This window comes from Coregonus lavaretus, assembly GCF_964263955.1.
Source record: "Coregonus lavaretus genome assembly, chromosome: 13".
Classification (NCBI taxonomy): domain Eukaryota; kingdom Metazoa; phylum Chordata; class Actinopteri; order Salmoniformes; family Salmonidae; genus Coregonus; species Coregonus lavaretus.
This window is the reverse complement of record NC_140000.1, coordinates 43,891,454-44,033,638: the sequence shown is the minus strand read 5'-3', so window position 1 is coordinate 44,033,638 and position 142,185 is coordinate 43,891,454. Positions and strand designations below refer to the sequence as shown.

The following is a 142,185-nucleotide window of genomic DNA, read 5'->3' as shown; positions in this document are numbered from 1 at the left end:
CCCTCTCTAATGCTGGTTTGTCTCTCCCTCTCTAAGGCTGGTTTCTCTCTCCCTCTCTAATGCTGGTGTCTCTCTCCCTCTCTAATGCTGTTGTCTCTCTCCCTCTCTAATGCTGGTTTCTCTCTCTCTCTCCCTCTCTAAGGCTGGTGTCTCTCTCCCTCTCTAATGCTGGTTTCTCTCTCTCTCCCTCTCTAATGCTGGTGTCTCTCTCCCTCTCTAATGCTGGTGTCTCTCTCCCTCTCTAATAGTGGTTTCTCTCTCCCTCTCTAATGCTGGTGTCTCTCTCCCTCTCTAATGCTGGCTTCGCTCTCCCTCTCTAATGGTGGTTTCTCTCTCCCTCTCTAAGGCTGGTTTCTCTCTCCCTCTCTAATGCTGGTGTCTCTCTCCCTCTCTAATGCTGGTGTCTCTCTCCCTCTCTAATGCTGGTTTCTCTCTCTCTCCCTCTCTAATGCTGGTGTCTCTCTCCCTCTCTAATGCTGGTTTCTCTCTCTCTCCCTCTCTAATGCTGGTTTCTCTCTCCCTCTCTAATGCTGATTTCTCTCTCCCTCTCTAATGCAGGTTTCTCTCTCTCTCCCTCTCTAATGCTGGTGTCTCTCTCCCTCTCTAATGCTGGTTTCTCTCTGGTTTCTCTCTCCCTCTCTAATGCTGGTGTCTCTCTCCCTCTCTAATGCTGGTGTCTCTCTCCCTCTCTAATGCTGGTTTCTCTCTCTCTCCCTCTCTAATGCTGGTGTCTCTCTCCCTCTCTAATGCTGGTTTCTCTCTCTCTCCCTCTCTAATGCTGGTTTCTCTATCCCTCTCTAATGCTGATTTCTCTCTCCCTCTATAATGCAGGTTTCTCTCTCTCTCCCTCTCTAATGCTGGTGTCTCTCTCCCTCTCTAATGCTGGTTTCTCTCTGGTTTCTCTCTCCCTCTCTAATGCTGGTTTCTCTCTCTCTCTAATGCTGGTTTCTCTCTCCCCCTCTAATGCTGATATCTCTCTCTCTCTCTAATGCTGGTGTCTCTCTCCCTCTCTAATGCTGGTGTCTCTCTCCCTCTCTAATGCTGGTTTCTCTCTGGTTTCTCTCTCCCTCTCTAATGCTGGTTTCTCTCTCTCTCTAATGCTGGTTTCTCTCTCCCCCTCTAATGCTGATATCTCTCTCTCTCTCTAATGCTGGTTTCTCTCCCCCCCTCTAATGCTGATATCTCTCTCTCTCTCTAATGCTGGTTTCTCTCTCCCTCTCTAATGCTGGTTTCTCTCTCCCTCTCTAATGCTGGTTTTTCTCTCCCTCTCTAATGCTGGTGTCTCTCTCCCTCTCTAATGCGGGTTTCTCTCTCCCTCTCTAATGCTGGTGTCTCTCTCCCTCTCTAATGCTGGTTTCTCTCTCCCTTCTAATGCTGGTTTCTCTCTCCCTCTCTAATGCTGGTGTCTCTCTCCCTCTCTAATGCTGGTTTCTCTCTCCCACTTTAATGCTGGTTTCTCTCTCCCTCTTTAATGCTGGTGTCTCTCTCCCTCTCTAATGCTGGTTTCTCCCTCCCTCTCTAATGCTGGTTTCTCTCTCCCTCTTTAATGCTGGTTTCTCTCTCCCTCTTTAATGCTGGTTTCTCTCTCCCTCTCTAATGCTGGTTTCTCTCTCCCTTTCTAATGCTGGTGTCTCTCTCCCTCTCTAATGCTGGTGTCTCTCTCCCTCTCTAATGCTGGTTTCTCTCTCCCTCTCTAATGCTGGTTTCTCTCTCCCTCTTTAATGCTGGTTTCTCTCTCCCTTCTAATGCTGGTTTCTCTCTGGTTTCTCTCTCCCTCTCTAATGCTGGTTTCTCTCTCCCTCTCTAATGCTGGTGTCTCTCTCCCTCTTTAATGCTGGTTTCTCTCTCCCTCTCTAATGCTGGTTTCTCTCTCCCTCTTTAATGCTGGTGTCTCTCTCCCTCTCTAATGCTGGTTTCTCTCTCCCTCTTTAATGCTGGTGTCTCTCTCCCTCTCTAATGCTGGTTTCTCTCTCCCTCTCTAATGCTGGTTTCTCTCTCCCTCTTTAATGCTGGTGTCTCTCTCCCTCTCTAATGCTGGTTTCTCTCTCTGCCTTATTCCCTCCTTTTATCTATTTATTTACTCAGTAAATGTCCCACTTTTTCTTCCCTCCATACCAAACGCACTGTTCTTCCCATCACACATGATGATCCCATCACTGGCTGATAACAATAACACAGGCCTCATTGCTCCGACTCTCATTCCCCTTTTCAGACTGAGGTGTGATGTCCTGATCATGGACGGCCCGCGGGCCTTGTGTTTTGCCACCCCTGCTCTAGGCCATTCACAATACAAACTATACCCTTCATTTTACATACAGTAACAACTTGAGAGAAAATAGTTGAAGGCCAGAGCCAAACCACAAGTTAAATATGGCTTTAGAGATTAAGCAGCTTTACATTGTGGATTCCAGTAGTGGGATGCAGGGTGCCCCAGAGAGAGGCATGTTACTGCACTTGTTGCCGTGATGACCCTCACTGCTTCCACACAGTCTGGGTCAGAGGTCAACGACATGATATGACATGTCAGACATCCCAGACAGGATGCACGCATCACATTTTGTGTATTGAGAGTTTGTGTATTGAGCTTGTGGAAGTGTAAAGTGTATTATTTTTAGAAAGATGGCCTGTGTATGTGTAGCCTCCTGGTCTGGCTGTGTGTATCTGACTCTGTGCGTATTTTAGTCTGTGTGTATTTGAGTCTGTGTGTATTTGAGTGTGCGTATTTGAGTCTGTGTGTATTTGAGTCTGTGTATTGTGGGCATGAGTTTGCTCAGGATCCTTACAGGACAAAAAACAACCAATGTTTTTCCCGTCCGTCCATCCTCCTCCTAAATCATTAACTCCCTCTGTCACCCCATATGGGGCCAGCATCAGGGCCAGGACCCTTGCCTGCAATTCAGATGTCAACAGCCATCCATAGTCCAAACACAATATTTACCCCACAGGCACATTGCATCATCATCCACCACTCAGAGGACATACTGTTGTCTTCTGAGGAATATATATCAGATGCTCTTTGCAACCATTAGATGGTGATAGATTTTATAACTCTATATACAGTAACTTTATATAGATTTATAGACATGTTTATACAATATCATAGACATAACATGAACATTACCTTGACTAATATGGCTCATAAATACTTAAACTTTACGTGAGTTATCTCTTTTATGTACTTGAATACACTTTGCATGCTTCACAGTCTGATATAACCCCTTTTATGTACTTGAATACACTTTGCATGCTTCACAGTCTGATATAACCCCGTAGATCGCTATGTGAGAGGCAGTATGTATGGCTCTGAGGTTAGACCTCTGCTCTGAGGACGTATGGCTGCTCTGATGTGGGCCACACTGTAAACAGAGGCCTGGACTGCCGATGTATGGAGATATGCTGTATCTACCACATAAACACTGCCATGCCCCTCCCTCTCTCTCTCCCACTCTCTCGCTCTCTCTCTTTCTCCTTCTCTCTCTCTGTGCTCCGTGGGGGTCATTACGACCAGGCCTAAAGAGAAGAGAGAACTAGTCTCCCGCCAGGCAGCTCAGAATTCCACAGTGGATTAGTGTCTAAGACCTAAATTCCACCGTCCACATCCATGAAGAACATGCTTCCACTCTGCACTGAAAGCCTGAACATGGGGAAAAGCTTGTGTGTGTGTGTGTGTGTGTGTGTGTGTGTGTGTGTGTGTGTGTGTGTGTGTGTGTGTGTGTGTGTAGCTTGCAAAATAAACAAATGTGACTCTCGGTGACAACATAATGCTGTTTGATTCTAATATTATGACTGTTTTCCTCAAGAAATTAAATCCGCTTCGTGTTTTGTTTCCTTGCCATGATACTTCTGACTATCGCGATACTGGAATCGTGACGAACCTTGTACAGTATGTCTGTCTGTCTGTCTGTGTGTGTGTGTGTATACTGTAAGTGTTAAAGAAAGAACACAGGATAAAGGCTGAAGAATGAACACAGATGGAGCTCTGAGGTCTGAGGAGAGAAGGACTAAGCTCTTGTTTCATGTTCTATCGGTGGTTGAGAACAATTTAGGTGCTATACTAGCTAAGTACAGTCATTTGTGGCGTAGATGGATACCTACATTACCGATGGAGAGCAGGCCTCAATCAGGAGTCAGCACTGCAGCTGCGAGTGACTGCCTCAGTCCAATTGGAACTTGGAACTGCAACCACTGTGTGGTTTGAAGTCCGTCTCCCAATTCCTTAACCACTACACACTTAAGTCTCCTGCGGGGAACAAGAGAGAATAGAGAGAAAGTGATGAGTCTCCTTTCGGTTTCTGGATACGTGGCAGTCATTCTTTCAAGCCATGGACTTTAGCAACCATGTACACTTTCACCCAATCCAGTGCATGATGAGGAAAGTGCTAAATCACCCCTCTTAGCACATACTTATCATCAACACAAGAGGTTATAAAAACACCAACGCATGGAGAACAAGCGGCAGCAATGGTTCATTCACAAATAAATCGCCTTTCGCTTATTTCTGTCTCCTTACTGAAAACACAATCTGTCCTCTGTTAGCTGCATGGGGACTGGCGAGGATTATGTATGAATGTGCCACATTTACTGCTGATTACGACAGCCCATGGTAGGCCCCAGCCCCCTGGGTATAAGCATGTATGAAGGACCTGGTACTGGCCAAGGCTTACCCCTCTCTGAGGGGGCCTTACTGGGGCAGAGGAGGGCATCAGGCTGGGGCTGGTGGGACAATGGGCGATTCCACACCAGTGGGAGTGTAACATATTTTTGGTATCTCAGATTGTTTTGACAATTCTCACATTGAAACTTCATTGGGGCAAGGATGTTTGATATGCTTTTTACATTTGTATCTCAAACAATGTTTGAGAAAATCATGATGAAAGTAGCCATTTTAGGCCCTTTTTAGACCTATATATGCCTCCTATAAGACCCTATGATCCGTGAACCGTACATGATACAGACAACATGTGTCATTATACTCCTTATAGTGTTCTCTAAACCTGGGGTATATCTTAATTCTGAAATAAAAAATGTCATATTAATTTATTCAACATTAAAATATGAATATGAATATCTCAAAACTACCCTTTTTGATTTTGTTCATTTTAAGACATTGTTTGGAACAATATACTCTATAAGTGCATAACATTTCCAGTGTGGGCTCTCTGCTAATTCTGAAGGTACGATACATTTTATGAGCACCACCAACACAGTGAATGGGAAAATGGATTCAAAGGGAACTCCCTCTGCTGGTGACTTGCTGAATGTGCAATCCTACAGGAGGCTGTGATTGGTTAATGACCTATCATGTCAATTTATATGTATAGAATGGGTCATATCATTAAAAGTACCAGAGAGCCCACTCTGGAAATGTTACGTGTTTGAAGAGAATGTCTAAAAAGGATAGTTTTGAGATTCATATTAATATTTGTAATGTTGAATAAATGAATGTGAAAATGTGTATTTCAGAGAGAACACTATAAGGAGTATAATGACATCAATATGTTGTCTGTATTATGAACAGTTCACAGATCATAGGGTCTTACAGGAGGCATGTATACTAAAAAGGGTATAAAATGGCCAATTTCATCATGACTTTCAAAAAAATGGCTTGTGATAGAAATGTTACAAACATGTTAAACATATTTCCTCCCAATCAAATGTATGTGTGAGAATTGCCAGAACATTCTGAGATACCTAATTGCTCCAGTAAGTAACTCTGGATAAGAGCGTCCGCTAAAGGAATAAAATGTAAATGTAAATACCACAAAATAAATCTGCTCCCGCTGGCGTGGAATCACCCTATTGTTGTGGTTCCACTGGTGGATCTCAGTTGTGATTCCAGACCTTAACCTCAGTCTAAACTGTGGGAGTAATACGAAATAATAACCCCACACTGCAGCACAAAGAAGTTGGGATCAGCTTACCCTTTTATCGAACCCTCAAATCCCTCATCCCTCCGCCCCTTCCCCAGGCTGACTTTTAGCTTAATGCCCTCTGATGAAAATGTGACTTTTACAGAACAAGTAGGTGGATTTGTTACCAATATATGAAAAAAAAAAATCTTCCACATATCAGATGGTGCTGAAAACGAATGTTGAGTGAGTGAATGTTTCCAAGAATGTGAAGCTCTGATATCTTTGATCCCCTGCCAATCACAAAGACCTCCATTACTGTCAATTTGCAGGATTACTTTCTCAATAGCCAAATTAGACGGGCTGTCAGATCAGATGTGATCCAGTGAGAGAGTTCCCACGTTGGGCCGGCCTACAGTACATGGTGCTGTTGCCTTCTCCTGGCTGTGGGCTAGAGCACGGTGGCCAAAAGGCTTATTGTGGGATCAGAAGAACATCCCAACGAAACTGGATAGGAGCATGTGCACTGGGCACACTCACTTACAGTCACACCTCCGGTCCAAAGTCTTTGGCCAAAACGCCTCCGGTCAGATCCATCCGATACCTCCGGAACAAATTAGTCCTTGCTGTACCTAGGGACAAAACAGCAAGTTCACATTTGCTTGTGAAGCCATTATATAAAAGCTATATAAAATTCAAAGGGCATCAGCGTCAGGTGAAGGTAAAGCGGTCAGGTCAGAGGGTGTAACAGAGAAGAGAGGAGGACAAAAGGACATGGCAAGAACTCGCTGGGTGGGAGGCGAACCCCACAGAAACCCAAACACGTTTAACCTCCTTTAAACAGCAGACTCGCTCTTTCTTTCTTTTTTCTCCTTCTCCGCCTCCCTCCAGTTACTAATTCGCCAAGAAAATTGTTTTTTAACTACATCACAGGGTCTTTATGGCTGTCTGCCAGCCCAGAATAGCCTGACTAGCGAAGCGGCCATCGTCTGACTGCGTTGGGTCGGGCTCGGGGTGACATGGTGTGTTATGGGAGATTCCAGTGCTGAGTGAGCCACAAAGTCCACTACTGCTCCACCAGGGGTGGATGAGGGCATGTTAAATGGGCATTAAAACACACACAAAGACACACACACACAAACGACTTGGTCGATGGGGTGGATTGGGACTGACACAATGTCTTAGAGCGGCAGGGAGACTAGAGTGTTGCAAGGTCAAACATTTGTCGATGTGCCCTTGAGCAAGGCACTTAACCCTAATTTGCTCCAGGGGTACCGTACTACTATGGCTGACCCTGTAAATCAACACATTTGACTGCACTTATCCGGTGTACAATAAAACATATATCAATTGTTTTTTACAGATGTGAAGCTGGGTACAGCACACCCACTGGGCACAGATGTCAATTCAACATCTATTCCACTTTGGTTCAACGTCATTTCATTGAATTGATGTGGATACAACGTTGATTCAACCAGTGTGTGCCCAGTGGGCATTGTTTGGCGCTGGCAGTCTGCACACCGCATCAGACCTGTTTTTGTCCCCTGATCCAGGGATTAAATTAAGCTGTTCTGTAGCGGTTTCACCTTTGTTTAGTTTATTCATCATCTCTTCTTTCCTAACGGATTAAGTTTCCTCCTTCCTCGTGTGAGAAACACATTTTCCACCATGGATTCGAAACACAAAAGAAGAATGAGCCTGTACAGAAGCTTGTATTTCAGCCTTTTTGTGTAAAGAAAGGTCAACTAAATACAAATTTACTGTCATGAATATAGACTATCCAAATCTATATAACAACCCCATTGCAGTATTAATGCGGTATATAAATGTAGCTTTTTCGACGCAGTCAAATACAATTTGTGCCTGTCTGGCCGCCTGGTGTTTGGCACAGAAGGTGGGTGTGACTTTGCGAGGCCATGGCCACAGGACAGAGCTGAATGACTAGGTGCTCCTGGAAATAGTGTTCCCTCTATACTACCACAGTGGTTACCAGTGACACCCACCATCACCAGGCACCAGGGCCCTGCCCTGTACGGGCAAACAGGCTGGATGGCAGGGAGACACAGGTGGTGACAAAGCTCTTTCAGTGTTTTCTTTGTGGTGGAACTGCTGGAATAGCATTATATTTTAGCTTGTAAAGTAGCTAGATTGGCTAGTTACATTGGGCTGCAAGCCCGCAACACACCGGAAAACTCCCTTTGAGGTTAAATTGGTTGAACAAACCCATACAGGCTCATTGTCATGTTTGTAGGGTCTTTTCAAGAGAATAATGTTTAACTGCAGAATTTTGACCACAAACAACATGTTAGGCAGCAGCATACCACCCTGCATACCCTGCTGACTTGCCTCTGAAGCTAAGCAGGGTTGGTCCCTGGATGGGAGACCAGATGCTGCTGGAAGTGGTGTTGGAGGGCCAGTAGGAGGCACTCTTTCCTCTGGTCTAAAAAAATATTCCAATGCCCCAGGGCAGTGATTGGGGACATTGCCCTGTGTAGGGTGCTGGCTTTTGGATGGAACGTTAAACAGGTCACTTGACTCTTTGTGGTCACCAAAGATCCCATGTCACTTATCGTAAGAGTAGGGGTGTTAACCCTGGTGTCCTGGCTACATTCCCAACCTGACCATCATGGCCACCTAATCATCACCAGCTTCCAATTGGCTCATTCATCCCCCCTCCTCTCCCCTGTAACTATTCCCCAGATCGTTGATGTAAATGAGAATGTGTGATCTCAGTCAACTTACCTGATAAAATAAGGAATAAATAAAGGCAAGATCCTGGCCAAGGCACTGAACACATTAACTAAGAGACCGTCTTTAGGAGGCAGAGAAGGTTTTGGAACCCTGTTCATTAATATGGCCACTTCTCACTGTGTCTGTACAGAGATTGGTTGGTTACCTCTGGCATAGTGGCATTCTACAGTAGGCCTACACTGTTATTTCTCACATTCCAGTCAGCGTTTCACAAGGAGAACGCTGCTTTTTTTTATAATTACGCTGTATGCCAACTATCATTACTGCTTCTCCTAAAGAGCAGTTGGAAGCCGGTCAGAACCGGATGCTGTGGAAATGTTTCTATGCTCTTTAAAATAGAGAAAGGATACAAAAGGGACATTTTCTCTTCCTTGTTCTAACTTTATCATGGGAGGACATTTAGCACACAAAGGTCATACTTAATACTTCAAAGAATTGAGGCTTGATATACCTACACCCACTGGCGCCATTTTGAGAATCGAATTCCCTGACTCACTGCGGCCAGTGCTTCGCCAATATGACTTCCGCCAGGTGCATGAGCCTCTACCTCTTTAGAGCATCTGTAACGAACTAAGACACAGACACACAAATTAGAGCCCTCTGAGCAAACACACCCACAACAGTTCAGAGAAAAGCGTCCCCAGTGCCAAGTTTAAGTTGAGCAGCCGGTGTCATCGTCAAAAAGAGAACAGATGGCAGGGTCTCCTCATTCTCAGCACTAAAGCCAGAGTCAATCTGAGCTGTGTTTGCTAAACATGCTGTTCCTGAAACTTAGTGATGCTTCCGTCCTGTGGACACTGGCCACAGTTTGCTCTGTACATTAGCCTTCCCTCTCTTGAGTGGGTAGTCAGTAAATCTCCTGAGCCACTGTCTGTTTGCTTTAGCTAAGGTGGACATGGAGTCTCAATAGTTGTGACGTCCAGTATGTTACCATGTAATAAATGGGCAGCAGCCAGGTCCCCATGCTGTTTTGTTCCTGTGCTGAAAGGCCATTAGTCTTCTAAAATGCAATAAGACAGGATGGTGACACATCAACACTCACCATGCCCATTCCATGTGGGTAACGTTTACTGTCAGTGTGTGTCGACATAAAATGCTGTTGGAAGTGTGCTTAACAACGGTCTGATAACAACTAGGCCAGTTCTAAAATTAGTTCTCTGATTCAATGGTCAGCATTGACCCAGAGTGGAAATATACAGACATCAATCTTGACGTATCAAGATCTGAACTTTGTCTTATTTTTTCCTGTGTTCCCAGGTTGGAGCTGCTTAAGAAGCTTCATGCGCTGAGAGAGGAGGAGATCTTCACTCCAAAAACTGGCACCAAACTCGCCAGCCCAACAGACTCCAGCCCTTCATCAGACCTCCAGCCCTCCATCAAATGGCTACCTGGCTACCTCCTCAGAGACACACCACCCACTGTCATGAACACAGCCCATCTTGAAGCTCTGGTATGGGCGAGGGGTGAGGATGGCATGGAGCCCCAACGGACGGGGTCAAGAGGTCGTCGCCATGCCCACTCAGGGTTGCGGGGGGGTTCCCACCGCCCACAGCTGATGAGAGTGGGGTGCGCCCTGGGAACCTGCCAGGTTCAGAACCTCAGCCACCGGCTCTATCAGCTGATTGGCCAGAGTGGACGGGAAGACTCCTCCCCCATTAACCCCCGGAGTCCGCATAGTTACGGATGAGCGACGGACGGATACTTTTCCCTCTCTTCTCTGAAAACATAAACACCCCAGCAAACATATATCTATAGACATGTATCTCTATTTTACGTATCACAGATAGCCTTTGCATTAGTGTTAGATGTAGTCCACACATTCTTTAGATCCTGAAATGTCAATTTCTGTACTTTTTGAATGACATTTGCCTTACTCCTCTGTACACCTCAAAAACACATCATGCTGTTTAAGAAGAAGGAATCTGACATGAATGAAAGCCTCTTAGTCGACGCTTCCCACCACCAACCACCCCTGGGAACGAATACCTGTCACCCAGAGATCCTCTGGACATTTCTTTGTGTTTTCCTCGTCAAAGTCTTTGTGTTTCTCCCGGCCTCCTGAATAGCCAAAGAGCTGCAAGGGGCTCAGTTTGACGTTCTAATCCTGTTAATGTAAGAATAAATGCCCCCGTCCACCAGTCTTTCTCCTTAACACAAGCCAGCGCAACTGGACGTGTCTGTATAATGCCTGATGACCTCCACAGCAGCAGTTAGCTCTGGCCCCATTGATCAAACACTTAAGCCTCTAATGTGGATTTCTACCAGGGCTAGGATCGGATCCCTGTCAGAGCGAATATATTCCTGAAGACCCGTCATAACGACCCGATGAACCCTTTTACCCCAGAGCCCCCTAACACCCTAAACCCTGCCCCCTTAGATCTGCCAGGACAATTTGAGGGACCATGTTTGACATATCTGGGGTAAGCCTCTGATTTACAGATCACCAGCAACCATTTGTGGGCAGACACAGACACTGACCTTACAGACAAGAACCTACTGTAAGTTCTCTCTCATCTGCAGCCAATGGTGTTCCCGACAGCAGCAGTCTGTGGTTCTGTGAAGGAGATGTTTCAGCAGACCACAGCCTTGACAGCCGCATTCAGCCATAATAGTCAAGTTCTGTTCAGCAGTGGCTGGATGGAGTTCTGCTTCTGGACTCGTCTAGTAGAGACTGTTTATAGAAAGAGAAAGATGAGGGTCAACATTTCAATGACTCAGTTCCTGTACAAGATGGAGGTTTTCAATGTTTTTATTATTAATCATTGTGGATCTATTTCAGCGTTGAGATCTATTGGTTGGCTCGTGAACACAGTGAACACTCCTGCTGCCCTTATCCCAAGTGTGAAATATTATCCCCTCCACGTGATTCTTAAGTTCTCCCTCTAAGTCTCGACTTTAAGTTTACGGCAATTTAATCAATCAGACCTAATCTCTTTAGTTGTACCGCCATGGTGGTGAGGCGGCAAACACACCAACTCTACCAGACTTAGGCCATCGTCTGCTGTATTTATAAACAAAAGAATCCTTGACCGTGCCTTGCCCAGGGGACCATATAATTACTAGCTAAACCATCACAACTTGCCAACCCAAACCCAAAATCTGCCACTAACAGTACTGCCTAGGAATATTTAGAGGCTACCTTGTCGTTATTAATAATAATCAGGTCAGTTATGAATACTTAGATCCTAAAAATGCTAGTAGTTTAGTGTGTATAAAACAACACTTTACGCTGTATGCTTGTAGTTTGTCAAATGAGTCTAAATTAGCACAGTCAACAGCAAAGTGCTGTACTGTTATGTTGTGGCTTTGTAATGACAGACCACGGAGACCAAGTTAGGGAGACAGAGTGCCACATTTTAAATCTGTATACGAAATACCATAAAAAATATATATGTCCTGAGATCCCCTTTTTCCCTTGTTGTAACTGATTCTGAAATGGTGGGCGGATGCCCTCACTAAAAATAACTAAAAACAACCTCAACTCAGCAAGCATACAAAAAACTAGACCAACCTTCAAAAGGTGCAGAGTCTGTCGATCTGAAAAATCAAGCCACAACATTTCCATGACATAATACCCATAATAATCATGCGGCCTGGCTCTTTGAAACACATAAAAATGTTTCATATTCTCAATATCAGAGGATTAGAATAGTTGAAACAATCCTCAACGTTCAGACTATTCATTTTCTAATATCTTTGATCTAAACTCGCTGATGTTGTTATTATTGCAGTTAGAAACCAGGTCAGCAATTATTCATACATTCATGTATTTATGCTCACAATGACTATGAAACTATTAGGTTACTGTGTCATACTTATACAATCACAGGAGTACCCAAAATTAGCTTAAGAGTCTTTTAGGGTCCAAGTTTTTACTGTTTTGTTTTGACTACAGCGTTGCCTCAATCAAATAATTATACAACTAATTAAGTTATATTTCTACAACTAATTAAGTTAGTTGGGCAAGTGGTTTAAATTCACCAAAAATCTGACAATACTTGACAGTCATTTTCTTTTTTTGTGATCTACATCATACTTTAATGTGCTGTTATATTCCTCTATCCATATTCCCCTTACATTTTGTCTTGCTTCTTTTTGTATTTTTGGACTGAATCATCTTAATCGAAAGTGGGACTTTAGTTTATTTTAGATTTCGCTCATTTAATCGTAGAGTGATTCTCTGTCTCACTCTCTCTATCTCTCCATCTCTCCCTCTACCACTCTCTCTCTCCTTCTATCTCAGTAATTATGGCGACGCCAGGTCGCAGGTCATAATCAGAGATTCATTGGTTCTTTAAGTCTAATCTGTTCAAAGGCTTTGTGAAACACACATGCCATTCTCTGCTGTAATGGAGCTAATCAGTGTCTCGTGACAGATCATTAAAAGGCTTTTCAAACGCTAAGAACACTGGTGAATCTCTCAACTTTTTACCCACCACTGTCACAGGTGTGTGTTTGTGTCTGACCTGCCACATATAGTATCAGGAACCAACCTTGTGTTTGTTGGATTTTTGTTGTAGCCATTTTGTTTTTGCTATACTTTATCTTTGTGTTGTGAATCTTATGTGATGGTAATTACACGTCAGCGTTGTGTCACTGGCAGGTCCGTAACCTTTCCTAGCAGCATAGCTGAGGGTTTTGTCTGGGTAAACTGCGTAGCACCAGATCATTTCCGACCTTTGAACACTAATACCTCCCCTTGTGTGCTGCGAGAAACACTCTCCATCAGTCTTACATCAAAACTAACACTGCCATCGCCTGCCATTGTTAACTTAACCTACGTTGTAAAGAAATGCAGGAGTGTGTTGTGTGCTCTGAGTGGAAGTGCTCAAATCTGTATGTGAGTGTGTATGTGTAGGTATGTGTAGGTACTTATAGTATAATCCTAGCCAGGGATCTAACACATCACAATCCCAGTCTGTTTTTCCTCATTCAATATTTAATTATACTTAAGGTCAGAAGCCTCTTTTAGGGTCACAGTAAACTGAGCAAAGCACTTTAAGGTTGTTAGTTCCTCACAACTTGAATTTCAAATGTTGCAATTATATTTTTTATGACAGAGGAGAGTTTTATTGTATATATTGCATTTGATAAAGATCTGTATGAATGTCTTTGAAGAGTTGTCAGTGGAGTGAAGATGATCGAAAATATAATGCGCACTTGTGCATATTATATATTATTAGTGGTACTATTTAAGAAAAGTAATGTATTTAAGTTATCTTTGTATGTTTATATAAGTATGTCACCAAAGACACTATTTATCTCGTATTTTCCACGCTCCTAAAAGGTGACCTTATGTTAGGAAAGAAACGTAAATCCTAACTGTAGTTAAATGTTCATGTCAGACAATGTCTTTCATTCTCTGTAAATAAAGAACTACACTGTAGTGAGATAAAGTCTAGTGTATGCCTCTAATTTGTGAAAGTGTGTGTGTGCATGCGTGCGTGTGTATGCATGTTTACCTTCACGTGTGTGTGAGGACAGTATGAGCAACTCTTCACAACAGTTATTGTTAACAACATTGATGCCATTGTCAAAATGAATTAAGTCTACTCTCTGCAGAATTATACAAACATTAGAAAACCTGACAGTTGCCAGCGCTCTTCAATATTACTACATCTTAAAATAAATATAACTTGAGGTACCAAGAACATACATATTACTCAATATTTCCTTCAAGAAACAGAAATATCTGAAGAAAAAAAAAACTTCCTGGAATCTGGTAAACCTGGGCAAAGGTGGCATCATAGTGGAAACGTGACCATGTCCTTCACCATGTCCTTCACTCTACTACTACTAGCAGCTAGTTAATCATTATTAATGGAGCAAAATCCATACTGTACAACACATGATTCAGATTCATGTAATACCGGGAAGGTTGTGCCTACCACGGAGAGTTAATGAGTAACTAGAGGGCTCATGCAGAGTCAGACACATTACTGGACTGTCCGCACACCTAGAGGCAGCTGGTTGGTGGTCAAGGAGGGTGTGGAGAAAAGGGGAAGAGGGGGACTAGTTCTACCACTGAACCAGAGAAATCCAAACCTTTACAGAGTGCAGGACACCCGACCACGCCCACAGACTATTCAGAGTATGTGTGACATCCAAGGAGTACTTACAGTATTTTACAGTCGTCTTTCCTGATATGAGTTCCCATGTCAGCTTAGGTGCCTAGGCCACTCCAGGACCTTAATGTGCTTCTTCTTGAGCCACTCCTTTGTTGCCTTGGCCGTGTGTTTTGGTTCATTGTCATGCTGGAATACCCATCCACGACCCATTTTCAATGCCCTGGCTGAGGGAAGGAGGTTCTCACCCAAGATTTGACGGTACATGGCCCCGTCCATCGTCCCTTTGATGCGGTGAAGTTGTCCTGTCCCCTTAGCTGAAAAACACCCCCAAAGCATAATGTTTCCACCTCCATGTTTGACGGTGGGGATGGTGTTCTTGGGGTCATAGGCAGCATTCCTCCTCCTCCAAACACGGCGAGTTGAGTTGATGCCAAAGAGCTCGATTCTGGTCTCATCTGACCACAACACTTTCACCCAGTTCTCCTCTGAATCATTCAGATGTTCATTGGCAAACTTCAGACGGGCCTGAATATGTGCTTTCTTGAGCAGGGGGACCTTGCGGGCGCTGCAGGATTTCAGTCCTTCACGGCGTAGTGTGTTACCAATTGTTTTCTTGGTGACTATGGTCCCAGCTGCCTTGAGATCATTGACAAGATCCTCCCTTGTAGTTCTGGGCTGATTCCTCACCATTCTCATGATCATTGCAACTCCACGAGGTGAGTTCTTGCGTGGAGCCCCAGGCCGAGGGAGATTTTGTCAATGATCTCAAGGAGGGAGTTGAAAGTCCGTGTTGCCCAGCGACAGCCCCAAAACATCACTGCTCTAGAGGAGATCTGCATGGAGGAATGGGCCAAAATACCAGCAACAGTGTGTGAAAACCTTGTGAAGACTTACAGAAAACATTTGACCTATGTCATTGCCAACAACGGGTATATAACAAAGTATTGAGAAACTTTTGTTATTGACCAAATACTTATTTTCCACCATAATTTGCAAATAAATTCATTAAAAATCCTACAATGTGATTTTCTGGATTTATTTTTCTCAATTTGTCTGTCATAGTTGACGTGTACCTATGATGAAAATTACAGGCCTCTCTCATCTTTTTAAGTGGGAGAACTTGCACAATTGGTGGCTGACTAAATACTTTTTTTCCCCACTGTATATACTTTGTGTAAATCAGCTATGGGTCAACCACTAACACGAGAGAGGTGGAACAAGAGAGATGGAGAGAGGAGGAGGGTTTGGAAGATCGAAGAGAGGAGGGACTAAGAGAGGGAGCTGGAAAGCGATAGGAAGACGTGGAAAGATGTACCTATAGAGAGTATAGATCCCTTTCTGTGTTTGCAAACATTGCCACACGAGGGCGATGCATGCAAAAAAAGCCTCCATTTACAGTGGGGGAAAAAAGTATTTAGTCAGCCACCAATTGTGCAAGTTCTCCCACTTAAAAAGATGAGAGAGGCCTGTAATTTTCATCATAGGTACACGTCAACTATGACAGACAAATTGAGAAAAATAAATCCAGAAAATCACATTGTAGGATTTTTAATGAATTTATTTGCAAATTATGGTGGAAAATAAGTATTTGGTCAATAACAAAAGTTTCTCAATACTTTGTTATATACCCTTTGTTGGCAATGACACAGGTCAAATGTTTTCTGTAAGTCTTCACAAGGTTTTCACACACTGTTGCTGGTATTTTGGCCCATTCCTCCATGCAGATCTCCTCTAGAGCAGTGATGTTTTGGGGCTGTCGCTGGGCAACACAGACTTTCAACTCCCTCCAAAGATTTTCTATGGGGTTGAGATCTGGAGACTGGCTAGGCCACTCCAGGACCTTGAAATGCTTCTTACGAAGCCACTCCTTCGTTGCCCGGGCGGTGTGTTTGGGATCATTGTCATGCTGAAAGACCCAGCCACGTTTCATCTTCAATGCCCTTGCTGATGGAAGGAGGTTTTCACTCAAAATCTCACGATACATGGCCCCATTCATTCTTTCCTTTACACGGATCAGTCGTCCTGGTCCCTTTGCAGAAAAACAGCCCCAAAGCATGATGTTTCCACCCCCATGCTTCACAGTAGGTATGGTGTTCTTTGGATGCAACTCAGCATTCTTTGTCCTCCAAACACGACGAGTTGAGTTTTTACCAAAAAGTTATATTTTGGTTTCATCTGACCATATGACATTCTCCCAATCCTCTTCTGGATCATCCAAATGCACTCTAGCAAACTTCAGACGGGCCTGGACATGTACTGGCTTAAGCAGGGGGACACGTCTGGCACTGCAGGATTTGAGTCCCTGGCGGCGTAGTGTGTTACTGATGGTAGGCTTTGTTACTTTGGTCCCAGCTCTCTGCAGGTCATTCACTAGGTCCCCCCGTGTGGTTCTGGGATTTTTGCTCACCGTTCTTGTGATCATTTTGACCCCACGGGGTGAGATCTTGCGTGGAGCCCCAGATCGAGGGAGATTATCAGTGGTCTTGTATGTCTTCCATTTCCTAATAATTGCTCCCACAGTTGATTTCTTCAAACCAAGCTGCTTACCTATTGCAGATTCAGTCTTCCCAGCCTGGTGCAGGTCTACAATTTTGTTTCTGGTGTCCTTTGACAGCTCTTTGGCCTTGGCCATAGTGGAGTTTGGAGTGTGACTGTTTGAGGTTGTGGACAGGTGTCTTTTATACTGATAACAAGTTCAAACAGGTGCCATTAATACAGGTAACGAGTGGAGGACAGAGGAGCCTCTTAAAGAAGAAGTTACAGGTCTGTGAGCGCCAGAAATCTTGCTTGTTTGTAGGTGACCAAATACTTATTTTCCACCATAATTTGCAAATAAATTCATTAAAAATCCTACAATGTGATTTTCTGGAAAAAATTTCTCAATTTGTCTGTCATAGTTGACGTGTACCTATGATGAAAATTACAGGCCTCTCTCAACTTTTTAAGTGGGAGAACTTGCACAATTGGTGGCTGACTAAATACTTTTTTTCCTCACTGTACATGTTGCTTATGAGTACATTTCACACTTTTTTAGGATTATTATAGGATTTTAAGGCTCGTATGAATGTCCTGCTTAATTTAATGTTTGTGTCATCATCACAAATCAACTGCATTATACTTAAAAAACACCTAAACCAGTAAAATGGCTCTTTGGCTAGCGTTTGCTACAGCGTATGTCAATGAGCATTATCATTCTAGCTAACAACTGTTATTTTGCAAAGATCACTAACAAATAATTTTAGCGACTGTTCAAGCAATAACCAAAACATAATTGTAAGTGTATGAGAACCCCCCAAAATTATTTTATTTAGAAGTAATAAAAACGTAAATCTAGGCTATGTTGAATGAGCGCAGATGGCGATTACTTTCTTACTGCTGCCAAAAGTCGCTTGCATTGATGTCAGTGTGTCTTGTAGTGAAACGGGGTCTGTAGGAGATTGTGGGAAAGAGACAAGAAAAAGAGGAGAGAGATAGACAGAAATGGGGAGGAAGGTCGTGATTGAGTGAGACAGTTAAAGATAATTATAGATACAAATCGTAATGATCTATAGTATGTCAAACACTGCTGGTCAGGTGATAAACTGACAGAACCCAGAACTCTTCTTTCCTCACACACCTGACCAGAACCTCACATGTCAGGACTCACCCTCTTCCCCTGTCATAACATTTACATTCCATCACATAGGAGTTGCATAGCAACACACACACACACACACACACACATACTATCAGGCTGAAAAGTAATGAGAAAGTGTATAGGTTTGCACATGAAAGATAATTCATGCATTCTAATTATTTGTAGGACTCTGTCAGCAACTTTCATTGGGGTTTCTCCATGTACATTTATGTGTGTTTTTTTTCTTCCAATAAAATGCTTGTTGAGAAAATGAAGAAATGTTAAGTAAATCCTAAAATCTGTAGAATCATGCAACCCAGATACAGTGCCTTAAGAAAGTATTCACAACCCTTTACAGCCTGAATTTAAAATGTGTTGAATTGAGATTTTGTGTCACTGATCTACACACAACACCTCATAATGTCAAAGTGGAGTTTTGTTTGTAGAACACTTTAGAAATTAATTAAAAATGTAAAGCTGAAATGTCTTGAGTCAATAAGTATTCAACCCCTTTGGTATGGCAAGCATAAATAAATTCAAGAGTAAAAATGTGCTTAACAAATCGCATAATAAGTTGCATGGACTCATTACGTTTTCAATAATAATGGTTAACATGATTTTTGAATGACTAACCCATCTCTGTACCCCAAACATACAATTATCTGTAAGGTCCCTCAATCGAGTAGTGAATTCCAAGCACAGATTGAACCACAAAGACCAGGCAGGTTTTTCAATGCCTCACAAAGAAGGGCACCGGTTGGTAGATGTGTAAAAAAAAAAAAAGCATATCCCTTTGAGCATGGTGAATTATTAATTAGGCTTTGGATGGTGTATCAATAAACCCAGTCACTACAAAGTTACAGGCGTCCTTCCTAACTCAGTTGCCGGAGAGGAAGGAAACTGCTCAGGGATTTCACCATAAGGCCAACGGTGATTTTAAAACAGTTACAGTTTAATGGTTGTGAAATGAGAAAACTGAGGATGGATCAACAACATTGTAGTTAATTCACAATACTAACCTAAATGACAGCGTGAAAAGAAAGAAGACTGTACATAAAAAAAATATTTTCCAAAACATGCATCCTGTTTGCAACAAAGCACTTAAGTAGTACTGCAAAAAATGTGGCAAAGAATATTTTTTTTTTGTACTGAATACAAAGTGTTATGTTTGGGGCAAATCCAACACAAGACATCCTGAGCACCACTCTTCATATTTTCAAGCATGGTGGTGGCTGCCTCATGTTATGGGTATGTTTGTCATCGGCAAGGACTAGGGAGTTTTTTCAGATAAAAAATAAACGGAATACAGCTATACTTAACAAAAATATCAATGTGACATGCAACAATTTCAAAGATTTTACTGAGTTACAGTTCCAAGAAGGAAATCAGTCAATTGAAATAAATTCATTAGGACCTAATCTATGGATTTCACATGACTGGGCAGGGGCTCAGCCATGGGTGGGCCTGGGAGGGCATAGGCTGACCCACTTGGGAGCCAGGCCTACCCACTGGGGAGCCAGGTCCAGCCAATCAGAATTTCCCCACAAAAGGGCTTTATTACAGACAGAAATACTTGTCGATTATTGTCCCATGTATGTTGGTCTTTTGAATACCATGTATTGTGCTCTTGTTTTTACGGGTCTCGTCTCGTGTATTGTTTAGAGGTTTACACCTCGCTCTTTCGTTTGGGTTACATCCCTGCGTAATATATACTGTATATATATACATATATACTTGTTTGTTTTTGGCTTCGTCCCCGTCATTGTTCATGACGTACCTTGTGTTGGGTGGAGAAAATAAAACCCCTATTATGTATTCCTGCGCCTGTCTTCAAATCCTTATACAACATGACAGGTAAATAATTATTATCCATGGACACAGCAACTTTAGATATAGACTCAAGGTTTAATTAGAGCAACCACACAACTTCAGGGGACAAATAAAGGATTAAATCCTATGAACAGAGAGCTGGTACCTGCTAAGGCATCAAAATCTAAATATTTACACCCCAGAGCCCCAGCATCCGGTATCAAAATATAGGTCCCACACTATCACAGTACTGCAATGGTTTATTATAGCGTGTGTCTATGTCTGTGTCTGTGGGTGTAAGCACACTGGCTTCTTCCCACACTGACTTCATTGATATACAGTAGACGTTGACAGTTCTAATTGGTCAGCTGGCAGTAGAGTTTGGTTTCTAACCTTGGTTTCAAGTTCTATATGAACTCAGCACTACAGATAACCAAGGAACAGTGATTGGTCTCAAGGGTGAAAGTAGTGCTTAATTGCCAACCCAATGCAACTTTGTAACGTTAGTGTTTAAACCTTGTGATTCACTCACAGAGGAGGTGTCATGGGTTCTTTTCTGGGCAGACTCGGTACCGTGCAAGGATCACGTAGATCTCTGTGGTAAAGCATTCTTTCACAGTGATGAGAGACAAGCCATCGTCTGAGAGGGCAGGGAGGTTCAGAATCTGTTAAAGAGAGAGAGAAGGAGAGAGGTTGAATGAGATGGTAACTCTGGTCAGCTGAGATGAAATTGTTACATACACAACACATACACACACATACAGTAGCTCAGTGTAACTCACTTTATCATGCTTGAAGATTACTACAGATTGTGATTTGAAGTGCCACTGACATGCGTTCAACAACTTTGTTACAGTGGTTAGTTGAAGAAAGTGTAACAAGTACAGCGCATGCACACACACATCAAGACTCATGGTGTCAGATCTCGTTTGTCTGAATCTTTCTGACGGGAAGCAGGCTATGACTATCAAAATAAGCACTCATGGGTGGGAGGTGGATAAATGGCCTGCTTTAAGCCTTAAGTAAAACATAATTGAACTCCTGTAATCACACATAAATCCCTGGACTCTAGTGTGGAAACAAATGTGAGAGACCTAGAGGCTCAAAGGCCCTGGAAAATCAGCAGCTTTTCTCACTTGTGGGAAAACTGAAGTATGGTTTACTGTATTGGGGAACTTCAGAATCAATAGTGCTGTGAAGTCATGCCTCATGTGATTGGGAAACACACTTGCATCTCTCTCTGAATGTCTGAAAGCTACAGTTCCATGATGCCACATACCTCATGTGTCTGGCCATGTTCACTAACTGCTGTAACACCCTCTGAGTACCATGGGGTACCACACCCTCTTACGCACCAGCCACGTTTCTGGGAGAGCGCACTGGTTCTCTTTTGATTACCATGGAGGTAACTCACTAGATCATAGTTGCCTCAGATTCCTGCAGGACAGGAAGATGATTGACTGTAATGTGTGGGTGGTGTCAATTTAGACGTACTGTCTCGGCCGCTTCAATACATTTAAAACAGAGCAGGCCACATTGAAGTTTACGTTACATGTATGGGGTCATTCGAATCTGGTGTAATATTTTAATGTAAGTGTTGCCATTTTAGGACGATTGCATAACACACAATAGGTTGGGAGTAAACGGGTGAGAAGGTTCATGCTAGCAGCCCTGGGGAATAATATTCTTGGCATGTACTGTGCATTACACTTAACACTTTTAAGCTATACTAGGAGTGACATTCAAAGTAATCGCCATTTCATTATTAATGGATAAACAGTAGTGTGTGTGTAGTAAAAAGCAGCTGTTAAGCATTAAGACGTGTGTCATCTATTATACTAGTGGGGTTATTTTAGCCTCAGTCATAGAGAGGAAATAGAGAGGTATGGAGAAGAGCTCAGCTGGTCTGTGAGGTCATTCACTCCCCAGGCATCAGCAGCCACAGTGGAGTGTGACTCCGCACCATGCCTCACATTTACAGCTCTCTCTCTCACTCTCGTTCTAACACACACACACACATATGCATGCACAAACACACACTTGCACGTGCAGACACACACACACTCTCTCTCTTTGTCTGTGCTTCAGACCTTACCTCAAAGTGACACAGCATTCACTATTCTAAAACCACACTGGCTACTCACACAGACACACACTCAGTTCCTCTACCCTCCCTTGAACCCGTGATCTCCAAACCTGGGTGTAGTAGTATACGTGCCGTCTCACACATAGTATCTCTCCTCAAGCAACCTCTTCACCCACTGAAAATGGAAAAGATTACCAGAATAATTATAGGCAATGCTATTACTACCCTGCCGCACAAGATTATCTGGGTTTGGCATCGTAAATAGAGGATATGCTAATTATCTATCCAGATTTTATTTTATGTCACATGAACCTCTGGCATAACTGATGAGAAATGATTTATGTCCTTTTCTGTTTAAACATTTAAAATGCTGGGAATGTACGTGCTTCAACATCATATTGCTCAAATGATTGCAGGAAACATTTGTCATGTTGTCGTTGGCATTATACCAAATTGATGTAACAGTTCAACAATCTAACTACAAATGACTTACTCAAGGACACACAATTCACCATTGACACGTTCAAGGCAGTGGAGGCTCCTCAGAGGAATAAGGGGAGGACAATCCTCCTCAGTGAATTTCATAAAAATAAAAATAGTGAAATATTTATCCTTTTTAGATAAAACTATACTAAATATATTCACTTCACCAAATAATTGATTAAAACAGTAGCCTCAGCAGCACTCTGCAAGTTAGCACTATGGTGTATCCTCTGGGTACATTGACTTCAATACAAAACCTAGGAGGCTCATGGTTCTCACCCCCTTCCATAGACTTACACAATAATTATGACAACTTCCGGAGGACATCCTCCAACCTATCAGAGCTCTTGCAGCATGAACTGACATGTTGTCCATCCAATCAAAATATCAGAGAATTAATCTAGTACTGAAAGCATAAGCTACAGCTAGCTAGCACTGCAGTGCATAAAATGTAGTAGTTGACTAGCACTACAGTGCATAAAATGGAGTAGTTGACACAAAGAAAGAGAAAGACAATAGTCGACCAGTTTTGAACAAATTAATTTCTTCCAAAATTAAGGAGAAGCAAGAGAGAGAGGGGGAGAGAGAGAGAGCTAGCTATATTTGGTTGTATTTTTTAAAAATTTAACTTTCACTTAGCTACAGAATGCAGCTAGCTAGTTTAGCCTACTCAAACACCCGGCTCAAACAGAGAGGGATGCTATGTTAGCTAGCTGACTATGGCTATCCAACACAGGAACTCTTCCAAGTCAAGGTAAGCTTTTGGTTGTATTAATTTATTGCCACCGGGTCCCACCGGTGTAACTGCTAAACTGCTTTCTGACTGTACTGCATGAGTGTGGCTAGTGGGTTTACTAATGCGATAGTTCTGGTAGCTATGTTGACTATGACGTGACAACGATGAAGGCTGTGTGTAGTGGTTATAGCGGTCATGATACACTACATGACCAAATGTATGTGGACACCTGCTCCTCGAACATGAGGGAGGAGGATTCTTTTTTTATGAGCATGGCCTTATTTCTATTACAGCATATTGGATGACTGTCATTCATATTCCATTCACCCAGCTCAATGTAACATCGATAGGTTTAGGCTACTACATCAAAATCATGAGCATTAATATGGAATTGGTCCCCCCTTTGCTGCTATAACAGCCTCCACTCTTCTGGGAAGGCTTTCCGCTAGATGTTGGAACATTGCTGCAGGGACTTGCTTCCATTCAGCCACAAGGGCATTAGTGAGGTCGGGCACTGGTGTTGGCCGATTAGGCCTGGCTCGCAGTCACCGTTCCAATTCATCCCAAAGGTGTTCGATGGGGTTGAGGTTATGTGCAGGCCAGTCAAGTTCTTCCACACCGATCTCGACAAACCATTTCTGTATAAACCGCGCTTTGTGCATGGGGGAATTGTCATGCAGAAACAGGAAAGAGCCTTCCCCAAACTGTTGCCACAAAGTTGGAAGCACAGAATCGTCTAGAATGTCATTGTAAGCTGTAGCGTTAAGATTTCCCTTCACTGGAACTAAGGAGCCTAGCCTGAACCATGAAAAACAGCCCCAGACCATTATTCCTCCTCCACCAAACTTTACAGTTGGCACTATGCTTTGGGGCAGGTAGCGTTCTCCAGGCATCCGCCAAACCCAGTTTTGTCAGTCGGACTGGTGATTCATCACTCCAGAGAACGCACTTCCACTGCTCCAGAGTCCAATGGCGGCGAGCTTTACACCACTCCAGCCAACGCTTGCCATTGCGCATGGTGATCTTAGGCTTGTGTGTGGCTGCTCGGCCATGGAAACCCATTTCAGGAAGCTCCCAACGAACAGTTATTGCGCTGACATTGCTTCCAGAGGCAGTTTGGAACTTGGTAGTGAGTGTTGCAACCGAGGACAGATGATTTTTACGAGCTACGCGCTTCAGCACTCTGTAGTACTGTTCTGTGAGCTTGTGTGGCCTACAACTTCGCAGCTGAGCCGTTGTTGCTCCTAAACGTTTCCACTTCACAATAACAGCACTTACAGTTGACCAGGGCAGCTCTAGCAGGGCAGACATTTGACAAACTGACTTGTTGGAAAGGTGGCATCCTATTGAAAGTCACTGAGCTCTTCAGTAAGGACATTCTACTGCCAATGTTTGTCTATGGAGATTGCATAGCTGTGTGCTCGATTTTATACACCTGTCAGCAACGGGTGTGGCTGAAATAGCCAAATCCATTAATTTGAAGGGGTGTCCACATACTTTTGTATATACACACCTGTTCTGAAAGGCCCCAAAGTCTGCAACACCACTAAGCAAGGGGCACCGCCAACCAAGCGGCACCATGAAGACCAAGGAGCTCTCCAAACAGGTCAGGGACAAAGTTGTGGAGAAATACAGATCAGGGTTGGGTTATAAAAAAATATCTGAAACTTTGAACATCCCACGGAGCACCATTAAATCCATTATTAAAAAATTGAAAGAATATAGCACCACAACAAACCTGCCAAGAGAGGGCCACCCACCAAAACTCACGGACCAGGCAAGGAGGGCATTAATCAGAGAGGCAACAAAGAGACCAAAGATAACCCTGAAGGAGCTGCAAAGCTCCACAGCAGAGATTGGAGTATCTGTCCATAGGACCACTTTAAGCTGTACACTCCACAGAGCTGGGCTTTACGGAAGAGTGGCCAGAAGAAAGCCATTGCTTAAAGAAAAAAATAAGGAAACACGTTTGGTGTTCGCCAAAAGCCATGAGGGAGACTCCCCAAACATATGTAAGACGGTACTCTGGTCAGATGAGACTAAAATGTAGCTTTTTGGCCATCAAGGAAAGCGCTATGTCTGGCTCAAACCCAACACCTCTCATCACTCCGAGAACACCAGCATAGTGGTGGCAGCATCATGCTGTGGGGATGTTTTTCATCGGCAGGGACTGGGAAACTGGTCAGAATTGAAGGAATGATACAGGGAAATTCTTGAGGGAAACCTGTTTCAGTCCTCCTGAGATTCCAGCAGGACAATGACCCTAAGCATACTGCTAAAGCAAAACTTGAGTGGTTTAAGGGGAAACATTTAAATGTCTTGGAATGGCCTAATCAAAGCCCAGACCTCAATCCAATTGAGAATATGTGGTATGACTTAAAGATTGCTGTACACCAGCGGAATCCATCCAATTTGAAGGAGCTGGAGCAGTTTTGCCTTGAAGAATGGGCAAAAATCCCAGTGGCTAGATGTGCCAAGCTTATAGAGACATACCCCAAGAGACTTGCAGCTGTAATTGCTGCAAAAGGTGGCTCTACAAAGTATTGACTTTGGGGGGGTGAATAGTTATGCACGCTGAAGTCTTCTGTTTTTTTGTCTTATTTCTTGTTTGTTTCACAGTAAATAATATTTTGCATCTTCAAAGTGGTAGGCATGTTGTGTAAATCAAATGATACAACCCCCCCAAGAATCAATTTTAATTTCAGGTTGTAAGGCAACAAAATTGGAAAAATGCCAAGGGGGGTGAATACTTTTGCAAGCCACTGTAGTGTATGAAGGTTTGGCTTAGAAAGGCTTTTTCGCCTTGTCACAGACAGCTGATGTGTTGTCCACTGAAGTCCACAAGCGAAGGGAAAAGGTGAGAGGAGGAGAGCGCATAGATAGTTGCGAGAAATAATTATATATACAACGAGGAAAGTGATCACGCTGTTTTTATGTGGCTGCTATGAAAGTGAACTGTGTTTGCGTGTGATCAGGGGTGCATTCATTCCGTCGATTCTGTTGAAAACATTTCTTAAATGGAAGCAAAAGGAACGAAACGGGGATCAAAATACCAGAATTTGTCCAATATAAATGTACATTTACAATTGTTGGACTAATGATTACTCCCTAAATCAGCTAGATGCAGGCAAGAGTGTGCAAGGCAGTATTCAATGTGTCACTGTCTTTCACCTTGATTACTCTAAATTCTCTATGTTGTAAACTTTCATTCAAAGGTTGTAGAAACCTCATGATGGGTAAAGGGGAAATTCGAGTATCATGTCGTAGCCTAAACCTATCGATGTTACATTGAGCTGGGTGAATGGAATATGAATGACAGTCATCCAATATGCTGTAATAGAAATAAGGCCATGCTCATAAAAAAATAATCATCCTCCCTCATCTTTAACGGCACAGACTGCCACTGGTTCAAAGTCACCTGGGTTGAACTTCAAAACAGGCAGTGGTTGAAAAAGTAACCAATTGTCATACAGTACTTGAGTAAAAGTAAAGATAACTTAATAGAAAATGACTCAAGTGAAAGTCGGCCAGTAAAATACTACTTGAGTAAAAGTCTAAAAGTATTTGGTTTTAAATATACACTACCAATCAAAAGTTTGGACACACCAACTCATTCAAGGGTTTTTCTTTATTTTTTAAAACTATTTTTTACATTGTAGAATAGTAGTGAAGACATCAAAACTATTAAATAACATATATGGAATCATGTAGTAAACAAAAAAGTGTTAAACAAATCAAAATATATTTTATATTTGAGATTCTTCAAAGTAGCCACCCTTTGCCTTGATGACAGCTTTGCACACTCTTGGCATAGTTTCGATGTCTTCACTATTATTCTACAATGTAGAAAATAGTAAAAATAAAGAAAAATCCTGGAATGAGTAGGTGTGTCCAAATTTTTGACTGGTACTGTACTTAAGTATCAAAAGTAAATGTAATTGCTAAATTATACTTAAGTATCAAATTCCTTATATTAAGCAAACCAGACAGCACCATTTTATTTTATTTATTTATGGATAGCCAGGGGGCACACTCCAACACTCAGACATCATTTACAAACGAAGCATGTATGTTTAGTTAGTCTGCCAGATCAGAGGCAGTAGGGATGACCAGGGATGTTCTCTTGATAAGTGCATGAATTTGACCATTTTCCTGTCCTGCTAAGCATTCAAACTGTAACAAATACTTTGGGGTGTCAGCGAAAAAGTCAAAAGAGTCAAAAGTACATAATTTTCCTTAGGAATGTAGTGAAGTAAAAGTAAAAGTTGTCAAAAATAGAAATAGTAAAGAGAAGTACAGATTCCCCAAAAAGCTACTTAAGTAGTACTTTAAAGTATTTTTACTTAAGTACATCCAATGAGGGGTCACAGAAACAAACAGGCCTACGCACAAATTCAAGGATATGCAAACATAAATACAGACCTCAGAACTCATTACCTAAATCTACATTACACCACATGATAAAGTCCAAACCAGCTTACTTAGGGGGAAAGTCCTACTTCACAGCATCTGTAACATGTTGCTCAATTAATGCTTTCACTCACATCATTGTGTGTGGAGAATTGACAGATATCTATTTACTAGTGCTTACAATGGTTGATAACATCACCCTCTTTGGTTACTAAAAGTACTAATAAGTACTGTCTTCTAGTAGGATCTGATCTACGTCTTTCACAACATACATTTTACCAAAGTTTTGATCCAACTATACAGAAAAGAAAGGATTGATTCGTTTGATAACTTGAAGTAGAGTTAAATTAATCAATTGTCCGTATAGGGACATTTATCAGAAGAATGTATTGCAAAACATTAATATTTTAATAGATCTCAAACAAAAAGAGGGTTGGTATCAAAAGTGGTTAAACAATAGCAGTTCAAAAACTACATGAAAACTATGTGCTCTTCTTCTCTCTGACTCTTTCTCTTCTCTCTAACACCACCTGGTGGAATAAGACTGTCTCTCCTCCCTGTCCTTGGCCTGTCAGTCTGACCATTTACATTTACATTTACATCATTTAGCAGACGCTCTTATCCAGAGCGACTTACAGTGGTGTGCTTCTCTGCATGTGCAGAGGGGATCCAATCTCTCTTTTCAATGTTATGACTATCCGTTCCTCCAGAACGTACCTGCCTGGTCGGTGGCACCAGCCTGCCCTATACAGCACCAGGGTCCTGTCTATGGAACGGAAGCCCGGTGCTGAAGCAGGTCTGGGTTTGAGTTCTGAGATCAGGTTTCTGATGTCACTCTGTAGCCCAAACACTGTGGTCTGGAAGGCAGGCCAGGGTCAGTGGTTTTAGTTCTGGTTCTTGACTGGTTCCTGATCTGGTTCTGGCTGTGTGGGGGGTCTTGTTGGATGGGGCTGATAGGGATCTCTTTCCGGAGGGGTACAGAGGGGTGTGTGTGGTGCCCCTGTCCCAGGCCAGGTGGGAGTGAAGGGGTGCGGCTGTGTTGGGTCTGGTCCCACTGCTTAGCCTCCTAGTGGGGAGGTGGAAGAGAGGTCTGGACCTGGTGAGCCGAGGGGTCAGAGGTCTCCTGGATTCTGTGTTTAAAACCCTAAAAGGACAAAGTTCAACTCCGTTAGTTTAAGATTCTTTACTTGAGGTCCTGGGACACAACAAGCAACTCCAGTCTAGACCCCATGTTTTGCAGTTTGCTGTAGTTTTTGTTCAATATGCACAGAGTGTTTATCATTTGGCGAGCGATTGCATCGGTCAAATATTCCCTTACCAACCCAGTTGCTGTTTGTGGTGTGGCTGATTTTGTGTCCAACTTTCAATCCTGTACTGGGTCTTACTGTTGTAAGTCTCTGGTCAGAGTGTGATCAGACCCCAGGAAGCAGATGTACAGGTCCAGAGCTCTCTGCAGCAGTTCAACAGCCTCTCTACTCTCGGTCTTACTGGGGTCCTGACACAGAAGCCTGCCTCCCATGGGAAATTTAAATAGACACAATCACACACATACAACACACCGAAAGTCCGCAGCACAGAGCAAAAACCACAACACACAGCAAAGGCAGACACAGATGTACAAACAACCTAAAATGAATGGCTCATGAGTAGTGATTTTATCCTGTGGATTAATGCTGAGGGACAAATAACATTCAGAAGTGTGAAAGGGGGTTGTAGCACTCCTAATTAGAAGCTGAGATAATTACCAAGTTTGTCCAAGGTGAGTGCGAGACTGCATCCCTTTGTCTGAAGAAGTGGCAATGTGGGGGTACGAATCTTCATGTCCTGATCTTTCACGTGCACCTTGTGCCGAATCAGCTCCATCGCCTGCCTTTGCCTCAACCTGAACACATCACATCTTTACCACACAGATAATCTTCACAACACAGGTAATCTTCACTATATTTTGGCAGCTAGAGTAAAGATAACTGCCAAAATAAAGCAAACACCAACATAAAGTGTCTTAATAGGGCGTTGGGCCACCACGAGCCATAGCAGCTTCAATGCACCTAGGTATATATTGTATTCTACAAGTGTCTGGAACTCTATTGGAGGGATGTGACGTTTGCTATATTTCAGAGGTAAAAAGTTGGATATTAAATGAGTTGTTGTCTGTCGCGCAGTCATATTTTACAATATACAGCGTGTCCCACAAAATGTGTCTGTATATAACTTTTTTGAAAACTCTCAAAACCTAACTTAACTTACAAAAATTGCAATGAAAATATGAAGAAAATAAAAGTATGAAAAAAGTATGAAAAATGTATGCACTCACTAACTGTAAGTCGCTCTGGATAAGAGCGTCTGCTAAATGACTCAAATGTAAATGTAAATGTAATGTGACACCATTCTTCCACGAGAAATTCCATCAATTGGTGTTTTGTTGATGTTGGTGGAAAACGCTGTCTCAGGCGCCGCTCCTGAATCTCCCATAAGTGTTCAATTGGGTTGAAATCTGGTGAATGAGACGGCTATGGCATATGGTTTACATCGTTTTCATGCTCATCAAACCATTCAGTGACAACTCATGCCCTGTGGATGGGGCCAGTGTTATTAAAAGTCTTATTGAAACGTTCTCAGAACTTTAATTAATTATCATCAAATGGCAATGTGGGGGTGGTCTAAGTGGCGCAGTGGTCTAAGGCACTGCATCGCAGTGCTAGCTGTGCCACTAGAGATCCTGGTTCGAATCCAGGCTCTGTCGTAGCCGGCCGCGACCAGGAGACCCATGGGGCGGCGCACAATTGGCCCAGCGTCGTCCAGGGTAGGGGAGGGAATGGCCGGCAGGGATGTAGCTCAGTTGGTAGAGCATTGCGTTTGCAATGCCAGGGTTGTGGGTTCGATTCCCACGGGGGGCCAGTATAAAAAATAATGTATGCACTCACTAACTGTAAGTCGCTCTGGATAAGAGTGTCTGCTAAATGACTAAAATGTAATGTAAATAACCTATAATTTACGTTCTCTGAACATGAATAAAACCTCCTAGGAAAACAATCAGGGAACCATTTACATTTACGTCATTTAGCAGACGCTCTTATCCAGAGCGACTTACAGTTAGTGAGTGCATACATTTTTCATACTGGCCCCCCGTGGGAAACGAACCCACAACCCTGGCGTTGCAAGCGCCATGCTCTACCAACTCAGCTACAGGGAACCATAGTAAAACGTTCTAAGAACCTCCCTGCAACCTAAAAATTAAGTTCCTAGAACAGGCGAAATGTTCACTTCTGTTCTCAGAATGTTTAAAAAACATTCCTTTTTACCAGTCAGGAAACGTTGTTCCCAGAACCAATGGTAAACCAAAAACATATGTTCCCACAACTTCCAAGGAACCAAATGTGCTAGCTGGGTAACTACTATAACACACTCTGGGCACTAACTACTGTAACAGCCTCTGGGTAGCAGTGAGGTAACTTATGAGACTAGATCATAGTTGCCTCAGATTCCTGCAGGACGGAACGAGGATTGACTGTATTGTGTGGGTGGTGTCAATTTAGATGTACAGTGTCGGCCGCACTGAGGTTTTCAATCATTTAAAACACATAGGTCCGGCCACATTGAAGTTGTTATTACATGTAAGTATGGGGTCATTGGAATCTGGTGTCATATTTTAACTTAAAGGGAAAATCCACTCAATATTGTGGTATTTTTTTCATTAGTCCACTGTTGATACAGTACCAAAATGTTTTGCAAGACAAGTTTTCAAGATATAGGATTTTCAAGAACCAAAGTGTCACTTGCCACATCATCATGATGATGATACGTTTTGCATCATATGATGCATTTCACTCTTGCGTTCAAATACACACACACAGCGCATTTGGAAAGTATTCAGACCCCTTGACTTTTTCCACATTTTGTTATGTTACAGCCTTATTCTAAAATGGATGAAATGTTTTTTCCCCCTCAGTCAATACAAAAACAGGTTTGTAGAAATTGTTGCTAATTTATAAAAAATAAAAAAACTGAAATATAACATTTACATAAGTATTCAGACCCTTTACTCAGTACTTTGTTGAAGCACCTTTGGCAGCGATTACAGCCTCGAGTCTTCTTGGGTGTGACACTACAAGCTTGGCACACCTGGATTTGGGGAGTTTCTCCCATTCTTCTCTGCAGATCCTCTCAAGCTCTGTTAGGTTGGATGGGGAGCGTTGCTGCACAGCTATTTTCAGGTCTCTCCAGAGATGTTCGATCAGGTTCAAGTCCGATCAGGTTAAAGTCCGGGCTCTGGCTGGGCCACTCAAGGACATTCAGAGACTTGTCCCGAAGCCACTCCTGCGTTGTCTTGGCTGTGTGCTTAGGGTAGTCCTGTTGGAAGGTGAACCTTCGCCCCAGTCTGAGGTCCTGAGCGCTCTGGAGCAAGTTTTCATCAAGGATCTCTCTATACTTTGCTCCTTTCATCTTTGCCTCGATCCAGATGGTGCCAGGTTTCCTCCAGATGTGACGCTTGGTGTTCAGGCCAAAGAGTTGACGCTTGGTTTAATTAGACCAGAGAATCTTGTTTCTCGAGCCGACTCTATTCTCTGTGTATATCAATGATGTTGCTCTTGCTGCTGGTGACGCTTGGATCCACCTCTATGCGGACGACACCATTTTGTATACATCTGGCCCTTCATTGGACACCGTGTTAACAAACCTCCAAACGAGCTTCAACGCCATACAATACTCCTTCCGTAGCCTCCAACTGCTCTTAAACACTAGTAAAACTAAATGCATGCTCTTCAACCGAACGCTGCTTGCACCCGCCCACCCGACTAGAATCACTACTCTCGGCGGGTCTGACCTAGAGTATGTGGACAACTACAAATACCTAGGTGTCTAGTTAGACTGTAAACTCTCCTTCCAGACTCACATTAAGCATCTTCAATCAAAAGTTAGATCTAGAATCGGCTTCCTATTTCGCAACAAAGCCTCCTTCACTCATGCTGCCAAACATGCCCTCGTAAAACTGACTATCCTACCGATCCTTGACTGTCATTTACAAAATAGCCTCCAACACTCTACTCAGCAAATTGGATGTAGTCTATCACAGTGCCATCCGTTTTGTCACCAAAGCCCCATATTCTACCCACCATTGTGACCTGTACGCTCTTGTTGGCTGGCCCTCACTACATATTCGTCGCCAAACCCACTGGCTCCAGGTCATCTATAAATCACTGCTAGGCAAATCCCAGTCTTATCTTAGCTCACTGGTCACCATAGTAACACCCACCCGTAGTCTGTGCTCCAGCAGGTATATCTCACTGGTCATCCCCAAAGCCAACACCTCCTTTGGCCACCATTCCTTCCAGTTCTCTGCTGCCAATGACTAGAACAACTGCAAAAATCTCTGAAGCTGGAGACTCTTATCTCCCTCACTAACTTTAGGCGTCAGTTGTCAGAGCAGCTTACCGATCACTGCACCTGTACACAGCCCATCTGTAATTAGCCCATCCAACTACCTCATCCCCATATTGTTATTTATTTTGCTAATTTGCACTCCAGTATTTCTATTTGCACATCATCTTTTGCACACCTAACATTCCAGTGTTAATACGAAATTGTAACTATTTTGCAGTATGGCCTTACCTCCATAATTTACTACATTCGCACACACTGTATATATAGTTTCTGTTGTATTTTTGACTTTATGTTTTGTTTACCCCATATGTAACTCTGTGTTGTTGTTTTTATCGCACTGCTTTGCTTTATCTTGGCCAGGTCGCAGTTGTAAATGAGAACTTGTTCTCAACTGGCTTACCTGGTTAAATAAAGGTGAAATAAAAAAATAAAAAAATAAATGGTCTGAGTCTTTATGTGCCTTTTGGCAAACTCCAAGCGGGCTTTCATACAGTGGGGAAAAAAAGTATTTAGTCAGCCACCAATTGTGCAAGTTCTCCCACTTAAAAAGATGAGAGAGGCCTGTAATTTTCATCATAGGTACACGTCAACTATGACAGACAAAATGAGAAAAAAAAATCCGGAAAATCACATTGTAGGATTTTTAATGAATTTATTTGCAAATTATGGTGGAAAATAAGTATTTGGTCAATAACAAAAGTTTCTCAATACTTTGTTATATACCATTTGTTGGCAATGACACAGGTCAAACGTTTTCTGTAAGTCTTCACAAGGTTTTCACACACTGTTGCTGGTATTTTGGCCCATTCCTCCATGCAGATCTCCTCTAGAGCAGTGATGTTTTGGGGCTGTCGCTGGGCAACACAGACTTTCAACTCCCTCCAAAGATTTTCTATGGGGTTGAGATCTGGAGACTGGCTAGGCCACTCCAGGACCTTGAAATGCTTCTTACGAAGCCACTCCTTCGTTGCCCGGGCGGTGTGTTTGGGATCATTGTCATGCTGAAAGACCCAGCCACGTTTCATCTTCAATGCCCTTGCTGATGGAAGGAGGTTTTCACTCAAAATCTCACGTTACATGGCCCCATTCATTCTTTCCTTTACACGGATCAGTCGTCCTGGTCCCCTTGCAGAAAAACAGCCCCAAAGCATGATGTTTTCACCCCCCCTCAGTAGGTATGGTGTTCTTTGGATGCAACTCAGCATTCTTTGTCCTCCAAACACGACGAGTTGAGTTTTTACCAAAAAGTTATATTTTGGTTTCATCTGACCATATGACATTTTCCCAATCCTCTTCTGGATGCACTCTAGCAAACTTCAGACGGGCCTGGACATGTACTGGCTTAAGCAGGGGGACACGTCTAGCACTGCAGGATTTGAGTCCCTGGCGGCGTAGTGTGTTACTGATGGTAGGCTTTGTTACTTTGGTCCCAGCTCTCTGCAGGTCATTCACTAGGTCCCCCCGTGTGATTTTGGGATTTCTGCTCACCGTTCTTGTGATCATTTTGACCCCACGGGGAGAGATCTTGCATGGAGCCCCAGATCGAGGGATATTATCAGTGGTCTTGTATGTCTTCCATTTCCTAATAATTGCTCCCACAGTTGATTTCTTCAAACCAAGCTGCTTACCTATTGCAGATTCAGTCTTCCCAGCCTGGTGCAGGTCTACAATTTTGTTTCTGGTGTCCTTTGACAGCTCTTTGGTCTTGGCCATAGTGGAGTTTGGAGTGTGACTGTTTGAGGTTGTGGACAGGTGTCTTTTATACTGATAACAAGTTCAAACAGGTGCCATTAATACAGGTAACAAGTGGAGGACAGAGGAGCCTCTTAAAGAAGAAGTTACAGGTCTGTGAGAGCCAGAAATCTTGCTTGTTTGTAGGTGACCAAATACTTATTTTCCACCATAATTTGCAAATAAATTCATTACAATCCTACAATGTGATTTTCTGGAAAAGAAATTCTCAATTTGTCTGTCATAGTTGACGTGTACCTATGATGAAAATTACAGGCCTCTCTCATCTTTTTAAGTGGGAGAACTTGCACAATTGGAGGCTGACTAAATACTTTTTTCCCCCACTGTATGTCTTTTACTGAGGAGTGGCTTCCTTCTGCCCACTCTACCATATAGGCCTGATTGGTGAAGTGCTGTAGAGATGGTTGTCCTTCTGGAAGGTTCACCAATCCCCACAGAGGAACTCTGGAGCTCTGTCAGAGTGACCATTGGGTTCTTGGTCGCCTCCCTGGCCATGGCCCTTCTCCCCCGATTGATCAGTTTGGAAGAGTCTTGGTGGTTCCAAACTTCTTCCATTTAAGAATGATAGAGGCCACTGTGTTCTTGGGGAAATGTTTTGGTACCCTTCCCAAGATCTGTGCCTCGACACAAACCTGTCTCGGAGCTCTACGGACAATTCCTTCAACCTCACGGCTTGGTTTTTGCTCTGACATGCACTGTCAACTGTGGGACCTTATACAGACAGGTGTGTGCCTTTCCAAATCATGTCCAATCAATTGAATTTACCACAGATGGACTCCAATAAAGTTGTAGAAACATCTCAAGGATGATTTTGAGTCTCATAGCAAAGGGTCTGAATTCTTACAGTACCGGTCAAAAGTTTGGACACACCTACTCTTTCACCCGACCTCAACCCAATTGAGATGGTTTTGGATGAGTTGGACTGCAGAGTGAAGGAAAAGCAGCCAACAAGTGCTCATCATATGTGGGAACTCCTTCAAGACTGTTGGAAAAGCATTCCAGGTGAAGCTGGTTGAGAGAATGCCAAGAGTGTGCAAAGCTGTCATCAAGGCAAAGGGTGGCTACTTTGAAGAATCTCAAATATAAAATATATTTTGATTTGTTTAACACTTTTTGGGTTACTACATGATTCCATATGTGTTATTTCATAGTTTTGATGTCTTCACTATTATTCTACAATGTAGAAAATACTACAAATAAAGAAAAACCCTTGAATGAGTAGCTGTAGTGGTGTATTTCATTTTTTTTATTTTTAATACATTATGGGGTATTGTGTGAAGATTGCTGAGGAAAATTTTTTATTTCATCCATTTTAGAATAAGGCTGTAACACTGTACAGTTGTGGTCAAAAGTTTTGAGAATGACACAAATATTAATTTTCACAAAGTCTGCTGCCTCAGTTTTTATGATGGCAATTTGCATATACTCCAGAATGTTATGAAGAGTGATCAGCTGAATTGCAATTAATTGCAAAGTCCCTCTTTGCCATGAAAATGAACTTAATCCCCCAAAAACATTTCCACTGCATTTCAGCCCTGCCACAAAAGGACCAGCTGACATCATGTCAGTGATTCTCTCGTTAACACAGGTGAGAGTGTTGACGAGGACAAGGCTGGAGATCACTCTGTCATGCTGATTGAGTTAGAATAACAGACTGGAAGCTTTAAAAGGAGGGTGGTGCTTGAAATCATTGTTCTTCCTCTGTTAACCATGGTTACCTGCAAGGAAACACGTGCCATCATCATTGCTTTGCACAAAAAGGGCTTCACAGGCAAGGATATTGCTGCTAGTAAGAGTGCACCTAAATCAACCATTTATCTGATCATCTAGAACTTCAAGGAGAGAGGTTCAATTGTTGTGAAGAAGGCTTCAGGGCATCCAAGAAGGTCCAGCAAGCGCCAGGACCGTCTCCTAAAGTTCATTCAGCTGCGTGATCAGGGCACCACCAGTGCAGAGCTTGCTCAGAAATGGCAGTAGGCAGGTGTGAGTGCATCTGCACGCACAGTGAGGCAAAGACTTTTGGAGGATGGCCTAGTGTCAAGAAGGGCAGCGAGGAAGCCACCTCTCTCCAGGAAAAACATCAGGGACAAACTGATATTCTGCAAAAGGTACAGGGATTGGACTGCTGAGGACTGAGGTAAAGTCATTTTCTCTGATGAATCCCCTTTCCGTTTGTTTGGGGCAACCGGAAAAAAGCTTGTCCGGAGAAGACAAGGTGAGCGCTACCATCAGTCCTGTGTCATGCCAACAGTAAAGCATCCTGAGACCATTCATGTGTGGGGTTGCTTCTCAGCCAAGGGAGTGTGCTCACTCACAATTTTGCCTAAGAACACAGCCATGAATAAAGAATGGTACCAACACATCCTCCGAGAGCAACTTCTCCCAACCATCCAAGAACAGTTTGGTGACGAACAATGCCTTTTCCAGCATGATGGAGCACCTTGCCATAAGGAAAAAGTCATAACTAAGTGGCTCGGGGAACAAAACATCGAAATTTTGGGTCCATGGCCAGGAAACTCCCCAGACCTTTATCCCATTGAGAACTTGTGGTCAATCCTCAAGACGCGGGTGGACAAACAAAAACCCACAAATTCTGACAAACTCCAAGCATTGATTATGCAAGAATGGGCTGCCATCAGTCAGGATGTGGCCCAGAAGTTAATTGACAGCATGCCAGGGCGGATTGCAGAGGTCTTGAAAAAGAAGGGTCAACACTGCAAATATTGACTCTTTGCATAAACTTAATGTAATTGTCAATAAAAGCATTTGACACTTATGGAATGCTTGTAATTATACTTCAGTATACCATAGTAACATCTGACAAAAATATCTAAAAACACTGAAGCAGCAAACTTTGTGAAGACCAATACTTGTGTCATTCTCAAAACTTTTGACCACGACTGTACATGCACATACACACACACACACACACTCACACTCACACTCACACTCCACACTCTGTGCTTCAGATCTTAACGCAAAGTGACACAGCATTCACTATTCTAAACCACACTGGCTACACACACACACACTCAGTTCCTCTACCATATCCTGAAGAGGTCTTCATGGGTACGGGTGGGACCCGATTACCGGGTGGGGTCCAAAATTCTTAGTAGACCACGGATCCCGATTGGGGTCGGGTCAGAAATTCTTAGTTGACCCTCGGATCCCGATCGATCTGGTCGGTCTGAAAGTCTTAGTTGACCCTTGGATCCTGGGTCGGATCCTGCTCTGTTAGTTGACCCTTGGATCCCGGGTCGGATCCTACTCTGTGGCCACGCACCTCGGGTCTGTGTGAAAATGTGACATACTGACCAGTTTTGAAATTATATTTGAAGAATTTAGTTCGTTAACAACATAAATGTTTTATTTCACATATTTACATTTTATTCTCTTAAATGATTGTCAGGGGGTCCCCTTCGCCATATTTGCTATATGAGCACGAGCCACTGCGCACTGCACATGACGCAGATTAAAATAGGCTACTTGTTGCATTAGTGTGCAACTGCAGCCCGCAATTCGGGGCATTCCTGCATGTGGGCATTCCTGCATCTACCTTCTACCAGTCATCCCTGCCTCACGCTAGCACAGCAGGCGGGAGGCTGGGGCGACACTGGGGTACTGGCTAGCTTGATAGTTAACGACATCGTGTGCTTGCTAGTTAGCTAGTTTGCACCCGGTGTCGCCTTCCGCCTGCTGTGTAACTGAGTCCTCCTTAGGACTAGCCGGCTCCCTTACAAAAAATATTGCAGTTTTAAAACTGCTGTAAAAATGCAGTAACTGCAGTCGACTGTGTTATTTTGGACGCAGTAATTGCAGAATAACTGCAGTGTACTGCAGTTGAACTACAGTTATACTGCACTGTAACTGCAGTTACACTGCATAATCACTGCAGTAAAAAAAACGGTATTATTTTGGACGCAGTATTTGCAGCATACTGCACTCTGAATGCATTCTTTTTTTGTAAGGGAAAAGTTAGCACACAGTGTCCTTCGCTCCCGCCTACCGAACACCTGCCCTCGCCATCGTTAACAGAACAGTAGGAAAACAGTGCCCGACAGGCAGGCGCGAGGGACACTGTCTACCGGTGTACAGCTAGCTAGCTACCATTGTCCCCCCACCCCTTCTTCTGTGGGGTTTATAGGCTGTTGGCATCCAACATCCAACATTATGTTAGGACAGGCCTCCCGCCTGTCCTAACTTAAAAATGGACCAATAGAAGTATAAAGAGTGGATCCTGCAGATGCAGGAATGCCCACATGCAGGAACGCCCCGAATTGCAGGCTGCGATTGCACCCTTCTCACTTGTTGTAGGAGAAGAGGAGGATGCAGCAGAAAAGAGTGATAGTAAGCTTTGTAACGTCTGTTTCTGAAACATGGAGTCCTTATTTGCCTATGTGAAGAATAAACTGAATGAAAGAGAGTACAGGGAGGAAAAACCGACATGCAAATCGCCTATATGGGTCTCCCCAGTGAGCAAAAAAACATTATTTTTTTTAACCTCCATCAGCATCGGACGGTGCTCACTGGGTAATTTATGCACATTTGATGAGCCAAGAGCAGGTCGGTGCTGCTCTTGGCTATTAATGATTATTATTTGAGTCAAGTGTGATAGTGTGACTCACTCATACACTAGTTTCGTGGCTTTCGTTCAAAAATAAATATGTTATACTATAATGCAGAGTTACCGACACATACTTTGTGATCATCTTTAATAAATAACATTTTTGACCAAGTTAAACTGCTCATGTTGTGTGTGTATGTAAGGTAGACTGATAGCCTATCTAGTAGGGGTGTAACGATTCGTTTTAACAACGATTCGATTTGTATCACGATTCGTGGTTGTCGATACGATTCAAGGACGATATTGGTTCATTTAGAACGATACGATCCGAAACGATTCAGTGACTTGAAATCGATTCAGTAACCTTTTAGCCAAAAATTCAACCAGTGTGACTGAAATAAATACCTGGATATTGGACAGTGCAGGTGAAGTTTCCTAGATTCCTGTTTCTTGTAAGGACCGCAATGGTGGCTTGATAATTTCTCGCTCGTCGGCTTCTCCTCTGTCGTCCGCCATGCTATGTTTTGTTGTCTTGGCGCCTTTGCGCTGCTGCTGGCACGATGACGTCACGGATAGGCAGACTGAATCGAGTAATGTTTAAAGCCTTTATCATTAAAAGTGCTAAGAAAAAACATCCATATAAACAGGGGTGCACATAACTTTTTCAGTGAGTTACTCAGGTGAGTACCAGCAGATGGTGTTTGGTACTCACCATATATGTAGCGTGGTCTTAATAAGTGCAGTCTTCTTCACTGTCCTCCTCAGTGCCGCCACCACTGTCCTCCTCAGTGCTGCCATCACTGTCCTCCTCAGTGCTGCCACCACTGTCCTCCTCAGTGCCACCACCACTGTCCTCCTCAGTGCTGCCATCACTGTCCTCCTCAGTGCTGCCACCACTGTCCTCCTCAGTGCCACCACCACTGTCCTCTGCTTCAGCTTCCTGCATGGTAGATGATGAAGATGCTGCAGATGCACCTCCCTGTCCTTGGTTGAGCCTTCGATTAGCTGTCTCCATCCACAGGTCAACAGCAGGCTTTGGGTCAAATGTCTCTGTGGTCTGCTTTTGACAGGTGAATGTGCATCAGTGCTGAGAGACGAGCATGTGACAGACAAGATCTGTACTTGGTTTTTATAATGTTGAGATGTGAGAATCCCCTCTCACAAGCTGCACTGCTTAAATGCAGTGTAATAGACAGCTTAACCACCTTGTTGATGTTGGAATAAGCATCTGGGTTACTTGTACTTACTATTTGGACCAAGTCATACACAGAAGAGGCTCCCAGGCGTTTTCCTGCCTGCTTTAAGCGCATCCATTCTGTCACAGTGGTATCTTTGTCAAGTTGCAAGGTGGCCTCATATTTCTTGAGAATGCTGCAAACTGTTGTGTTTCCAAAACTGTGGAGGTCTTGCATTTCCTGAGGCCATGTTGAAGGATCAAATACTAAGAAATGATCACATGACTTGAGGGAGTCATATCTGATTTCAAACTCTTCAATTAACCCCCTGAGTATTGTCTCTGTCAGCATCAGCATTGGAAACAGTGTGTGCCCTATGGCTTTCACCATCAAGCAGAAGTGTGAACTGTCCAATGGCCACCATGAGTTCATCCTTACATTCTCCAATGGTCAGCTTTTCCTTCTGAAACCTAATGGATGTGGTATTCAAAATGTTGCAAATGTCAAGCATGTTTGACAGAAAGCACTGAAAACGCTCTGTGCAGATATGCTGCAAGTCACTGTTATCACTCGTAACCAGTTGCATTTTAATGGCTGGCAATAGTCTTGATATTTTTAACAGTGTTTCATGCCTCCATGCAGACCATCTGATATTATGAAACTTACCCAGTTTCACAAAGGAGATCCCATTTTCTTCACATAGCTTATTCAGTGCAGCAGTTTTTTTTGCTCCACCTTTTTGTAAATAAAACTGCAGCAGCTTGACCACAGAGCGATTACATGTCTCACAGTAAGGAACGTTGCGATCAGCTGATTTCGCGCAATTCTCCAGTGTGTGTGCGGAGTTTTGTCACAACGCCGTTGTAGATACCCACGTTGACAGCAGCAGTCTGTGCACACAGCGACCAACTTTGTTGTCCAGTCATCCAAGCCTGTGTCCTGGAAAAGTCTCACAAGTCCGTCTGTTATGGCCTGTGCGGTTCGGTCAGCACCCAATTCAATCAGTCCAATAAAGTCCGAAGTAAACTCTCCGTTGCTGGACACAGACACACTGTAAACGATTTCCTGCTCAGTTTTTGTGATGTCCTCAGATCCATCAAAAAGCAGCCCCCAAAATTCAGCAGACTGCAACTTGGCTCGTAACTCCCCGCTGATGGTGTGAGCGATGCTCTGCATGATCCGTGTGCACTCTTCACGTGAATGATATGCACCTCCGACATTTACTTCTAGCCGCTTCAGTAAAGGAACATCCTCAGAATAGGAAGACATGGGACGTGCGTGTTTAGCTTTATGGAAGGCGAGGAGAAAAATATTAAACAGAGCTTGCCGCTGTTCTTCATTCAGCTTGTCTCGCCATCTGGCAAGTGGGCGACTGGACATTTATTCTCGGCTAGCTTGTTTAGCAATGGCTTGCGCTACATTCGTGTGCTCCTTGCTCTTTTCATGTTTGTCAAATAAAGGATGGTTGAAATTCTTTGAGCCTTTATAAAATGCACCTGTTTTGTCTGCTAGATGTGGATTTGAGTGGCAAATCTTGCACCACATTTCAGTGCGCTCATCGTTAGCTTCAAGCCACTGCACATCTTGGAGCCACTTTTCCGAAAAAAGTATTTTCTTCGGCTCTGGCTCCAGTTGGCGTTTCTTTGTAGGTGGCGAAACGCCAAAGAAGCTGCTTAATGTCTGTTGCTTTTTGGACATCCCTGACAGTAGTTGACAAGCAACATGTCATGTGTAAGGTTAAATGAGAAGATCGGTCAAGTACGCAAAGGCGCGTAGTAACACAAGTGGCATTACGCATTCCTGATTTTTGTCGCGCTTGCGTACCTGCGTACCAGTTATGTGCACCCCTGCATATAAAGTCTGACGTGCTTAAATCCAATGGGTTATTTCCTAGTATCGATACAATCGATTTATTACATTTTAAAACGATGTTAGATCGATATATGTTGTCCAAAAGGCCAACTCGCCGAGCACAGATCGATGTAGTTGGATCATAGAAATATAAATCCATACATCGATGTAGTAGATGGATCGTTACACCCCTACTATCTAGGCTACAGAACATATTATATCCTAATGTTGAAAGGCTGCCGATGTATTGATTGTGTAAGTCATGGTGGATAGGTATAAGAAATATCAGGATAACTTCTCTCTTCAATTATGAATCATTAATTAACTCTCCAGATGGTAGGCTACATGTTCTCTTGTATTCAGACCGGACATCAGACCGAGCACTGGGCGCCGTGGTATGGATGACTTTCAGCAAACCAATCCAAACCAATCTCATGCTGTGTAGACTAATACTGTAAAGGATATATAGCTACATTTACTTTAGAACAAAAATATAGGCTATTATAATGAGTTAGACCTGAGTTAGGCCTATAGAAATTGCATCCCCAAATCTATATCTGTCTATAACACACAGCATTCATCGCTGGCCATTGCTGACTGTATTTAGCGTCCTAAAATCACCACATAAAATCACCACATAGAAAACCCCTAATCTCAAAAGTTTTATCAACAGAAGCACAATTAACAGATCTCTGAAAACGTCCAAATATTATCTGCCCAACTATAGTGTTGTCATGACTGTTAGTCGCTTTGGATAAAAGCGTCGCTAAATGGCATATTATATATAGCGGGAATACTAATCTAGACCTATAAATCCTAATTGTTGGAAATGACACGGGAATGCAGAAGAATACCAGGCAGGCAGCCATTCCAGTCAAATTGGCAGTGTTAGAGGTTCCAAGCTCGTCCTATTCATTCTATTGCTATAGTACATCTACCACCACAGAGTGGCAGTAGCTAGCTTTGGTCATAGTCACACACACACATACATTGTTAACACCAAAGAGATTTAAATTTCCGGATTTCCGTCGACGTCACTTTTGTCACCAAATAAGTTACGGTTTCACTTTCACCACTTGTTCAACCATATGCATTTGAGTTTTTTAAAGAGTTTTATCATATTTGATTTACGTAGCTAGCTACCTGGGCTAGACTATTTGGATGAACTATCACATGTTATGTAGCCACTAGCTAGCTAGTTATCCGAACAATGATCACACGTGTGCATCATATGCACGTATTTTGCTAATATAATTATGGTAGCTAGTTAACGTTACCTAGCTGCTAAAGTTAATGCCTATCCATGCTTTCACATTTAGGAAACAATGGATAAACGTTAATATTGTCTTTCTGTTACAGATAGAGATAATAGGTTATGCTGCAGCCACCATGCTGGGGACTTCGACATCCACTAAACAGGGGGCAAGTGAGAATTTCTTATTGATTGAGTTGTCTCGAACATCCCTTCTTTTGTTTGAAGAAACTCCTGAAATCTCATCAGTGGCACCTGATACAGTCGAGGGATGTAAAAAAGACAAAAAGAAGAAGAAGAAAAAGAAGAAGAAAAAGACTAAAGCACTATCTGAACGGCGACCAGAAGAACCGGCAATTGATCATAATCAAAAGGAGGTTCACCAATTGACAGTAGTGAAAAGGGGTAAAGAACCTAAACATAAAGAGCAAACAGTGACCGAGCTGGAAGTGGTGGAGAAAGAGAGGAAGAAACGTAAAAAGGGAAAGGAAGAGAATCAACTAAATGTTGTTCAAAATGAAATGGAGGTACCAGATCCTGAGGAACAAACTGGAGGGAAAACGAAGAAAAAGCCAAAGAATCTTCAAACACAACAGGTGGGAGAGGATGGAGTGACTGCTGATGAGGAGAATATGAGTAGCAGGAAGAAAAAGAGAAAACATAATAAAGTTGAGACAGAAGGGGGGATAGACCGTGTCTTCTCAAAGCCTGCAGTAGATGTTTCAGCAGTAACAGCGCCAGATGAGGCCAGAAAGAGTAAGAAGAAGCACAAGAACAGACAAACAGATCTTGAAGAGGGAGCGGTAAGCTGTCAGACAGTTTCAAGAACAGCAGATGATGCAGAAATCATAGAACTGCACACTGAAACGGTCAAGAGAGGTAAAGATGTGGTAACTGAGGTAGAGGAGAATGTAAAAGAGAAGAGGAAACGGAAGAAGAAAAAACACAGAGAGAGTCAACTGAACGATTGTCCAGATAAAGCAGACCTTCCAGGTATAAAAGAACAAACTGAAAGAAAATTGAAGTCAAAGAGGCCGAAAACGGATGGCGGGTTTGCAGCTGTGCAGGGCAGCGGGAGAAAAAGAAAACACAACAGAGAGTCAGACAAGGGAATGGACAGTGTCCACTCTCAGTCTGCAGTAGATGTTTTGGATTTAATCGTTCCAAATGACAACAGGACTCATGATGCTGGAACAAACGGTGAGACAGAGGAGGGCGCCCATTCAACCATGGTTGATACAGGGACCCAACACAACAGACCCAGCCTAAAGGAAGAAACTCTAAGGTGAGTAGAAAGAAACCTGGTTCACTCGTATTGAAGTGTGAATCTAGCGTATTTGTAATGAGTGATTTCCCTAGTGAACACAACCATTGACAGTAGGGCAATTCCACAGTAAGAGTGATGCTGAGACTCTGATTTTCCATTTTAAGGTATGCCCAACAGAAACCAATGATTGAAAAGTTTAACAAACCATACAACTCTATGCACAAGGATGACTTTTAACCATTTCCACTGAACATTTTACAAACATACATTTAGGCTACTTGTAGAACAGTGCCAATGCAAAGTTTGGTAACAGAATGACTGCACCAACACCCCATACGTCATTCTGTTACCAAAATGTGCATCTGAACTGTTCTTCCAGTAAATGTCTTTGTAACATTTTCTGTGGAACTTGTTAAAAGTAGTTATTGTGCATAGTTGTATGGTTTGTGTAACTTTGCAATCATTGGTTTTTGTTCAACATGCATTTTAAAGTGAAAAATCTGTCTCTGCATCACTCTGTTTCTGTGGAATTGCCTAGTAGCATTTGCTGGTGAAAACCAGACCTTTTGTGAATGCTGTGTACCAGAATTTCATCCTTCCTGTGCAGAGAGGAAGGCAAGTCTCTCTTGCTCTATCAACTCAGAGGTTTCAAAACAGATGTTTAGACATCACGTTAATGATTTTCTCCCCTCTCTATTCTACAGTGAGGACGACTGGCAGGCTCTGAATGATCTCAAAGAGTTCATTCCCAATATAGAGGCAAAGTCTGTTGACGTGATCCATAAGATGATAAAGTATGATCTTGATCGATTCAAGGAATTCCGAAGACAAGGTATTTTTATTCTTCAGCCACTCATGGTTCAATATTTTTGAGTGTTTATCACGGCATTATGTAACATGTAAGCAATGATATGTAAGATGTTAGTTGTGTTTAGAGATGTGGCTGAATGTATTATCATGTTTTATCATTTCGAACCAATCGGTTAAGCCCCTGTGGAATCTTCTGTTGTTCCCAGGCCTTTCCCTGCGAAGTGGAAGGTACAATGCACAGGAGAACAAACGACTCGTGAGTAACGTCTATGACTTCCTGGCTCTCACTGGAATTCAGAGTGCCTCTAAGCTCTTCCATCCACAGCGCTTCAAAAAGGAAGAAGCAAATATCAAGAAGTTGAAGAGGCAGCACAGATTCCATGAAAGAATAGGTACGTCGTCTTGTAGCCAGGTTAATTCGATTAGAGAACTTTATCCACATTACATCCCTGTTCTTCAGCATTGTCTACAATGGTCAAAAAAGTATGCTAAGGAATTTCCCAGAAAACTGATCTTACATCTCCCTAACCTGTTGTTCCAGCTGAAGGAATACCCAGGCCTTGGCATCAAGTCTATATACGTGGGAGGAAAATGTTTGATTGCAGCAACTACAAGGGCAGGTGAGACGGGGCTAGTTACTATAAGGAAATGACCCTAACGGTCATAAACGTCTATGGCGGCTTACATTATGTTGCCTCTATATACAGTGTTCGAAAGTATAGTAATATTTTATTTACATTTTCTTTAATTACACAGTGTTCACAACTGTGCTATTGTTCTGATATAACCACTTTACGGTTTGCTAACATTTGCAGACATATTGCGCCACTTTGAAAGCTTATTTCCTTGATTTCCTTACCGAAGGTTCACCAAAAAAGAACTTCACTCTTTGAAAAAACTGCAGACGTTGCACGGCAACAAGTGGGCGAAGATCTCGCAGTTGACTGGCCGAAGCGAAACGGCCCTTGAGAAACGTTTTTCTCAGATGTGTAAGTCATTGGGCACTTTGGGAATTTAAAGCTGGAATCTGCATAAGGTGACACATTGCCGCTGTTCGCCCCAGCGCCTTAGGTATTGTTTTTGTCTTGTTGATGAAACAGAAGAGAGGATGTCCAGCATCATGGTAAAAAAAAATATTCCGCAGATCTATCACGCATGCAATGATGGCCGAAGGGCGAAAAAAACGTGGCGTGTTTGAAGTAACTTCTTTATAATATCCCAAACAAATGTGGCAGTTTAACTGATTACAGCTTTAATATATTGACTCTGACATCCTTGCCGGACATCCTGCTCCACATATCTTTTTGTGAAAATGGTTGTTAGCATTGTATGACCTGGGGCAATGCTCTCGCTTTGTCTGGTGTGTATTTCTCAGCTGCAAACAGAGGTGCGTGGACTGAGGAAGAACTGAAAAGACTAATGGAAGCTGTGCGGAAGCACCTGGTGGGACAGGCATTGCCTGGCAGTGGACCGGCCACCATTAGGAAAGACAAGCTGTACAACAACATCCCCTGGACAGATGTGTGCCAGACGGTTGAAACGCGCCACTGGTCCCAGTGTCGAACAAAATGGTGGGTCGGGGGTTTCAGGGGTAGCTGTTACAAAACAAACCGTTCTCATTGAATTGTTTACACAAGCGTTCAGATTCAGAACTTTTGAGGCTGTATCTTTGATCCTTCTTTTCCAGGTTGGGTGTTTTGAAGCACAAAATGGCAAATGGACAACCAGTATTCAGTGGAGGCACGAAATCCTTACAGGGCAAAGTGGATTTGATCAAAGCGTAAGTGTGTTGATTTCCATTCAATCTATGCAATGGTGAATCAGTTTTTTGATACTTTAAGATTTATTAGCCCAGTCTAGTGACGTTGACTTGGACCTTTCTGCACTGTCGTGATACACAGGACAAAAGGTAGACTTTTGGTCCTGATATCTTCATGTGAAACTGTTGCATGGTGAATTTTTACATTTTACATTACATTTACGTCATTTAGCATTCATGTAATTTTTGACCTTTCAGGTTGAATGCAATTCAGGTGGAAGATGCTGCAGATATCAACTGGGAAGAAATTGCTCACACAATTGGGTAAGAGGTTGTTATTAAACTCAGATGATACGTCATTTTAGACAATGTGTCATGTTAGGTTTATAATTTGACATATTCACTGATTTAAGGTTTTGTATTGTTAGTATTAACTTTTAGATTGTCAAGTCTCAATACAACGCTGAGATGTCATTGAATTAGATCAATGCATGACAAAGCTCTTACAAACGTTTTCTATCTTCTAGGAGTGTGGAATGCAACAGTGCATGTCAGTGTGATGTATGTGTGTTGTAATGCAGTGCTATGTGCTAACATTTGTATTTGATCTTATCCTTTAAGGGATGTTACTCCTCGCTACGTACAGACACATTACTACAGGCTAAAAGTAGCCAAAGTTCCGTTGTGGGAGAGAATGTCCTTCTGTGGTAGGTGTAAGCTACTGTTATATACACACTAGCCTCTCTTATTATTTTTAAAGGAGTAGGGCAGACCCACTCCTTTTGTCATTCTTGTGTTTATTGGACAGGATAGAAAGAGAGCTGTAGATGGGAGGAGAGAGCACTAGAGCAGTGGGTCAGATTCAAACCCATGCTCACAGCAGTAGTACACAGTACCTGTGAGCCCGAGGAAGCAGCTTAGACCACTGTACCACCCCAGGCGACCACACAATATTCTCTATCACTAGGTTTTTAGCATTTCATTAGAATAGTTACATGTGAATCACTATAATCAGTGACGACATAAAGGGAGAGGAAATGTCGCTAGGTCCCCCTTGACCGTACTGTTTAAATATAATGATGCTTTGGGGAAGAGCATCATTAAATATAATGATGCTTTGGGGAAGAGCATCATTACAGTAACCGAAAGCTTTGGGGAAGAGCATCATTACAGTAACCGAAAGGTCGCTGGTTCTAATCCCCGAGCCGACTAGGTGAAAAATCTGTCGATATGCCCTTAAGCAAGGCACTTAACCCTAATTGCTCCTGTAAGTCGCTCTGGATAAGAGCGTCTGCTAAATGACGTAAATGTAAAAAATGTAAATGTAAGAGCGCTTTGATCTTGTCCCAAATCACACCTATTCCCTATAAAGCGCACTCCATTTGACCATGGGCCCTGGTAAAAAATAGTACACTATATAGGGACTAGGGTGCCATTTGGCATGCACCTTGTTTGCTGGAACCATTTACCGATTTTAATTTCTGTATTTTCTTTTCAGAGATCATTGACTTCCTCAACAGTAGAGTTCTCCCCAATTTTGAAGAGCAACTGAATGTTCTGATAAAATCAGGAGAAGTGGTGCCCAGAAACGATCCACAAGAGCTCTTCCTACTCTCTGAGATCTTTGATAATGAGGAGGACAGCGACGACTACAGCGAGGTTCAGAACAGTTGATGAATACACAAAGCACACATGGATCTGCCTCAAGGAGGCTCAATGCCCCACGGGGGGGGGACGTGGGGGGGGGGGGGGGGTAGCAGTGTGCCCCTCTCTGTCCCACAGGTCACACAATTAAGGATTCAGCTCATAGATGGAGGTGGTTATTGACGATTAACTTTTGGTTTTCTGTAACATATTACAATGTCGTCACCCCCATAATGATTCACTTTGATTTCATGCATTCTAGGGGATTTGGTGAATACTCAGGTAACCAGCTGTATAATTGTTTTGTTCTGTATTGTGTGTTTGCAAAATCTCTGACAGGTTACATTTTTATAGAATCCCTTTTAATTTTTTTTGAATAAATGTCTCATTGGTTCTAGTTGCTCTGTCATGATTGGCTGGTCTTCATCCAGTGCGAGCATATTTTTATGTACAGTGGGGACTCGTCGTGTTTGGAGGACAAAGAATGCTGAGTTGCATCCAAAGAACACCATACCTACTGTGAAGCATGGGGGTGGAAACATCATGCTTTGGGGCTGTTTTTCTGCAAAGGGACCAGGACGACTGATCCGTGTAAAGGAAATAATGAATGGGGCCATGTATCGTGAGAAAACCTCCTTCCATCAGCAAGGGCAGCTGGGTCTTTCAGCATGACAATGATCCCAAACACACCGCCCGGGCAACGAAGGAGTGGCTTCGTAAGAAGCATTTCAAGGTCTTGGAGTGGCCTAGCCAGTCTCCAGATCTCAACCCTATAGAAAATCTTTGGAGGGAGTTGAAAGTCCGTGTTGCCCAGCGACAGCCCCAAAACATCACTGCTCTAGAGGAGATCTGCATGGAGGAATGGGCCAAAATACCAGCAACAGTGTGTGAAGACTTACAGAAAACGTTTGACCTGTGTCATTGCCAACAAAGGGTATATAACAAAGTATTGAGAAACTTTTGTTATTGACCAAATACTTATTTTCCACCATAATTTGCAAATAAATTCATTAAAAATCCTACAATGTGATTTTCTGGATTATTTTTTTCTCATTTTGTCTGTCATAGTTGATGTGTACCTATGATGAAAATTACAGGCCTCTCTCATCTTTTTAAGTGGGAGAACTTGCACAATTGGTGGCTGACTAAATACTTTTTCCCCCCACTGTAGATCACTAAATCAAAGCCTCTTAGCTATTGACTGCTATTAACAGAGCTGACAACTGGTGTAGAGCATCATTTTATTTCGTTTTGTGAATATATTTGACTGCTTCCAGTTGTGCTTTGTTGATGTTTTTCTGTTTCCGTCCACTGTCAGCATGACAGGAATATCTGAACTCGGCATGCTACAGAAGTGAAGAAGCCCTTGTCCCATTTATTACAGATGTAGTAACGTACTGCTAAAGATACATGGGCTAACAGTATTAGCGTAGAAGGAAATAACTCAACTGTGTAGTGTGGATTACATGAAGATTTTCTCTCTCCAAGAAAACCCTAAGATCAAAACAGCAATAGTGTCAAGAGAGTATATTATCCATCACAAATTGGTACCCAGTCTAACAGTTGAAAGGGGATACCTAGTTAGTTGCACAAATGAGTCAAGTAGAAGCTTTGGGTGAAGTTGCCCCTAGGGGAAACCTCACCCTGGATGGGTTCAGACACACAGACCAGCCATGGCCCGTTCAAGGGGATCACTGCTCCAGTACCCATGGTCCCAGCCCAAGAACCAGCCAGTGAACGTGGGAGGCTCATGCCCTTGCTTTAACTTCACTATGGGCGTACTGCTGTCCCGCTTGGTAGGGTCTGTCTCTATGTAACGAACGGCTGACCACAGAACAGGCAGTAGGCAAGAGGAGAGAAAGAACAGTTCATTTCATGAAACGGCACATTTAAGTTCCCTGCGGCACTTTTATCAGGTAATTATGTGATCTTGTTTTATAACCACCATTGCTTACCTGAGGCCATACCCTCGGTCTTCTCCTCCTCATGAGCTTCATCACCGATCCAAACAAAGATCTGAAGGGTATATGGAAAATGTTTAGCGAATTAACAGGTGTGCATTATTCGCAAAAAACCTGAGACACTTTCAGTAGGATGCAACGTTTCAGAACGAAATATGCTATGCAGAACAAACATGCCCCTCTGACGTGGAATAAAGAATCGCATTGGCTCTATTCATGGCATTTCTACAACGTTCGGCTACTGAACGTGGCCCTGGTTGCACCTTGACAATCCCTCTACTAGTCACCTGTTCCCAGGTGTCCAAGAGCATGACATCATCTGGGGCCAGGTCTTCTTGTGTCATCTCCCCAGGCACCTCTTCAATCTGTGGAAATAGTATTGTGGCATTTTGACAACTGGCCAGGTCAGTGCACATTCAGGAGGACAAGGAAATGGTTTCCCACACTGTTACGTAAAACATGTGGATCAAAGGCTGTTTCATTAGCAGAGGAAACTGAATTTGTCCAAATGGATATTCAAATAATGTAAACAGGAATGCAGCAAAGTAAGCTAGAAAATGCTATACTATAGTTATAAAAGAAGGGCAGACTCACAACGAACTGGCCAGTTTTGTTGGAGCAGGCAAACAGGCGTGGTGGATGAACGTCCATTTTGTTTTTCAGTCTGGCTGAGGTATGGTAGTCCGCTTTACCCCCCAGAGCATCCCAAAAGTAATCTTGACACACAAACACATACATACAATTGTGGATCTGGAAGAATATGGAGCGGATGAATAAGCTTTGTCTTGTATCCTCATTAGTAACATTCTGTGGCTAATGGCTAAACACCATTTCCTAGTGAATTTGACTGCTGACAGGATTTCCCAACGTACCTGCTTCTTCACCCTCGTCCAGCTCTGAGGCCGAGACCCCTAGAATGTCACTTAGCTTTTGAGCTCCATGCTTCTCACTGTCACTTGTCCCCTTTCCCACCCATATGAAGGAGGATGCCGGGGTCACCAGCACAAAGGCATCGTTGGAGTTCAGATTTGAGGCAGCAGCATCAACCTTGAGTGGAGAGAGGAAGAGAGGAGGCAGTGAAAAATACTGTACACTGGAGGTACTAACTACTGTTCTGCCGTAGCAAACGGACTGTAGTCAGCTTCACCAACAAACCGACCATACATCACAAGGTCTGGCTACTCCACTCTATCTACTGGGGTATAGCAAATACATTTTGTAATGAACTAACAAGCCTTTCTTATTGGACAAGTTCAGGTTAGTCCTTCCCTGTTTCGGCTTGTTTGCTTCCTTTATTGAGCTCTTCCCACCTCACCTTCCATCTCCTGTTACTCACCTCTATGGCGCGTGTGCAGCCAGCAGCGTTGGACCGCACCTGGAACAGCTGTGTGTCTGCAGCGTGGGCCTGGCCACCCTCTCTGGAGGTACCACCCTGGTGCACTACCATCGGCTGCCCCCCGAAAAGACTTATGAGGTGGGCGGGCTCCTTACCCTGGATCACCCGCACCTTCAACACGGTTGAAACAGACAGATAGAAAATCATAGTGTCAGATACCTGGCTTTAAACCTTCCCTCATTGCATTTTACAGACCAAAGCTCTGACCCTGTTGATAACCATGACCATGGAAAGGTATTCATATAGATCCAGCGTCTGCAGACAAAAAAACTGACTAATATTGTTCAATTCTGTAATCCAGAGCATCTTGATTAAACATTATCTGGACCGTATAATCCGGGCCAGACTGCGATAAATCAAAACGATCCAGTCACCTGTACTGCCCCTCCTCCCAACTCGTCATCCAGCTGAGCAGCCAAGATGGCTGAGGCTCCAATTTCATCCTGGCTAGAATCCACTCCTTGCCTGTGGAAAAGAGTACTTTTCAAGTGCTATTCACATACAGTTGTGCTTATGTTATGTCATACAGTATATGGTTGGTTCAGATGTGTCTAATACAGTATGTAGCAAAAGCCCTGGTGCTCATAAATGATGAAGCCGACTGTACCGATACAGGGACGATAGCAGTTTTTGCTGTAAGACTATGTAATAACACATGGTAAAGCTTCCTGTGGTCGCAGAAGGATAATCTCCATGGTCTTTACCACATGTAGATGACCTGTCCGTTACGGCCTCCATGCTGGTAGTTGTAGAGGATGATGTAGCTGTCTCCCCCATAGAATCGTCCATAGGTGGAGGGCTCCACAGGCACCTTGTCAGCTCCCTCAATACGCCAGATCTACGGAGGTTAACAGGTAAATACAGCTCTTACTAGTAGTAGGCCATGAATGGAAAAAGGTAACACCCCTTGCAGCTCTTTTCTCAAAGGCTTGTTTCTGAGATTGTGACACCTTTTTTGTGGGTGTGCAGGCCCGTAGTCGTAACCCTTAGGGGCTGTATGTATCCCTTTACTGAGGACACATGACTACCCTATACCTTGACACACAATTTTTAAGGGTAAGTACATCACTGGGGCCAAGCTTCCTGCCATCCAGGACCTCTATACCAGGCGGTGTCAGAGGAAGGCCCTCAAAATTGTCAAAGACTCCAGCCACCCTAGTCATAGACTGTTCTCTCTGCTACCGCACGGCAAGCGGTGCCGGAGTGCCAAGTCTAGGTCCAAAAGACTACTCAACAGCTTCTACCCCCAAGCCATAAGACTCATGAACAGCTAATCATGGCTACCCAGACTATTTGCACTGCCCCCCCACCCCCACCCCATCTTTTTACGCTGCTGCTACTCTGTTAATTATTTATGCATAGTCACTTTAACTCTACCCACATGTACATATTACTTCAACTACCTCAACTAGCCGGTGCCCCCGCACATTGACTCTGCACCGGTACCCCCCTGTATATACAGTGGGGAAAAAAAGTATTTAGTCAGCCACCAATTGTGCAAGTTCTCCCACTTAAAAAGATGAGAGAGGCCTGTAATTTTCATCATAGGTACACGTCAACTATGACAGACAAATTGAGAAAATAATATCCAGAAAATCACATTGTAGGATTTTTAATGAATTTATTTGCAAATTATGGTGGAAAATAAGTATTTGGTCACCTACAAACAAGCAAGATTTATGGCTCTCACAGACCTGTAACTTCTTCTTTAAGAGGCTCTTCTGTCCTCCACTCGTTACCTGTATTAATAGCACCTGTTTGAACTTGTTATCAGTATAAAAGACACCTGTCCACAACCTCAAACAGTCACACTCCAAACTCCACTATGGCCAAGACCAAAGAGCTGTCAAAGGACACCAGAAACAAAATTGTAGACCTGCACCAGGCTGGGAAGGCTGAATCTGCAATAGGTAAGCAGCTTGGTTTGAAGAAATCAACTGTGGGAGCAATTATTAGGAAATGGAAGACATACAAGACCACTGATAATCTCCCTCGATCTGGGGCTCCACGCAAGATCTCACCCCGTGGGGTCAAAATGATCACAAGAACGGTGAGCAAAAATCCCAGAACCACACGGGGGGACCTAGTGAATGACCTGCAGAGAGCTGGGACCAAAGTAACAAAGCCTACCATCAGTAACACACTACGCCGCCAGGGACTCAAATCCTGCAGTGCCAGACGTGTCCCCCTGCTTAAGCCAGTACATGTCCAGGCCCGTCTGAAGTTTGCTAGAGTGCATTTGGATGATCCAGAAGAGGATTGGGAGAATGTCATATGGTCAGATGAAACCAAAATATAACTTTTTGGTAAAAAGTCAACTCGTCGTGTTTGGAGGACAAAGAATGCTGAGTTGCATCCAAAGAACACCATACCTACTGTGAAGCATGGGGGTGGAAACATCATGCTTTGGGGCTGTTTTTCTGCAAAGGGACCAGGACGACTGATCCGTGTAAAGGAAAGAATGAATGGGGCCATGTATCGTGAGATTTTGAGTGAAAACCTGCTTCCATCAGCAAGGGCATTGAAGATTAAACGTGGCTGGGTCTTTCAGATTGACAATGATCCCAAACAAACGAAGGAGTGGCTTCGTAAGAAGCATTTCAAGGTCCTGGAGTGGCCTAGCCAGTCTCCAGATCTCAACCCCATAGAACATCTTTGGAGGGAGTTGAAAGTCCGTGTTGCCCAGCGACAGCCCCAAAACATCACTGCTCTAGAGGAGATCTGCATGGAGGAATGGGCCAAAATACCAGCAACAGTGTGTGAAAACCTTGTGAAGACTTACAGAAAACGTTTGACCTGTGTCATTGCCAACAAAGGGTATATAACAAAGTATTGAGAAACTTTTGTTTTGACCAAATACTTATTTTCCACCATAATTTGCAAATAAATTCATTAAAAATCCTACAATGTGATTTTCTGGATTTCTTTTTCTCATTTTGTCTGTCATAGTTGACGTGTACCTATGATGAAAATTACAGGCCTCTCTCATCTTTTTAAGTGGGAGAACATGCACAATTGGTGGCTGACTAAATACTGTTTTCCCCCACTGTATAGCCTCCCTACTGTTATTTTATTTTACTTCTGCTCTTTTTTTCTCAACACTTTTTTGTTGTTTTATTTTACTTTTTTATTAAAAATAAATGCACTGTTGGTTAAGGGCTGTAAGTAAGCATTTCACTGTAATGTCTGCACCTGTTGTATTCGGCGCATGTGGCCAATTTGATTTGATTTAACTACCATATGGTGTTTACTCAGAAAACCCCAGTATCCCCCCCAAAAAACATTTTCCTCACCTGCTTCTCTCCATTCCCCTCATCCACCATCCCATGCTGAGCCGCCATGGCGTCCGAGTGATGGAGAGTGGAGGCATCGAAGGGCACCTTCTTGATCTTGGCAATTTTGTTGGACACGTAGACTGTTCCCAACCCCACTGTATGGTCCGTGTCACGCCAGATTTTGAAGAACTGCTTGAACAGAGGGGTCTCCCCATTCTCAGGCAGGATCTGGACCTGGGTGTGCTTCGGGTAGCCCATCTTTGTGATAAACTGTTCGGCAGCACTCATCACCGCACTTCTCTCCTCTTTGTTAGCATCCTTACCTGTTTTTATTCCAAATAAACTCATGATTAAACTGTAAAGGCAGAAGAACTAAGTGAGTGATTACTTCCAGGCACAACAGTATTGAAAAGTAGTGTCTAATCTAAAGGAAGATTAAAGCTTGGGGTTTTACAGTCAAAAGAAGTCATAGACCAGCTGCTACAAAGAAACCAATACCTTTCCAGACAAAGATCATGCCATTGGGGCCATTGTCCAGGATAAAGCAGTCATTTGACTCCAGGGCATTCTGTGAAAACGGGTTCTCCGATGCTACCATATCCATGCCCATATCCCCCCTGGCATTAGACACCTTTGGGGAAATCATTTCAATTTAATATTGGTATTTGAAGGTCTGCTCAAAAACCGCTTATTACATAATAGTTAACGATTAAATTGTTTATTTCGAAAATTGATCTGACCTTGTATAATTTCGCCAGCTTCCTATTGGACACGTCTGTATTTGTGTCATCTGTATTTGCCTCAGGCAAATCGGGTTTGGGTCCAAGAATCTGGAACGAGACAACGAGAGTCAGGCATCTCACAGCAAATTATCACCAATATGTTAAAAGGTAACTAACTATAGATGTTTATTGGGAGCATATAAACAGTTGCATGACTTGAAGTGTATAGAAATGAACCATTGTTTCCGTCCCTTACTCCTCAGTGAAAGACTCACCTCCAGCATCTTCTCACGTTCTGCCCCCTCGTCACATATGTACAACTCAGCCCGCCCACATCGCTCGTTGTCACGGATATCCTTTGACACCTGAGTGGCCTTCAGCTTCTCAAAGTGATTGGCCTTGGAACCACACCATTGATAAATCTCCTGTAATACGACGAGTGAAGATTATCAGTACAGTGGACCAAGTGTAGTACTGTAACTAACTCCTCTGCCTGTTGACTATGTTAAAGCATGGCTAAACATATACAAATGAGCTTTTAAATTATTCATGACAAAAACAATATTGGTTTCAAAGTAGATTACTTACAATAACAGCTTGCTAACAACATGGGCAATGACTATGCAGTCTTAGCCTACAGTGTACAAAGACAATTCCACTAAAATCTGCAAATGATTTCACTAAATTAAATCAGTATATGTTTCCTTGAATTGTACATACTGTAGATAGATTGCTGTAGAAACTCTGTTATACATTTCAGTGAACTTACTTTGCCCAGGTCGAGGATAAAGATGTCTCCCTGGTTGAAGCTGTCCCAACTGACTGCTACCTCTGTGGCTCGAACCACACGCCGACCCCTGACCTGGAGCACACGCTGCACCTTCACCTCATTGGACACCACATGCTTGAACCCTGAAGCCACACCCCCTTTCTAAGTTAAAGATTGGGAAGATAATCAATAAGATAAGTGGAGGAGTTCTTGAGATAAGTAAATACATATAACAAACGTATTGAATGTCTTTCAACATTCCAGTAAAAAGCATGAGCTGACGCACACCCCAACATGTTGGTGGTGCTGCTGACTAACGGAATAGTAAACTGTGTCAAAATAAATAAATTATTGCATAATCTATACATACAGTATGCTCCCAACAATTTAACAGGTAAACCAACGTTTTGGCCCACAGTACCTTCTACCCAGCACACAGTTCCTTCTTGGGTAGAAGGTACTGTGAACACTGAAGAAGAGACTGTGGGCCAAAATGTTGGTTTACACATTAAATTGTTGGGAGCATATGTAGACTGTGCGACTTCCTTTGTTTCTTTTTACACGTCTTTGAACATTACCATGTACTTCAGTCCAGTTTTGAAGTAGCCTGAAAATGTTCTTGACTCATAACCCTGCACCTCACGGTACTGAATAGGTTTGCCACCCAGGTAGTCATCCATTTGAATGGTAAAAATGGCTGCTGCTCCACTCTCATCTTGTGTACAGTCATCTCCTGTAGGACCAGAGAAATAATGATTGGTCACATTTCAAACATTATATTCACAAATAATGGAATGGATTTCAATTTTCAAAGTGCATGAACACACATCACTGGACTGAAATGTACAAACACTGTACAACATTTCAAGAAATAAAGTAATTCCGATCAGATCAAGTTTTACCTTGCCAGAAGTGAAGGTCATACTGTAGATGCCCAGAACGTTGCTTGATGGTATTGAGAACAAGGTATGCGTCCCCTGAGTAGAACCCGCCATGCAGACTCTCTGGCACGGCCACCAGGTCCAGACTCTCAACTCTCCACACCTGGAGGCCAGGCTTCTTCCCGGCCCTCTTAAACTCAGGGTGGTACGCCATGCTATAAAGATATGGGGCGGGAAAAACTTGCCATTCAACTTTGATACCTGTCCCTAGGATAGCCTGGAATCCAGACCTGTTTTGTGCTAACATTCCATTCCTTGCCACTTCGAACTGATAGAAAGATTATAGATAAGAGTTAGGGATCATGTGTCAAATAAGGTCTCTGTGGAGAGACACAGCAGTTAAACCAGATATGTTCTCTAATGTTGATACAGGTCTTGATTTCACCACTCGCTCACAAATAACTTGTCTGAGCAGAGAAAGAGATGAGGGAGTGCTCTCATATCTCTAGCCAATCAGTAGCATTGGTCTCATCTTGCCCAAGGGCTTTCTCCATTATCCTCCCTCACACATGATACACTAGGCTAGTCCCCTCCCAAAACAAAGAGGAGTGAGCGAGTTCGTTTTGCATGGCCCGGTGCCCTGGCTGGGCGGAGTTTAAACATTTTAGACCATTCCATTGGCCCTTAAGTGAAATCTCCACCCAACCGGAGCACCCAACCATGCAAAACACTGACCCATTGTTTCAGCTGCTGATTTTTTTTATTCTTGCCTGGCTACCAATCAGCATCACTCCGGCCAAATGCCACGCCCACTAAAATGTATTCTACACCATGACAAATAGAGCAGTCAAATAAAATTCAGTATGAGTCATCAGGCAATATTGTTTGGACCCTACAATAAAACCACCTACAGTCATGACTTCCGCCAAGGCTGCCTCCCCTCCTTGTTCGAGGCAGGTTTCTGCGTTCGTCGTCACCGGCTTACTAGCTGCTGCCGATCCATTTATCATCACTTCACTTGTCTTGTCTAATTTATCACACACACCTGGTCCTTATCCCCAATTAGTCATTGTATAAGTGTTCCCTCTGCTTCCTTGTCTGTGTGGGTGATTGTTTGTTGTGAGCTGTGTGTAGCTCGGTTGAGCTACCCTTACCTTGTTGTTGCCAGGGTAGTATTTTCCCCTGTGCCTGAGTGTTGTTGTCGCATGCTTGCGCAACTGTTTATCGACGGAATAAACTCTTTGGATGCGTATTACTCTCCTGCGCCTGACTCCTTCTATCACACGCATCACAGAATCACCCACCCGCTATGGAGTCAGCGGGAGAAGAGCGTATGCCTGGAGTCGTGGCACGGGTCTAGGAGCACTCCACGATGCTGGCCAGCTTGGGGGAAGCGATGGATCGGGTTCTTCAGGTCGTCCAACGCCTGGAGAGGACCAGACCCGATCTGTCGAGACCAGCTGGCCAACCGGATCCAGCCACCTACACCCCAGCACCAGGAGGGATCCAGATATCTCGACCACGGGCGTTTGAGGGGACAGCGGCGCTGTGCAAGGGATTCCTCCTCCAATTGGAGCTTTACTTCACCAGCATCAGGCCGGCACCATCGGAGCAGGAGAAGGTGTCCGTCCTCTTTCCTGCCTCTGTGGGAAAGCCCTGGAGTGGGCCAACGCGGTGTGGAACGAGGGAGGAGCCGCGTTGGAGGACTACAAGGAGTTCGCTCGCCTCTTTCGGGCGGTTTTCGACCACCCGCCCGAGGTTCGAGAGACGGGTGAGCGACTGGTCCACCTGAGGCAGGGGACGAGGACTGCGCCTGGGGGTCTCGGTCAGCCTGACCTCTGAGTTCCACCCCGAGAGTAATGGGCAGGTGGAACGGGTAAATCAGGACATGGGTAGGTTCCTGCGGTCCTACTACCAGGACCGGCCGGGGGAGTAGTCGGTGTTCTTGCCATGGGCAGAATATGCCCAGAACTCTCTCTGCCACTCCTCCACTAACCTAACGCCTTTCCAGTGTGTTCTAGGTTACCAACAGGTTCTGGCACCGTGGCACAAGAGCCAGACCGAGGCTACTGCGGTGGATGACTGGTTTCGGTGCGTGGAGGAGACGTGGGATGCTGCTCACGTTCACCTCCAACGCGCCGTGCGTCGTCAGAAGGCCAACGCTGACCGCCACCGCAGTGAGGCCCCCGTCTTTGTACCGGGGGATCGGGTCTGGCTCTCGACCCGGAATCTGCCCCTCCGCCTGTCCTGCCGGAAGCTGAGCCCGCGGTTTGTGGGGCCGTTTAAAGTCCTGAGGAGAGTCAACGAGGTCACATATACAGTGGTGTGAAAAAGTGTTTGCCCCGTTCCTGATTTGTTATTTGTTTGCATGTTTGTCACACTTAAATGTTTCAGATCAAACAAATTTAAATATTAGTCAAAGATAACACAAGTAAACACAAAATGCAGTTTTGAAATGAAGGTTGTTATTATTAAGGGAAAACAAAATCCAAACCTACATGGCCCTGTGTGAAAAAGTGTTTGCCCCCCCTGTTATAACACAACTCAACTGTGGTTTATCACACCTGAGTTCAATTCCTCTAGCCACACCCAGGCCTGATTACTGCCATACCTGTTCTCAATCAAGTAGACCAAAATATCCTCAAAAGCTAGACATCATGCCGAGATCCAAAAAAATTCAGGAAAAAATGAGAAAGAAAGTAATTGAGATCGATCAGTCAGGAAAAGGTTATAAAGCCAATTCTAAAGCTTTGGGACTCCAGCGAACCACAGTGAGAGCCATTATCCACAAATGGCAAAAACATGGAACAGTGGTGAACCTTCCCAGGAGTGGCCAGCCGACCAAAATTACCCCAAGAGTGCAGCGATGACTCATCCCAGAGGTCACAAAAGACCCCACAACAACATCCAAAGAGTTGCAGGCCTCACTTGCCTCAGTTAAGTTCAGTGTTCATGACTCCACCATAAGAAAGAGACTGGGCAAAAATGGCCTGCATGGCAGAGTTCCAATTCGAAAACCACTGCTGAGCAGAAATAACATTAAGGCTTGTCTCATTTTTGCCAGAAAACATCTTGATGATCCCCAAGACCTTTTGGAAAATACTCTGTGGACTGACGAGACAAAAGTTGAACTTTTTGGAAGGTGTGTCCCCCATTACATCTGGCGTAAAAGTAACACAGCATTTCAGAAAAAGAACATCATACCAACAGTAAAATATGGTGGTGGTAGTGTGATGGTCTGGGCCTGTTTTGCTGCTTCAGGACCTGGAAGATTTGCTGTGATAAATGGAACCATGAATTCTGCTGTCTACCAAAAAATCCTGAAGGAGAATGTCCGGCCATCTGTTCGTGACCTCAAGTTGAAGCGAACTTGGGTTCTGCAGCAGGACAATGATCCAAAACACACCAGCAAGTCCACCTCTGAATGGCTGAAGAAAAACAAAATGAAGACTTTTGAGTGGCCTAGTCAAAGTCCTGACCTGAATCCTATTGAGATGCTGTGGCATGACCTTAAAAAGGCAGTTCATGCTCGAAAACCCTCCAATGTGGCTGAATTACAACAATTCTACAAAGATGAGTGGGCCAAAATTCCTCCACAGCGCTGTAAAAGACTCATTGCAAGTTATCGCAAACGCTTGATTGCAGTTGTTGCTGCTAAGGGTGGCCCAACCAGTTATTAGGTTGTAGGGGGCAATCACTTTTTCACACAGGGCCATGTGGGTTTGGATTTTGTTTTCCCTTAATAATAACAACCTTCATTTCAAAACTGCATTTTGTATTTACTTGTGTTATCTTTGACTAATATTTAAATTTGTTTGATCTGAAACATTTAAAGTGTGACAAACATACAAACAAATAAGAAATCAGGAAGGGGGCAAACACTTTTTCACACCACTGTAGGTTATTACTTTCCCCTGATTACCGTATTAACCCCTCGTTTTCATGTGTCTCTCCTCAGGCCGGTGGTAGCTGGTCCGCTCCAGGAGTCTGAGGTGCGGGAGGTCCCTCCACCTCCTCTGGACATCGAGGGGGCCCCGGCATACTCGGTCCGTTCCATCCTGGAATCGAGGCGTCGGGTGGGGGTCCTTCAGTACCTTGTGGAGTGGGAGGGGTACGGTCCGGAGGAACGGTGCTGGGTCCCGGTGAGGGATATCCTCGATCCCTCCATGTTACGGGATTTCCGCCGAGGCTGCCTCCCCTCCTTGTTTGGGCAGGTTTCCGCGTTCGTCGTCACCAGCTTACTAGCTGCTGCCGATCCATTTATCATCACTCCACTTGTCTTGTCTAATTTATCACACACACCTGGTCCTTACCCCCAATTAGTAATTGTATAAGTGTTCCATCTGCTTCCTTGTCTGTGTGGGTGATTGTTTGTTGTGAGCTGTGTGTAGCTCGGTTGAGCTACCCTTACCTTGTTGTTACATTTACGTCATTTAGCAGACGCTCTTATCCAGAGCGACTTACAGTTCGTGAATACATATATATTTTTTTTATACTGCCCACCTCCGTGGGAATCAAACCCACAACCCTGCCGTTGCAAAAGCCATGCTCTATCAACTGAGCTACATCCCTGCCGGCCATTCCCTCCCCTACCCTGGACGACGCTGGGCCAATTGTGCGCCACCCATGTGTCTCCCGGTCGCGGCCGGCTGCGACAGAGCCTGGATTCGAACCAGGATCTCTAGTGGCACAGTTAGCACTGCGATGCAGTGCCTTAGACCACTGCGCCAGGGTAGTATTTTCCCCTGTGCCTGAGTGTTGTTGTCGCATGCTTGCGCAACTGTTTATCGACGGAATAAACTCTTTGGATGCATATTACTCTCCTGCGCCTGACTCCTTCCATCACACCTACTGCATGCATGATGTTCTCATGTCAGCAGATAAAAAAATTGTTTTGCCCTGGTTTAATTAACAGATACTAGTTATAGCCTGTGGGTTAGCCTACTTTCCATTTACACTTTTCATCTATTACTTGATGGGTCGGTTTCTCTGGACACAGATTATGCCTAGTCCTGGACTGAAAAGCACTTTCAATGGAGAATCTCCATTGAAGATGCTTCTTAGTCCAGGACTAAGCTTTGTCCAAGAAACTGGCCCTAGACCACGCCCAAGGCTTATCTAGCCGTTTATAAACTGGCCAAGAAACCTCATAATTATTGTGCAAGTGAGTCATTAATCATGAGATTAAGTAATACTAGAGGGAGGGACTCATGACTACACAACATCTCATAAATTAACATTTGAGAAGATAAGGAATTCAATTAAGAAATATTTTCTCATGAGAATGTAAGGAATTAATAAATGTTGTTTTACTTTGTAGAGAACAACTGTATATAATTTTAATTGTCACATTTATTCAACATCCTATTAGAACATCTTCACTTTGTTTTAACAAAAACAAAAATCCACAACGACATTTCATTGTCTCTGACTCTCAATGCGGAAGGCAATCAAGAGAATTGGAAAACATAATAAGCGATTCTAAAGTTGTAAACATTTTAAATGTCAAAACACATCTTAATTCAAAACAAAGCAGCCTACCTGATGTGCAAGTATGCAATAATAAATAAATGATTATGCTCGTCGTTAGCGGCTGGTTTGAAGAGGTTGCTCAGCGATAAGGTCACACCGCTCTTCCGTAGATTGTAAGGGGTAAACAAGGACTGAATGGGCGACTCCCTTCTGCACCAGGTACAGGTAACTGCCAAAATAAAGGAAACGTCAACATAAATCGTCTTAATAGGGCGTTGGGCCACCATGGCTGCGTTTAGACGCAGGATTCCAATAAAAAAAATCCTATTAGAATCCAAAAGAAGATCTATCAGATTTAGGATTGTATCCTATAGGAGTCCAATAGGACTGGTTCCAAAATATTTAGGATTTTTTGATTGGAATCCTATAGGACTTTTTGACTAGGGTAAAGTGTTTGAAAAAAATAGGGATCAGAGTTATTGTATAGTTTTTTTTTTTAACAGGACAGATCGATATAGAGAGGGGTATAGAAAGTAGTTAATTAAGGGCACAGAGAATTGGCTGAGCTGGGGCTCAAACCCCCATCATTGAGGGGGCATATCTGGTCTGGAGCCGGGAGTTTAGACCGCTACACCAGAATCCAGCACACTGCTATGATTTTCCTATTAGATTTATGTATATAAAATCCAATAGGATACGCATAATCCTATAGGAGACCAATAGGACTGGTTCCCATATTTTTCTATGGGATTCTAATTGGATCCTTGTATTGGAATCCTATAGGATTTCTATACATTTTGGCGATGGGAATTGTATAGATATTTACATTACATTCTAAAGGATTTATCCTACAAACTTAGCTATACACTATAGTTGACTGCTTAACATATGGAACACAAATCCTCCAAACCTCTTAAACAATTACCTTTAAAGGTGAACAGTGGACACAAGTGAACTATACTGAACAAAATTATAAACACAACATATAAAGTGTTGGTCCCAATTTTCATGAGCTGAAATATAAGATCCCAGAAATGTTCCATATGCACAAAAAGCTTATTTCTCTGAAATGTTGTGCACAAATGTGTTTACATCCTTGTTAGTGAGCATTTATCCTTTGCCAAGATAATCCATCCACTTGACAAATGTGGCATATCAAGAAGCTGATTAAACAGCATGATCATTACACAGATGCACCTTGTGCTGGGGACAATAAAAGGCCACTGTAAAATGTGCAGTTTTGTCACACAACACAATGCCACAGATGTCTCAAGTTGAGGTAGCGCGCAATTGGCATGCTGACTGCAGGAATGTCCACCAGAGCTGTTGCCAGATAATTGAACGTTAATTTCTCTACCATAAGCCGCCTCCAACGTCGTTTTAGAGAATTTGGCAGTACATCCAACCGGCCTCACAATCGCAGACCACGTGTAACCACGCCAGCCCAGGACCTCCACATCTGGCTTCTTCGCCGGAAAAAGTAGTCCAATAGGATTCTGATAGAGGTGACACAAAATCCTATAGGATTGTGAGAATGCTATAGCATTCTATTGGAAGAATCACTAATCCTATAGTGACCACTTGGGCCCTGTGGATGGGGGCATTGTCATTCTATGTGGGCATAGTGTTGATATTAGGTTACGATAGTGTTAATATTAGGTTACGATAGTGTTAATATTAGGTTACTATAGTGTTAATATTAGGTTACGATAGTGTTAATATTAGGTTAATATTAGGTTACAATAGTGTTAATATTAGGTTAATATTAGGTTACAATAGTGTTAATATTACTTTACTCTAGTGTTAATATTAGGTTACGATAGTGTTAATATTAGGTTACTATAGTGTTAATATTAGGTTACGATAGTGTCCTCTGTAGCTCAATTGGTAGAGCATGGCGCTTGTAACGCCAGGGTAGTGGGTTCGATCCCCGGGACCACCCATACGTAAAGATGTATGCACACATGACTGTAAGTCGCTTTGGATAAAAGCGTCTGCTAAATGGCATATTATTTATTTTATTATTATAGCCAAAATAATGCCCTGCCCAACATTTTTATACATGACCCTAAGCATGATGGGATGTTAATTGCTTAATTAACTCAGGAACCACACCTGTGTGAAAGCACCTGCTTTCAATATACTTTGTATCCCTCAAAATAAAGTGTTTCCTTTATTTTGGCAGTTACCTGTAGTTGACCTTTCCTGCTTTGGAGCTCTGCCCATGGGGCATGCATTGATAGACTGACTTGCCCATTGAAATGCAAATTATTTTCATTATTATTATTATAACCACAGGGCATCAAATGTATAGATTGCATTTATAGAATAGTATACCTATTTGATTTTCCATGTCTTTGCATTGTATGCACGTTTGTAAATTAAGGTAGAAGAGGTTCTTTCAACAGCTAGGGTTCTGTTCTTTCAACAGCTAGGGCTCTGTTCATTCAACAGATAAGGATCTGTTCTTTCTAAATTGTTATTCATGGAATCATTCAGGAATCAGTGGCGTAGGCAGAAATCCGTTGACGGCTGGGCCAGCAATAATTTAGGTTGGCCAAAATGTGCGCACCCAAATCATCAAGTTATCATAAAAGCCTACCCTGTACCCTACTGTAATCGATTGCACACAACAAACCATTTAACATGTGATTTCATATTACAGACCAAATAGTCTTGTAGGCCTACGTAAATCCATGACTCGTGGATTCAACATGTGACTCACATAGACCTACACATAATAAACCATAAGCCTATAGTTAATAGACTATGAGACTCAAACATAATGTCCTGATATAACAACAATAATCTCACTGGTTCAGCGACCAGGAGATAGTATGCTAGGCTAGGTGGCCACCAATGTAACCATTTAACACTAGTAGAGCAGAGAGTGTCATATTGACTCAAAACTAATTTACTTTAAGTACTCTGCCATTTTTTAAGTAATGTCTCCCCCTTCCTTGACTTTCCTAAACAAGTCTAACACACTATCTTTGTTAGAATCTTAATATCACAAACAGAATGTGTTATAAGCAGTTTTAAGAGGACATGTCATTCCCCCCCCCCAGATTTAGCTGGAAGTGGTGTTGGAGGACCAGTAGGAGGTGCTCTTTCCTCAAAAACACAAACAAAACAAAAAATATCCCAGGGCAGTGATTGGGGACATTGCACTGTGAAGGGTGCTGTCGTTCGGATGGGACGTTAAACGGGTGTCCTGACACTGGGTGTTAACCCCGGTGTCCTGGCTAAATTCCCAATCTGGCCCTCATACCATCATGGCCACCTAATCATCCCAGCTTCCAATTGGCTCATCGATCCCCCTCCTCTAACATAATATAATATAATAATAATATGCCATTTAGCAGACGCTTTTATCCAAAGCGACTTACAGTCATGCGTGCATACATTTTTTTGTGTATGGGTGGTCCCGGGGATCGAACCCACTACCTTGGCGTTACAAGCGCCGTGCTCTACCAGCTGAGCTACAAACAGACCTCAGAACTCATGACCCTAACCAGGGGCGGCCTGTTCAATAGGGCGATATGGGCGACACACTGCCAAACGGGAAAAGGAAGGGATTTTTTTTCTAATCAATTATATCACGGCAACAGTAGTTATCAGTGTTGTAATCTATACGTCTGATCTGCCACAGTGCCACACTGCCACTAAATGTCGAATCAGGCTAAAGTCGTGCTTCAAATGGCTCCCCCCCCTTTTGGGGCGATTTCAGTCAGGTTGAAAATCGCCCAGAAGTCTCTCATAGCCTCTAATGTAAAATCTATTTTTTTCAAATTTCAGAGCCTTCAATACAATCTCTATGGGTGTCTGAGGGCTTGCACTTACGCGCTTTCGTCATACGTAACGTAACGTAACCATGAACGTAACTGAGAAAAGAGCGGATTGTGTCTTTGAAAGAAGTTCCTTTTTGTCGGCGAACAAATGAAGATAAATTGGCAACGAAACAATTAGGACCTCCCAGACCAAATTTAATAATTCAACAGGTTTCTACTAAAGGCAGAAAGTCCTACACCCGAGGATTTTCCAAAAATTGGTACGAACGGAAACATAACATTGCCACTCAACTTGATGAGGGATACAGGCTAGCTGTCCACCGCCACAACGATGAGGTTAGTGTTGATAATCACAAGTTTACTGGAGAACTGAGACCAAGTAGAGACTTTGGACAGGGTGGATATGGTATAATAAAGGCAGTTTATTCAGAGGTAAAGATATCTGGAATCGCGTGCACGGACCCGTTCGTCAAACTCTTAGGGAGCTATAAATTAAGCCCCATTACTTACCATATCAGATAAGAGAAATTGCTGCAGCTACATATATTTTACACCCTGGCCCTACATAGTTCACTATTTGCATCACTTACCAAAATATTACATGTGGTCATATATGCTTGGAAAGTGGAGATGCCATAGAACGTCAAAAAAGTAAACATTGCTGGAGACACATTGCCGTTTTGGAGAAGACATCGCGTTTGCTAGCGAAGAGATTTGTTGTGGCAAATGAACTTGGGCTGGGAATTGCCAGGAACCTCACGATAAGATATATGCATCAGCATTGCGAGTCTCATGATTCTATACGTATTGCGATTCGATACTGTGATTTTATTGCGCACCATATGTCTGTTGCAGAGGGATCAGAAAGCCATGAGAACGAGTTTTGATCAGTCATGGAAATAAAAGTGCTGAAAACAAATTGGCTCCCAATGTGAAAAGATTGAGAACAAGCTATGAAGGAACAATAATGGTGTTTTGGTGCAGGTACAGCCAACTAGCGCTAAAATATTGCGATATTGTCAATACAGTATATCGTAAAGTATCACTATGTAACTCGATTTCTTTCACCCCAATCCCTCAAATTAACGGTAAATAACTGAATTGTTTGCCCCACATTTAGCTAAGATGATTAGCTAGCCAGCTAAAATGTTTTATTTAGTTAGCAGTCGCATCTACAATAGTTTACTGTCAATAACATGTCTCCAAAAATGACGTGGTGTCTCCAATTGTGTTGACATTTTACAATTGCGATGCGCATCCATGAGTATCCACTTTCTGTAGCTCAGCTGGTAGAGCATGGCGCTTGTAACGCCAAGGTAGTGGGTTCGATCCCCGGGACCACCCATACACAAAAATGTATGCACGCATGACTGTAAGTCGCTTTGGATAAAAGCGTCTGCTAAATGGCATATTATTATTATTATTATTATTATCTGAAAAGAGCCCCGAAACATTGTGTGCAGACATTTTATGCAATAAATGAAGTAGGTTGAATCTAGTAGTTCTGATCTTCTGATTGGTCCTGATGAGTTGGGCGAGGTCCCCTCCAGGCTACTGTCACTGTTGCATTGGCTCTGAGTCGGGTTCTCTGTCTTCAAATGTTCAGCCTAAGAGAGGGGATTTTTGTGTGTGTGTGTGTGTGTGTGTGTGTGTGTGTTTAACAGTGATGATGTGTGTGTGTGTGTGTGTGTGTGTGTGTGTGTGTGTGTGTTTAACAGTGATGATGTGTGTGTGTGTGTGTTTGTGTGTGTGTGTGTGTGTGTCCTCAGAGCAAGAACTCGTGAGTTGGAAGAACTGAGAGGCCTATGGCGTGGGTGTTGTCCTTGGCCACCTGCTGACAAGGCTGACAAGATAGGACCCTTTTGTCCATTGTTATTGGATAGGAACAGAACTTATAACCAGCTCCTGACCTAAATAGATCTTAGCACAACATTTTACTCAACATATCATATTCCATATTCACTATAACAAATATATTTACTACGACATTAGCAAGAACCGCCACATCCTCAGCCGGCTAATCCAGTGTGTGAAGTTTTGCGGAGTGTTTGAGTTAGCTTTGCGAGGCAAAGATGAAACTGAGGGCTCCACCAACCCTGGTAAGCCAACACTTTTGAGATCAGTCAATAAATGCTTCTGGTATTGACTTATATGCTGCCCCTGTCTTCATGTTGTTGCTGGACATATCTTTTTTTAAATGTGTGTAGGTCACCTAAATCATCAGAAAAATTGCCCCCCCTGAGAATTTTTTCAGGAGCCGCCACTGACCCTAACTCTACATTACACCACATGGTAAAGTCCAAACCTGCTTGGTCCTACTTCACAGCATCTGTAACATGTTGCTCAATGAATGCTTTCTCTCACATCGTTGTGTGTGGAGAATTGACAGATATACATTTACTGTTGATTACATCACCCACTTTTGGGTACTAGAAGTATTGCCTTCTGAGAGAAAAGGTCAATGTTATTTCACACCAGGATGAGGAGCTTAACCAACTTACAAAACATACATTTGATCAATATTTAGATGCAACCCTACAGAAAACAAAAAATGATTGATTCATTTGACAACATGAAGTGAAGTCAAATAGGGGCCATTTCACTCCAGTTAAACAAGCAAACATTTTATTTCAATTTATATGCAAAACATTTATTGTGACAGATTTCAATATTGAAAAGAAAACAGCTGATTGGTATCAAAAGTGGTAAAAGAATAGCATAAACACTCAAAACAGTTCAGTGGTCACCATGAGAGCAGTCTTCTCTAGATCTTTCTCTTCTCTCTAGCGCCTCCTGGCGGAATAAGACACTGTCTCTCCAGCTCTGTTCTCCTCCCTGTGCCTGTCTGTCTGTCTGTCTGACCAGCGGTGTGCATCTCTGTGTGTGCAAAGGGGATCCAATCTCTCTGTTTAAAGCTGTTACTGTCCGTTCCTCCAGAACGTACCTGCCTGGTAGTGAAGAGGTGCGGCTGTGTTGGGTCTGGTCCCACTGTTTAGCCTCCTAGTGGAGAGGTGGGAGAGGGGTCTGGACCTGGGTACCTGAGGGGTCAAAGGTCTCCTGGATTCTGTGTTTTAAAATCCTAAAAGGACAAAGGTCAACTCCGTTAGGTCCAATGACCTGTAATTGCTTTACTGTCTCTTAAACCCTATGAAAATGCAAGAAGAAAATGTTAGCATTTTAAATTGTGTAGGAGCTAAAGAAGGCTTTTCCTGTTGTAAGTCTCTGGTCAGAGTGTGATCAGACCCCAGGAAGCAGATGTACAGGTCCAGAGCTCTCTGCAGCAGTTCAACAGCCTCTCTACTCTCTGTCTTACTGGAGCCATGAAATATCTGCCTGCCTGCCATGACACACACAAGCTAAACATATTGCACTCTGTGTAGTATTGCTAAGAATCTAGAAAAAAGTGTAAAAGATTGAGAGTTGTGGTGCTTCTGTTTGAAAATTGAAATAATTACCAAGTTTGACCAAGGTGACTGCGAGGCTGCATCCCTTCGCCTGAAGACGTGGCGATTTCGGGGAACAAAGCTTAATGTCCTGGTCTTTGACGCGCACCGTATGTCGATACAGCTCCACTGTCAGCCTCTGCCTCAGCCTGAACACGTCACATCTTCACCACACTAACATTTATATACTGTGACTGACTGAGTAAACTACTGAGAAAGGGATGGGAGGAGGAAGAGAGAGAGAGAGAACAATGACAGAGAAGAAACTATTGAGGAGACGATGGAGGACACAATTAATGACGAAGAGTAGAAGAAGGACCAGAAGAACACTAGAAGAGGAGAATAGGAACCAGAAGAACACTAGAAGAGGAGAAGAGGAACCAGAAGAACACTAGAAGAGGAGAATAACCAGAAGAACACTAGAAGAGGAGAAGAGGAACCAGAAGAACACTAGAAGAGGAGAATAACCAGAAGAACACTAGAAAAGGAGAAGAAGAACCAGAAAAACACTAGAAAAGGAGAAGAAGAACCAGAAGAACACTAGAAAAGGAGAAGAAGAACCAGAAGAACATTAGAAGAACCAGAAGAACACTAGAAGAGGAACCAGAATAACACTAGAAGAGGAGAAGAACCAGAAGAACACTAGAAGAGGAGAAGAACCAGAAGAACACTAGAAGAGGAGAAGAACCAGAAGAACACTAGAAGAGGAGAATAAGAACCAGAAGAACACTAGAAGAGGAGAAGTAGTCCTACACTGCTGTGTGAGCGCAGGTGTCGGCCCAGACATCTGCAAGGCACTCCTCCACCTCCACCACTAGAGGGTGCTCTCTACCACACATTTACATTTTCGTCATTTAGCAGACGCTCTTATCCAGAGCGACTTACAAATTGGTGCATTCACCTTATGATAGCCAGTGGGACACCCACTTTAAAATATATATATTTTTTTTTAAAAAAATTATTTTTTGGGGGGTGGGGTAGGGGGAGAGTAGAAGGATTACTTTTATCCTATCCCAGGTATTCCTTAAAGAGGTGGGGTTTCAAGTGTCTCCGGAAGGTGGTGATTGACTCCGCTGTCCTGGCGTCGTGAGGGAGCTTGTTCCACCATTGGGGTGCCAGAGCAACGAACAGTTTTGACTGGGCTGAGCGGGAACTGTGCTTCCGCAGAGGTAGGGGGGCCAGCAGGCCAGAGGTGGATGAACGCAATGCCCTCGTTTGTGTGTAGGGACTGATCAGAGCCTGACGGTACGGAGGTGCCATTCCCCTCACAGCTCCGTAGGCAAGCACCATGGTCTTGTAGCAGATGCAGGCTTCAACTGGAAGCCAGTGGAGTGTGCGGAGGAGCGGGGTGACGTGAGAGAACTTGGGAAGGTTGAACACCAGACGGGCTGCAGTGTTCTGGATGAGTTGTAGGGGTTTAATGGCACAGGCAGGGAGCCCAGCCAACAGCGAGTTGCAGTAATCCAGATGGGAGATGACAAGTGCCTGGATTAGGACCTGTGCCGCTTCCTGTGTAAATTAGGGTCGTACTCTGCGAATGTTGTAGAGCATGAACCTACAGGATCGGGTCACCGCTTTGATGTTAGCGGAGAACGACAGGGTGTTGTCCAGGGTCATGCCAAGGTTCTTTGCACTCTGGGAGGAGGACACAACGGAGTTGTCAACCGTGATGGCGAGATCATGGAGCGGGCAGTCCTTCCCCGGGAGGAAGAGCAGCTTCGTCTTGCCGAGGTTCAGCTTGAGGTGGTGATCCGTCATCCACACTGATATGTCTGCCAGACATGCAGAGATGCGATTCGCCACCTGGTTATCAGAAGGGGGAAAGGAGAAGATTAATTGTGTGTCGTCTGCGTAGCAATGATAGGAGAGACCAGTGCCTCCTGATCTTCAAGGCAACCTGGAGGTGCTTCTCAGCACCATGTGGGTCTTGCAGGCGTATTAGCCTGTCACATATACAAATACAATCTAAACTTGCCTAAATTGAGTCATAAAGTATCAAAAGTAATTCACATGGGATTTAGGTCTAAAAACAGCAAAAGACATACAAACACACACCTGTAGCTGAACATGTGAAGTATAGACATGTCACATGAGACTGTACCTATTTATGCTATTTAATACACACCTGTGTATACCACAGAGCAGTGATACAGTGGCCTCAGCACACAGGTGGAGTTTGTGGTGTCCCATGTTGATGATGTCACTGAGGATCTGAGAGGCCTCGATGGTTGGGCCGTCTGCAAACAGCAGCTGGCAGAGTACACAAAGCAACTTACCTGATAGGGGCGATACATGAAATACATATAATTTCAGCACACTAAAAGCATTTACTTACTTTGTGAATGAAAATATTACTTTTTGAATTAAAATATATATCATCGGGTTGCTTATTTAAAAACCTGAGACCCATAGTGCCCCAACTCTATGGACAAATACCCTTTCTAACAGTGATTCCCTCATCTCTCTCAAGGCAGGTAGTGGTCAGAGTCTGGGTGCTCTCCAGAGCTGATCTACAGTGTGTCTCTGCCTCTCTGTGCTGGTCCGTCTCCACATAGAGCTCAGCCAAAGTCTGCCACACTGTACGCAATAACATCACTCTCTCCCTGTCTCGGTCCTGCTCACCAGCCTGAAATGACTGGAAATTGGGAAGCAGTGCGATCGTTTCAGCAGGCTGAATGAAAGCCTTTCATAATTGAGTGAAAGTCTATACATTAAGAACATAAAATGGTATTACTAGAGCAATTACAGTGTTCATGTAAAGCATAGACTCTCGGCGGGTCTGACCTAGAGTATGTGGACAACTACAAATACCTAGGTGTCTGGTTAGACTGTAAACTCTCCTTCCAGACTCACATTAAGCATCTCCAATCAAAAGTTAGATCTAGAATCGGCTTCCTATTTCGCAACAAAGCCTCCTTCACTCATGCTGCCAAACATGCCCTCGTAAAACTGACTATCCTACCGATCCTTGACTTCGGCAATGTAATTTACAAAATAGCCTCCAACACTCTACTCAGCAAATTGGATGTAGTCTATCACAGTGCCATCCGTTTTGTCACCAAAGCCCCATATACTACCCACCATTGTGACCTGTACGCTCTTGTTGGCTGGCCCTCACTACATATTCGTCGCCAAACCCACTGGCTCCAGGTCATCTATAAATCACTGCTAGGCAAATCCCCGTCTTATCTTAGCTCACTGGTCACCATAGCAACACCCACCCGTAGTCTGCGCTCCAGCAGGTATATCTCACTGGTCATCCCCAAAGCCAATACCTCCTTTGGCCGCCATTCCTTCCAGTTCTCTGCTGCCAATGACTAGAACAACTGCAAAAATCTCTGAAGCTATAGACTCTTATCTCCCTCACTAACTTTAAGCGTCAGTTGTCAGAGCAGCATACCGATCATTGCACCTGTACACAGCCATTCTGAAATTAGCCCACCCAACTACCTCATCCCCATATTGTTATTTATTTTGCCAATTTGCACCCCAGTATCTCTATTTGCACATCATCTTTTGCACATCTATCATTCCAGTGTTAATACGAAATTGTAACTATTTTGCAGTATGGCCTATTTATTGCCTTACCTCCATAACTTACTACATTCGCATATATATTTTCTGTTTGTATTTTTTACTTTATGTTTTGTTTACCCCATATGTAACTCTGTGTTGTTGTTTTTATCGCACTGCTTTGCTTTATCTTGGCCAGGTCGCAGTTGTAAATGAGAACTTGTTCTCAACTGGCTTACCTGGTTAAATAAAGGTTAAATAAAAAATAAAATAAAAATAGCAGCTAGTATTTAAAAGGGAAAATCCACTCAAAAACAATATTTTGGTATTTTTTTAATTAGTCCACTGTTGATACATTCCCAAATGTTTTGCATGTCAGCAGTTACTTTTTCAATATATTTTGCATTATCATGATGATGTAGCCGGTATCAACAGTGGACTAATGAAAATAATATCCATTTTGAGTGGTTTCCCTTTACGAGTGAGTGGTGGGTCTACTTCACCTGTGTGAGTGTGTTCTCAGCCTGCAGTAGGAGCTGTTCTGCTTCCCCCTTCCTGTTCAGACAGAGCAGCAACTCAGAGATCAACAACTCCACTCTCCCTTTCACACCTGGATCCCACTGACAACCATCTCCTACAGGTGGGGAACAAACAACAAAAACAGTCATCATCACTGGTCACATAGGATCAGTGATGATGACTGGTAACAGATCACTTAGACATCATCAATAATCAATTTGTTATCAGTGATTACCGTTGCCGTCACTTTGGGACTCAGTCATGAAGGCCCTGTTGCTGTGTACCTCTCTCTGCTCTGGATTGAATGGAGACAATAGCTACATTATTTACGGATGGTATATCTACAATTTTATGACGTTATAACTGATCACCACTGAATTTGTGTTGAAATGTGTAGCGATGACGATTTTACCTGTATATGTAGCAGGAGGGAATGCCCATCGCCCTGATTGGTTAAGAGTAGGAGGGTGGCATCCCTTACCCAGCAGGCTCCGGTACGAGGTGTCATAACCTCTGAGGATCAGGAGAGTCCAGTAACTGACAACATCTATTCTCAGCTGAGAAGACTGGCTCCAACTTGTAGACAGGTGCTCTACAGTCCTAGGGATAGAGAGTAAGTGGATACCTTTATGTAAATAAATGATAAACATGTCAATCTGTAATCCAATAAAAAGGCTCACACAGTTTTTAAGTGTTAGGTTAAATATATGATGACAGTTAATCTGCAGCTAAACTATTTTACCCAACAGTAACTGTGTACCCCTAGTGTCCTTATGGGTGAGGTGTATATCCATGCTCTTACTGTGGATCTATGAAGAAGGTGTGTAGCTCCCTCCAGGCCTCACTCTGCTCCAGGTGCCAGGGGAGCTCCTCCAGGATCTGAGGCCAGCTACAGATCTCCCTGCCCTGCCTCTGGAAGAACTGGGCCAGGCTGAGATGGGAGCCCCGTCTGGTCTTCCTCAAGCCCCCTGGACCTTTACCGGGCCGGACCCCTACAGAGCAAAAAGCAGAAGACTTAGGAGAAGTGTAAATGAAATGATTGGTCACAGTTGGACTCCTTAGTGCCAAAGAGTTCCACTTACATGCAGATACTCCACTTTCATTGTTAGACAAAGATGATCAACCAAGTAAAAAGCACCACCATGTTGGAAGGACCAACAAATGAAGGCCATTGTAGAATGTCCATTCTATGCTTTCTATTTCTATGCTTGTAACTTCTGCTCCCGTCTGCCACTCACTCAGCAGGAGGAGGTCCATGGTTTGGCCCAGTGATTGGTGGGTGAGGCTCAGTGTTCCATTGGGTCTCTCCTGTACCCAGGGCCCAGCAGCAGTGCGGAACCGGGCCCACTCCAGAGGTAGAACCCGTATAGACCCAGGGTAACCAAGAACCTCCAGCAGAACCAGGACCAGCTCCTCAGTCAGCCCAGCATGGGAGAGGTGAACCAGGCATAGAGTGTCCCATACCCAGCCTCTGAGATCTGGAGAGAAGGAGGGAGTAAGGTTAGATGCAACAATTCATCAACTAACTAATAATGTTAATGCTTGACCTTTATTGAGAAAACATTACAGTGGCGATTCTTGCTGTATGGCAATTTTTCTATCACAACTGAATAATTAGAGAGGGTAAAGATGATCCCACCTATCTTGGACACGTGAGAGGTAGGTCCTCCTGTCCCTTTGGCTGGACTGGCCGTACACTCATTGACCCCACCATAGTCATTGATCCAGCTCTGAATCACCCTGGCCCACAGCACTGCCATAGAATCCACCTCTACATACTCCTCTATCAACATTTACATTTTACATTTTAGTCATTTAGCAGACACTCTTATCCAGAGCGACTTACAGTTAGTGAGTGCATACATAAACAAAATTCATACTGGCCCCCCGTGGGAATCGAACCCACAACCCTGGCGTTGCAAACACCATGCTCTACCAACTGAGCTACATCCCTGCCAGCCATTCCCTCCCCTACCCTGGACGACGCTGGGCCAATTGTGCGCCGCCCCATGGGTCTCCCGGTCGCGGCCGGCTACGACAGAGCCTGGATTCGAACCAGGATCTCTAGTGGCACAGCTAGCACTGCCATGCAGTGCCTTAGACCACTGCGCCACTCGGGAGTACAACTCCTCCTCCTCCTCCTTTCCCCTCAGGACACAGCACGTCTGCAGCTCGCTAGCCACCACCGCCAGGAACAGCGGCAGGAGACCCATTCCCAGCCTGGTAGTGGTCCCCAAGATGAATTGCAGCAGGGTCCTGTGTGGCTCCAGGCAGGGCAGGGTAAGGTGTTGGAGTAGGACGCTGCGGCGGAGGGTCAGCCTCTGGTAGGTGAGGTCTGTGGAGGTCGCTGTGATAAGGAGCTTACACTGGGGGGCAGAAGGTCAGGGAGCCAGCGTAGGTCCTTCACCTGACAATGAATGAATACACTTTATTAATTCATGTTCACTATATAAAATAATATGCTTTGTTTTTCATCTGGATTTCTTTGAAAGCTATCAATGTAAAATACACTGTACAAGAACCACCACTGGTAGTGGTCTGGGCAAAGTAAGGCATTACCTCCTGCATTGAGAGCCCAAGAGACCCGGTCAGTCTGTCCAGTCCATCCAGAACCAGAACACAGGGTCCTAGAGCAGCTGCAGCAGAGAAGGCCTGAACCACAACATGGAATGACCTGGGCTTTACATGATGCTGCAACTCTTCACTCCACTCAGCCTGGGGACCTAGTACAGAGACACAATAACAACCCTTCACTCCACTCAGCCTGAGGGCCTAGTATAGAGACACAATAACAACCCTTCACTCCACTCAGCCTGGGGACCTAGTACAGAGACACAATAACAGTAAATGTGGAGCCTTAACAACGACAAAGGAAAATACCACTCAGACGTAATTGTTTCATTAGCCCACTGTTGATACAGTCCCAAAATGTTTTGCATGTTAGCAATCAAGTTTTCAAGATATAGAACTTTCAAAATATAGAAAGTGTCACAGTATGATGTGTGGACTAATGAAACAAATACCAAAATATAGTTTTTTTGTGGAATTCTCATTTAAAGTTTTCCTTCTGGGCTGCACTAAAAATAAATACTAAAAGCACTATTAGCCTCTTTGTCTATGGCTGTCTGTTTATGCCATGGCCATGTGTGTCACTGAACAACAATGCATCTACATGTATGACATGGTTGGTACAGTGGCTTGCGAAAGTATTCACCCCCTTGGCATTTTTCCTATTTTGTTGCCTTACAACCTGGAATTAAAATGGATTTTTTGGTGGTTTGTATCATTTGATTTACATCCCTACCACTTTGAAGATGCAAAATGTTTTTTCTTGTGAAACAAACAAGAAATAAGACAAAAAAACAGAAAACTTGAGCGTGCATAACTATTCACCCCCACAAAGTCAATACTTTGTAGAACCACCTTTTGCAGCAATTACAGCTGCAAGTCTCTAGGGGTATGTCTCTATAAGCTTGGCACATCTAGCCACTGGGATGTTTTGCCATTCTTCAAGGCAAAACTGCTCCAGCTCCTTCAAGTTGGATGGGTTCCGCTGGTGTACAGCAATCTTTAAGTCATACCACAGATTCTCAATTGGATTGAGGTCTGGGCTTTGACTAGGCCATTCCAAGACATTTAAATGTTTCCCCTTAAACCACTCGAGTGTTGCTTTAGCAGTATGCTTAGGGTCATTGTCCTGCTGGAAGGTGAACCTCCGTCCCAGTCTCAAATCTCTGGAAGACTGAAACAGGTTTCCCTCAAGAATGTCCCTGTATTTAGCGCCATCCATCATTCCTTTAATTCTGACCAATTTCCCAGTCACTGCCGATGAAAAACATCCCCACAGCATGATGCTGCCACCATCATGCTTCACTGTGGGGATGGTGTTCTCGGGGTGATGAGAGGTGTTGGGTTTGCGCCAGACATAGCGTTTTCCTTGATGGCCAAAAAGCTCAATTTTATTCTCATCTGACCAGAGAACCTTCTTCCATATGTTTGGGGAGTCTCCCACATCGCTTTCGGCGAACACCAAATGCTTATTTTTTTCTTTAAGCAATGGCTTTCTTCTGGCCACTTTTCCGTAAAGCCCAGCTCTGTGGAGTGTACGGCTTAAAGTGGTCCTATGGACAGACACTCCAATCTCCGCTGTGGAGCTTTGCAGCTCCTTCAGGGTTATCTTTGGTCTCTTTGTTGCCTCTCTGATTAATGCCCTCCTTGCCTGGTCCATGAGTTTTGGTGGGCGGCCCTCTCTTGGCAGGTTTGTTGTGGTGCCATATTCTTTCAATTTTTTAATAATGGATTTAATGGTGCTCCGTGGGATGTTCAAAGTTTCTGATTTTTTTTTATAACCCAACCCTGATCTGTACTTCTACACAACTTTGTCCCTGACCTGTTTGGAGAGCTCCTTGGTCTTCACTTCATGGTGCCGCTTGCTTGGTGGTGCCCCTTGCTTAGTGGTGTTGCAGACTCTGGGGCCTTTCAGAACAGGTGTATACAGTGAGGGAAAAAAGTATTTGATCCCCTGCTGATTTTGTATGTTTGCCCACTGACAAAGACATGATCAGTCTATAATTTTAATGGTAGGTTTATTTGAACAGTGAGAGACAGAATAACAACAACAAAATCCAGAAAAACGCATGTCAAAAATATTATAAATTGATTTGCATTTTAATGAGGGAAATAAGTGTTTGACCCCCTCTCAATCCGAAAGATTTCTGGCTCCCAGGTGTCTTTTATACAGGTAACGAGCTGAGATTAGGAGCACACTCTTAAAGGGAGTGCTCCTAATCTCAGCTTGTTACCTGTATAAAAGACACCTGTCCACAGAAGCAATCAATCAATCAGATTCCAAACTATCCACCATGGCCAAGACCAAAGAGCTCTCCAAGGATGTCAGGGACAAGATTGTAGACCTACACAAGGCTGGAATGGGCTACAAGACCATCGCCAAGCAGCTTGGTGAGAAGGTGACAACAGTTGGTGTGATTATTCGCTAATGGAAGAAACACAAAAGAACTGTCAATCTCCCTCTGCCTGGGGCTCCATTCAAGATCTCACCTCGTCGAGTTGCAATGATCATGAGAACGGTGAGGAATCAGCCCAGAACTACACGGGAGGATCTTGTCAATGATCTCAAGGAAGCTGGGACCATAGTCACCAAGAAAACAATTGGTAACACACTGCGCCCGCAAGGTCCCCCTGCTCAAGAAAGCACATATACAGGACCGTCTGAAGTTTGCCAATGAAAATCTGAATGATTCAGAGGAGAACTGGGTGAAAGTGTTGTGGTCAGATGAGACCAAAATCGAGCTCTTTGGCATCAACTCAACTCGCCGTGTTTGGAGGAGGAGGAATGCTGCCTATGACCCCAAGAACACCATCCCCACCTTCAAACATGGAGGTGGAAACATTATGCTTTGGGGGTGTTTTTCTGCTAAGGGGACAGGACAACTTCACCGCATCAAAGGGACGATGGACGGGGCCATGTACCGTCAAATCTTGGGTGAGAACCTCCTTCCCTCAGCCAGGGCATTGAAAATGGATCGTGGATGTGGTATTCCAGCATGACAATGACCCAAAACACATGGCCAAGGCAACAAAGGAGTGGCTCAAGAAGAAGCACATTAAGGTCCTGGAGTGGCCTAGCCAGTCTCCAGACCTTAATCCCATAGAAAATGTGTGGAGGGAGCTGAAGGTCCGAGTTGCCAAACGTCAGCCTCGAAACCTTAATGACTTGGAGAAGATCTGCAAAGAGGAGTGGGACAAAACCCCTCCTGAGATGTGTGCAAACCTGGTGGCCAACTACAAGAAACGTCTGACCTCTGTGATTGCCAACAAGGGTTTTGCCACCAAGTACTAAGTCATGTTTTGCAGAGGGGTCAAATACTTATTTCCCTCATTAAAATGCAAATCAATTTATAACATTTTTGACATGCGTTTTTCTGGATTTTTTGGTTGTTATTCTGTCTCTCACTGTTCAAATAAACGTACCATAAAAATTATAGACTGATCATGTCTTTGTCAGTGGGCAAATGTACAAAATCAGCAGGGGATCAAATACTTTTTTCCCTCACTGTATATACTGAGATCATGTGACAGATCATGTGACACTTAGATTGGACACAGGTGGACTTTATTTAACTAATTATGAGACTTCTGAAGGTAATTGGTTTCACCAGATCTTATTTAGGGGCTTCATAGCAAAGGGGGTGAATACATATGCACGCACCACTTTTACGGTATTTATTTTTTAGAATTTTTTGAAACAAGTTATTTTTTTCATTTCACTTCACCAATTTGGACTATGTTGTGTATGTCCATTACATGAAATCCAAATAAAAATCAATTTATATTACAGGTTGTAATGCAACAAAATAGGAAAAACACCAAGGGGGATGAATAGTTTTGCAAGGCACTGTATATCTTGTAGTTAATTTTTTGCTGTTTTCTTGTATTATCATGTTGATTTGTGAATTGTTTGTTCTCAGGGCACCATTGAGAATGAGACCCTGGTTTCAATTAGATTCCCCTGAATAAATAACAAGTATTTAAAAAATAAACAATACCACACTAGTTACTTAGAAGAGTGAGATGAGAGGGAACCATCGGTCTGTCTCACCGTTCTAGACCAGATGAGTGTTATGACAATGTTGACCTTGTTTCTTTCTTGAGAACAAGGTCAGTGATTGGTTTCTCACAAAGTAAATACATATTTTTTAAAGTCAGTAATGAAGTACATCTTATCTAGCAGTAAAGGTTAAAGTCACAGGAAAGGTAATTGAGTGTAAACACATTTCTGAATAAATGTCAAATTGGGAATGTAAGTAGCTATAACGGGTTACATTTGGAAGTGATGGGTTAGATGACAAAGAAGTGAATAGGTTGATGTTATTGTGGTAGTTTCTATCCCTCACAGACATAGCCAATAACACTCCAGAGTGTTTACCGTAATGGGCCAGGCGTAGCTCAGTGGTGATGTGTCTCAGTACAGATCTGATATCCACACTGGAGCTGCTGATTCCACAGAAGTGAGGGATGGCTGGGATTCTAGGGTTCCTCTTCCGGAACTCCTGAAGCCACCAGGCGGCCAGTGAGGACTTCCCACAACCCCTCTCACCACAGAGCAGGAAAATAGACCCCTCTGAATCACGTTTGTCATGATCACTGAGGGCAAAGGGAAATAGGAAGGACAGTCAAAATATGTTGTTCATTGATTAAAAAAAATATCTGAACACTATCAATGCATAACTCCATCTGTATCTACTTTTAAGTATGGCAAATCTCACAGTAATTCAGCACTGATTCAGTTTCCAGCTTAGCGTGGTCACCAAAGTTCTTACCCTGTTAACTTAATGGTTGAATTCCTTGAGGTTGCTAGACTCTGAGATGTGTCAGAATGAGTGAGAGAGGCAGTACATGTGTTAAGTGCCTCCATGACAGCAGTGGTCTGGGTGGAGGGGGCAAACGAGCGACACAGAGCCTGGACAGCACCTTCATGATAACATCTATCTAGGGAGTCCAGGAGGCCTAAAGAGCAGGGGAGAAATCACTGCTTTAGGACTTGGAAGATAAGGCAGACCACTGAAAAACACAATAAATATGAACCGGACTGAGCTACGTTAGTCATCTTCACCGTCTTTTCAAAGCAGGTTGAACTAAATTGAATTAAACAAAGTAGATGTAAACAGAACTAGGTCAACTAACAGACTTAACTGAGCTGAACAGGTTGGCTGCTGGTCCAGGGTCCCTTAGAGCTGTTCCATGAGAACCCTCCAGTCCCTCTTCACCAGGTCCCCCAGATCCTGCAGCGTTCTGAAGAACCTTACAGGTTGCAGGCTGTCCACTATCCTGTTCTTCAGCTCCCTGGCTGTGTCTCTCCTCTTCTGTCTGTTTGGAGAACATACACAGCAACGACCTCTGACCTTCATCTGTGTACCTGTCTTCATCCTCCTCTTCCCCCTGGAAAGAGTAGTCTCTGAAGTAGAAGAAGCAGTGTCTGGTGTCACCCATAAGGGCTGCCTGGGTGATCTGCAGCTCTGTCAGGGAGCACTTCTGGTTCCTCCCTGTGAGGACCCAGGGGTAGCCTCCCTCCGCTGCAACATGCAGGTTCCTCTCCACCCCAGAGAGAGCTTCTCGTTCTGGACCAGCAGCTGGGAGAGGTGGGGGGTCCTGCTCCGGCCTGGAGGGGCCGTATCGGTGGCCCAGGAGGCAGAGGAAGGAGGAGGAGCGGGTGATGAGGTCTAGACTGATCTTCAACTGCTGGGAGGAGAGGGGGTTACTATTGACAGGGAGGTCAGAGGGACGATGGCTCTCCCTGTCACCCCACTGGTCTGAAGCAGGTGCCTCTGGCCTGCTCAGATAGTGCCACTCTTCAGCGAGGTCTCCAGGTACGGAACACAGCACGGGCTGGAGAGGAGCAGTGACAGGAGGGGTGGTGGAGTTCGACCCTCCCCGGCCTCCTCCCCCCTGTGGGTCCATCTCAGGCCGTTGTAGCTGTGACCTGCTGTGCTTGTCTGAACAAAATAATGAAACACAGGCATATCAGGAATAATCATCAACTAGATATCTAGCTACAGTATTTGGCAAGTACATGGTATTCTTGGTGTAAGTATGCACTGCAAATTCATGACATGCAGGGAACACTGCATATTTCCCACATAAAACTGCTCAGTGACTGGAGATCTACAGAACTAGAGGGGAACATTTTGACTTCCCCACATTTACTGTAACCTAGGCCTATAGACTGAGCTGTGGTAGACGGCGCATGAGGGGAAGTGCATCACCAGACAGGAAGTAGAACATGGAGGTGGAACCCATTCAGGCAGGTCTCACTGTCATCACAGGAGACACTTAAATGTTTTGTGAGAAAAGTATTGGTAACAGAAGTGAAAACAAATAGAGAACTCAATCAAAGGAGATATTGTTATCTAGATTTTTTATATGTAGATTTTCTGGTACCAAATTAGGCTTGAGTGATTAGAGGGTTACATAAAGATACAGAGAAGTACTTCACAACGGCAGAATACAAAACTATCCAAAAAATCCTATAAATTCATAAAAGCTTCCTGTTCTACTGTAATTTTTTTAAATTAAGATTAACTCACACCTAATAAAGCTCAATAAGTGAAAACATCTAGCTTGATGTAGGCCTAACCTGTAACATAAATGAACACTGAGTGTGTCTCAGATATGTTACATGTTCAGTGGACTGTTGACAGGAACCATTTCAAGCTGCCTCGCGGTGTCTTCTGACTGGCCAGTCTTCTGGCAGAAGTTATGGGAAGCGAAGGCATAGAAACGGATTCAGGCAACTGTTGGCATAGGTCAGAAATACCACAAAATACAACATGATACAGAAGTGTTTCAAGTTTTCCCACTTGGCCAAATGTCCTGACATGTTTAGGATGATAACAACTTGGAATGGCATCGAACCGATGACGAAAGTCACAATGATGCGGGTCACAAGTCTGGTCATCCTGGACTTCCGGAAGAAAGCTGAATGTTTCACTCACTTATGGAGGCGGATGTAGGATGTTAGTAGGAGGGATACAGGTAATACTAATCCAAATATCGCCATCACCAAACCTCCCACCCCGGGGCTATACTTTTGTTTATTATAATAGTTGTTAACACAATGGAGATGCCCGTCCTCCCCCTCCACCATGTTGACTGTCAGGAACGGTGAAGATATTACAACCACAACACCCCACAGTGTGGGAAACAACCACTGCCCCACGCCACCTGGCCCAGCACTAGGGTGCAGAACTTGGTAGTAGCGCTGGACACTCATCAACAGGATGATCAGCAGGCTGGAGAATGTACAGCAGTAGGCAACGAAGACAAAGAGCTTGCAGAGACTGTTGCCCAAGTCCCAGCTGAAGTATTCCATAGACCAGTGGCGGCTCCTGAAAAAATTCTCAGGGGGGGCAATTTTTCTGATGATTTAGGTGACCTACACACATTTTTAAAAAGATATGTCCAGCAACAACATGAAGACAGGGGCAGCATATAAGTCAATACCAGAAGCATTTATTGACTGATCTCAAAAGTGTTGGCTTACCAGGGTTGGTGGAGCCCTCAGTTTCATCTTTGCCTCGCAAAGCTAACTCAAACACTCCGCAAAACTTGTCCACCAGTATCTGTCTTTTTATCTCACGTTGTACATCTCTTAAAGCCTGTCTATCACCCCCAGCATAAACTGCCTTCTTCCTATCAAGTAGTGATTTTAGATGTTTTGATACCCAAGGCTTGTTGTTAGGGAAGATTTTACAGGTCTTAGTAGGCACAACTGACTCAACACAGAAGTTTACATAGTCTGAAATAACCTCTGTGAGTTCATCCAGATCAGAGCTGCTGTCCTCAAATACCTCCCACATTGTACAGTCAAAACACCCCAAGTGATACTGTTGTCATTCCAGATCTGGACAGTTTTAACTGTGGGTTTCTCCCTCTCCAGGAGGCGACAGTAAATTGGCCTGAGGTAGACCACATTGTGGTCTGATGTCCCCAGAGGAGGTCTGGTGGTGGCAGAGAACGCCTTTGGTATTGTCCCATAGCACAAATCAAGAGTCCTATTTTTCCTAGTGTGACATTTCACATACTGATGGTATGTGCGCAAGACTTTGTGCAAGGTACAGTTGTTAAAATCCCCTAAAATAAATTTGGGTGCGTCGGGGGAGATGGATTCCAGTTTCTGTGACAGATTATAAATAATCTCTGATGCCTTTGTTATATTAGCTTTTGGTTGAATGTACACAACGGTAACAAACAATTGGGGGAACTCACGGGGCAGATAGTAAGGTCGCAGTGACACAGAAAGCAGTTCAATGTCGGGGGTACAGAGTCGCTCTCTTACCAGGATCGATTTACACCACTGGTCGCTGACAAGCAGGCAGACGCCCCCGCCGTGAAGTTTCCCTGTGACTGTCAGATCGCGGTCCGCTCTGACCAGGGTGAAGCCGGCCGGCTCCACTTCTCTGTCCGGGACTCTGTCATCCAGCCAAGTCTCAGTAAATGCCAGCAAACAGGCCTCCCGATATTCGTGTTGGAAGCGCAGATTCGCTGACAACTCATCTGCTTTCCCCCTCAGTGACTGGGCATTAATCAGCAAGGTGGTGGGTAAGGGAAGTTTGTTCTTAATTTTTTTAAAGTCGTTGTCTGATTCCCCCGCGTTTTCCACGTTTGCATTTGGGTTTGTAATCCACTCGCAGACAATCAGGTATTAGATGGGCCATTGGGATATCCATCGCGTTCGTATTTGAGTTGCATTGTAGTAAAAACTCCCTGCTGTATTGGATTCCGCTGCCAGCAGCGTTTTCATTATTTAGTCCGTTCGTAGCGGGTATGTACACGATCAACAAGATCAGTCCAACACCGTGACCCCACCACTGGAAATCCATGTTTGGCAGAATGTTTGTAAACTAAGTGTACAAATTAAAAACATAAAATAACGCCACTAAGTGTACAAATTAAAAACATAAGATTAAAAACATAAGATAACGCCACACCAAACGTCACACACACTGCAGGTCGCAACAGAGACGCTGCTACCCGCTCTTTTCTTAGTTACGTTCATGGTTACGTTACGTATGACGAAAGCGCGTAAGTGCAAGCCCTCAGACACCCATAGAGATTGTACTGAAAGCTCTGAAATTTGAAAAAAATAGATTTTACATGGGAGTCTATGACAGACTTCTGGGCGATTTTCAACCTGACTGAAATCGCCCCAAAAGGGGGTGGGGCCATTTGAAGCACGACTTTAGCCTGATTGGACATTTAGTGGCAGTGTGGCAGATCAGACGTCTAGATTACAACACTGATAACTACTGTTGCCGTGATATAATTGATTAGAAAAAAAATCCCTTCCTTTTCCCGTTTGGCAGTGCGTCGCCCATATCGCCCTATTGAACACACCGCCCCTGCCATAGACCAATAGGGGCACGCATATTAGCAGGCTCAGCATATCTGACACGCCAGGCTCAATAACAGTTTCATACTCACGTTGTATCTGTACAGATGCCAACAACTGATCACTGCGTTCACTGCTATGTTATGCCCAGAAGATAGCAGAGAGCTAGGACCACTCCAGTGATCATGGTGCCAGTCAGGGGAATCAGGGATTCCAGAGGTGCAGTTGCAGTTGGAACTGTCAATCATTGTGAGACTGAAGATGAGGGAGAATTAGTTGAATTTAATGTAGACGAGCAGCTGAATGTTGTTAGCAGGGGAGAGGTTGGTGGGTAGTGTCTGCAACTGAGACGCCGGCATGGTTTCAATGTGAGGAAGGCGAAAAACTCTGATCACATGAAAAAGAAAGGGGAGGGTCTATTCCACACCAAATATGTTGTGTTGAGGTCTACAACCTGTGACAATCGCACAAACAAGTGAATGCTGGCATTTGAAATAGATTAGTAGCTATTCCAAATAGACTAATTTCATAAATCAAAGCAGAGATGCACACACACCCAAAGTATGCCACAACGTGTGAATGGACAATAGTTGACAAACAAAATTCCATAAAAGTTTTGATACCTGTACTAGTAGTGGCCAAGAGTTTGTCCCAGAGAGGATTGCCAGATCACAAGGCTGTCTGCGTGATCCCGATTAAAATGGCTTACGTTACAAATAAAACCTCAATGGCTATCTGTAGAGTTGGCAAACTAAAAGCATATTTGTATGTAGTCTGAGGGGCTTGATCGTTTTAGTACAGCTACAGCCTCGATGCCAATGCATGCCTGGTACTTCGCTGAGAAGTTGTGCCTGACAAGCCCTAGCAACAGTGGCAGTCAAGGTGAACGTATGGGCTTCCAGATGAGCCTATCATAAATTGTTACACTGTAACAATATCAAAAACAATGTTTCAACAGTGCTGACGAATGTATCTATTTTAAATGACGTGTTGCAATGTATCAGACATTATCTTATCGCTTTATATGATAACTAAATCCTTGTTTAACGTGTAATTCGGCCAATGGAAACTAGCCACGCTTTGAACTTGTACAATCTGACACGTAATACTACGATTGGAAGACTGAAGCGACGAAAGCTTCTGCCATTGGTTATTGTTGTGCGTGGGGGGCAGCTATAGGTCCACTTCATCAATACACCGCCTCCAAAGGGGGGATCAGATACAGTACTCTCCAACCCTGGACGCATACAGTTTCAAGCATTTGCCGGGGTGTAGGAATACAGTACAGTATAGTGATATCTTTTTTCTATTAAAATGAAGCGAATGTGGATTGTAGGCCTCCTTTGGGCTCTTCTAGCTTTCAGTAAGTATGAGTTATAAATTGCATAATAGAATAGAATTTCAACTTCTTTGCTGCAACTTGCCATTTCATTATGTTTTCTTATGATTGCAGTATAAGCAGCAGTAAATGTGCTAAAATGCCATCTTTTGATTGCAGTGCATTGTTTTGTTGACCGATGAGTGTGTCAAATGGGTAACATTGTAGAAGACATAGGACTGACTTGCAAGCTTCTCGTACTTTCTCTTCATCTGAATCCTGTGGAGCCAGACTGTAACATTGAAATGCCTAATGCTTCTCTTTTTTCATTCATCATATCTCGACGTTATGGTTGTTTGCTTTATGAGCACGTTATTCAGAATTTTTACTGAACATTTGTTCCATATTGACACTGCAATGTCATACCTAACACCTCTGCTTCCACAACCACACCGACCAAACAGAAGCAGGATTCTAATCACCCTAATCCCAAACAGTTATACTGTATTTGTACCAGTTATCAACGTCTAACTACCCATACAATAGTATGTTTGCTTTGGACAGTACAATCAGTTTGCTATGGGGGTATAGAGATGGAAACAGCAAAGGTATCAAATCTTTATCAGCAGTGAAGGAACTTTTTCCGGAGCTTATCAGTTTATTAGTACAGTATTGGTCCGTTCTGAGATGGAAAGGTGCCATGCCCTCTATGGATGGAGTCAAGGAGATGTAGTATTGTGGCTGTTATGCTTACTGATAGAGTGGAAGACTGGCTACCAGATGAACTTAGACCCTCAGTAGTGCATTTATGGCCCAGTGGTTGCTCTGTCACATGACATGGGTCAATATAATTTAATACAAAATACTTGTATTTTTATTCGGTTGGGCTTAAGTTACTGGGTACAAGTTTTTATTGTTTAAACCCTCAGATCTATAATGTTTAATTTAATTTTATCTACAGGTTCTGTCAGAGCGGAGGATGAGGTTGACATTGATGGGACAGTGGAGGAGGACTTGGGCAAAAGTAGAGATGGCTCCCGGACAGATGACGAGGTAGTCCAGAGGTAAGTGTGTTTAACTATTTCAGCGAAGAAGAGTGTTCTGTCATGCAGTAAGTCCTGAGACCAACTGGTGACAAGAGCGCCCCATTATCGACTTCACTACTTCCTCCCTCTTTTCCAAAACACAAGCCTTTATACTGACCTTACATGAACCATGGAAAGCACTTTTACCTCCTCTCCTTTCGGCTTGCTATTTTCAGTCAAAGATAAAACCCAAGTACCATCCTCTTATTTGCACAAAGGCTGAGTTGAGATTTGTTTATATACTATTTTATCTTTGGCTTGACACCCATTCCTATTAATCCTGTAGAAGTACACCTGATCATTTTTCAAAGCATTAGAGAGCAACAACATTATAAGGGTTTTCCCTATTGCCAGTCACACAGATAAGGCCTCTAAATATTCCCTTTGGGGAAATCTTGAGTCTATGTACCTTGTTTGTGCTGATCTCTGATTACACTTCTGTTTTTCCAGGGAAGAGGAGGCTATCCAGCTCGATGGCCTGAACGCAGCACAGATAAAGGAAATCCGGGAGAAATCAGAAAAGCATGTTTTCAAGGCTGAGGTGAACAGGATGATGAAGCTCATCATCAACTCCCTGTACAAGAACAAAGAGGTTAGTGTCTGCTCTGGTGATCTGTGTAGATAATGGAGCTTTGAACGTTGACACTTACAGAAATAATAGGGCAATACAATAAATGTTTTTTTTACTCTCATTTGTTTAATTGGTTTAATTAGAAATTAGTTCACAACAAGAGTCCATCTGGCTATCTATCATTACATAAACCTGATAGAGGTTCAGTGAGGTAACTTAAGGTAATTGAATAAGGGTTGAAACAGTTAAGAATGTCATTTAGGGGCTTCGCCCTGCCGGCTTCTCGGGGTAGGTGGGGGCGAGCGCACCCACTGACTAGAGCACCCACTGATGGGGCCGGCCATTCGTATTGTCTTTGTATTGTAGTTGTTTTAATACAAATACAAATCTATACTAAAATCTATACAATTTCACATTTGGTGATGTTTCTTTTTGTCTGTTTTCAGATCTTCCTGAGGGAACTGATCTCCAACGCTTCCGATGCCCTGGATAAGATCCGGTTGCTGTCTCTGACCAATGATGAGGCACTCACTGGTAACGAGGAGCTGACAGTGAAAATCAAGGTATGTTAAGTTACCTCAGCGTTAGCCTTCTGTGTGACCCACCCTTTCAGTCCTCTGACTGTAGGCTAATTAGCAACCCTTCACTGAACTCTCTGGAGTGAAACCTGAGACCGAGAGAGTCGTTAGGGTCTCTAACACCTCTAAATTTACATCTCAGTTTTTGTATTGCAAAAATGACATTAAAACTTTCAACACCTGCGCTTTCCCTTTATGAGTACATGCAAATGAATAATACATACTGTACACACACTCTAGGTTTGCTTTTATTTTATTCTAAATGTGCATAGATTAATAGTAATAAAACAGTAGAATGTTTAAAACTAAGTCTATGTCATGTACAATGCAAAGTCATGTACAATGCAAAGTGATCCAAAACCCAACATAACATTTCACTGTTTGTTTCTCCCCACCTAAAGTCTGACAAGGAGAAGAACATGCTCCACATCACTGACACGGGCATTGGCATGACCAAAGAAGACCTGGTCAGGAACCTGGGCACCATCGCCAAGTCAGGCACCAGCGAGTTCCTCAACAAGATGACAGAGCTGCAGACGGAGGGCCAGTCAACCTCTGAGCTGATTGGTCAGTTCGGCGTGGGCTTCTACTCTGCGTTCCTGGTGGCGGACAAGGTGATCGTGACCACAAAGCACAACAACGGCACGCAGCACATCTGGGAGTCCGACTCCAACGAGTTCTCCGTCATCGAGGACCCCCGCGGGGACACCCTCGGCAGGGGCACCACCATCACGTAAGTCACCAAGGCAACTGTCACTAAGTAGCAACCATTCAGTCAGGCTAGCATTAGGATTAGTGTAGGTGGATGATTTGTACTTACTATGGCAAGTTTTGGCTGGATATGGACAGATCTGTTAATACGTAGTGTATGAAGTAGAAGACGGATAGTTGTTGTTTAGCAACCCTCATAAATAATACATGTGTTACGATGTAGTTATTGCCTCATTTGTACTAACGTTTTTGTCTTTACTGGCTGTGGAATATTCAGTCAAAAGACTTTGTCTAAATTAGGCAGAGACACAAATGTCAAACCAAAGCTGAACTAATAAACGCTCCAAATTGGATTTCACTGTAATTACATTTTGTTTCAGCACTGTGCTGTTTTAAAGGCCAAGACGTCTGTAGTCGCGCTCAGCTGGTGCAGACAGATGAATCTAGTTATTGAAAGGTTGAAAGGTTCACAACTGTAATGACTAACGTTAAGCTCTGACTGGCTCCTCGCTGCAATGCATTCTTTTTCTCCCCTAGTTTGGTGATGAAGGAGGAGGCAACAGACTACTTAGAGCTGGAGACCATCAAGAACCTCGTGAGGAAATACTCCCAGTTCATCAACTTCCCCATCTATGTATGGAGTAGCAAGACTGAGACTGTAGAGGAGCCTATTGATGAGGATGATGCAGAAGCAGAGAAGAAGGATGAAGACACCACTGAGGATGAGGTGGAGGTGGAGGAAGAGGAGGAGGACAAGGACAAGCCAAAGACAAAGAAGGTAAAACATAGTCCTTGAAACAAACTACTGTCTGTAGCAGCAACAGATTCCATAGAAGCGACGCTCAATGGAAGTGGATCTTTCCGTTTTAGTGACTGTCCTTTCTCCTTTTCCCCCTCAGGTGGAGAAGACAGTGTGGGACTGGGAGCTGATGAACGACATCAAGCCCATCTGGCAGAGGCCTGCCAAGGAGGTGGAGGAGGACGAGTACAAGGCCTTCTACAAGACCTTCTCCAGGGTGGGTGTCTGTCTACAGTTTATTCAGACTCACTCTCCTAGCAGACACTCTAATCCATTTAGTGGTTACACAGAAGTCTATTTTCCCATTTAGATTTAGCAGACGTCTCAATGGGTGATCTTAAGTCAGATATGACTCATCTCTGACTGTACATGACCTGAAGTTGTCTTGTCAGGCAAAGCTTCAGTTGCCAGGCGTTCTGGTTTAATGACAGATAGAGGTTGTCTTCGTAAATAACCGCTGACTCTCTGTTGTGTTCTTGCAGGACACAGACGAGCCCATCTCCCACATCCACTTCACAGCAGAGGGGGAGGTCACCTTCAAGTCCATCCTCTTTGTACCTGCCGCAGCTCCCCGGGGACTATTCGACGAGTATGGTTCTAAGAAGAACGACTTCATTAAGGTACCACAGCAATGATTGGTTACAAAGCAACTATTGATTGGCACACAAGCGGTTCTCAGTGCAGTATTGATGTGTCGTATTAGTCTCTGTCAGTAACAATCTTCCATCTCTCTCAGCTCTTTGTGCGTAGAGTTTACATCACTGATGACTTCCATGACATGATGCCTAAGTATTTGAACTTTGTGAAAGGAGTGGTAAGTATTATTCCTTAGTAGATGCATAAACTAACCCACAGGGTTAAGTCTGGTACCAGTCTGTTTAGCCAACATTCCACTCCTTGTCACTCCTGTCATGCTAAACATTGGCATATGACAAGGAGTACAGGGAGTAAAATGTTAGCTAATCAGACTGGTACCCAGGCTAGTTAAGTGCACCCACTGATTGAATGTTAAAGCTGCAATATGTAACTTTTTGGGCGACCCGACCAAATTCACATAGAAATGTGAGTCATAGATCTGTCGTTCTCATTGAAAGCAAGTCTAAGAAGTGGTAGATCTGGTCTATGTGTGCTTTTCTATGCTTCCTGTTCTTAAGTTTCGTTTTTGCGTCTTTTACTTTCGGTTTTGTGCACCAGCTTAAAACAGCTGAAAATACAATATTTTTGGTTATGGAAAATATATTTCTCAACCGTTTGGATGGTATAGTAATTCTCTACACAATACGAACTATTAGAATTTTAGTAACCAGGAAATTGCGACGCGATTTTTGCATATTGCGTCTTAAAATGTATTGTCGTTCTCATCAGGTTGACTCTGATGACCTTCCTCTGAACGTCTCAAGAGAAACTCTCCAGCAACACAAACTTCTCAAGGTGAGGCTTGCTTTCAATTCACTCTCTCAAACAAAGAAACCCAACAGGACCTCACCACTCTGCTAATAGTATACTTAACATGCCTCTTCTTCGGCCAGGTCATTCGCAAGAAGCTGGTGCGCAAGACCCTGGACATGATCAAGAAGATCGCTGAGGAGCAGTACAACGAGAAGTTCTGGAAGGAGTTTGGCACCAACATCAAGCTGGGTGTGATCGAGGACCACTCCAACCGGACCCGTCTGGCCAAGCTGCTACGTTTCCAGACCTCCAGCAGCGACACGGTGCTGGCCAGCCTGGAGCAGTACGTAGAGAGGATGAAGGAGAAGCAGGACAAGATCTACTTCATGGCTGGGACCAGCAGGAAAGAGGTGAGGGTCCGGATGAGAGCACTGTTTTGTGATAGAAAATGGTGACCTTTGAGTAGAATATGTATGGTTGTAAATGTGTATATATACAGTGTATGTATGTATATTATTTTACTGCTCTAGGGATATAATTATTGTTTGGATAACCTTATTTACTATTATGTATAGATTTTTACCTTACATGTTTTCACTCTTTATGCGATGCGCAATGCAGAGAACACCGGAAGAAGAATTATAATTTAATTACCACAGTGAATTATTGTAATGTTTGTTTGTTTGTGTCAATTAATCCCATAAGGGATGGGTTGCCAATTGGCGATTTGACACAAATAAAATGTCATTCATTCATTCATTGTAGAGCATAATGGTGGAGTTAGTTACAAACCTTCTGAAGAGTCAGGATCTGTAAAACATTATCGTAGCCTCCTTCCTATATCAAATTTCCTACCGTTTGCTGTATCGTGCCCTGAGCTTAATTTCCCCTCCATCTTTTCCGGCAGGCCGAGTCCTCTCCCTTCGTGGAGAAGCTGTTGAAAAAGGGTTATGAGGTGATCTACCTGACAGAGCCTGTGGATGAGTACTGTATCCAGGCCCTACCGGAGTTCGACGGCAAGCGCTTCCAGAACGTGGCCAAGGAGGGCGTCAAGTTTGACGAGAGCGACAAGACCAAGGAGAAGAGGGAGGCCCTAGAGAAGGAGTACGAACCTCTCACCACATGGATGAAGGACAGCGCCCTGAAGGACAAGGTTAGGGTTCTTCTCAATTGGCTCGATGGGAATGTGCATTTTTAGTGGATATACACTAGTCAGATAGCATCTCTGTTTTAAAATGTTTGCCCAGGTGTGGAAAAAGCTTCAAAAGCTGAATCTTCTCTGTTTGATCTGTCTGTAGATCGAGAAGGCTGTGCTGTCCCAGAGGCTGACCAACTCCCCCTGTGCCCTGGTAGCCAGCCAGTACGGCTGGTCCGGTAACATGGAGAGGATCATGAAGGCACAGGCCTACCAGACAGGAAAAGACATATCCACAAAGTAAGCAATGTGAAACCATTTTGACCTAATGTACAGTATATGTTCTGTGGGATAAGACATTACTCACAAGAACTCGTAGTGGCTCAAGTCCTAGAGGACGTCGACATAGTTTCTGCTTTTTACTCTGTATTGACACCTTTTTATTTCTGTTTTCCAGTTATTATGCAAGCCAGAAAAAAACACTTGAGATCAACCCCAAACACCCTCTGATTAAAGAAATGTTGAAGAGAATAAATGTGAGTACCATTTTGAATTGAACACAAATTACTTTACCGGGCATGCAAATTTACGCCAATGAATCATAGGTTCCTAACAGTATGTAACAGTATCGAATTCTCCTCCCTACCTCAGGATAATGCAGAGGACCAGACGGCCTCAGACCTGGCTGTAGTGCTGTTTGAGACGGCCACACTACGGTCAGGCTACCAGCTGGCTGACACCAAGGCCTATGGAGACAGGATAGAACGCATGCTCCGACTCAGCATGAACGTGGACCTCAATGAAGAGGTACGCTCAATATAACTAATATTACCCACATGCAAACAGGATCTGAATTAGGTTAACAAGTACTTCCTGGTACTTTACCAATATAATAAACACTCTGACTATGCAAAGTGTGTTATAATGCAGTACATCAAGGTTGGATTCTGTATACTAGTAAACATAGCAGAGCAGATTTAGGGATGAGCGGAATGGGCACTAAGTGATGCTAAGTTATATCTTCGCTTATCTTAACTTCCTTACCTATCATAGCCAGAGGAGGAGCCAGAGGAGGAGCCAGAGGAACAAGCAGAGGAACAAGCAGAGGAAGAGGAGGTTAAAGCGGATGAGGAGGCAGATGAAGATTCGGTAAGATGGGAGGGGAGTCTAGCACAGAAAAAGAGGATTAGTAATGTTAGTAAGACATGCAATGTATAATATGATGGACTTTTTGCTTCAAATATACGGATGTGTTTTTCACTTTGCTCTTTCCAGGGAGCCACAGGAAGGGATGAGCTGTGAGACGGACTGAGTTTGGGGGTGGGAGGGAAGGGTGAGGGTGCGAACTGGGGAGCAGAGCTTTGACTGGAACTAGGTGCATCTTCTCTGCTGAAAAGGAGCAGGTGGGTGTTTGGATTTTTTAGGAGCTTGTGTTGATTATGTTTTTGTTTGTTTTCTACATTCCTACATGACTGTAAATTTGTTAATATTTAACTGAGCAGGATATGGTTATGGAGTGCTGACTTCCTGTCACGAGAACCATTAAATGTTTCCGGAAAGGTCGTCTTTTTACCTGTCATCATTTCTGTTCTTTATTAGCCAATAGTCAGCCATTTCAGACGTTCCACAGTCAAATCTCCTGCTTTTTATTCAGAAAAAAGCTTTAAAAGAGATCACATTGTTGAGTTTCAAGTCAAAACAATCAATACAATTATGCTCACTCATCTCATAACGACCACATACATTTTCGATACAGCAATTTTCTGTATTTGTCTGGCTTGGAGTTCTTGAAGCCGTTTCTGATAGGAACCCTCAAAGAAATACCATCTCAAAAGATGTTAAAACAGCAATAGGACTTAGTATCAGAAAGAGGCCTCCACAATAATTACTGTTCACAGCCTGCATTCACAGTCTGAAATGCCAGACATCACCCTACACAACCATCTGTTCAACATCTCTCAGATTTAACCCTCGGGCCGTACCAACAAGAATTTCCCGGTGGGGTCTGGGATGAACCACTTCTCCCACAGGTCCAGGTGGACACAGGGGTAGTCCCAGGGCTTGAAGCGGCCGTTCCAGTGCAGCAGGTGCGCCCCCTGGAGGAAGGTCTCAGAGTAGCGGGTGTCTGGGCTCCAGCCTATAGGAAAAGAAAACAGAATACACAGTAAATCAGCCTCTAGAAGGACTATCCTAAATTGACACCCAGGCCTGTGTACCACAGCCATACACCTCTATCTCTATTCATGGCTCTTCTGTGCTGTGTACGAGGTGTGTGATGATGTCATCAAGGTGAGGCGATCTTACCCAAGTGTCGGACGTGCCACAGAGGATCGATGATTGTGTATTTGTCATGGAACACGATCAGCATCGGAGGAGTCGCCACGCCCCCTGCCATGGCACTGCTGTATATGTTTTCCCTAGAGAGGAAAAGGGGGAAGAGAGGAGGAGGAGGGGGGGGGCATTCAAGTAGAAAATGAGTATTTAATTTCTCTAATCATGATATTCAAATGAAATAATGTAGAACTGAATAGAAGTAATAATAATCTTTCATAGGAATATCTGTTTATTATTATTATTATTATTATTATTATTATTATTATAGACAGCAGGGTTAATTTATTCTGGTTTCACCTGGTCTCAGATCAGTTTAGTGGTTATGTGGAAACATATGATCACAGGTCCACACATACTTCTCTACTCACCTGAAGTTCTCCTCCATCCATTTCTCCAGCTGTTTGGTGATCTTCTGTTTCTTCCACTCCCCAATGTCGGCCACAAACACCCCAGGGTTGAATGAGCAGTCGCTGGGGTTGATCCCCAGGTTCCTCACTTCCTGTTTCCTGTAGTCCAGGAAGCCCATGTATGTTGTCTGGGAGATAAGATCATTAGGGAAGGAATTTGATTTGGATTCAGAATCAAAGACAAACTGATCACATTTTCTCAGCATTGAGATCTATGAGACAGCTCGTCAGGTTGTTATTTCAGAAGAGAATTAGTGAGTATCTTCTTGGCTAGGCATAAGATAAACTCAAGTTCAATATATTGGCCTTTACTGGGATTGATCGTAGTAGAGGTACTGTAGTATATTAAAATTATGTCTTTGTTAAAGGTTTTTCATGAAGAAATGGAAGGTTGATTATTGTTATCCAGAGGGAAGGTTTTAGCGTGACGTCACTTATGACAAACAGGAAGTGGGTGGTAAGATACGGGGATTGAACAGTAGAGGGAGCTATTCAACTCTTGGAAGGCTATATAAAGGGGGGAGCGGTGACGAAGAGTTAGAATGCAGCAAGATTTATTTGGGGTCTGATTCTCCGGATATTGTGTCCGTACTTACGCTGGAACCTCGTGGTTTGAATAAAGGCCTTTGAACACGATCCAACCTAAGCAGACTTCTTGATTGACGACAACACCTTCCAATAACCATATACTACAGTACCTCTGCTCTTATTTTGGCACACAATGCCCTCTTGTGGCTAAAAAATGACACTGACCTGCATGCCCACACTGCGCACCATTTCGTGGGTGGAGGGCAGGTCACAGTCTGTGGCGAAGGCAGCAGCATGGCCTTTCTCCAGCTTGGTATGGTACAGGTCCTTGATGTCACCTGTCATTAGTGAATGTAAATACTGAAAATACAGACACCCATTTATTGCAGCTACAGCTCAAGATAAAACTGGACTGAATTGCACAAAGATAAGGTCACATTTCTGTACCTTGCACAATGACATCGTCGTCTAAGTAGATCACCCTCTTGTGGCTGATATCAAGGAGCGGCAAGTAAAAGCGTACAAAGTTGAGCTGCAAAACAACCAAAACAGGGACTTTAGGGACCGTGACTGTGGTTAGGTTAGAATTAGTTCCTATGTGGGTGTATGTGTGTACTCACTGGGTGCAGCAGATCTGGTCGGGAGGAGTCTGGTTTCACCTTCCCTTTCAGAACCATGGGGTTGAATTCCAGAATCTTATACTTGATGCCCTTCAGCTTGGTCTTCTCTATGTACTGTCTATGAAGACACACATGAAGACAAAGGAATACTAATGACAGTTCAACTCACTCCATTTAAAAGTAATTTCTTAGTTGTCCTTTGTGGCCTTAATTGAAACAATTATCAGATAATCAATTAATGAAAACATCCTGGGTTGGAACTAGGAACTGAAATTGCTACAAATCAAGCAGTGATGGAAGGGGGAGGGATTAGTGTGAAACACCTTGTCAGCTTGATGGCATCACGAAGAGTGACAATATAGAAGAACACGATGGCCTCTGTGTTGCTATGGATGCTGTTGATGGTTGCCATGGCACCGCCCATGCGTTCCTCCGCAGCACAGATGACCACTGGGATGTCATCCTCTCCCTCCGCAGCCTTCTCCACAGGAACGTTGGGCGCACGCTCTGGGTCCTTCCTGGTTTCTGTGAGGGAAGTACAACCAGTCTGGGCTTGGCCAAGTAGTCACATCTATTTTTAAAAGCTATTACAACTATTCAAGGAACTCCATAAGCTTTAACATTTCAATTGCAAAGTAATTTGCCCCCTAAAAGCTATCCCCATAAGTGGCAAAGGAAATGCTTCTCTTTAAATAAACAGGCATTCATAGCCTCGTGTCAATTACTGTTCTTGGCAGGTTCTAGTCCTGTTTCTTTCTCTTGCCGTGGCCTGCACCTGGCTCTCAGGTCAGTGTGTCTTTAGAGTGGGACCTGTTCTTACCTGTTAAAGAAGCTGGGGGGAATTACCTGTGAGTTTGAGTTTGGGCTGAGACAGGCCTCTGAACAGCTTACTATGCAGGAGTAGACACACTATGAGAACCAGCAACATGAGCAGGATATGGTTTACTGTGACACAGCAGAGAGAGAGAGAGAAAGGGACCATTCAATGAAGTAGACTTGAGTCATTGCAATAATGTCAGATGCAAGGGAACTGAAGCAGAAGTCCTTGCAAACTGGACCAGTTCAACTTAAGCACAGTTTTCACTATAACACTGTCACCTCTTATCCAATCATGCCAGATCACATATTACTGTACCTTGAGATACTCAAACAGGGCTCTCATCTGTACCCTATCAAAACCTCTAATCTTTTACGACTCATCCTCCAGGTGCCACGACTAATTCTAACTAATAAAATAGTTACACCTACCCTTCTCTCCCTATCCACACACCTCAACCATGTGTCAGCTGTAGTCAACCTGAGTGGCATCAATCTTGTTCTGACACATTCACCCCTGGATGACCTAAAAACTGTCTGCCTCAACAATAACAACAAAATATTCATTAAAATCTTGCTTCACTTCTGGAAAATTGAAAGAACCCGGCTATCAGCTGCCCTCTGTGCCAAAATCAACAGTTTGCGTTGTTTGAGTAAAGACATCTGTTAACTTTCTAAGTAAAGCATAGACTGTATAAAAGAAGGGTGTAGAACAAAGCACAACTGTTGTGGACACTGATTAAAAATCCTTGAATGGTTGCATTATGTATTGAATGTGAAGAACAGAGGACTGAGATGATGAAATGGGACTCTTTTCTGGGCTCCCTTTCCTGGTTACCTCATCAGTGTTCAGGAACATTTGGGATTGGCAACACACACACACACACACACACACACACACAGAGAGTCTCAAACATAATTTATGGAGGTGTTGGAAGCGTTCCAACTCAGCTGAGGCAAAGTATACTCCAGAGGAATCTGGGGGGTTGTGCTTTAAAATGGCTACACTGATCTCTGCTACAGGCACCATGTTTATAAGAGTGGAGCAAAACCCATTATTTACATGCAACAATGTTTTTACTACTCGTTGAATATACACTACCAGTCAAAAGTTTGGACACACCTACGCATTCCAGGGTTTTTCTTTATTTTTACTATTTTCTGCATTGTAGAATAATAGTCAAGACATCAACACTATGAAATAACACATATGGAATCATGTAGTAACCAAAACAGTGTTAAACAAATCAAAATATATTTTATATTTGACATTCTTCAAATAGCCACCCTTTGCCTTGATGACAGCTTTGCACACTCTTGGCATTCTCTCAACCAGCTTCACCTGGAATGCTTTTCCAACAGTCTTGAAGGAGTTCCCACTTATGCTTAGCACTTGTTGGCTGTTTTTCCTTCACTCTGCCGTCCGACTCATCCCAAACCATCTCAATTAGGTTGAGGTTGTGGGGATTGTGGAGGCCAGGTCATCTGATGCAGCACTCTATCACTCTCCTTCTTGGTCAAATAGCCCTTATACAGCCTGAGGTGTGTTGGGTCATTGTCCTGCTGAAAAACAAATGATAGTCCCACTAAGCCCAAACCAGATGGGATGGCGTATCGCTGCAGAATGCTGTGGTAGCCATGCTGGTTAAGTGTGCCTTGAATTCTAAATAAATCACAGACAGTGTCACCAGCAAAGCACCCCCACAACATAACACCTCCTCCTCCATGCTTTACGATGGGAACTACACATTTTACATTTACATTTACGTCATTTAGCAGACGCTCTTATCCAGAGCGACTTACAAATAGGTGCATTCACCTTATAGCCAGTGGGATCACAACTTTACAATGCTTTTTTTTGTTTTTTTGTTTTTGGGTTGGGGTTTGGGTTGGGGTAAGCGGGGGGGTAGAAGGATTACTTTATCCTATCCCAGGTATTCCTTAAAGAGGTGGGGTTTCAAATGTCTCCGGAAGGTGGTGAGTGACTCCGCTGTCCTGGCGTCGTGAGGGAGCTTGTTCCACCATTGGGGTGCCAGAGCAGCGAACAGTTTTGACTGGGCTGAGCGGGAACTATGCTTCCGCAGAGGTAGGGGAGCCAGCAGGCCAGAGGTGGATGAACGCAATGCCCTCGTTTGGGTGTAGGGACTGATCAGAGCCTGAAGGTACGGAGGTGCCGTTCCCCTCACAGCTCCGTAGGCAAGCACCATGGTCTTGTAGCAGATGCGAGCTTCAACTGGAAGCCAGTGGAGTGTGCGGAGGAGCGGGGTGACGTGAGAGAACTTGGGAAGGTTGAACACCAGACGGGCTGCAGCATTCTGGATGAGTTGTAGGGGTTTTTATTTTTTATTATTTTTTATTATTTATGTTATTTTATTTTTCGGGGGGAATGGATCAGCTTAATATTGCAGATAGATTGTATCTTCTATCAATGTAATTGTCTGCATCACTTCCAATCCCCCATGTTTTTAATTTTTATATATATATATATATATATATATATATATATATATATATATATATATATAGTTGTAGGGGTTTAGCAGGGAGGAGAATGTGGCAAAGAGCTTCCTAGGGTTAGAGGCAGATGCTTGGAATTTAGAGTGGTAGAAAGTGGCCTTAGCAGCAGAAACATATGAAGAAAATGTAGAGAGGAGGGAGTGAAAAGATGCCAGGTCCGCAGGGAGTCTAGTTTTCTTCCATTTCCGCTCAGCTGCCCGGAGCTCTGTTCTGTGAGCTCGCAATGAGTCATCAAGCCACGGAGCTGGAGGGGAGGGCCGAGCCGGCCGGGAGGATAGGGGACATAGAGAGTCAAAGGATGCAGAAAGGGAGGAGAGGAGGGTTGAGGAGGCAGAATCAGGAGATTGGAGGGAGAAGGATTGAGCAGAGGGAAGAGATGATAGGATGGAAGAGGAGAGAGTAGCGGGAGAGAGAGAGCGAAGGTTGCGACGGCGCATTACCATCTGTGTAGGGGCAGAGTGAGTAGTGTTGGAGGAGAGCGAGAGAGAAAAGGATACAAAGTAGTGGTCGGAGACATGGAGGGGAGTTGCAGTGAGATTAGTAGAAGAACAGCATCTAGTAAAGATGAGGTCAAGCGTATTGCCTGCCTTGTGAGTAGGGGGGGGACGGTGAGAGGGTGAGGTCAAAAGAGGAGAGGAGTGGAAATAAGGAGGCAGAGAGAAATGAGTCAAATGTAGACGTAGGGAGGTTGAAATCCCCCAGAACTGTGAGGGGTGAGCCATCCTCAGGAAAGGAACTTATCAAGGCGTCAAGCTCATTGATGAACTCTCCAAGGGAACCTAGAGGGCGATAGATGACAAGGATATTAAGCTTAAATGGGCTAGTGACTGTGACAGCATGGAATTCAAATGAGGAGATAGACAGATGGGTCAGGGGAAAAATTGAGAATGTCCACTTGGGAGAGATGAGGATTCCTGTGCCACCACCCCGCTGACCAGATGCTCTCGGGGTATGCGAGAACACATGGTCAGACGAGGAGAGAGCAGTAGGAGTAGCAGTGTTTTCAGTGGTAATCCATGTTTCCGTCAGCGCCAAGAAGTCGAGGGACTGGAGGGTAGCATAGGCTGAGATGAACTCTGCCTTGTTGGCAGCAGAACGGCAGTTCCAGAGGCTGCCTGAGACCTGGAACTCCACGTGGGTGGTGCGTGCAGGGACCACCAGGTTAGAGAGGCAGCAGCTACGCGGTGTGAGGCGTTTGTGTAGCCTGTGCAGAGAGGAGAGAACAGGGATAGGCAGAGGCATAGTTGACAGGCTGCAGCAGATGGCTACAATAATGCAGAGGAGATCGGAATGAAATGAACTAAACATCTGGGAAAGGAGAGAGCGGGGCCTCCCTCACCACAACTCCCAAATATAACTCTCCCAACTTCCACCTCAGAAACTATAATTGTTGTAAACTACAGCGGTTCAATGTTTTCTAGGAATAGACTAACTTAGTTTATTCAGCTAGCTAACTAGGTGCAGTATTATTCCGTGAAAATCGTCCTGGCACTTACAGTGGGGGAAAAAAGTATTTAGTCAGCCACCAATTGTGCAAGTTCTCCCACTTAAAAAGATGAGAGAGGCCTGTAATTTTTATCATAGGTACACATCAACTATGACAGACAAATTGAGAAAAAAAAATCCAGAAAATCCCATTGTAGGATTTTTAATGAATTTATTTGCAAATTATGGTGGAAAATAACTATTTGGTCACCTACAAACAAGCAAGATTTCTGGCTCTCACAGACCTGTAACTTCTTCTTTAAGAGGCTCCTCTGTCCTCCACTCGTTACCTGTATTAATGGCACCTGTTTGAACTTGTTATCAGTATAAAAGACACCTGTCCACAACCTCAAACAGTCAAACTCCAAACTCCACAATGGCCAAGACCAAAGAGCTGTCAAAGGACACCAGAAACAAAATTGTAGACTTGCACCAGGCTGGGAAGACTGAATCTGCAATAGGTAAGCAGCTTGGTTTGAAGAAATCAACTGTGGGAGCAATTATTAGGAAATGGAAGACATACAAGACCACTGATAATCTCCCTCAATCTGGGGCTCCACGCAAGATCTCACCCCGTGGGGTCAAAATTATCACAAGAACGGTGAGCAAAAATCCCAGAACCACACGGGGGGACCTAGTGAATGACCTGCAGAGAGCTGGGACCAAAGTAACAAAGACTACCATCAGTAACACACTACGCCGCCATGGACTCAAATCCTGCAGTGCGAGACGTGTCCCCCTGCTTAAGCCAGTACATGTCCAGGCCCGTCTGAAGTGCATTTGGATGATCCAGAAGAGGATTGGGAGAATGTCATATGGTCAGATGAAACCAAAATATAACTTTTTGGTAAAAACTCAACTCGTCGTGTTTGGAGGACAAAGAATGCTGAGTTGCATCCAAAGAACACCATACCTACTGTGAAGCATGGGGGTGGAAACATCATGCTTTTGGGCAGTTTTTCTGCAAAGGGACCAGGACGACTGATCCGTGTAAAGGAAAGAATGAATGGGGCCATGTATCTTGAGATTTTGAGTGAAAACCTCCTTCCATCAGCAAGGGCATTGAAGATGAAACGTGGCTGGGTCTTTCAGCATGACAATGATCCCAAACACACCGCCCGGGCAACGAAGGAGTGGCTTCGTAAGAAGCATTTCAAGGTCCTGGAGTGGCCTAGCCAGTCTCCAGATCTCAACCCCATAGAAAATCTTTGGAGGGAGTTGAAAGTCTGTGTTGCCCAGCGACAGCCCCAAAACATCACTGCTCTAGAGGAGATCTGCATGGAGGAATGGGCCAAAATACAAGCAACAGTGTGTGAAAACCTTGTGAAGACTTACAGAAAACGTTTGACCTGTGTCATTGCCAACAAAGGGTATATAACAAAGTATTGAGAAACTTTTGTTATTGACCAAATACTTATTTTCCACCATCATTTGCCAATAAATTCATTAAAAATCCTACAATGTGATTTTCTGGATTTTTTTTTCTGATTTTGTCTGTCATAGTTGACGTGTACCTATGATGAAAATTACAGGCCTCTCTCATCTTTTTAAGTGGGAGAACTTGCACAATTGGTGGCTGACTAAATACTTTTTTTCCCCACTGTAGTCATAAGATGCCACAGCCAGCTAGCATGCCGGACTCCAACAAAATAAATAAATAAATAAATATGCCATTTAGCAGACGCTTTTATCCAAAGCGACTTACAGTCATGCGTGCATACATTTTTATGTATGGGTGGTCCCGGGGATCGAACCCACTACCTTGGCGTTACAAGCGCCGTGCTCTACCAGCTGAGCTACAGAACACGGTTTAGCGCCAATACTCGGCCACAACAAACCACCAGTGTATCAACACGCAAGCAGATCGTTCGTGTCCGTGTCTACACATGCGGAGATCAACCGTTCACCCACACCACATCTCACAAAGACACGGCGGTTGGAACCAAAAATCTCCAATTTGGACTCAAGACCAAAGGACACATTTCCACCGGTCTAATGTCCATTGCTCGTGTTTCTTGGCCCAAGCAGGTCTCTTCTTATTGGTGTCCTTTTAGTAGTGGTTTCTTTAAAGCAATTCGACCATGAAGACCTGATTCACACAGTCCCCTCTGAACAGTTGATGTTGAGATGGGCTATCTTCTGTATACCCCCCTACCTTGTCACAACACAACTGATTGGCTCAAACACATTAAGAAGGAAAGAAATTCCACAAATTAACTTTTAAGAAGGCACACCTGTTAATTGAAATGCATTCCAGGTGACTACCTCATGAAGCTGGTTGAGAGAATGCCAAGAGTGTGCAAAACTGTCATCAAGACAAAGGGTGGCTATTTGAAGAATCTCAAATATAAAATATATTTTGGTTTGTTTAACACTTTTTGGGTTACTACATGATTCCATATATGTTATTTCATAGTTTTGATGTCTTCACTATTATTCTACAATGTAGAAAATAGTAAAAATAAAGAAAAACCCTTGAATGCGTAGATGTGTCCAAACTTTTGACTGGTAGTGTATATGAAAAAGTAATGATGTAAAAACGTGTATGGGCAAGGGCAATTACAAAGTCCTGTGGTCACTCACTTTTCCTCAAAAGAGCCATTGATCATGTTTCTTCCAGCCACATCTGAAAAGACAGAGAGAAGCAGAGAGCAGTGAGATTCAGAGGCAGACAGACAGACACTAAGACAAAGAGTAAGCGGGGGAGTGCCATATTCCTTGGCATTAGCACTCAGTTGAGGATCCAGAAGGGTGTCTTCACAGACATAAACCCTTCCCAGAGCATGCCCCAGATGTGCTCCCAAACAGGATCTGGTAGTCCTCTGAGAGACACAGTCCTCACAACAGCTATTAAATACAGGAAAACCCATCTGACACAATAAACAATCTGGCAAACACACCTCCAAATCAACATTAATAGTTTAATATTGGGCTTCACCTGAGCCTGAGTTGTTTACCAGTACCCCTCAGGGTACCTCGCCTATCCACAGGAGGTACTTAGGAAGAGTCATAAGAACATAGACCTAATGATTGGTTGCAGATGAGGGGGCACAAGATGGAGTACTTTGGGCAGAGTGAAATGTGATTGGGGGTACAGTAAATAAAAACAAATGTTGAGCAACTCAAATCAAATTGTATTTGTCACATGCGCCGAATACAACAGGTGTAGACCTTACAGTGAAATGCTTACTTACAAGCCCTTAACCAACAATGCAGTTTTAAGAAAGAATACCAAAAAAAATACACACAAAAAACACAAAAAAAAGAAAAAAACAATAAATTAACAAATACAAAAAATAACAAAAATACTAAAAAAAGAGAAATGTAAAATAATACGAAATAAAAGTAACAAATAATTAAAGAGCAGCAGTAAAAATAACAAACAAAACTGGTTTATAATATAAAATCATTTGGTGGGTCCTTATATTTGTCCTATTTCACACATGTAAAAGTGTGTATTATACGCATGAGTGAATTGGAGATGTGTTTTTTGCATATCCCAACTCCCCATGAGACACCCTCGGAGAGTAGGGTCACGGCCAGGGTCACCATTGTCCAGCGCCCCTGGCGCAATTAGGGTTAAGTGCCTTGCTCAACGACCGATTTTTCACCTTGTCGGCTCAGGGATTCAAACTAGCAACCTTTCATTTACTGTCTCAATGCTCTAATCACTAGGCTACCTGCACCCTAGTCTGTTTCCACTGAAACATTTGCTGATGGAAGTAAAGATCCTGCAACGTTATCATGTTTATGCCATGAGGATCACATAGCCTACACAGTATGATAATCCACACACCGCAACTGCAGAACTGAACAGACATGATAATTGCATGTCATGACTTTTATAACTGGTCACTCTCTATATTACTTTATCAGTATGGTAAATGTATACCGTAGCCCAAGGTGTTGGCTAATACAGTTATATCTAGTGTAGTATGCAGTACATCCTGTACTGTTTCTCTCTGTGACATACATAGCAGACTAAGGGTCTGGTGACTGCACGCATGTGGATCTGGTTTTGAAAACCCTCTTGGTGCTTCCTTCCTAGGGGCATTTTTCTAACTCTCTCGTCTGTCTCTCCCAAGAGGCTATATTTCTATCCCTCGATTTCTTTTGCTTAAATTCTAACTCTCTCGACACAGTTTCTCCGTCTCTCTCACCCTCTCTGTCTCTTTAGGATGCAATGTGTAAGTAAACAGTAGAGAGTTGAGATGTAAACTACTCTATAAACAATCTATAAAAGTGACATGACAAGCTGTGTTCTGTTTGGAGCTGGATAAACCAACAAAAACTAGTTCTGCTGTGAGATCATCATCCTGTTCTATTCTGTCCATTTTCAGAGAAAATACTGCCACTCCATTGTTGTAAGATGGCAATAATGGTATCTGTATTGGTTCAGACTTTTCACATATGCTGCAGACAGACCTGATTAATCTACCAGGGTGTCTGCGATTTTCTGGGCAAGTTCTCCTCTGTAGAAAGCGTTACTATCCAAGACTGAGCCAGTATAAACGACTTGGTAATGTTTCTTAGTTCTTGTAAAATACTCATTAGGTGAAGTGTTTTGCGCTCATGTTCAATTTCCTCTCATACATCACAATGTTATTCTCTTCTACAACAATAACATAAAAAATGTGACAGAGTTTTGGATTGTGTTCATTTGTTTTTAGGGGTTCCAGACTCTTTTCAATGTTCTCTACACACATTTGAATGCTCTTTGGGACAACATTCTCTAAATTAATCCAAACTAATCTCAATAATAATTAAATGTACAGAGATGGATAGCCATAGATATGGCTTAATCAGGGGTTTACAAGATGACCTTGTTTTTAGTAGCCTATGGGAGATTTAAAACATATAGATAAACTAGGGAATCCTCATTAAACAAATATTTTACTGTCTGTTCTGGTAAATGAAATGCAAGGATTCTTCACAAAAGTGAACCATCATTCAAGGTGTCAAAGAAGTCAGTGCCAACTGTTATTTTACACTCAGCCTCCTCTACCACCACATAAAGACAACCATACAACCACAATCTGGCTTCATAACCACACAGGCTACCTCAACTATGACAATGGAACATCAAGTAGTCTAATAAGTAGCGTAGTTGCTGCCATGATGCACACCTTTTACATGGAAAGCATATGGGTTTTTTTTTATCCCCAACGTTTTTTTTTTCATTATGTGCAACTACATAGGGGATATCCAACCAAGGAAATACAGTAGCATTACATTGGTTTATGTAACAATTGCACAAATGAAATAAAAAAATGATCAGATTAACCTATAGCAATCTTCTCAATGCATCACACATAGATTATGATAATGATTTTTTAAAATATGTATGAATATTACGTTCATAAAAAAGGGGTGTGTCTCCTCTTCTAGCTTTAGAACAATGCAGGCTATGCACAACAACGCACATTATCTAAGCAAAACTCTTCATTTAACAACGTGTCATAAAATACATTAATTTACCGGGAGAAAGTGCCACAATTATTCTCACCGCTTCAGTATCCACCGGTCTCTGCGCATGGTCTTGAAGAAATGCTACAGACAGAACCTCCTTCACCCACTCAACTTTACAACTTTTTTTTTCTTCTTCAGGAAGTTCTTTCCAGATGTGCCTAATCTTGTTCACCCATGGAAGGCACCGCGGGGCCCACATGCCTTTGGCTTGTAGATAATTACAGAGATTGTATTACACCTCATTACACTCCACGATAACAAGTGTGCTTCCTAAATTATTTCTCATAGGATGCATGTTTTTTTTTATAGCATATCTTTACATGTTTAAGCCTATTGTAAAAATAAAAGTAGATATATAGGCCTACAACTGAATACGTGTACTATATAGGCCTACATAATTTGAGGCAACTACCATTGCAAGCAGAAGTTATTATTTACTAAGTTTAAGTCAATAAAATGTAATACACCCCAACCTATGAATTATCGTTCAATATAAGTTATTTTGAGCGTAATCACTATCAAAGACTACAAGTCCCAGTGCACAATTCTGCTACAGCCTACTGGACGATCAGAGTATATCACCGGATTTCGTGCTGAATATGATGCAAGCTATTTTAACCCATAGCCTATGGTAGAACAGTGTTGTGCATTGCTTTTACGCATTATTGTCAGGTATTAAGTTCACATGTCCTATCTTTTGCGTTTTTAAGGCAAAAAGTAGAGTAGAACTCAAATTAAATGTGTAGGCTTTTGGTTGACCAACAATTTAACCTACTTGTCACCATGCAATCCCTAGCTTCTGATCAGATACAGTATCAAGCAATTTTAGCAGTTTAAACGGTGTCAAATAGGTAACTTTAGTAAGTTTATATGTTCAATGGATGATGAGAACGCATTGAAATATTTAATCAAGCTTACCCAGGATGGCGAATTGTGCACGCTTAAAAAGGAACTTGGTGGCAACATTGTTGCACATTTTGTCAACAAGAAACATTTCGGGAAATCGGGTGATACGTTGTTGCATTATGCCGTCCGTCATGGCCACTTGGACATTGTGCAATTTTTAGTAAAAGATATTGGGATGGACATAGAGCTGTACAATACCGACTACAAAAGAGCTCTGCATGAAGCTGCGTCCATGGGACAGGGGGAGTGTTTGCGCTATCTGATCACCGAAGGAGCCAAAGTAGACTGCTTAAAAAAGGCTGATTGGTGAGACATACATTGACACGCATGCCATGTCCAAACATTAAGACAACGTTATTCCTTATACTTTTAAACGAAATAAAAAAGAAGTTGTAGATTTTCAAGTATTTTTTATTGAAAGGTGTATTGAAAAACATATTTTTTTCCCAGGTCATTTATCCCCCTTCGATAGCTCAGTTGGTAGAGCGGAGGACTGTAGAGGCTAAATGCTGAAATCCTTAGGTCGCTGGTTCAAATCCGGCTCGAAGGAAATATTTTTTCGTCCTCAACAATGATTTATCAAATTATCTATGTCAAAGTATGATGACTGTCATATAAGTAGTAAAGTGAGAAGTGACTTCAAATCAAATTTTATTTGTCACATACACGTGTTTAGCAGATTATTGCGGGTGTAGCGAATAGCTCTGACAATGCAGTAATATCTAACAATATCTTGGTATAGCAGCTTAAATAAATGATAATAATAAATAGTAACAGCAGTGGTGACCTTGTGTGTGTGTGTCATATACCAAATAACAAATGCATTGTTCTAAGATTTAATGAAAGTTCTGGTTTCAATTTATCATATGGGTACTGATTAATTGAATGACCAGAGTCATATTCATTAGAGAGCAAATGTTAGCAACCGGCCGAAACGGGGAAGGACTACCAGAATTTGTCCAATAAGAGAGGCTTGGTTTTTGTTTTCTGTTGTAAAACGTTTTGCTACCATGTGCACTAACGAATACGATCCTGCTTTTTCTTGCTGTATGTATCTCCCTTCGATAGCTCAGTTGGTAGAGCGGAGGACTGTAGAGGCTAAATGCTGAAATCCTTAGGTCGCTGGTTCAAATCCGGCTCGAAGGAAATATTTTAATAGGTCCATGTAATATCACCCTGCCTGCATAGTTCACCATTATCAACACACTACTATGAACATAACAAAGCACTCATTACTATTTTATTGTTTTTATCGATTGTATTGCCTTTGTGACCCAATAAAAACAATTGTTCACCAAATAAATTACCTCACACAATGCAACACATGCACCTGAATTGAGGTATATGCAACTCTGGTCCACCATCGTGACCCACCTCTCCTTCCAGGACCCCTCTGATGATGGCCTGCACCCGGAGGAACCTGGGTGTGATCCAGGAACTGCTGTCGCACGGGGCCGACCCCACGCTGAAGAACAAGGACGGCTGGAACTCTTTCCACATCGCCTGCAGGGAGGGAGACCCAGCAGTCATACAGCACCTCCTACTGGCCAACCCTGAAGTCTGGAGGACAGAGAGCAAGACGCTGAGGACTCCTCTGCACACTGCAGGTAATCACTGTGCTAACAAATCAGACATGTCACAGGTCTGGACACATTCACAGGTATTTTGAACAATATGCATAACATATCACCGTTTTTTTCTGGTTCATTACCCCTTCTCTGTCTATTCTCTGTTCCTACAGCGATGCACGGCTGTGAAGAAGTGGTCAGCATCTTGGTACAGAGGTGTGTTTGTCTATGTGTGTGTGTGTGTGTGTGTGTTTGTCTATGTTTGTGTTTGTGTGTGTGTGTGAGAGAAGGTATGTCTAACTCAGAGTGTTTGCATATTTGTGAGAAGGCATGTTAGAGTGTCAGAGTTGAGTCTCTGTGTGTTAATGTGATCATGTGTAATTGTGTGTGGGTGTAGCGCTAACTGAACCTCACTTCTCTGTTTGCAGGTGTGGTTATGTTCCGGATGGCAGGGACAGCTGTGGGGTCACTCCCTTTATGGACACAGTGAGGAACGGACACATATCTGTGGCCAAACTACTGCTGGAGAAGCACCAGGTATACTGGAAACTCTGGCGGAAAATACAATTTCCATCTATCAAAACATAGCTGAGATAACTGAGATTTGCAAAAGAAAAAACAGCTGGTCTGTATCTCACTCAAATTCCACCCTAGTCCCGTTGGGCAAATTAATCCACCTAAACCACTCCAGTACCCCTGCACATTGAATAAGGTACTGGCACTGACCAGTATATACTTGCATTCTCGTGTTTCTTTAACTCTCATTGTAGTTATTTTTATTATATTTTCTATCTATATTATTATTATCACTGCATTGTTGGGAAAGAGCTCTCAAGGTAAGAATTACACTGCACTGTTTTACAACTGTTATATCCTGTGCACGTGGCAAATCAACTTTAAAACTACCAAAAGATAGCATTTCACAATGTTGTTTTATAACATTTTAATCCACTAACCCCATTACCAATTTTGTGACTATGCTGTGTGTGTGTGTGTGTTTGTGTGTCACACAGGCCTCTCCGACTGCAGCAGACGTCCTGGGGGCCCAGCCGGTGCACCACGTTGCTGTCACAGCCCAGGAGGAGGCGCTAGAGTTCCTAGTGAGGGACCTCGGAGTGGACGTGAACCAGACAGCCACTGACATGCAGCTCACTGCCCTGCACTACGCTGCCAAGGTTAGCTCTATTCTGTAAACGTCTATTATCAGGCTTATACTGTACATAAATGCAAATTGTGGCACATATTATATCATGCCTGATATTTTATATTTTCAGGAGGGCCACACAAGCACAATCAAAACACTCCTCACATTAGGAGCAGACCTTCACGCCAGGGACAAAAAGGGAAGAACAGGTACTGTAGAGCAGTGGTTCCCAAACTGTGGGGCAAGGGGTCAGCATGGAGGGAACTCAGTCCGGCTTTAGACTTACTCTTGAAAGTTGTAATAGTAGAATGCATAAGGTGCAATTTCGAAATTGGGTAGTGCATCATCAGTTCCTCTGGTCATGTTAGTCATTGCATAACTTAGAGAGCTGTTTATAACTTGTCAGAAATGTTCAGATCAACTAGCCCATATCAGCTAAAAAAATTTTTTATATATGTTTTCTTAGCCCATAGATATTGTTATACTTTTTTTGTCACTGAAATATCACACAAATATACATTATGATAATTGCACTTTGCTTGTAGCAATACACTTTAATTAAAACAACTGCTTGGAAGCCAAATCTGAATTTGTGCAACAAGAAAAACAGGAAATGTTAGTTGACATTATACAGGAAGCGTTCTAATTACATAACTTCTGTCTAGCGTATGAAAGTAGTCCTGGCACAAGACCCAATTCTCAAACCACAAACCACTCTATAGTCACAGGTACAGTTGATCTTGAATGCAGGTAATTGAATCCTGTCCTCGGGCACCCTGTGTTAGGGTGGATCTGTGGCTTTCCCACCCGACCCGATATGCATAAATACAAATCAAATAAATGGAGACCCCTTCCGAATGGACCCGAGGACAGTCAGACCAGTTCTGAAAAGGCCCGTGGAAAAACAGACCCAAACAGACCCGTGCTGCTTCGGATCCGAGAGACCTGTTCAGATCAGATAGTAGAAAGACAGAGAAAGAAACTGTCACGATCGTTCATTAACGAGAAGGACCAAGGCGCAGCGTGATATGTATTCATATTTATTTACGTACTGAACACACGACAAAACAACAAACGAAACATGACGTCCAAGGTAGACAAAATAACATACCTCACACGGAACAAGATCCCACCACTGACTGGTGCCAAAAGGCTGCCTAAGTATGGTCCCCAATCAGATTGGGAACCACCCTGGCCAACATAGATCTAAACGATCTAGAACCTAAACATAGAAAAACACAACATAAAAACTACACACCCTGACTCAACATTTAAGAGTCCCCAGAGCCAGGGCGTGACAGAAACCTCAGACTGGGCGCTGCCAGCGCCATCAATAAACAAGTGATATTGGCCAAATGATCCACAGTTAGGCCCTACGTGTCCTTAAAAACTATTCGTTGTGTTTCAATGTGTAGCATATTCAAAACTTCATAGCCTATTGTTTTATTGGTTTTTACTGTCCTCAAACAATAATTGTCCACCTCACCGTTCAGCTGGCAGAGATTTGAGCGCTAAATGTATCAGGACATTGCATGCATACAGGTCTAGGCGTCCACTGTATGATATTATTAAAAATATATATAAAGGAAGAAAAGCTTAGGCCTAGGCCTAGAGAGAAAGATATGCCGGTGCCATGTTCCCAACATGCATTTCTTTATACTTGTCAGATGGAACTTAATTTGGCCAAAGAAAACACTTGTTGCATATTTAAAGAACTGGTTTAAACCTTCACAAATGTTTTGAACAGACTAGGCCTGTATTGGAGCAACTATCTAAATACAACAAATGACAGCAATAGGCTAAAGCTATTTATTTTACAACAGGCCTACTTTTAACCTATATTAAACTAAATGTGGAGTACAAAATTAAAAAAGACAGTTCAAACTTAATTTAGCCAACAAAAATGTCTCAACATAATGAAACAAAACACTTTTTGCATATTTAAAGAGCTGGTATAGATTATTAAACAGGCCTACAATAATAATAAAGATATGCAATAATAATAATGATAAAACAAATGACAATGAATACGAAAATAAATACATACAAGTAAAAAAGAATTACATTAAACCTGAATAGCGAGTTGCACTCAGTCCATTTGTCCACTACAATATTAAGATTCCCCTTGTCGCCTTCTTTTCACTATACTCTTCCTCCTCTAACTTTCGTTTTACTTTATCGAAAAAGGCCTCCATCTTAGCAGTCAACAGTAGCCTAGGCCAAGGCTCCTTTCACTCCTTTCGCGCACGTGAGGTGAGCAGCCGTAACCAGTTTCAGCTGGACATAAGCTACAAGCTCATGCAGTTCTCATCACCTCACACACAAAAAAAATTTGGACCCGGACCCACTCGGGTTGGATCTCGGAATGTTGGGTCTGTGGACCGGTGAAGACCTCAACCCTGTGTGTGCACTGTGCAGATCTCTGCACCAGCAAGGATCTGACATTGATTAATGAATCTACTGCCCGTGTCTCTCTGTGCCTCCACCAGCTCTTCATATGGCGTGTACAGGGCAGCATGCAGAAGCGGTCAGGACACTCCTACAGCTGGGGCTAGTAGACAAGGTGGATGCCTCGGGCACCACTGCTCAACAGCTTGCCAAAAAACCAGACGTGCTCAAAGTGTTTGAATGTGATTTGACATAAACTACTGTCTGAATGGAGAATCAATAAATGATAGACATTAATGGTATTCTGGATGGCAGATTGTATTTAAATAGAATAATAAAAATTATAACTTCATATAATTTATTTCTGTGTGGATTTTGTTGATGGGGAGAAAACCATACAGTGCCTTCAGAAAGTATTCACACTCCTTAACCTTTTCCACATTTTGTTGTGTTAAAACATGGGATTAAAATTGATTTCATTGTAATTTTTTTGTCAGCTGTCTACACAAAATGCTCTGTAAGGTGGAAGAACAATTCTAACATTCGTAAAAAAATACATTACAAATAAAACACTGATATACCTTGATTAGATAAGTATTCAACCTACTGAGTCAATACATGTTAAAATCACCTTTGTCAGTGATTACAGCTGTGAGTCTTTCTGGGTACGTTTCTAAGAGCTTTGCACACCTGGGTTGTACAATATTTGCACATTATTCTTTTTAAAATTCTTCAAGCTCTGTCAAGTTGATTGTTGATCATTGCTAGACAGCCATTTTCAAGACTTGACATAGATTTTCAAGCCGATTCAAGTCAAAACTGTAACTAGGCCACTCAGGAACATTAAATGTTGTCTTGGGAATCAACTCCAGTGTAGATTTGGCCTTGTGTTTTAGGTTATTGTCCTGCTGAAAGGCGAATTTGTCTCCCAATGTCTGTTGGAAAGCAGGCTGAATCAGGTTTTCCTCTAGGATTTTGCCTGTGCTTAGCTCTATTCCATTAATTTTTATCCTAAAAAACTCCCTAGTCCTTGCGAATGACAACCATAACATGATGCAGCCACCACCATGCTTGAAAATATGAAGAGTGGTAGTAAGTGATGTGTTGTGTTGGATTTGCCCCAAACATAATACTTGGTATTCAGGACAAAAAGTGAAATGCTTTGCCACATTTTTTGCAGTTTTACTTTAGTGCCTTATTGCAAACAGGATGCATGTTTTGGAATATTTTTCTGTACAGGCTTTCTTCTTTTCACTCTGTCCATTAAGTTAGTATTGTAGAGTAACTACAATGTTGTTGAGCCATCCTCAGTTTTCTCTTATCACAGCCATTAAACTCTGTAACTGTTTTAAAGTCACCATTAGCCTCATGGTGAAATCCCTGAGCAATTTCCTTCCTCTCCAGCAACTGAGTTAAGAAAGACATTCTAATTTACATCAATGACCTGGGGAATAGTTACAGGGGAGAGGAATGAGCCAATCAGAAGCTGGGGATGATTAGGTGGCCACGATGGTCAGATTGGGAATTTAGTCAGGACACCAGGGTTAACACCCCTCCTGCTGGCCCTCCAACACCACTTCTAGCAGCATCTGGTCTCCCATCCAGGGACTGACCAGGACTAAGCCTGCTTAGCTTGAGGCAAGCCAGCAGTCGGATGCAGGGTGGTATGCTGCTGGCTCTTTGTAGTGACTGGGTATATTGATACACCATGAAAAGTGTAATTAATAACTTCACCTTGTTCAAAGGGATATTCAATGTTTTTTTAGTTTTTTTTTTACCCTCCTACCAATAGGTGTCCTTCTTTGCAAGGCGTTGGAAAACCTCCCTGGTCTTTGTGGTTGAATCTGTGTTTGAAATTCACTGCTCGACTGAGGGACTTTACAGATCATTTTCTGTGTGGGGTTTCAGAAATGAAGTAGTCATTCAAAAATCATGTTAAACAATATTATTGCACACAGAGTGAGTCCATGCAATTTATTATGTGACTTGTTAAGCACATTTTTACTCCTGAAATGATTTAGGCTTGCCATAACAAAGGGGTTGAATACTTATTGACTCAAGACATTTCAACTTTTCATTTTTAATTAATTATGAAAATGTTTGGTTGTGTGTAGGCCAGTGACCCAAAAAATCTACATTTAATCCACTTTAAATTCAGGCTGTAACACAACAAAATGTGGAAAAAGTAAAGGGGTGTGAATACTGCATATGTTTTTAGACCTAATACCAGGTGGCAACTTGAAATACGAAGGATTAAAGAAAAGATTAGCAGAGTGTATATGTTGTTATGTTTGTGGGTTTGTCACCTGACTTTATGACTCACCAAAGCAAACTGAGGATGCAATGTGGACTAGATCCTGTCCATCGGGGAAAGAGTTGCTTAGTGAACCAAGGTGATCTATGCCTAGCAAACGCGCACACACACATTCACACACACATGGGAGAGAATTTACACACTCAGTATAATGTGGCTGTCTAAGGACAATGTCATTAAGAGGACACCTCTGACAAAAGAAATACTCAGCATAGGCAGATGGTGGAGTACGGTAGCTACAGTAGACTTTTACAAATTACAAGATGAATAAAAGCACGACACTTATGAAGAAGATCCTTAGGGAAATGTCCTTTGATAAGTACATTTGTATTGATAAGTATTGATTCATTATCAATACCCAGCAATTGGAGAAATGTTCCCCGTTATTGACAGAAGACTATAGGCTCCTCCCCTACAGTGAAGCGGAATCGCTTGACGTTGAACCGCAGCCCCTTTCATTTCCAGTTTTGCAGATCTCCATTTTCTTCGGGCCAATATTCAGGAAAAGAGGAGAAAATACTTGGGAAAATGAATGAAGAATACGACGTCATCGTGCTGGGTACCGGACTGACGGTGAGAATAATTTTACCATGCAATTTCCTTCCTTTAATAATCTAAGCGATGCTGAGGCAATATGTTCCTTCAATTGCCACTTTATGCGAGTTTTGCTAACCCGCTACGGCGCTAGCTAGCGTAGTTCAACTATCGGCTGGGCCTAATAAGCTAGCTAGCTAACTACTGTCAGTGGTCACGTCTGTCAATGTTTTCATTCACACTTAACGTTCGGTAGTTGGCTAGGTAGTTACTAATAGTTTTAACGTCATTTTAAGGTGGGTGCCTCAGTCTCATATTCATGCATGCTGTTTATCAATCAAGTTGGAAAATTTAGCTAGCATTGGTAACTAATTGGTTAGCATGATAGCTGGATAGCTAGCTAATGACAGCTTTGTTTAGGCTAACGTGTCCCAGTTTGACAGTGTATTATCCTTCAGTTTGAAAAAGTGTGCATATGTTCTCATGTTGAGTGTGATACAAAGCTAGTGTAATTTTCGAGTTGGATACTAATTTATGTACCATCACCATGCGATGAAGCGTTATTCATGAATGCTTGGATTTTTCTGTTTAACAGACGGTGGTTTTTGTTTGTTTGGGGAGGAGGAGATTCTCTCCGCCAGCAGTTTAGTTAGCTACCTAATTAGCTAATCAAACTGGTGTACCTATGATGGGTTAGTACACTGAACAGAAATATAAACACAACATGCAAAAATGTCAAAGATTTTACTGAGTTACAGTTCATATAGGAAATCAGTCAATTGAAATAAATTCATTAGGCCCTAATCTATGGATTTCACATTACCCGGAGTACAGATATGCATCTGTTGGTCTGGTGTGACCACCATTTGCCTCATGCAGCGCGACACATCTCCTTAACATAGAGTTGATCAGGCTGTTGATTGTGGCCTGTGGAATGATGTCCCACTCCTCTTCAATGGCTGTGTGAAGTTTTTGGATATTGGCGGGAACTGGAACACGTTGTCCTACACGTCGATCCAGAGCATCCCAAACATGCTCAATGGGTGACATGTCTGGTGAGTATGCAGGCCATGGAAGAACTGGGACATTTTCAGCTTCCAGGAATTGTGTACAGATCCTTACGAAATGGGGCTGTGCATTATTATGCTGAAACATAAGGTGATGGCGGTGGATGAATGACACGAAAATGGGCCTCAGGATCTCATCACAGTATCGCTGTGCATTCATATTGTCATAGATTAAATGGTGTTCATTGTCCATAGCTTATGCCTGCCTACCATAACTGCACCGCCACCATGGGGCACTCTGTTCACAACGTTGACATCAGCAAACCGCTCGCCCACACAACGCTATACACGCTGTCTGCCATCTGCCCAGTACAGTTGAAACCAGGATTCATCCATGAAGAGCACACTTCTCCAGTGTGCCAGTGGCCATCGAAGGTGAGCATTTGCCCGCTGAAGTCGGTTACGACCCCGAACTGCAGTCAGGTCAAAACAACGAGCACGCAGATGAGCTTCCCTGAGACGGTTTCTGACAGTTTGTGCAGAAATTATTCAGTTGTGCAAACCCACAGTTTCATCAGTTGTCTGGGTGGCAGGTCTCAGATGATCCCGCAGGTGAAGAAGCCGGATATGGAGGTCCTGGGCTGGCATGGTGGCCGGTTGGACGAACTGCTAAATTCTCTAAAATGGCTTATGGTAGAGAAATTAACATTATTTGGCAACAGCTCTGGTGGACATTCCTGCAGTCAGCATGCCAATTGTATGCTCCCTCAACTTGAGACATCTGTGGTATTGTGTTATGTGACAAAGCTGCACATTATAGTGGCCTTTTCTTGTCCCCAGCACAAGGTGCACCTGTGTAATGATCATGCTGTTTAAATAGCTTCTTGGTATGCCACACCTTTCAGTTGGATGGATTATCTTGGCAAAGGAGAAATGCTCATTAACAGGGATGTAAACAAGGAGGCCCAGGGACCGAGTTTGGGAAACCCTGATTTAGCTAGCTAGTTTCTCAAGTTGATTCAGCAGTACTAGCTGATTACTTTGTATCCACTAGCCAGCCAGCTAATTATATTTTTATCAAAGGATATTCTGTCACAGATATTACTTTTCAAACATTTTGTAGCTAGCTCACAAGAACATGCATGGAAACATTGATAGAACCAAAATGACTGATAGTATGTTGTTGCCACTGCTTTACTCAGCCGTAAAACACTCGGTTGAGGCATGACAGGAAAAACTGGTGATAGAATTTACTGTACTCTGAGGCCTCACTCAGATTATCTATTGACAGTTTCCTGTCTGTCTCGCATGTTTGACTCACGTGGGGGAGTGTTTTGATAAAAAGAACAGTTCAGCAATAGCACACACGCACACAAAGACAAAATCAAACTGTTGCATGGGAAACATTCCATTGACAAGGTTTGACAGCAATTCACTTTCACTGATATAGGTCTATCTAGTTCCTTTGCTGTCAGTCACACTGACTGGCACATTCCATGATTACATAATTTAGGATTTCCATATTCCATCCAGGATTTGTGTGAAATCGTTCAGAATCCTGTGCAGTCACGTTTTATGTAGACCACTCCAACAGGATGTGGCAGTCAGGAAGGCATTTTGGCTTGTCAGCGGTAGGGGTAGGCAGCCTGTCTGAGAGTGTTGGCTTTAGGGTTGGTGACTCCTGTGTTGTTTTAGCCTGCAGGTGGGTGTGGTTCGGTCACAGAGGAACCGAGAGTACAGGGCAAGTTTAAGTTCTGCGAAAGCCAGAGAGAACGTTGTCCGAGAGCTCTGAGGCATCACGTAGACCAAACTGGCGCCATATATTAAGATACAGTGGTATGATACGAACAATAGGCTTAAGTCCAACGTCTGCTGATGCAGGTCAACCCCAGCAAGTATCCAGTTCTGTTTGGCATTTATTCAAGCATCTCCCTGCCCGCCACACAAGCTCCACACTGATTGTGGTACGTGTGGTTCCTCTTTGTGGTTGAGAAAGACCTGGTGGGGAATGGAGAACTGGCTGTTCCGGGATATGCTTTTATTGTATGTATCCTCCTCCCTCTGCAGCTGGGGCCTAGCAAACATCCACCTCTAGTCTCCCCAGCATCTGGGACTGGGCTGGGGGGCATGGTGGTGTCCTTGTCCACCTGTCCCCTTACTAAAATGATGAGGCCCAGGAGGGCATGGTCATCAATATTGTAGCCCCTCTTTTAACCACCACTTGATACTGTTGGTTGTCATGTGATGTCATTTGAGAGTCCTGGCCAAGCGAACCTTTTTCTTGATAAAAGGATAGTAGAGGGCTGCAGTAGTAGACGAAACATGGAGGCGTTAGATTTAGGTAACAACTTTGAGTGTCATTCAATTAGAGCTAGGGAAGAAGATGAGGTGATGGTTCTAGTACTGTGTGTGTGTAGCCAGAGTACGGAATGACGTTACAGATGCACTCTTCTTGCAATCCAGATATTGGGTCACAACCTTTTGGAGCCACACATGAAGGAGTTGTGGGGAAATGTCAGCCAGGATGGCACTGGCACACACAGTCAGCGTGACACACACTCTGCCTCTGCCTTTCATATGACTGTGGCCTTTTGAACTTCAGAGAGCCGCCCAACACTTTACCGTCTTCAGAGTGGGCCTCAGTCAATCACTCATCATAAAAATCCACCTGCTTTTATAGTGCTGCTGTGTTAAAGATTTAACCGTGAAATTTCCCCGCTCACTTCAGTGTGTTTTATTGCTTGTGTTTGACTCTTCCTTCCTGCATTGAGGATTGGTCTATTCCCACCCCTCTTTCAGCCTGAGGTTGTGATGACTAGGCTTCCCCCAGCAGAATATCAGAGCCTATATTTATAAGGGATCGACACAGACAGCAGGGCTGCCTGAGTCACATGCCACTCCAAATTTTGTCTGTGAGTCATCCATTTCCAAAAAAAGGAAAACGCCGCACTTTGCTGCTCCTGCTCCCAGGTGATTTTATTATAACAGCGTGTCAACCCTTAGGTCTTCATCAGGCATCCATATCCCAGGTGGGGGTGGAAGGTCCTATAGGGGCAGTACTCTGTGACATCACTTCCTGAAACAGGAGGTAAAAATATGAGGTTCACAATATCAACATTTAATGTATCAAAATATGACCATAGACAAGGAATGTGATCAATATTTACAGTAATATACATATACAATATTAAATTAGGATTTTTTTAAAAGCACATTTAAGTCGAAAAAAAACATTTTTAAGTCGAACTCCTCGTTAGGGCCAAGAGGAGACCGTGTGTTGAGCCTGTGGATCCAGAAAGATTCCCTTTGAAGAAGTTTCCTCAATTTGTAGGCATCCATTTACTGCCATATATTCTTCAGGAAGTTACAGCACCTAGAAAAAATGGTGCTGTATATGGTGCTTTGTCACTCACCGGATAGAGAAATTTGTTGTTTTACAGGGTCAACCATAGTAGAACAGCGCCCCTGGAGCAAATTGGGGTTAAGTGCCTTGATCAAGGACACATCGACAGGTTTTTCACATTGACTGCTTGGGTATTCGAACCAGCAACCTTTTTCCTTACTGGCCCAACGCTCTAACCACCTGGCTATCTGCCGCCCTCCATGTATATTTCATGGATTTACAAAACCGTGATCTGAATCCAGGACAACTTACGCCACCCAACCATATTGAGCATAAGTCTCCAGCCTTCCTCTGTCTTCCTAAATGAATAGAGAATTATGAACAGCTTGCCTTCCCACATGGTAAAGTTTAAATATTTGCAGAGGTATTTTTCTCTAATCCGAAATCCTCAAGGCACGTTTGGACTTTCATTAACACTTCCTTTTATGGTGCCCTTTTCTCACAAAATGAATAAATCTGTAAATACTTGGTAATAATTGGTACTAAAATGGTAATTTGGTCATGGATGGAACGTCAAAGGCATTACCTGCACCTTTTCTAAAATGTCTTCTCTTTTATGAAACAGACATTCCTTATGTGCTTGTGCTAGCTTACCAGTCAGTGAGATGAGCACATGCTTCCACTGCGGATGTGCAGCGCAGGCAGTCCTGCATCTCTTTATTCTCTTGTTGAGTGACATCAAGGTCTCTCTGAAAGTGGACATTGATTTTTTTTCTTCCTGAGAGACCTGACCGGTCAGTGCTTTTTTAGCTCAGTAAAAGTCCCAGTTTGTGTAAGGTTTTAGGCTCATGGTCTGAAAATGCAGTGTTCACATTACGGGTGGAGGACTGTACTTAACTGAAACCTAATAGTCTACAGGGTAAGTAAAAATGTGCTTTATAGTGTCTTGAAGATAAGGAAATGGTACTGTCCATACCTTAAACTTGCCCAGCCCCAGACAGACAGTGGTTGGCTAGGTTAGCATGGGGCAGGCTAGTGGGTCAGGGACCCTGTATCACCATGACGACAGGAACAGTAGGGTGGGGTGCTGTTTTTGTCCACCGGAGCCCTGTCCTAAATTGCCCTGATCTGAATGTGGCTGACTCTAGGGAGATGGAAACTAAAACAATAGCAACACCAGTGTCACTTCCTGTGACATAATGCATTCTGTAAGGCCCGGCTGCAATGTACACCAGAAGTGTGGAATCGTGACACTGTGCTGTGGTGTCCTGTGTTTGTCGTATTATTAGTAATTGTCAACACAATGTAGCCTATAAAATAGGCCACCCCCTCTCTCTCCCTCAGACACAACCTGTCACCTCTTCTCCCCCCAATATAATACATCTGAGTCATCCGAAGGTTTATCAATGGTGATTTGTTACAGTAAGATGATAAAATGTTCCGGATTCAATATGTAGGCAGAAGCTACTGATTGAGGTAACCCTCTGTCAGCTCAGTGTTCTGAATCGGGAGGCATTTCAGCAGAACTTTTTTCTGAATCAAGTCCACGCAATCACATGCCGCAGAGTGTTTTGCTGCTTCTACAAACCAGCTGCCGTAATCTTATTAAGGCTTTTGAAAGACGGTGGGAATTCCAGTCAGTCACTTTTTCCTCTGGCCGGCCGGCAGTACAGTACCAGGCAGCCCGTCATTCTTGACTAACTTAGGAGAACTATTGCCTTGACAGAGGAACTCTAATCGCAGCCTAGCGCTGCGGAGGGAGAAACAGAAACCTGCTAATCAGCGGCTTGGTTGTCTGATCTAGCCCAAATTCCACCTTTTAAATGGAGCGTGAGTTGAAATGGACGCTCAAACCTACTCCCCTTTCTGCATAGCTCCCCTCTTTAGCGGCGATTGCTAAAACCCTTTAGTTTGTGGTGACACTGTCAGTACAGACTGCCTCTACCCTAGAATGACAGACAAACAGAGAATGTTACATAGAGTTCTCTGTTCTAGATTCTGGAATCAATCCCTACTGTTAATAAGAACCAGGCTGGGGATCTTACTGAATTAACTCTGACTCTGGTCCCACCCGGCCCCCCCCTCCTCCACTACCCTCTTATCAAAAGTAGCCAACACACACACCAGAACTGAGGCCATCTTCAGTCACAGCCTTAGCAGGTCCTGGCAGTTAGGCTACAAATCTACTCTCCCAGAAGATGAATTAGTAGATTTTATGTTTGTCTGTTGTGCCAAATCAATCCTCTTTTTATGAAATTCCTTCTTATTAGGCTAAATGATTGCTTACACTATATAATCAGTGTTAATCCATTTGAAGTACACACAGCTAGCAGAAGGGAAGCATGGGTAGACCACTAGCATAAGCTATCATTATAGAGACCCTGCCAGCTGGACTAGTCCACTGTTGCCGGCCACAGTCAGTTGTCAGATCAGAGCATGAAAAGACAGGGCCAAACCAGACAGGGACCACATTCATTACTTTGACTACATTCTGCGACAAAGCCTCAAATGTTTCCTTGTCTAGTGTGAAATGTGAGGCTTTTAGTGCATTTTCTGCCGTAACGAAACCGTGACTGTCTGTGCGTCTGCCATTATGAAACACAATCCTATCTGGGGGAAAAAATACTGAAACCAGCAATATTCATACAACAATACAATCTCAAACATGAAAATCAATATCTAGAATTTCATTATCATTCCAAATGTTTGACCTGTGCAATATTGGCCACTATCCAGGTTTAAGTGATTTGTGACGCTCAAACCCCTCTCCTTCCTGTCTGTCGTCCAATAGGAATGCATCCTGTCAGGAATCATGTCGGTGAAGGGGAAGAAGGTCCTGCACATGGACCGGAACTCCTACTACGGGGCAGAGAGTGCCTCCATCACTCCCCTGGAGGATGTAAGTCAACCTCTGACCTCTACAGCTTGACCTCTGAGGCGCTGACCTCTAAGACTAACCTCGACAGGGCCTACAAGACGTAAACAAAGACTGCAACATTCTCTTACACAACCTAACAGGCAGGATGCCTACACACCCATTTCCCAGAAATGTTTGTAACCGTATGAATCTGAATGACGAGGCATGAGAAAGAGAACAAAGAACCCAGTCATACTAATCTTAATATCCTTAAAAAAGGGCTGACAACACATGATCAATATAGTCAGTTGCTGCTTATATATGCACTCTGTTGTATTCCTCGTGGATAAATTGCTGCTTCAACAAAATGGCAAATGATTCTCTCTTTTAGCTGTATAAGCGCTTCAGTCTCCCAGGCGCCCCACCGGAGTCCATGGGAAAAGGCCGGGACTGGAATGTGGACCTCATCCCTAAGTTCCTCATGGCCAATGGTAAACACTAATCAGCACTTCTTATGTATTATATTAACTAGGGCCAGGAGTTTTCCAGACCATGTCACCAGACAAGGAAAAACTCTGGGCCTTAGTTATAACACTTCATCCTTGGTCTCAGGGGCAAAGAAGGGATGAATACCAAAAATGTGCTTCTGGAATGTTCAGTGTTTGTGGTCATATTTGATAGTGCGACTGATCTTGTTGCCTAGCAATGATTGGATGTGGTTGACAGAGGATGAGGCAACAGAGAGAGCTTTCGATTTGAAGCCTAATGAAGCTGCATATGTAAAAGGGATTTGAATTGAATTGTATTATCCTAACCTGTCTGGGAAAGGTAACACTGATTTGTGGATCTGTCTCACCTGTGCAGGTCAGTTGGTCCGCATGCTGCTGATTACACAGGTGACGCGCTACCTGGACTTCAAGGTGATCGAAGGCAGCTTCGTCTACAAGAAGGGCAGCATCTACAAAGTGCCCTCCACCGAGACCGAGGCCCTGGCATCCAGTGAGTGGTACAGGGGGACTATGGGAAATAGAGGAGAGGTTGGGTTTTTATGTCCGATAAGCTCAGGCTTACTGAATGCAGAGTTAACTTTTAATAAAGGCTAATATCCATTCAGCTTACAGCAGTCTAAAACAGTGAATTGATGACATGTCAAAATGTCTTACTGTCTTCACAAGTGTAACCCAAATGTCTTCTTACTGTTTCTGTATTGTCTTGCTTTTCAGCTCTCAATCATGTAGATAATTAGCTACCCCTGAATAGCACAACTCTCTCCCATACAGGTCTGATGGGGCTGTTTGAGAAACGGCGCTTCAGGAAGTTCCTGGTTTTTGTGGCTAACTTCGACGAAAACGACCCCAAGACCATGGAAGGCGTGGACCCCAACAAGACGACGATGAGGGACGTGTTCAAGAAGTTTGACCTGGGCCAGGACGTCATCGACTTCACAGGACACTCCCTCGCCCTCTACCGGACAGATGAGTGAGTCACCTGCATCATCTTATTGGCTGAGCTAGAGATGGAAGGTGTTTGGCCATTTTGGGGTCAACTATGATGAGTTCCAGGTCGTTTTTGTTTGCAGTTGCACTACATTGATTATCCGATTTCACAATGCCTGGATTAGGAAATAGCAATATTCTGAGACTGTGAAAAAGGTGACCTGGAATTCCACTGTTATGATACTCTTAGATGACATGGTAGCCTCACAAGCACAGGGTGTCAAAGATAGTCATTGTATATTCAAAGTAAGCACTGGATTCATACTTGTCTCTCTCAGGTACCTGGACCTGCCTTGCATGGACTCGCTAAACAGGATCAAGCTGTACAGTGAGTCTCTGGCCAGATACGGCAAGAGTCCGTACCTCTACCCCCTCTACGGCCTGGGGGAGCTGCCCCAAGGGTTCGCCAGGTAAAGCTCACCTCAACTCTGATCTCTAACCTCTTTATCATTTTCCATCTTGCTGCCTTTTTGTTTCATCCTTGTTTTGGCTTGTTGACTTTGACTATGCAAAAGAAAGTTTGCCTCATTTGAATCCAAACAAATACAATGTTCACCAGTATGCCCAATGATTACTTCTTGTTTTGTTGTTGGACTGTTAGAATTTAGATGGGTCTTTTCAATTCATATAAAAGGGTGCTAGTCCTTGAAATTATACAATAGAATTCTGAACCGTATGCTTGTAGTTAAAATGGACATTCAGAGAATTGAATATGCTTTACAGAATCTCTTCCTCTCGTTCTCTCCCTCCCGTAGACTAAGTGCTATCTATGGAGGAACCTACATGCTGAACAAGCCCATTGAGGAGATCGTCATGGAGGATGGAAAAGTTGTGGGAGTCAAGTCTGAGGGAGAGGTAAGAATCTTGTTATTTCTCCCCAGCTTATATAGAGGCCATACTCTGAGGACTAAAGGAAGGCATGTGTAAACAAAGCATAATCTTAAGGCTAATACTTAACCTCTCCCCCCCCTCAGATCGCCCGCTGCAAGCAGCTGATCTGCGATCCCAGCTATCTAATGGACCGCACCACCAAGGTGGGTCAGGTGATCCGGGTTATCTGCATCATGAACCACCCCATCAAGAACACCAGCGACGTCAACTCCTGCCAGATCATCATCCCCCAGAACCAGGTCAACAGGAAGCATGGTGAGCCCCGCTGCAGGAAGTGATGTCACCACGCAAGGCCCCTATGGAAAGAATGCATGAGATTTATAAATCGAACATGAGGGACCATCTTCACACTCAACTACCCAAAAGTATTGAAGTACTCTACTTAAGACTAAGATGATAGTAACATCACGTAGCAAGCATAAAAGAAACACCTGAGCGGGGTCCCCATATCCGTTTTTAAGGGGAAAAGGAAGCTAGGTTGAAGCTACTATATCCCTGAAAACTATTATTTTTCTAGTTATTCTGACCCCGCTGAGGGTGAGATGATAGTGAATCAAATCAATCTTTGAAGGGTGCCATGGACCTAACCGTATCACTGCCCCAAATCACACCCATCTCGGACAAAGAGTGAAAGATTTAATTTGCTGATCTCTTTTTTTTGCAGATATCTACGTGTGCATGATCTCCTATACTCATAATGTGGCAGCACAGGGGAAGTATGTGGCCATCGTCAGCACCACGGTGGAGACGGACAACCCTGAGATGGAGGTCAAACCAGCCATGGACCTGCTGGAGCCTGTCGAGCAGAAGTACGAGCCTCATCGCTATACTGTTGATGTTGGATGTCTCCCACTAGTCTTAACTACGGTCATGTTGATGTGACTTTGTCATTTCTCTCCGCAGGTTTGTGAGCATCAGTGACCAGTATGCACCAACTGACATGGGTGCTGAAAGCCAGGTGGGTCCATTACTTCTGGTTTTTGCTGCTTACCCCAGTCAAATCCAGTGACCTTGTGTTAACAAAAATACAATTATTGCTTTTCTTGTTTGCCTGTGTTTAACTATCGTTTTCTTTTTGTTGGCGTAGATCTTCATGTCCCGTACCTACGACGCTACCACCCACTTCGAGACCACCTGCGACGACATCAAGGACATCTACAAGCGGATGACGGGAACAGAATTTGACTTTGCCGAGATGGAGCGCAAGAAAAACGACATCTTCGGCGACGCAGCTGACCAGTAGAGAAACAAGCGAGTCTGCAACACTCGTGAATATCAGATATTTTCGTCCAACAGCTGAAATCGTTAAAAAATAAGGAGAACCGTACAAAAATATAGATAAATGGGCTGGCTGATGATCCAAGTTTATGTTTTGCCCATTACGGAAGTTCACGATATATATAAAGTTATAATATAGCATTGCTGGAAAAGGGGGCCAGGTGGGAGTTATGCTTTTTATAATCACATTCAGACAGTTGTTGCACTGAACATTGGTATACATACACCCTTCATTCTTCATAATGTAACTAACTGATAATTAACTCTCCTGGGAGAGGGTGTTTAGTCCAAAGATGCCAAATCAATTGATCAATCAAAAGAAAACAGTACCACAGTGTAGTATTTTAAGTGTGGGAGGGTCAAATCTATTTTGTTCAACTACTGAAAATAACACAACCATGTAAAAGCATAAGTGTTTTGGGGACGTGAATCATGATTTGTGATCAGATCAGTTGTATTTTTCTTGTCAGGTGTTTTCATTGTTGTGAGGGAGGTAAGTGAGTGACTTGGCTTGTTCCGGTTATAATGAAGCACTATTCCTAACAGGCCGTAACAACAAAAGGGTTTGGCCAGCAAAGCTTCATTTGGCCACCAATAACCATGTGAGGGAGAAAGAGGAAGCTTTTAATTGTTTCCGTGACCAGCTAATATAAATACCCCATCGATTGTGATTGGGTGGCCTTGTTGTTTTCATTTATCAGCCCCCTTGTCCTAGTGGCTCATTTCCAGCCTCTAGTAGCCAGCCCTGGGCAAGGCATCTTACTGTACCTAGGCCAAGCCACTGAACGAGCAAGTATAGTCCAGCAAGAAGGCAAACTACCTGGACCTGTTTGAAGCAGCTTGAGTAACCATAATGTCATAGACTATTCTTTCCTTTACTATTAAAAATGAACAGACCCGAGCAGACTGAAGCAGGTTGGGGATTTGTGTTAAAGTTGACTAATTGCTTTAAAAGGACCAAATGTCTACTATGGCAGTATTGATATGACAAGGGCCCTGTTTAAATGTCATCAATATACAAAAAAAAAAATTACAAAAAGATGGTGCTCAAATGATTTCTGTACTGCAAAGTAAAAATTAACTTGTGAAAAAACAAAAGTAATTGTTGTCCTTATTCAGTAGTGAGTTGATGAGAATATTGCTGTCTGATGGGCTTTTATGTGGTCATTTGAGTATCAGGAGCTTTGCCTTTGAAACTTCCTCTTTAATACTATTTTATAATATCATCAACCTAAACTGTCTGCTGAAGCATCTATGAACTTTGCACTGAAGAGGACCTTTGAGTTATTCATTGATGCAGGACCAAAAACATAGATGAGAACAGTCTGATTTGTGTGACAAAGACCATCCTTTAATGAAGTGCAAAGATTACTCTGGATTTGATGGACTGCTGTATTGGCTGGTTGGTATCATATTCATATGGCTGCATATTTGTAACCGTTTTAATGTGTAATGGTAAAATGCACTGTTAACATGGCATGTCCACAAAATCAAAAAGCTCTTACAACATGGTAGGTAAATACATACTTCAAAGGCCTAAGTAATTCACAAGCTTAGAACTACAACTCCCAGAAGCCTCTGCTGCTTCCCTGTCCCTATCATAACATATATCGTCACATGGACGCTGTTCCTATAAATAAACCCAGTGCACTCAGGTTGATTTTGTTATCTGTCACGCTAATATTTATCAATGGAAAATCCTGCAATAATGGAAATGACAGCTTCACGGCGTTCGAACTTTGGAGATATTGGTGAGTCTTCGATTTGGGGAAACTGTGGTTATCATCTTTTCAATCTGACCTACATACATTCCAATTATGGACGGTAAAGTGGTAAATGTAAATATGTTTGCCTTTATTCATTGCCCAACAATGTTCATTGGATGAACGCATAATTGCGCAACCAATGCCTAAATACGCAACAGGTCGCGTTTGAGCCAGAGCCTCTCCCCTTCCTACTAGGGTTTTGGGCAGACCGAACCGCGTTGCATGAGGCCGCGTCCTTAGGCAGGGCCCTTCAAGTGAAACAGCTGGTAGAGGATGGAGCAGCTGTAAACATGGTGACAGTAGACAACATCACTCCGCTTCATGACGCTTACATCCAGGGACATCCAAACTGTGCCCGACTTCTACTAGATGCAGGGGCTCAGGTGAGACAGCTAGGGCTAAATATATAGAGCTGTAGAACGATAATGACACATTTCATATTGGGTAGCAGATACCAATACACCTACAGCATGTGTAGCAGTAGTGGTCCCCTCCATCTATCTCTCCATTCCTTCCTCTATACCCCCTCTCCCCCAGGTGGACGTGAGGACCATCCATGGCAGCACTCCTCTCTGTAACGCCTGTGCTGCGGGGAGCCTGGAGTGTGCAAAGATGCTGCTGGAACATGGAGCCAAAGTCAACCCCTCCCTCACAGCACTCACTGCCTCTCCCCTGCAGGAGGCCTGCATAAAGGGTAAGACTGGGGCATGATGAGGGGTTATATGACTGGGGAAATAGTGTTAAGACAGGGTCAGGTGGACTGGAGGAGGCAAAAAACGGCAAGAGAGGGAAGACTGGTGGAATAGGTTTTTAGAAGGAGAGGTAAGAGGACTTGAGAGGACTGGAGGAAGAGCTAAGATGAGGCGATAAGGGGCGAGTGAGGTAGGAGTGCAAGAGAAGGGGTGGGTGTGAGGAGGATTCACAGTATGTGTATAGATGTGTGTGAGTACTTCATATCTAATGAAACCGTTTCGTATCTGTCTATATACTTTAGGTAATGCAGATATAGCGAGGCTAATGATAGCGCATGGAGCCTTGCTAGAGGCCTTTGACCTCCAGTTCGGTACCCCGCTACATGCTGCCTGTGCCAAGGAGCATGTGGACTGTGCCAGGGTGCTGCTCAAAGCAGGTGAGGATGGGGACGAAGAGGGAAACAAATCTCTCAGGCGACTGCTGTATTCATATGACTATACAGTGTTTATGAATAAGTTTTACATACAAGTATTTGTTATACTGAGCGGACACTGGAATTTCATTCACAAATCTGCCACTAAGCCACATTTTCCAGAGAAAATGTAATATCGACTGTAAACAGAATGTGTTTTCTGTCCAGGTGCCAAGGTGAATGCAGCTAAGTTCCATGAGACGGCTCTCCACCATGCTGCCAGAGTAGAGATGGTGGACATGATTGAGTTACTGGTGGACTTTGGAGGCAATGTGTATGTCACAGACAACAACAACAAAAAGCCCATAGACTACACCAAGCCTGGCTCTCCCACTGAACAATGCTTACAGTATTATCAAAGTAAGTCTTGAGGCAATAGTATTTTCCTTTTGGGATTCCATCCCGTATGTGACTTTCGTTAGAGTCATTGTGCGTGTGATTATCTCCAGGTACTCCTCTGAGTCTGCAGCAACATAGCTGCAGACCCAGTATCTCTATTTGCACATCATCTCTTGCACATCTATCATTCTAGTGTTAATACTAATTGTAATTATTTTGCACTATAGCCTATTTTATTTCCTTACCTCCATAACTTGCTAAATTTGCACACACTGTATATTATATGTATTTCTGTTGTATTTTTGACTTTGTTTTGTTTTACCCCATATGTAACTCTGTGTTGTTGTTTTTATCGCACTGCTTTGCTTTATCTTGGCCAGGTCGCAGTTGTAAATGAGAACTTGTTCTCAACTGGTTTACCTGGTTAAATAAAGGTGAAATAAAAAATAAAATAAAAATAGCAGAGTGGCTCTGAGGATGTTGCTGGGTACCAGAGCTCTGGAGGTTGTAGGTCAACTGAACATATCTCAATGTTACCATCAGCTACATTCTCTGTGAGACATGAGGGGTACTGATGCTGCCTTATTATGAACTGAATCATGGATGGATTCCCAAAGGAATATCAGGAAAAGGACAAAGCGTGAATACTAAGCTGGGACATCTCATCTTCTTCTGCATATGTTTTGCTTACTGTGGGACACACCTACAATATGATGCATGTATTACTGTGTTATAAGCAGTAACAATAAATTGTACAATACATTTCAAGAAGGCCTGCTACAATTATGTTATAATATGCTATACAGATGAACCCTTGTTTTAGTATGGTTAGGGAAAATAAAGCCAAACAACTTCAGTCCTCTACTTTTGCAGTAATATTAATATTTTGACAAAACATTTGCACTACCACTCCCAGCATGCCCTCAAACGCACGCAAAGGTCATGTCAAAACCAGTCACGTGATGTGTCAGTGCCGCATGTAAACACAGCTCAAGTGTGTTTACTTCTCGTGGGACATAATTTACAGTTTTTCAACATAAAACGTGATTTGACCAAATTATGGAGGTTGAAACTGCCAGACCATACTTCTTTGGAGACATAGGTGCGTATGAAAGCATTTCGGCTCCTTGAAATTGTACGCTAGCTAGCATTCATTTGGTTACTGCATGCCATAGCTAGGTAATTAACGTTAGCTAGCAAGCATGTGTTCATGATATAACAGCAGCGTAAACCAGCTACATATGTGCCATGTTGTGTTTTAGTCTATATAGATTGTCATGTAAAGGTTTACGATGGCAAAATGTGATGTCAATGCCAGAGACTATCTAGCATGCACTCACCTAGCGCCGGCTGATTATGTTGCAATAGGTATTATCTTGCTATTTGCTCTCTGGCTGTTGACTGTGTGTCTTGCCCCAGGCTGCTGGTCGGAGAGGACCGAGGTGCACAAGGCGGCTTCCGACGGACATGTTGCCCAGCTGCAGCAGCTCATCCAGAGCGGAGCCTCTGTCAACATAGTGGCTGTGGACTCCATCACCCCCCTCCATGAGGCATGTGAAAGGGGGCAGACCCAGTGTGTCAGGCTGCTACTTGATGCTGGAGCACAGGTGAGACTGTCACTAAGTTGAGGGAGAGAGAGATAAGAGAAATATCAGCAATACATGAGGCAGGTTAGCCATATGACTAAGAAGAATACACGATTGTCAACACACACTCTAGTCATATCACAGGAGAAAGGTGTGACCCAGACTCAACACAGGTTAAAGATCGAGACAAGATAAAGTAATTTGTTCTTTACAGGTAGTTAGGATATGTATAATGGCTGTGTTGTCCTGTAGGTGGATGCCCGTAACACGGACGGTAGCACGCCTCTGTGTGAGGCCTGCTCGGTCGGGAGCTTTGACTGTGTGAGGATGCTGCTGGAGCATGGGGCCAAGGTGAACCCCACCCTCTCTTCCCGGACCACCTCACCCCTACACGAAGCCTGCATGGGGGGTAAGTGTGTGACAGGTGTAGGATAAGCGTACATCAAGATTGTTTGAGAACGGGTGACAGTCTGTTCTTGTGTCTCAGGTAATGCTGACGTTGTGAAGATCATGATCGCTAAAGGTGCCAGTCTGGAGGCATATGACCTGTATTATGGGACCCCACTACATGTGGCATGTGCCAACGAACACACAGACTGTGTCAAGGCGCTACTCAACGCAGGTCAGCATTAGAGAATAGTCTAGAGAATAGCACTATCTAACAACAAATTATCTGATTGTGAAGAAGAAGATCACAATGACGATAAACCTGAATAGAGAATAAAACCCTGGGTTTGAGGTCCCAACTCTGGAGTGCACCTTTAGTAATAACCTCTTTTGTGTGTCATTTGCTTCCTCAGGTGCCAAAGTGAATTATGCTCGGCTGCACAAGACGGCCCTGCACCATGCTGCTAAAGTGAAGAGTGTAGACATGATCGACCTGCTGGTGGAGTTTGGGGCGAACATCTACGCCAAAGACAAAAACGATAAGAAGCCCATTGACTACATCGAACCCGGCTCTCCCGCTGCACTCTGCTTAGAGTTTTATGAAAGTAAGTCACAGTGTGAGAGAGGTTTTTATACTATAGTTACCAGTTATAAGCAATAGACACGTACTGAACCCATATGTTTTTGTGGATTTCTAAGCAATGTCACAGTGTCACCAGAAGGTGGTGCCCATTGCTCATTTTTTAGGATAAAAAAAGTAACAGATAGTGGAAAAGTAAATAATGAAAATAAAATAAAAACATGATGTTGATCATGTTGAACCCATCAAAAACAGCTGTTTGAACACTTCTTAATTGGTACACAATACTTGGGTGAAGGTAGATTCAATTACTTCCTGGTATGGGACCTCCTATGTGTGTATGCACGTGCACATTTTCTTTTTAATGGGCCTAATTATAGATTGACATATACAGTATAATCCCTATTAATTTAATAGGATCTCTGTGGTTCTAGTAGTAAAGAGTTGTCATTTAACTTAACTAAAATGTATTACCTTTTAATGTGGCATAAACACAACCAGTCATGATGTTTTCATCTGATGTCAAACCATAAAAGGCTCATGTAGGCTACACTCACGCACGTTTGTCCGCTCACAAATTAATTCCAGCACCCAAACAGTGATCTCTGCACCCCCCATTTTATGAATGGAAAGAAACATCTGTTAAAACACCAAAAAGTGTACTGACATTCTACGATTGTCATTGTGCCTACACTTGTAGCCTGAATTGATGCGTCTACTTGTAGCCTGAATTGAGGTCCGCGCGCAAGTCTTGGCCAGTCATCTCTACCTTGGAAAAAATGTCAGTGATCTCGTCGAACAACACCGCATTTTGGAGCCACCCATTTTCAAGTCCATTCGCTAATTTTTCATGCGGCTGATGTGGTCATGATAAAAATGTTGTAAAAGCCTACAGTTTTCTTATCATTTTGTTTTAATTATTGTGATAGGCTCATGTTTTACCGGTACGGCGTATCCCCACTATTTCTTTATTTGGGACTCAATACCGTACCGTACCAGCTTACTTTAACCCCTGACGATACTCAGTCTTACGTCAGAAAGATATTTCTCCAGTATTTTTAACATAGGCTAAGTCCATCTGTCCTGTCCCTCAAGTTAATGTCTCTCCTACTCGTGTTCCCTGGGGCTCATCAATTATTACTGGTCTAGAACATTCAGCTAAGCTACGGGTCGGTAACTGACGATGAGACCCAAACCCAGACAGATTCCTCTGCCACAGAGCCACTCGTGGAATGTGCGACCAGGTCTGTGTGAGAAGCCACACAGCAACAGTATCCTAGGCATCAGACACAGACACCTCTTGGGAGGAAAAAATAAAATGTTATTTTATTAAGTGCAAGGACATGATGACATACAGCTTTAAACATTTGCTCAACACATGTTTTATTGAGTTCTATTGTTGAGTTATGCAAGCAAACTACAACATAAAATCACTGCTCAGAAGCTCCAGTCTTTAAAGATACTAAAGAGGACACATATCTCCGACTGTGTATTGACACTTTAATACTCTATTTCTGTGTTCTATATGTTGTGGATAGAGCCTACATCTCCCATAAACCCTTGTGGTTGTCTGCCTGTAGGTACTCCATTGAGTCTGCAGCAGCTGAGCAGAGTGGCCCTGAGGACGATGTTGGGTATCAGAGCTCTGGAGGTCGTAGTTCAACTGGACATACCAAAGCAAATCATTAGCTTCCTCTGTTACCACTGACCCTGACACCATTATCTTACTAAGGAGAAGGAAGGAAGCTCAGAGACTGAAACCTTTCAATCAAACATCACAATTATCAAAATGCTACAGTCTGAACCTTAGATACCACTAGATTAGATGCATAAAAATAATATATGCATACAGCAAAGCACAGGTTTCCAAATGTACAAACCAACAGTATTTTTAAGCAGAGCTCTTTTCTCTTTGATGTCTTCAGAATGTGTGCCATATCAACACATTCGATACATATTTAAATAACAGAAGCATAGGAGGTTTTAATGGGGACTTTTCAGATACATTTTATTCTTAGAACTTCCATATCCTGTACACCTACATAAAAGACAAATGGAGACCCTCAGGGAAAACGAGGAAGAGGGGGAGAGGAGAAAAGAAATGGAGGAGAGGAAGTGATTTTGGCAGCTTATCCTGTCCACTCTGCAACACCAGCTGTGGACACTACACCAGCATCTTAGTCGCCATGACAATGCGGCAGCAACACAACCACTAGCAACACATCCCAGATCTCCGATACATCCTCAGGAATGAGAAACGGTGTTGCAGCAGGAGGATGAGCAGCGTTCCTGTTGACACTCTCCAGATGACACTGTGTATCCCAGATTCCTCCCTGACATCGGAACAGAAACCACACCTGACAACTGGATGTGTTTGAGTCGGACGTTGTGGAATCCAGGCAACAGAGAAGCACCATGGAAAACTATCCTGCTTTTTCACTGTTAGCGTCTCTGATCTGTTGCATCCGCTATAGCTGAGACGTCCCAGACCTGAATACATTGTCTGTTTTTGGGGTGTGGGATGAGGGTGATGTATGGATTCCTCAGAGTTACACGATGTCTCTTAGGTCACTGTATTGGTACTGTTGTTGTTTGACATAATCCATCTTTTACATTTTTACATTTACGTCATTTAGCAGACGCTCTTATCCAGAGCGACTTACAGGAGCAATTAGGGTTAAGTGCCTTGCTCAAGGGCACATCGACAGATTTTTCACCTAGTCGGCTCGGGGATTAGAACCAGCGACCTTTCGGTTACTGGCACAACGCTCTTAACCACTAAGCTACCTGCCGCCCACATCTTAATAATGGGAACAGAGGAATATGTCTGTTATTATCAACATGAAGTCTATGTAAGGCAATGTGCATTAAATCACAAAGTGTGTTTATAAAAGATTATGACCTATTTAATCTCACCCCACTGGGCACACTACCTCATTTCAGTGTGGATAATTGGGTAATATTTGGTTGAGATTACAACCTATATTAACCCACTCAAAAAGACAGCCAAAAGTTAGTTGAATTTCTAATGTTTTATCACTGCTTTCAACCATCTAAATTCCAATGGAAAAACAATGTTAATTTTTGGTTTAGTTGTCACCCAAATGTTTATCACTGCGCTTTCAACCATTTAAAAGCACAGCAAAGCTCAAATGAGAATACAATGTCAGGTATTGATATATCACTGTGCTTAATCTAATAGCAGAACCAAATGACCTGGATTGCAGTTGAGATTACATTAAAAGTACCATGGGTGCAAGAGATCAATGCTGTTTGAGATTCTGTGCAGATTATTACAGCAATTGTGAAGATCTCCACAGACCTGCGATGACCTATGCATTGCTATCTTGCACATGCACGCTTTATATGATTACAGTAACCTCAAAATGGTCGTGTATGTGTTACTTTTTTGTTTTGTTTGGATGTTACATTCATTTTTAAGATAGCCTTAGTGGCGCAGTGGTCTAAGGCACTGCATCGCAGTGCTAACTGTGCCACTAGATCCTGGTTCGAATCCAGGCTCTGTCGCAGCCGGCCGCGACCGGGAGACTCATGGGCGGCGCACAATTGGCCCAGCGTCGTCCAGGGTAGGGGAGGGAATGGCCGGCAGGGATGTAGCTCAGTTGATAGAGCATGGCGTTTGCAACGCCAGGGTTGTGGGTTCGATTCCCACGGGGGGCCAGTAAAAAAATAAATAAAATGTATTCACTAACTGTAAGTCGCTCTGGATAAGAGCGTCTGCTAAATGACTAAAATGTAAATGTAAATACTGTATTACAAAAGTAATATTGAATTGTGTTTTGTTGACATCACAACCAAATATCAACATTTAAAGGAGATTTATATTCAGCTTTGATAGTTCCATCTGAGCCATTGACTTAGTCTGAATTTACTTCCAGTTTGTCTACAAATTAATAATTGCTATGTTGGATTCACGTCTCGATCTCAACCAAAAATCGAAGTTATAGAATAAGACTAAATCAGACTTTAAATGCACTTTAAATAAAGTTTGATTTGATTTTGTGCTATTCTTCAACTTAGATTTTTGGTCGAGATGGAGACGTGAATCCAAGTTATACATTTTCTATTTGTAGACAAACTGGAATTAAAGCCAGACTAAGTCAGTGGCACAGATGGAACTATCCAAGAAAAATATACATCTTCTTCAAATGTTGATATTTGGTTGTGTTGACAACCAAACACAATTCAATATCACTAAATATCAATACATTTGAAATCAACCAGAGCTTGAAACCCTAGACCTATTGTATTGTTAGTTGGGTTGAATTCAAATAATTGCTGTTGATGAATTTGCAAATGCCATATAGGCCTAAAGAGCATCATTGTTGATTAATAAAGTATGGTCACATTTCATTTGCTCTGTTAAACCTAGCCTTTGGAATGACTTCGATAGCAACAGTGAATCTATATCTATAATCATTCTCACGATCGCACATTGGTAATAGTCAGTGACAAATATCATAGCTAATCAGGGCAGGGCTTGGTTAAAACCTTGGATGGGAGACCAAAGGGTAGCTGTAGATGATCAATGCTCCAGTAGGAGGTGCTACCCAGCCTATTGTTTTTGGTTTTTTTGATAGTGGATGTAACATTTGAAATCTGACATTAGTTTAAAGTTACAAATTCAACATATTTTGTCTATGTTGAAATTTGGTTATCATGGTGACAATCCTGTGGTTGAAATTTCACCCTCAAAACAACAGTTTACATTGATGACTTTTTTCAAAACTAATGTATTTTCCACATAGGTTCCACGTCACAATACGTTGACAAATTACTTTGAAACAACACTGATAATAATTTGGGTAATCATGCCCCAGTCCAAAGTACAGCGCAAGTAACTATCCTCTCAGACAATACATCTGTTTAACGCATTTTGTGAACTGTCAAGTTTTTATAAGCAATGAATGCACTCGAAAGCAAATATCTTAAGCCAGTATCATCAATAAGCTCTTGCAGCTTCCCCCCCCCTCATTCAGCCTCTCTTCCAAATCTGTGATGAGACAGCATGTCTGTTGGACTATTGAGTAAACAATATATCTGTGTCAAGTGTTAAGGTTGTTAGATCATCGCTTTCGGCATACGAGAGCTTTTTACCATGACAGGGATCTATTTGGAACTGTTTTCTGAGGAAACAACACTGGCTAATCCATTACCGTCTTAACCGTTCAGAACACATCCATAAATAAACTCAGGAGCAGAAATAGCTGGAGCCCTCGCTGTTCACATGAAGGAACGAGGATAAATGTCCTCTTTAAAAAGCTTGTTAAAATAACTGACCCCAGTTCAGAAGGGATCTGCTACTGCTAAGTCTTAAAATAGGCTGACCATGTAGATGATGGTTTAAAAGCATTTTTCTCAGTCTTAACATTAAGATGAAACAGACGGAGGAGATGAGAACAGGCATGAGAAGAATGTCCAGTTATAAAAAAATTCAACAAATAAAAGTGCAATTTTGGGATTTTGGATCAGCCTTTAAAGATGGAATGATACACCTGTTTCAAAGGCACTTTCTCTGGCTGTTCAGATAAGGCAAAACCAGTCAAAGCTGTCTGCACAGGTATTTCAAACATGCTTTTTCAATCAAGCAATATAACATCAAAGTAGAATGGATCTAACATTCTGCCCTCACTGACCTACACTTGATACAGTATATTAATGAATCAGTATTGGGTACTAAGAATGCTACAAATACCTATTTATTATGATCCATGTTTGTGTAACTGTTTAAATCTGTCAGAGTCAAATACTATTGTAATTAAAATATCCTCCACAGAAATGTATGTATAGATGACAGTGTGGCTCTGTATACTGTAAGACTGGCATTGTGTGTTAATGAACGGTATTGTTGACATGCTCACTGCCTTTGTCTTTTATTATGATTAGCTTGATTAATTAATCTGTCAACTGTTAGAGTAGGCTAATATCATGATGAACAGAAATTGAAATAAGCAACAAGACGGATCTCCATCCAGAATTGTGTCCAGTGTCCACTAGGATGTGCCATAGGTTAGGAATTTGTTTTACAACAATCGATCTCCACTCACTCTTCAAGTTACAAAGCAGCTGCACTGCCAGAGCATCAGGCCATGTTAAGTCACTGAGACAATGAAAACATATGCTCCAACACTAGTAGACAAGAGGCTCTGATTACGTCCGTTTCCCTGAGTTGTCTGAGTGCTGATATGGAGATATAGGGAACCTTGAACTTTGAACTGTCCATTTGAAGAAAGGCTAGCATTTGAGACAACTAAATAAAAGGTTTAAAAAGTGCTCATTCTTGAGTGAGGTGAGAATACTCTCATTCACCCACCCCCTTAGATTACAGAACAAAAGGCTAATAGGTTAGTAAGATTGAGATGGATGGGACTACTGTATTCCCCTGTAGTTCCTCTGTTGCTCTCCTAACACAAAAACAACCGGTCACGTTGATGTGCTTTCCTAGATGGCATCTGGCTGTACTATTTAGGAGATATGCCAAGGTTTATCAGTGGAATGGAGTTAGTCTAGTCAGTTTTCAACCTTTGAACTCCAACCTCTCAGTAGATATGCCAATGTGTATTATCCCCACATCTTTGTTAGCAACAAGAGACAACTCTTCACCTCTCTGAAGTTAAGTTTATAAACTTTCTCGGTGGGGGGGAGAGAGATCATGAGCAGCAGAGATGAAGGATAGGTGTAGATAGATCAGGCGGGAATCTGAGAGACTGTGTGTTTTAGAAAAGAGATAAACATGATGCTGTGGTGGTCCGCTAGCTGCTAGCCTTTACTGGGAGAGCTCTTCAAATCCAGTTAGGAATCCTTCCCCCACTCAACGAGGAGCAGATGTGAGACAGTGTTTGTGCCAAGCTGGGACTCTGATAGTTACTTTCAACTATGAGCAACTGATTTAGAACCAGCCTGTCCTTCACTCAGTCTTCACCTTAACCATAATGGGACTAACAACAAAACTGGCCCTGGACCAGTTATTAAAAGCTTGGTGTAATTATAGCTTCTCTACTCCCATATTATTATAGCAATGGGTTGAAAGATCATATTAAGGACAATCACTACCACACCATGACTCAGAACTGGTCAGGCACTACAACACCCACAGCCCAGACTGTCTCATCTTTGTCTGCTTGTTACAGTAAGAGACAGGGAGGCACCATTTTGGGTGTTTGTTTCTCCTAAATCTGCTTTCACAGTGACTGGTGGGATTGAATTATTCCGCTGCACTGGTAAATAAAGCACCATGAATGGGAGAAGAACACCGGTTGCGAAGCAGCTCCTCTTTGAAGTTATCCTAATCTGTATGACTGAATGGACGTGTGTTTGACTGAAAAGATCATGAGACACATAGGCACACCTGCTTATGGCCTTGTCTGAAACCACAGCTCAGAAATCACGTGGGACCTCTTCAGCGGTTCACTGCAGTATAGCTAAAACAGATGGGTACTCAAAACATGGTTAGAATGATCAACTTTTCATAACGTTTTAGCTTTAATACCTTTTTAGCCTAAAGTACAAGCACCATCTAGCTAGTCCACCTAACACGTCATAAATTAAAAGTCAATAAGTCAGTATTTTCCAGAGGATTTATCCAAAAGGCCTCTGGCTGGGCGTCATCATCCAGACTTACAGTAAAACAGTCTGGTCTCCTCCAGTCTGAGAAAATATGCACATCTGTCTAGTCAGCCATGCCGACGGCCACACACACACACACACACACACACACACACACACACACACACACACACACCACACACCACACACCACACACCACACACACACACACACACACACACACACACACACACACACACACACACACACACACACAGGGAGTGGCCAGATGACCCAACTAACTGGTTATATTTTCTAAAGGGAGTCCCCAGTCCAGTTCTACCCCACCCTGATACCTAATCTTACACAGTACTACTCCAGTTCAGTCAGTGAG

At 43.2% G+C, this 142,185-nt stretch overlaps 10 protein-coding genes across 15 annotated transcripts in view; 7 read left to right on the top strand and 3 right to left on the bottom strand.

Moving 5' to 3' along the window:
- Positions 1-13,996, top strand: part of LOC311140249 (protein ADM2-like) — an 18,033-nt gene extending 4,037 nt beyond the window's left edge. The window contains exon 3 of the mRNA XM_084175211.1: positions 9,858-13,996. Within this exon, the coding sequence (XP_084031337.1) occupies positions 9,858-10,287 (430 nt within the window). The 3' untranslated portion in view covers positions 10,288-13,996. The remainder of the gene's footprint in view (positions 1-9,857) is intronic.
- Positions 13,997-43,559: 29,563 nt separating this feature from the next.
- Positions 43,560-50,293, top strand: LOC311139493 (uncharacterized protein). The gene is made up of 10 exons (XM_084174376.1): positions 43,560-45,069; positions 45,756-45,883; positions 46,068-46,253; positions 46,403-46,481; positions 46,726-46,850; positions 47,237-47,432; positions 47,549-47,641; positions 47,879-47,944; positions 48,242-48,327; positions 49,119-50,293. Exons 1-10 carry the CDS (start codon positions 43,826-43,828, stop codon positions 49,292-49,294), a joined length of 2,379 nt encoding a protein of 792 aa, XP_084030502.1. The 5' UTR covers positions 43,560-43,825; the 3' UTR covers positions 49,295-50,293.
- Positions 50,294-50,482: 189 nt separating this feature from the next.
- On the bottom strand, positions 50,483-63,931 carry LOC311139120 (gelsolin-like; the record flags this gene model as incomplete). 3 transcript variants are annotated; one of them, XM_084174010.1, is made up of 16 exons in its annotated part: positions 50,483-51,088; positions 51,220-51,280; positions 51,513-51,590; positions 51,820-51,941; positions 52,098-52,272; positions 52,562-52,732; positions 52,996-53,086; positions 53,326-53,459; positions 55,915-56,219; positions 56,395-56,527; positions 56,637-56,726; positions 56,894-57,043; positions 57,388-57,549; positions 57,966-58,120; positions 58,290-58,483; positions 63,810-63,931. In XM_084174010.1, the coding sequence occupies 15 exons, from the start codon at positions 58,480-58,482 to the stop codon at positions 50,919-50,921; spliced, it is 2,190 nt and encodes a 729-aa protein (XP_084030136.1). In that variant the 3' UTR covers positions 50,483-50,918. The 3 variants fall into 3 exon arrangements, with proteins under 3 accessions (XP_084030136.1, XP_084030137.1, XP_084030135.1); XM_084174011.1 differs by having other exon boundaries at positions 58,290-58,508; positions 63,810-63,908; XM_084174009.1 differs by lacking the exon at positions 63,810-63,931 and having other exon boundaries at positions 58,290-58,575.
- Positions 63,932-72,648: 8,717 nt separating this feature from the next.
- LOC311140661 (putative tetratricopeptide repeat protein 41) lies at positions 72,649-87,257 on the bottom strand. Its single transcript, XM_084175818.1, is given in 18 exon segments — positions 72,649-72,777; positions 73,100-73,250; positions 73,411-73,600; positions 74,991-75,121; positions 75,242-75,301; positions 75,419-75,606; positions 75,809-75,998; positions 76,245-76,484; positions 76,646-76,784; positions 77,121-77,374; positions 77,377-77,413; positions 77,566-77,729; positions 81,953-82,170; positions 82,347-82,533; positions 82,715-82,754; positions 82,758-82,875; positions 82,877-83,519; positions 87,007-87,257. Coding segments are annotated over 17 exon segments (2,964 nt in total). The 5' UTR covers positions 83,485-83,519; positions 87,007-87,257; the 3' UTR covers positions 72,649-72,728.
- An 885-nt stretch (positions 87,258-88,142) lies between these two features.
- On the top strand, positions 88,143-96,063 carry LOC311140452 (endoplasmin-like). Of its 2 annotated transcripts, none has more exons than XM_084175514.1 (17): positions 88,143-88,277; positions 89,194-89,296; positions 89,768-89,909; positions 90,335-90,451; positions 90,868-91,199; positions 91,715-91,955; positions 92,077-92,193; positions 92,459-92,596; positions 92,713-92,790; positions 93,342-93,407; positions 93,506-93,775; positions 94,273-94,518; positions 94,664-94,800; positions 94,958-95,036; positions 95,152-95,307; positions 95,554-95,649; positions 95,776-96,063. In XM_084175514.1, exons 1-17 carry the CDS (start codon positions 88,229-88,231, stop codon positions 95,800-95,802), a joined length of 2,394 nt encoding a protein of 797 aa, XP_084031640.1. In that variant the 5' UTR covers positions 88,143-88,228; the 3' UTR covers positions 95,803-96,063. The 2 variants fall into 2 exon arrangements, with proteins under 2 accessions (XP_084031640.1, XP_084031641.1); XM_084175515.1 differs by having other exon boundaries at positions 95,566-95,649; positions 95,776-95,890.
- An 8-nt stretch (positions 96,064-96,071) lies between these two features.
- On the bottom strand, positions 96,072-108,809 carry LOC311140453 (glycosyltransferase 8 domain-containing protein 2-like). 2 transcript variants are annotated; one of them, XM_084175516.1, is made up of 10 exons: positions 108,714-108,809; positions 105,791-105,833; positions 99,236-99,334; positions 98,713-98,914; positions 98,390-98,507; positions 98,217-98,301; positions 97,995-98,107; positions 97,203-97,369; positions 96,805-96,917; positions 96,072-96,637 (listed from the first exon to the last, which is right to left on the bottom strand). In XM_084175516.1, the coding sequence occupies exons 2-10, from the start codon at positions 105,807-105,809 to the stop codon at positions 96,465-96,467; spliced, it is 1,089 nt and encodes a 362-aa protein (XP_084031642.1). In that variant the 5' UTR covers positions 105,810-105,833; positions 108,714-108,809; the 3' UTR covers positions 96,072-96,464. The 2 variants fall into 2 exon arrangements, with proteins under 2 accessions (XP_084031642.1, XP_084031643.1); XM_084175517.1 differs by having other exon boundaries at positions 108,686-108,767.
- A 672-nt stretch (positions 108,810-109,481) lies between these two features.
- Positions 109,482-115,004, top strand: LOC311140184 (ankyrin repeat domain-containing protein 16-like). The gene is made up of 7 exons (XM_084175130.1): positions 109,482-109,888; positions 110,969-111,189; positions 111,324-111,366; positions 111,579-111,687; positions 112,164-112,325; positions 112,425-112,503; positions 114,784-115,004. The coding sequence occupies exons 1-7, from the start codon at positions 109,554-109,556 to the stop codon at positions 114,936-114,938; spliced, it is 1,104 nt and encodes a 367-aa protein (XP_084031256.1). The 5' UTR covers positions 109,482-109,553; the 3' UTR covers positions 114,939-115,004.
- A 2,417-nt stretch (positions 115,005-117,421) lies between these two features.
- On the top strand, positions 117,422-129,303 carry LOC311140660 (rab GDP dissociation inhibitor beta-like). Its single transcript, XM_084175817.1, has 11 exons — positions 117,422-117,569; positions 124,672-124,779; positions 125,129-125,228; positions 125,602-125,736; positions 126,018-126,216; positions 126,512-126,643; positions 126,989-127,088; positions 127,208-127,379; positions 127,789-127,933; positions 128,028-128,082; positions 128,212-129,303. Exons 1-11 carry the CDS (start codon positions 117,525-117,527, stop codon positions 128,365-128,367), a joined length of 1,347 nt encoding a protein of 448 aa, XP_084031943.1. The 5' UTR covers positions 117,422-117,524; the 3' UTR covers positions 128,368-129,303.
- A 743-nt stretch (positions 129,304-130,046) lies between these two features.
- LOC311140659 (ankyrin repeat and SOCS box protein 13-like) lies at positions 130,047-132,438 on the top strand. The gene is made up of 5 exons (XM_084175816.1): positions 130,047-130,153; positions 130,364-130,551; positions 130,706-130,862; positions 131,163-131,297; positions 131,502-132,438. The coding sequence occupies exons 1-5, from the start codon at positions 130,093-130,095 to the stop codon at positions 131,702-131,704; spliced, it is 744 nt and encodes a 247-aa protein (XP_084031942.1). The 5' UTR covers positions 130,047-130,092; the 3' UTR covers positions 131,705-132,438.
- Positions 132,439-132,625: 187 nt separating this feature from the next.
- On the top strand, positions 132,626-138,599 carry LOC311140658 (ankyrin repeat and SOCS box protein 13-like). Of its 2 annotated transcripts, XM_084175815.1 has the most exons (6): positions 132,626-132,774; positions 133,092-133,279; positions 133,511-133,667; positions 133,746-133,880; positions 134,059-134,250; positions 135,806-138,599. In XM_084175815.1, the coding sequence occupies exons 1-6, from the start codon at positions 132,732-132,734 to the stop codon at positions 135,931-135,933; spliced, it is 843 nt and encodes a 280-aa protein (XP_084031941.1). In that variant the 5' UTR covers positions 132,626-132,731; the 3' UTR covers positions 135,934-138,599. The 2 variants fall into 2 exon arrangements, with proteins under 2 accessions (XP_084031941.1, XP_084031940.1); XM_084175814.1 differs by lacking the exon at positions 132,626-132,774 and having other exon boundaries at positions 132,901-133,279; positions 135,806-137,129.
- Positions 138,600-142,185: the final 3,586 nt, after the last annotated feature.

What these genes read in the sequence shown, in the direction of transcription:
- LOC311139493 (XM_084174376.1), top strand. Translation starts at nt 43,826, where the DNA reads ATGCCTATCCATGCTTTCACATTTAGGAAACAATGGATAAACGTTAAT. An exon ending in TCCCAGTGTCGAACAAAATG is followed by an intron (nt 47,433 to 47,548) that starts GTGGGTCGGGGG and finishes CTTCTTTTCCAG; the next exon opens with GTTGGGTGTTTTGAAGCACA. An exon ending in AAAGTGGATTTGATCAAAGC is followed by an intron (nt 47,642 to 47,878) that starts GTAAGTGTGTTG and finishes TTGACCTTTCAG; the next exon opens with GTTGAATGCAATTCAGGTGG.
- LOC311140452 (XM_084175514.1), top strand. Translation starts at nt 88,229, where the DNA reads ATGAAGCGAATGTGGATTGTAGGCCTCCTTTGGGCTCTTCTAGCTTTC. An exon ending in GGCAGGGGCACCACCATCAC is followed by an intron (nt 91,200 to 91,714) that starts GTAAGTCACCAA and finishes TTTCTCCCCTAG; the next exon opens with TTTGGTGATGAAGGAGGAGG. An exon ending in ACGTGGACCTCAATGAAGAG is followed by an intron (nt 95,308 to 95,553) that starts GTACGCTCAATA and finishes TACCTATCATAG; the next exon opens with CCAGAGGAGGAGCCAGAGGA.
- LOC311140453 (XM_084175516.1), bottom strand. An exon ending in GACCAGATCTGCTGCACCCA is followed by an intron (nt 98,302 to 98,389) that starts GTGAGTACACAC and finishes GTTGTTTTGCAG; the next exon opens with CTCAACTTTGTACGCTTTTA. An exon ending in TGCGCAGTGTGGGCATGCAG is followed by an intron (nt 97,370 to 97,994) that starts GTCAGTGTCATT and finishes CTTATCTCCCAG; the next exon opens with ACAACATACATGGGCTTCCT.
- LOC311140184 (XM_084175130.1), top strand. Translation starts at nt 109,554, where the DNA reads ATGGATGATGAGAACGCATTGAAATATTTAATCAAGCTTACCCAGGAT. An exon ending in GACTCCTCTGCACACTGCAG is followed by an intron (nt 111,190 to 111,323) that starts GTAATCACTGTG and finishes CTGTTCCTACAG; the next exon opens with CGATGCACGGCTGTGAAGAA. An exon ending in GGACAAAAAGGGAAGAACAG is followed by an intron (nt 112,504 to 114,783) that starts GTACTGTAGAGC and finishes TGCCTCCACCAG; the next exon opens with CTCTTCATATGGCGTGTACA.
- LOC311140660 (XM_084175817.1), top strand. Translation starts at nt 117,525, where the DNA reads ATGAATGAAGAATACGACGTCATCGTGCTGGGTACCGGACTGACG. An exon ending in GCCCTCTACCGGACAGATGA is followed by an intron (nt 126,217 to 126,511) that starts GTGAGTCACCTG and finishes TGTCTCTCTCAG; the next exon opens with GTACCTGGACCTGCCTTGCA. An exon ending in ACATGGGTGCTGAAAGCCAG is followed by an intron (nt 128,083 to 128,211) that starts GTGGGTCCATTA and finishes TTGTTGGCGTAG; the next exon opens with ATCTTCATGTCCCGTACCTA.
- LOC311140659 (XM_084175816.1), top strand. Translation starts at nt 130,093, where the DNA reads ATGGAAAATCCTGCAATAATGGAAATGACAGCTTCACGGCGTTCGAAC. An exon ending in TACTAGATGCAGGGGCTCAG is followed by an intron (nt 130,552 to 130,705) that starts GTGAGACAGCTA and finishes CCTCTCCCCCAG; the next exon opens with GTGGACGTGAGGACCATCCA. An exon ending in CAGGGTGCTGCTCAAAGCAG is followed by an intron (nt 131,298 to 131,501) that starts GTGAGGATGGGG and finishes TTTTCTGTCCAG; the next exon opens with GTGCCAAGGTGAATGCAGCT.
- LOC311140658 (XM_084175814.1), top strand. Translation starts at nt 132,965, where the DNA reads ATGGCAAAATGTGATGTCAATGCCAGAGACTATCTAGCATGCACTCAC. An exon ending in ACACGAAGCCTGCATGGGGG is followed by an intron (nt 133,668 to 133,745) that starts GTAAGTGTGTGA and finishes CTTGTGTCTCAG; the next exon opens with GTAATGCTGACGTTGTGAAG. An exon ending in CTGCTTAGAGTTTTATGAAA is followed by an intron (nt 134,251 to 135,805) that starts GTAAGTCACAGT and finishes GTCTGCCTGTAG; the next exon opens with GTACTCCATTGAGTCTGCAG.